At 43.0% G+C, this 144,179-nt stretch overlaps 1 protein-coding gene and 3 long non-coding RNA genes across 7 annotated transcripts; 2 read left to right on the top strand and 2 right to left on the bottom strand.

Moving 5' to 3' along the window:
* Positions 1-29,390: 29,390 nt before the first annotated feature.
* On the bottom strand, positions 29,391-33,387 carry LOC130684593 (uncharacterized). 3 transcript variants are annotated; one of them, XR_008998925.1, is made up of 3 exons: positions 32,691-33,387; positions 31,310-32,316; positions 29,391-29,989 (listed from the first exon to the last, which is right to left on the bottom strand). It is a non-coding gene; the product is annotated as an uncharacterized LOC130684593 (long non-coding RNA). The 3 variants fall into 3 exon arrangements; XR_008998923.1 differs by having other exon boundaries at positions 31,310-31,953; XR_008998924.1 differs by having other exon boundaries at positions 31,679-31,953.
* On the top strand, positions 31,542-36,815 carry LOC130684591 (uncharacterized). The gene is made up of 3 exons (XR_008998919.1): positions 31,542-31,658; positions 35,048-35,194; positions 36,677-36,815. It is a non-coding gene; the product is annotated as an uncharacterized LOC130684591 (long non-coding RNA).
* Positions 36,816-86,509: 49,694 nt separating this feature from the next.
* On the top strand, positions 86,510-91,927 carry LOC130684599 (uncharacterized). Of its 2 annotated transcripts, none has more exons than XR_008998933.1 (2): positions 86,510-86,590; positions 91,069-91,927. It is a non-coding gene; the product is annotated as an uncharacterized LOC130684599 (long non-coding RNA). The 2 variants fall into 2 exon arrangements; XR_008998932.1 differs by lacking the exon at positions 86,510-86,590 and adding an exon at positions 86,634-86,842.
* A 229-nt stretch (positions 91,928-92,156) lies between these two features.
* Positions 92,157-143,143, bottom strand: LOC130684477 (hexokinase-1-like). The gene is made up of 17 exons (XM_057505376.1): positions 143,023-143,143; positions 125,974-126,122; positions 120,790-120,909; positions 118,209-118,304; positions 117,550-117,649; positions 117,253-117,436; positions 112,933-113,088; positions 110,440-110,673; positions 108,255-108,559; positions 106,705-106,853; positions 106,277-106,396; positions 104,610-104,705; positions 102,986-103,085; positions 100,401-100,584; positions 98,438-98,593; positions 95,381-95,614; positions 92,157-93,932 (listed from the first exon to the last, which is right to left on the bottom strand). Exons 1-17 carry the CDS (start codon positions 143,141-143,143, stop codon positions 93,788-93,790), a joined length of 2,649 nt encoding a protein of 882 aa, XP_057361359.1. The 3' UTR covers positions 92,157-93,787.
* Between the last annotated feature and the right edge of the window lie 1,036 nt (positions 143,144-144,179).

Here is a 144,179-nt window from a genome sequence, read left to right as displayed (position 1 = left end):
AGCATGCCTTCACAAAGTTGTGCTCTACCCGCTCTCACTTATTCACCCACCCCAAACCCTCTTAGATGAAGTCTAACAGAAACATAGTATTGCTATGCTCTTTGCCTGTGTCCTGGGAACCTGTTGCTAGAATGTCACAGTTACTATTTTCAAAAATTTATGGGCCATCAGTCCTTACAGACTATTCAGACAGATGTCATCCAGCTCCAAGCCAGGGAATTCTTTCTGAGTCTGCTGGGAAGAAGGTCCCTGTGTTTTTTTATTTATGCCGTGTTTCCTGAAATGTCATCTTCCTTCCTGGCCGATTTCTTCCAATTAGTCCTTGGTGAGTGTCTCAGCTAAGACAGGCCTCTAAACCTCATTCTTCTTTTTAGCCTTTATATATTCATGTCAGTGTGGAATTGGCAGCAGAGTGCACTGGCCATTTAGCAGACAGCACCTCCCTTTGTTCTGGTAAAAGAGGCTCTTTGAGAACAGAGCAAATACCTGGTTTCAAAGAACGGTTGAAAAGAGGTAAGCATGAATTAGACATCTTTTGTTTTGCCTACATGTTAATTACATACAGTTTTTAAAATTTGAAGACCTTGGAAACTCTCTGTTTACCTTCCTTTCCACCATCCTGTGGTCTCTTTTGTTCATGTATATTGCCCACCTGTCTTCTGTGGATGTTTGGATTTGTAGCTTCTGGAATCAAGTCTTCCTTGACAACTCTGTGCTACACAGAATAATGGTCCCCTAGGATATCCACCTCCCAGTCTTGAGAACCCGTGAACATGCCACCTTCCCTGGAAAAATGGGCTTTGCAGATGTGATTACATTGAGGAGTTGGCGATGGGGTGATTATCTTGGATTCAGGGTGGGCCCCGTGTCCCCACAAGGTTCCTTATGGAGGGACACAGGAGTGTGAGTTAGGCAAAGGAAGTGTGGCAACAGAAGCAGAGGCTGCAGTCACGCGCTTTGGAGTCCCGAAGGCAGAGACGCGGCCAGAAGTGAGAGAACGCAGGTGGTCTCGGGGAAATAGGAGGGCAGGAAAACGGGTTCTCCTCTGGAGCCTCCAGGAGGAGTGCAGCCTGACCCACACTTGGATCCTAGCATCATCAGGCCCACTTCAGACTTCTGGCCCCAGAGCTGTAAGATAGTGACATTGTGTTCCTTTAAACCACTCGGTTAGTGGTGATTTATCACCGCCATAATAGGAAATGAATACACTGTGTGAGAGTTAAAAACAGTTGCCTTAACACCCATTTCTACCAGCATCTTCTCCACCCACTTGGTTTTATTGACCATACCAATGTAGTTTTAGTGGGATGAGAACTGGTTCAGAGGGAAGAGACTCAATGGGTAGGAGTCGGCTTCGTTTGTAGAAATACGACATGTGGCAGTAGTTGTTTCTTCCATGTGTTGAACAAGCAGTGGCTCATAAAGTTCGATAATGTAATGACTCGATGGGCTTTAGACTCTTGCCATTAGCATCTTTCATCTAGTTGGCAGCCAGAAGTGGACCAAGACTGACCTTTCCTTATTTCATCTACAACTTCTGACCCTCATTCCTGAGTCGTTTTCCCACACACTCACTGTACGGGCATCGACGATAACTTCATCCTCTATTTTCTCTCTCTGTCCTGCCAACTTGTTACTTCTTGCTCATCCTTCCTTCTGTGTCATGGCTTCAAGCACGCTGTGTTCTTTTCATACTTGCACCTCACTCCTGCCTATGAAGACAAATCTACATTTTAGCGACGGGGCTGTGGTCTCAGAAGTATCCATTAGGGCTCCTTTTAAAACTCCCCTTTCCACGTTGGCAATGGAAACCATCAGACGAAATAGAGGAGGTAGGTAGGTAGGTTTCGTAATTTGCCTCCCAGTAGTGCCAAGGAAGATGTCTTTGCATTGACCATTTCTCTGTTTCTTTCAACTACTAACTGTGAATTGTGATTTGATTCAGCATGTGGTGGCAAAGCCATGAGACAACAGAGCCAAGTACGGTTCGGGTTTTCACTGACACTTGCAGATCAACAACTGTGGGCCTGCATTTCGTGGGAGATGGTGACAACAGATGCCATCCCTGCAGGATCTCCAAGTTCACCAGGTGTAATGGCTAAAAAAGAGAAGGCAAATAGGAGTGTACACCGAAGCACCTGTTGTTATGACTCCCTGTTGTTACCGGCTGTGAAAGAATTTAATTTGAAATAGTCAACAGAGGGAGCTAAAAAGTCTGGTCATTTCCATGTCAGGTATTTAAAACATGTAGGGAGCAGACTGGGTGAATTTGGGAGGAATCTTACCATTTTATTTCATTATGAGATAACTATCTTGAATTATCTAGGGTTCTTAAGTAGCATAGACTCAGGCAGTCACCACCTTGCTTCTTTGCTTCACAGAGACCTGGTCTAACCAAGCAATGCAATGCTATGGGGCAGGGATCCGAAGCCGGTGGCCTCATACCAAGTCAGGTCTGGGATGTATCCGTTTGTTTAGTCTAATATTTAAAAGCATACACCATTCCTTCCTCTCTTACACACAGCTGTTTTGTGCATTAAATATATTATCTAGCTATGACACATAGAATAATAGTCCTTCAAAGATGTCCGTGTTGAAATCCCGAGACCCTGTGAATATACCATCTTACATGGAAAGAGGCCTTTGCATGTGTGGTTAAGGTAAGGCTCTTGAGATGGGGAGATTCTCCTGAATGATCTGAGTGAGTCCACTGTAATCACAAGGGTCCTTTTTAAGTGAGAGAGGTAAAAGATAGAGGGTAGAGAGTCAGAATTAGAGGTTGGATAAAGCTGCACTGCCAGCTTTGAAGGTGGAGGAAGGGGACACAGGCCAAGGAATATGGGGATCCTCTGGAAGCTGGAGAAGTCAAAGGAAAGGTGCTCCCCTATAAGCTCCAGAAAGATATCAGCCCTGCTGACGCCTTGATTTTAGCTCAGGGAATCCCATTTTGGACATTTGTTCCTGATAACTTTAAGATAATGAATTTGTATTGTTTTACGACACGAAATTTATGGTCACCTGCTGTAGCAAACATAGGAAATTAATACAGTGCCTAGCCCTGAAGGTTTGAGTTTGATAAAACTGAAAAAGAGTAACTGTAACAATAGGTAGTACTTTGAGTGCTTGCTATGTGCTCGGCTCTACCTATGTATTACCCACTTATTCTTCAAAACAATACTATGAGGCATATACCAGTATGAACCCTGCTTTTCAGATACCCAGAAAGGGTAAATGAATTGCTCAAAGTCATATAAGAGCAGCAGGGTTTGAATTGAGGCAGTTGGGCTCTAAAACATGTCCAAGTATAATGTCCCCATTTTAATGGGCATTGTAAGAGCTGGGCAGGTCGTAGACATCTGCCATGAACTTGATGAATCACTTAGCTTTTCTGTGCCTCAGATGTCTCATCTCTAAATCAAGGGAGTTAGACTAGATCAGATTATGTTTAGCTTTTAAATAGAATTCTTCTGTTTCTTGGCTAGTCCCTGAGGCGTCACATCAGAACCCAGGGTTGCAGGGATCACGATAGGAGAAGCATCCAACGAGATGGTGTCTCAGGCCATTTGTAACTCTTAACAGCATCTGCTTCTATGCGTGACATCTGAGGAAAAATTTTAGGAGGTTGAATGAATATATTAACAAAATAGTAGCTTGTGTAATAGAGACTTTCTAGTCTGTTGAAGCAAAGAGTATGGGTCACTTTGCCGTTGACTTTATTTCATGTCATATTCCCATTTTGCTCTTGCTTATGTGAGTTTGGAAGCCTGTATTGTGCATATGCCCTACTCCCAGGCCTTTGGCACTGTCCTGTCTTCCAGCACTGAACAAGGTCCTGCAGTGGGCAGGTTTCCGGTATAAGGTCAGAAAGAAGGGCATTCCGGTTTTGTGAAGCTGAAGCATTGCAAACCCGGTTGGTTCTTTCTTTCACAGAAGGATGCAGATTTGCTTAATGTAATTTTCCTCACTCAGTTCTTGCTTTCTTAGCACTTATGAAATTCGGTCTTCTGGTCTCCCTGATAAAGGACATGAAGTAATTCCTTAATAATAGCACACATTTGCCTCGGTCGTGGGCAGAGACGCACATAGGACAGAACTGACAGGGGCTTTGGAGCTGATCAAGGCAAACCCATCTTTGCATCCCCAGTCTGTTCTTCCCATTGTGTCCCTGCCCCTCTATAAGAAATGTGGTAAAAAGGCTTCAAGTAATTCAACTGAGTGGTAGGATTCAGATGTCCAATTTATAAATCATCTTCGGCGTTTGGACTAATAGGTGGTAGCGTTGGAAAGCTAATGAAGCAACAGTAATTCCTTATTTTTTCACGTTAACCCTGTGCATATTTTCATACATTCGTTTGTTCACTGAATTTTTTTTTTTTAGTAGATGGCATAGTATTAGTTTCAGTGGATAGCATAATGATTCAACATTTATGTACATTAGAAAATGCTTACCATGGAATAAGTGTAGTTACTATCTGTCACTCTACCAAGTTATTACAATACTACCGACTATATTCCTTAGGCTGTACCTTTCATTGCTGTGGCTTATTTATTCCATAAACTCAAAATGTATCAAAGACCTAAACATTGGACCTGAAATCATCAAACTTCTCAAAGAAAACACAGACAGTAAAATCTGGGACATCAACCTTAGCAATTTTTTTCCGGATACATCTCTCAGGCAAAAGAAACCAATGTAAAAATAAACAAGTGGGACTCCATCAAACTAAAAAGCTCCTGCACAGTGAAGGAAACCATCAACAAAACAAAAAGGCAACCTACTGAATGGGGGAAGATGTTCACAAATGATATGTCCAATAAAGGGCTAATATCCAAGATGTATAAAGAATTCGTACAATTCAACACCAGAAAAACAATCTGCTTAAAAAATGGGTAGAGGGTCTGAATAGACATTTTTCCAAACAAGACATACAGATGTCCAACAGACACATGAGAAGATGCTCAACATCATGGAAACGCATCTAAGTCAATTTCTTAAAAATACTGCATCTGACTGTGTCAGGCACTCTCCTAAGTGATAGAAGGACAAAGATTTATAGACAAATAACTTTGAAGAAGGTATAAGCGAGTAGGAGACAGGCATATGAGAAAAATTTCATTAGGAGAGACAGTCATTATATTTTAAATATATTCACTGTGTAGAGGGACAAGAGATTCTAAAATCTCAGGAGTCTTATAAGGATAGTTTATATAGCAGATATTACTGACTTTAGACTTGAATTATAAATTAGATTTTGATGCATGGGCAAGAAGGGGTCACGATTCCATGTGCAGAGCAACCCAAGTGGGCACAGGCTGGATATATGACTGCGTGAAGGGATTTTCTGAGAAATGGAAAATAAATGTTTAGGGACATAAAAAAGAAAGCATTTGGAAAGAGGTTAAGACTGGCGGGAGAAGAGGCAGGTTGCTAGATCGCAGAGTGTCTTGTAAGCCGTGCAAAGGAGTTTAGGTAATGTGGAGTGATAGGGAACCATTAAAGAACTTGAAAATGGTAGTGATGTGATCAGATTTATGAATGAGAAAGATAAATCCCATGACACATGTTCCCATAGTCGTATGACTGTCTGATGGGGAAGGGAGGACATGTCCAGAAGAAAAGCAACTAGTAATGAAGCTGTTATAAATTGTGCAGATGGGATATGATGGAGGCCTGCAGTAGGGCAGCAGGGTTGGTAGTGGGGAGGTAGGAGTGACTGTAAACATGTTCAGGGAGAAGAACTCAAAGAACTTAGTGATGGACTGAATATGACAGGGAAGGGAAAAGAATAACTCCAGGATAACTTCTTGGATTCTGGTCTGAGATACCATGTGTTCACTCAGAGAAGCAGAGGATATAAATGGAAGAATGACTTTATTGAAGGAAAAAAGTTGTGTTTTAGGCATGTTGATTTTGAGTCACCTGCAAGGTAACTAAGAAATAAAATTGAGTAGTTTCTTTGATTAGAGAGATCAGAAGTGAAGTTTTGTCAAAAGCTGTAGGTTTTGAAGTCATGCACTTGTATTAGTTTAAGCCATGGACATGGATGAGATGATCCAGTTTCCAAGAGACCTTAAATATTAGGCTACAAATGTGGACCGTTTCTTTTCGATGTATAGGACTCAGTGAAAATATCTTTTTGGGGGAATAATAGAGTAGGGTGGTAGTGTAATGGGCTAGGCTGTTTAAAGAGACTAGTATTGTCTGTAGCATATTTAATAAATTTTGGAAGACCTCCAATGCAGATTATTTTTCTTAACGAAAATTTTGGTAAAATCTAAGAGGTGCCTCAGGATTAGTCCGTGACTCCTCCCGGGAGCCCAAGAGGTATTTTCCTTTGTACCTCAAAGATTCTCAATCAGGATTTATATCAGGGCTTTCATTGAGAAAAACATAACATTTAACAGCCATAAGTCATTCTGCACAACACAGGTCTCAAAGGTCCTAGTCTGCAAACTACCTAACACGTGCTTAATCAACACAGGGGAAGAACATAATAGGGAATTTTCACTTCACAGAATCCACTCAGTTCTTCATTTACCTTGTATCAGAGAACTGTCATCATAAATCAGTCTGAGAGTTGAGCCAGTCATACCTTTCATTACTGTATTTCATATTTGCAACAAAAAACTGTCAGAGAAGGATGTGGTTTGGTTCAGAATGGATTCTTTTCAGTGAAGGGAGAGGCCATATACTTAGGGATTCAAAAAAGTTAGAAACCGTTTTTGTTGTCTTTTGCTTTCATAATGACTCATTCAGATCGCCGCAAGATATCACTGGCTATACGTGTCCACCTAGGTGGGGTGGAGGAGCCGTGCAAGACCAAGTCTAGTCTCTAACTTGATGAAGAGTACGTATGATTAAAGATGACTCATGGTTGAGTTTGGATATCGTTTACATTTTATAAAAATTTGAACTGATCATGAAAGAATAAAGAATAAAATAAAAACCACCTAAGATTTAGAGAGATCATTATTACTAAGAGAACAAATAAGGTGAAAAATCAAGAAGATCGTCATTGGTTTGGAATATTGTTTTTCTCCTTTAACGCGTACTCCAAGCTGAATAGTACTTACTCAACCATAGTCACTTAGGTTAAATAGCTCTTTTCTCTCCTTCGCAACCTTGGCTGCTCTTGCTGACGGTAGTGTGTTCCAAGAGAGCTTCTATGCTCAACACACAGGATGGAAGAGAGGTGGACGGCTACCGCAGGCAAGCCACGTTATGTTGAAATGTCTAAAAATCTACAGGCAGAAAGTTGAAATACGTGGTTGGATGCATTAGTCGGTAGCTCAGTGGTTAAGGACGGGCCTGGAGATCAAAACTAGTGATCTGGATAGAATCACCAAATGTGAGAAAGTAGATATAGGAGAGGATGCAGGGCTGAGCAACATCAAGATGTTGAATAGAGGCTAAGCCTGCATAGAAGACTGAAAAGGGTGCCTGGTGATGTCATGAGGTCCAAGCAGGAAGATGTGCCAATTCTGTTGAGTACGCAGAGAAGTCGAGAGACGGGAACTGAGAAGGAATTCCTCATCTGGGACTCTCTTTTCTCCTCCTTTGCATGGTAGCTCTGAGTAATCCCTCGGAGTCACATGAATGCCCCTCTTCTCGGCAAGTCGTCTTTTCTCAGCCAGTCTCCTTGACTAGGCAAGTTTCTCCCCACACACTACTTTCTGTAAAATAGCTCTTGTAGTTTTGCTGTTGCTAAGCTAAACATCTGCCTCCTTTATTGGCTCCTATGCTCCTGGAGGGCCAGAGGCACGCCTTTCTTGTTTATCATGTTTACAAGACTCAGCACTGGAAATTGTGCTCGGTAGGTGCTAAGAAACATTTGCTGAATGAATGAATATGTGAATGGACAAGACAATTTTTAGTTTGTTCCCAAGTCAAGAGAGGATATAAAACTCTTCCACAGTTAATTCCTGTTGTTTTGAAAGGACTGCTGCCAGGCATTCCCTGTGCCTGCGTAGGGACCAAAGGCAGACCACCCACCCCAAGTTGTGGCCCTTGGGCGTGCAGATTATTCTGAGCTGAAAACTATCAAGGCCCAGGAGACTCAGGAAGATACTTGTATATCCCCACAACAACTGCTTAAGAAGTGTTGAGATGGAGGTAGTGCTCTGGGAGGAGCGCCGTCACCACAGATGGCTATATCATATTGTGAACGAGGGGTGATAGACAGGAAGGAGTGTGACAAAGCCTGTTAACATTTCTCTCTGTGGCCCATCAAGTATTCTCTTTACAAACATTTACTCTTTTCATATTCCTGTGAATTACTTCCCGCTTCCTTTGCAATCTCAGACCCATAGTACCCCCTTCTCCTTGGTTCAGGATGACAGGACATATATGCCTCATGGTCCCTGATTGTCTTTGGGATCCATGTCTCTGGCTTCCCTGAACATATGTAAGTAAACTCTGTGTGGATTTTTTTTTTTTTTTGTCCTGTTACTCTGTCTCATGTCAGTTTGGTTCTTAGACTGGCTAGAAGAACCTCGAGGGGTAGAGGAAATTTCTTCCTTCCAGTACCTAGTATGATGTGCATCTCCCGTCCTTCACTTCCTTTCTCTTCACCTCTTTCAGGCAGCATCCATTGACTACGTCTGTGCGTTTTTAAAGAAAGCCCTGCTTATAGTTCCACATTCAGGTATTATCTATATTGTTTTTAGTGTTCTTATGTTACTTTTCTCTCTTTATGTAGGTTCAAGGTGGAAAGAAACTTAGAATAAAATGAAGCATCCCAGCCTCGAGTTTCAGCTGTGCCGCTAACCAGCTTAATAATACAGTTGAGTCAGGTCTCTGGCCCTGCGAGTTTCCTCATCTCTGAAAACCTGCTAAAAAACTTCGTTCTCTATTAAAAGGTCTGTATCATTTTATTTTTTTCATTCATGTCTTAGCATATGTTCAGTGTTCTCTACTGTACTCTGCCTACAAAGAACATTAAAAAAATCCTTGGAGTTAATATGTTCAAGAAGTAGTATGTCCAGTTCTTGGCTTTATAAACTCATAAAGCTGGAAGTTATCTTCACATTTGGTGATTCTAAACCCTCATGCAAATGCGTACGTTTCCTTATGATCCTTTTCATGTGCTGCTCTGTTGAGTTTGCCAGTGTTTTCTTGAGGACTTTTGCATTTATGTTCATCTGGGATAAGGCTTGTAGTTTTCCTTGCTTACAGTGTCTCTGTCTGGCTTTGGTATCCAGGTAATGCAAACCTTATAAAATGAGTTTGTAATTGTTCCCTCTTTAATTGTTTGGAAATTTGAGGTGTATTAGCATGAATTTCTCTTTAAACGTTTGGTACAATTTGGTAATGAAACCACCTGGCCCTGGATATTTCTTTGCTGGGAGATTTTGGATTCTTGATTCAGTGTCTCTGTTCATTATTGGTCCGTTAAGGTTTGTAGTTCCTCATTATTCCGTCTTGATAGGTGGTATGTTTCTTTTCCTCTAGGTTAACCAGTTTGTTGGCATATAATTCTTCATAATAATGTCTTACAGTCTGTGGGCAAAATTACAACATTTCCAGAATCTCTTGCCTAGCCTCAGTGCATCTCCATTATCAGTATGGTTCCAAGGGGTAGAGAGAAGTTGTTCATCTCCGTATCAATAGGTAATTACAGGGGCAAGTGAGGGCTTATCTGGACTGGAGAGGTTGGGTGGAGCTCTTTCTTTTTCTGTAGCTGGGTCATGAGAGACATGGCAGAGCAGAAGTGGATGACTGCTTGAAAGGAATAAATGGGTTTCTCCCACTTTATTTCTCCCTTTGACTGATTTCGATTTCAAGGTATTTTACGCCGGGATTTTCCCTCTGGAGTTACAAAATTCTTTTTATTTGTGTGGCATCACTTGTAATGTGTTCTCTTTCATTTCTGATTTTATTTGAGTCTTAGTTTAGCCAAGAGTTTGTCAATTTTGTTTGTCTTTTCAAAAGATAGATTCCGTTTTGTCTTTTTTTGTACTCTCTATTTTGTTTATTTCTGCTCTAATGATTGTTATTTCCTTGCTTCTGCTGACTTTGGGCTTACTTTATACACATTTTCTTAATATTATGTTTAACATTAATCAGCTGTTTATTGAGTTTTGGCAGTGATAGGAAGCACACTATTCCAGATTCTTCTTGTCTTCAAGAAAAATTCCCAAAATTTTAATGATCATGAATTTTATGAAATACATATTAAAAATTCAAATACATTTATAATTAATGTATTTTATCATCTCTTCTATTTTTAAGCATGTAAGCATGTAACCACCACTAATGTATCTAAAGCAATTTACAGTTGATGACAGGTCTTTTGATTTTCTAGCAAATTATATATTAATTTTCAATACATTTTAATCCCTTTTTTGAAATAATAGCTTATGTTAACTGGAATATCTTTCAAATAATCATGCCGTATTAATAAAAGACATATTTCAATGAAACTTGAAGAAATTCAGAAGCACCGAAGCACTGCATTTTAAAGGAATCGAGTACTTTCCAGTTAAACTATGCACCCTGTTAAAAAAGAAAACCATGGGCCCAAAATGGAGTCGCTGATGTTAAAGCCTCCCACTGCACAATACGTAACTGCAGTTTCAACCCCCTCCGGGACTGTAACCGTTAAGCAGTCGATATGGAATTTCCCAGTCAATCCTAGGAGGGCCAACTTGCTGAAAACAACGAATTCTTTGCTAATAATTTCCTTTTTCCACTCCTTCCTTCTCTGCCTTTGCAAACCTTTGCTGTTCTGCAACTCAAAGCAGCTCCCTCTACTTGCTAGATGGGATGCTCCCTGAGTCATGAATCATTTTAAAAAGCCAATACAATCTTCAGATTTACTTGGTTAAATTTCATTTTTTAAGAAACCTGACGTGGGAGCTCGACAAACTATGAAATGCCAAAAATAAATTTGCTGCACCATTAATGTTCTTTCAACTAGGTTTCCTTTCAGCATCGACTTTTTCTCCAGTAAAGTAGACATATTCATATTCATTGACCAGAGATCCATGCCCATGATCTATGTGATAAACATAACCTTTCATAAAGAGTTTGTAATGATGAAGTGGTTTTGAGGTTTCATAACCTGAGAAAGCACATTTCATGAGAATTATCAAAGCAATTGGGAATAGATTTAAATACCTCAGACCTTGGAGGAGATAGTGCTCACCTTTTTCTAATTATAATAAAAGGAGGTGTGGGGTAAAATTGTAAATTTCCAGAATCTCTCACCAGGTATTATCCATTTACATGTGAATAGTTGTTTCTTACATCGGCTTCTGGTACAAGGGATGGAGAGAGTCTGTTCTCTCCTCCCCTCTGTAGCATAATTGTTCTGGCACCTGTCATTTCCTGGGGATCTGCCCCTGGAGTTTCTCCCAGAAGGGGCGGGTAGGGAGGCGAGCTTGTGCGGGGACTGCAGGGAGATGGGGAGTGAGAGCGGCCGCCAGAGGGGAGAACAGAGCCGGTATTCTTCATGTGCAATAAACAGGTTTCTCCCGACCTAGCCTTTCCTTAGACTCATTTCAGTCTCACCAGTTAATCACCCTGGGCTGGGAACACTGCCTTCGCCCCCTAACTCCCCCCACAGGAGGCCAGTGAGATGAATAAATTTGCCAAAACAACACAGCCATTAGTGTCATGGACAGAACTGGAAGCCAGCTCTCCTAAGTTAAATTTTGTTCTGCTTTACTATCCACATGAGATAAAGGATCTAAACATAAAAATAACATTTGTATAGGCCTTTCTAGCAGGGTTAGCAAACTGTAGCCTGTAGGTCAAATTTGGTCTGCGTGTTTTTGTAAGGAAAGTTTAATTGCAGCAAACCATTCTTTTACATGTTATCTGTGGCTGCTTTGTGCCACATTGACATCACTGAGTAGAGACCATAGCGGCCCACAAAGCCTGAACTGCTTACTGTGGCCCTTTACAGAGAAGTTCACCAAACCCTGCTTTATAGTTCCTAAGGATTTCACATTTCTTATTTTGTCTCCACAAAAAAACTTTCAAGATAGATATGGCAAACATTTTTACTCTCTCTATTTTATGCATGAGTCAATGGAGACTTGGGACTGTTAAAGGACTTTTTGAGAGTCCTATAGCTCTTTGGTGGTGTGCATGGAACAAGAATATTGATTTCCCAGATCCCTAGGCCACAGCTCTCACACATTTCCCTTACAGGAAAGCTTCTACTTCTTGCCATGTAGCTGTGATAATGTGATTTATAATAAGAAATATATATTTGGTCTTTGTTCCTGTTTCTGGCACAGGACTCCTAAAACCCTTGGAATTTCCTAAGTGCGAAAGAATAAAGGTGTGTTTTGTTGTGTTAATGAAGTAGCTTTTGGATAGTCCTTGGGTAGCCAAAGGTTGGGGACTGGTTGCAAGAGGAACCAACTGTGCAATTAGAGAGTTGGAAGTTTCAGTCACTCCCCAGACTGCCAGAGAGGGAAGAGGGGCTGCAGGTTGAATCAATTGACAATGACCAGTGAGTTCATTCATCGTGCTTATATAATGATGCTTCCGTAAAAACCCAAAACGACTAGGTTCTGAGAACCTCCAGTTGGTGAATGCACGTAGCTTCAGGAAGAGTGGTGTGCCTGGAGAGGGCACGGAAGCTCTGTGCCCTTTCTGCATATGTTGCCTTATGCGTCTCTTCTGTGGCTTTTCCCGAGTTTTAAACTTTCATTAAAAAATGTGGAAATCTAGCTAGGAAAATGTTTCTATGATTTCTATGAGCCACACTATCACATTAATTGAACCTGAGGAGGAAATCTTGGGGTCTTCCCAAGACCTCTGATTTATAACCAATTGGTCAAAAGTACAGGCAGCCTTGTGGACTTTGGAGTGGCATCTGAATTCCAAGGAGGTGGGATGTTGAAACATCCAGTCTATGGCTGGTTGGTCAGAAGCACAGGCAATGACCTGGGATTGTGGCTGTCTTCTGAAATGGAGGGGGTAGTCTCAGAGGACTGAAACCTAACCTGTGTAATCTGTAATATCCCAGATAGATTGTTTCAGAATTGAATTGAGTTTTAGGTTCCCTAACTGGTGTCTGAGAATTGCTTGTTGGTGCAGGGATTCCCCCAACACAAAGACACACACACACACACACACACACACACACACGCTCTCAGAAATTGATGATCAGAACACTAAAAAGTAGGCTCTTGGCAGTTCACCCAATGGTTATGTCTTATATTATTGCAGTACAATATTAAACCAGGAATTTGACCTTGGTACTATATGTATATAGTTCTGTGTCATTTTATTCCATGTATAGATTCATGCAAGCCCCACTACATCAAGATACATATTAATATCTAGCGTATGTAAGGAAGTCACATAACTCAACAAAAACAAAACCCAAATAATCTAGTTAATGAATGGGCAAAGGAACTAAATAGATATTTTTCTGAAGAAGATATTCCAACAGCCAACAGGTACATGAAAAGGGTCTCAACAACACTAACCATCAGGGAAATGCAAATCAAAACCACAATGAGATATGACCTCACACCAACTAGGATTGCTGTTATGAAAATGACAAGAGTTATCAATTGCTGGCAAGGAAGTGGAGAAAAGGGAACCCCTATGCACTGTGGGAATATAAATTGATACAGCCGCTATGGAAAACAGTATGGAGATTCCTCCAAAACTTAAAAATGCCACATGATCCAGCAATTCTACTTCCAGGTATAATATATCTGATGGAAATGAAATTACTCTCTCATGGACTTATCTTCACTCCCATGTCATTCAGCATTATATACAAAAGCTAAGACATGGAAACAACCTGTGTGTCTATCAACAGATCGACAAGAAAATGCTGTATGTGTATGTATACCATGTCTATTTGCATGTGTGTGTGTGTATGTGTATGTATGTATAATGGAATATTCAAACATAAGAAAGAAGGAGATCATGTTGTTTGTGAAAACATTGATGGACCTTGAAAGTTTTCTGTGAAGTGAAATAAGTCCGATAAAGAAAGAGATATATGAATGATCTCACTTATATATGGAATCTAAGAAAACCTGAACTTAGAGAGAACAGATTGGTGGTTATCAAAAATGGGATACAGAGTGTGCAAAATGCGTGAAAGTAGTAGAAAGGTACAAACTTCCAGTTATAAGTTAAACATATTCTTAGGATGTAACATACAGCATGGTGACTACAGCTAAGTATTATGTCATGTGTTTGAAAATTGCTAGGAGAGTAAACCTTAAAAGTTCTCATCACAAGGAAAAATAATTGAAATTATGTGAGATGATGGATATTAACTAAACTCATTGTGGTAATCATTTTACAATATATACATGTATCAAATCATTATGTTGTATACCTTAAACTCATACAATGTTACATGTCAATTGTATCACAGTAAAACTGGGGGAATAAAAATACAGAACTATTCCATCACCACAAAGATGTCCCTCATGCTTCTGTATAGTTAAACCCACCTTTCCCTTCCAACATCCCTAGTCTCTAGAAATCACTAATCTGTTTTTCATCTCTATAATTTTATTTCAAGATTGGGGAAGTTTTCAGCAATTAGTTCCTCAAAGAGACTTTCTAACTCTCTTTCTCTCCTTCCTCTGGTACCCCTGTAATACAAACATTGCTCTGTTTGGATTTGTCACACACAGTTCTCTTGTGATTCTTCCAGCCCTAGAGATCCTTTTTTCTCTCTGTGCCTTAGCTCCTTTTTTTCTTGCTATGTGATTGCTATTTCATTGACCCTTTCCTCTACCTCATGTAATCTAGTTTTAAACCCCTCCCCTCTTTGTTTCATTTCAGATACTTTATTTTTCAAATTTTCTATCTCGTTCTTAACATCCTCCCTGAGATCTGAAATATTTTTCGGTAGCTCCATGATGTTTATGATTTTTATTTTCAAATCTTTATCAAGAATATTGGTGATTTCAGTTTCACTTAGCCCAGTTTCTGGCATCTGAATTTTTGTTTGTACAAAATTTGTTTGCTGTTTCATTTTCTGGTGATTCCTGTTGAAGAGTAACTTTGTGTAGGTGGCATCCTCTGGTGCCCAGAAGCTCTACTCTCTTGAGCTGCTGAGCACCTGGAGCAATGGCGGGGGTTACAAGCATATGGCACCAGTGCCCACTGTGAGGACCGATCTGTTTCCAACTTCCCAGCTGCCGTGCCTGCCTGCACTGACAGATCCAGTGGGCTGAGTGCACAGGGACAAGCCTTTGCACTATGCCTCTGTAGCTGCCATAGGCAGGGCCACCCTCTGGCTGGCTTGCATGGTTGCTGGTCCAGCAGGTGTGTGGACTAATGCCTGCTTTGAGGAAGGAGTGGCAGGCGTTGTTTCACAGTGGGGGTCCTCTGGGCTTTGTTGCCAGCCAGAGGAATGAAGCATTTGAAGCTCCTGAAAGTTTCCAGCCTGTCAGGCTGAGTGTGCCAGGGTGATTTTGTCCACCTGCCCTTTCTCATGAGCAGCAAGCCCTCCTGAATCTTTGCCTCTTTTGCACCTCTCTCACTGTAGTGAAGTCTTTCAAAGGGCCCACCTTTCTTTTGTCCCAGAGCTGCTGGTTGTGCATACCTGTTTTCCACAAGCAGCTGGAATCTCAGTCTCTCCAAGTATTCTATCTGTCTTTGATTTCCTGCCCCTCTAGTCTCCATAGCACTATGTACTGTGGGTTTGTGCTCCCAGAGCAGATCTCCAGGCTGGGTGTTCTACAGTCCTGGGCTTCTACTCCCTGCCTGCTCCATTTCTCTTCCTCCCGCCAGTGAGCGGGGGTTGAGGAGGGCTTGTGTTCCACCAGATAGCAGCTTTGCTACTTTACTATTTTCTATGAGTTCTTCTCTATTTCCCAAATGTAGGCTCTGTTCTGCAGCCTTCAGGTCACTCTTTCAGGATTAGTTGTATTTGCTGTATATTTGTGTTACATGTGGTTTTGGAATGAGGGTTCTGCCTCACTTCTCATGCTGCCGTCTTTTTCCCGGGAATGATACTTTGAAGTCACCCCCTGTATGCCAGGCACTCTACTTAGTTTATTTCATTTAATTCTCCCAGTTCTGTGAAGGAGGCATTTAACAGATTAGAAATTGATGCTCAGTGAGGTGTTTTAACCATGGTCATCCGGTGGTTGATATAAGCAATATGATATCCATGTTGTAATGGCATAGCTATGTTTCAAAACCAATGAACTACAGTGAAATATTAAATAAAATGATTTTTTAATTATAAAATAAACACATGCTCATGGCAGCAATTTGGCAATAATACTGCAAAGGAGAGAAAATAAATAAATTAACAATCCGGAGAAAACTGCGAACATCTAGATGTATTTCCTTTAGACCTAAACACACAAATACATGTTTGTCATTTCTTTTTAATAAAATTGTCTCTAATCTTTTTCTGATACAGTTTTACATCCTGAATTTTTTTTTGTCTTCATACTAGAGAGAGCAAACCAAAACGGACACCGTGGAGAAAACAAAGGTTGAGAACTGGATAAAACATAGACGGCATCTGTCAGCATGAAAATAAAGAATAAACAAAAAGGAGAAAAGGGACAAATAACTTGATTATTTGTCAACAGAGATGGATTACTGTGAGACACTCAATCTCTTATGTATCAGTGTCCCCGAATTATTAAGAAAAGGCTAGACAAAATGGTGCATCTACAGAACTCTACACCTAAAAGTAGCAGGATACACATTCTTCTCAAGTACACATGGAACATTTTACAGAATAGACCACATACTAGGCCACAAAAGGAGCCTCAGTAAATTCAAAAAGATTGAAACTCTACCACCCAACATCTCAGATTATAAAAAGCATATAAAACTAGAAATAAATTGTACAAAGAAAACAAAGAGCCTCACAAACACATGGAGCTTAACAACATGCTCCTAAATAATCAATGGATTAACAACCAAAGTAAAACAGAGATGGAGCAACATATGGAGACAAATGAAAACAACAGCACAATGCCCGAACTTCTCTGGGACGCAGCAAAGGCAGTTCTAAGAGTAAAGTATATAGCAATCCAGGCCTATTTAAAAAAGGAAGAACAATCCCAAATGAAAAGTCTAAATTCACAATACTTGAAACCGGAAAAAGAAGAACAAATGATGCCCAGAGTCAGTAGAAGGAGGAACATAATAAAGATCAGAGAAGAAATAAATAAAATTGAGAATAAAACACTAGAACAAATCAATGAAAGCCAGAGCTGGTTTTTTCAGAAAATAAAGAAAATAGATAAACCCCTAGTTTTAACTATTTTTAAGAGGAACAGAGAATCTATTCATATAAACAGAATCAGAAATGAGAAAGGAAAAATCACTACAGACACCACAGAAATACAAGGAATTATTAGAGAATACTATGAAAGTCTATATGGTAACAAATGGGATAACCTAGAAGAAATGGACAACTTTCTACAAAAATACAAGTGACCAAGGAAGAAACAGAAAATCTAAACAGACCAAATAGCAACAACAAAATTGAATTGGTAATCAAAAAGCTACCCAAGAACAAAAATTTTGGGCCTGATGGATTCACCACTGAATTTCATCATCAGACATATTGAGAAGACATGATACCCATTCTCCTTAAAGTTTTCCAAAAAATAGAAGAGGAGGGCATACTTCCAAACTCATTTTATGAAGCCAGCATCACACTAATACCAAAAGCAGGGAAAGACCCCACCAGAAAGAAAATTACAGACCAATATCCCTGAAGAACATAGATGTAAAATTACTCAACAAAATATTAGCAAACCAAATTCAAAAATACATCAAGAGGATCATATACTATGATCAAGTGGGATTCATCCCAGGGGATGCAAGGATGGTACAACATTCGATAATCCATCAACATTATCCACCACATGAACAAAAAGAACAAAAACCACATGATCATGTCCAGAGATGCTGAAAAAGCATTCGACGAAATTCAACATCCATTCATGATAAAAACTCAACAAAATGGGTATAGAGGGCAAGTACCTCAACATAATAAAGGCCATATATGACAAACCCACAACTAACATCATGCTACACAACGAGAAGTCAAGAGCTTTTCACCTAAGATTGGGAAGAAGACAGGGATGCCCACTCTCCCCACTGTTATTCAACATAGTACTGGATGTCCTAGCCATGACAACCAGACAAAACAGAGAAATACAAGGCATCCAGATTGCTAAAGAAGAAGTCAAACTGTCACTGTTTGCAGATAACATGATATTGTACATAAAATACCCTAAAGACTCCACACCCAAATCACCAGAACTAATACCTGAATTCAGCAAAGTTGCAGGATACAAAATTAATACACAGACATCTGTTGCTTTCCTATACACTAACGATGAACTAGCAGAAAGGGAAATCAGGAAATCAATTCCATTCACAATTACATCAAAAAGGATAAAATACCTAGGAATAAACCAAACCAAGGAAGTGAAAGATCTCTACCTAGAAAACTCCAAGACAGTGCTACGAGAATATAAAGAGGACACTAACAAATGGAAACTCATCCCATGCTCTTGGCTAGGGAGAATTAATGTTGTCAAAATGACCATCCTGCTTAAAGCAATCTACAGATTCAGTGCAATCCCTATCAAAACACCAACAGCGTTCTTCAACGAACTGAAACAAATAGTTGTAAAATTCATATGGAATGGCAACACACCCCGAATAGCCAAAGCAATCCCGAGAAAGAAGAATAAAGCGGGGGTATCTCGATTCTCAACTTCAAGCTCTGCTACAAAGCCACAGGAATCAAGACAATTTGGTACTGGCACAAGAACAGACCCACAGACCAGTGGAACAGAATAGTGAGTCCAGATATTAAGCCAAACACATATGGTCAATTAATATACGATAAAGGAGCCATGGATATACAATGGGGAAATGACAGCCTCTTCAACAGCTGGTGTTGGCAAAACTGCACAGCTGCATGTAACAGAGTGAAACTGGATCATTGTCTAACCCCATACACAAAAGTAAATTCAAAATGGATCTAAGATCTAAATGTATGTCATGAAACCATAAAACTCTTAGAAAAAAACACAGACAAAAATCTCTTGGACATAAACATGGGCAACTTCTTCATGAACATATCTCCCCAGGCAAGGCAAACAAAAGCAAAATTGAACAAGTGGGACTGTATCAAGCTGAAAAGGTTCTGTACAGCAAAGAACACCATCAATAGAACTAAAAGGCATCCTACATTATGGGAGAATATATTCATAAATGACATATCCAATAAAGGGTTGATATCCAAAATATATAAAGAGCTCACACACCTCAACAAATAAAATGCAAATAACCCAATTAGAAAATGGGCAGAGTCGCTGAACAGACACTTCTCCAAAGAAGAAATTAAGATGGCCAACAGGCACATGAAAGGATGATCCACATCCCCAATCATTAGAGAAATCCAATTTAAAACCACAATGAGATATCACCTCACACCAGTAAGGATCACCGCCATCCAAAAGACAAACAACAACACATGTTTGCGAGATTGTGGAGAAAGGGGAACTCTCCTACACTGCTGGTGGGAATGTAATTAGTTCAGCCATTGTGGAAAGCAGTATGGAGGTTCCTCAAGATGCTCAAAATAGACATACCATTTGACCCAGGAATTCCACTTCTAGGAATTTACCCTGAGAATGCAGCAGCCCTGTTTGAAAAAGACAGATGCACCCCTATGTTTATCGCAGCACTATTTACAATAGCCAAGAAATGGAAGCAACCTAAATGTCCATCAGTAGATGAATGGATAAAGAAAAGGTGGTACATATACACAATGGAATATTATTCAGCCATAAGAAGAAAACAAATCCTACCTTTTACAACAACATGGATGGAGGTAGAGGGTATTATACTCAGTGAAATAAGCCAGGTGGAGAAAGACAAGTATCAAATGATTTCACTCATATGTGGAGTATAAGAATGAAGAAAAACTGAAGGAACAAAACAGCAGCAGAGTCACAGAACTAAAGAATGGACTAACAGTTACCAAAGGGAAACGGTCTAGGGAGGATGGATGGGAAGGGAGGGATAAGTACAGGGAAAAAGAAAGGAGGTTTTATGATTAGCATGTATAATTAGCATGTAGGGGGGCATGGGGAAGGCTGTGCAATACAGGGAAGACAAGTTGTGATTCTACAGCATCTTACTATGCTGATGGACTGTTACTGTAATGGGGTATGTGGCGGGGACTTGGTGAAGGGGGCAGCCTAGTAAATATAATGTTCTTCATGTAATTGTAGATTAATGATAACAAAATATAAAATAATAATAATAAAGTAGATACATTTGTTCCTCTTAGGAGTGCAAGGCTTCTAAATCAGGATCACACATCTAAGCCACCATTGCACCAACTTGCATAGCTCTAGCTCTGTCAACCCCTTAACTACCACTGGGGAACAGTTAATAGCTCCTGGGCTGCTATGTGGACGGCTGCCAGGTCTCCTCCTTCCACTGCTGCCCAGATGACAGACCATGTTTCCTGTCCTTTTGTCCCTCCAAGAGGAGCCAAGAACAGGTATGGCCTTTAAAAGTCATGTGAGTCAACAAGTAGACTTGAACTAAGATTCCACATCATGCACTTTGCACCCAGCTATCATTTGTAAATATTTACACATCGCTCCACATTCTGATATTGGGCAGCCAAAGCCAAAGAAGATACCAACAAAGTAGATTAAATATGAGAAGCTGACAAAAGATTATAGTTATCATTAATAACTTTGGATTTCAAAAACTTTTCAGTTTGTCAGAGCCAAAGAAGATACCAACAAAGTAAATTAAATGTGAGAAGCTGACAAAAGATTATAGTTACCATGAATAACTTTGGATTTCAAAAACTTTTCATTTTGTCAGAGCATTATGTCTCCAGTTGTATAAAGTTATTATATATTTGAACTTCTCAAAAATATGAAAAAATTATTTTCTAATGAAATTGCCCTTTAACTTCTCGTATGTGTTGGTGTTTCATGTGGGATTTTGATTAAAACAAAATTGTTTTTGATTCTGCTAGGCCTTGTTAAAGTAATGTAAGACTAGACGGAAGTGGCTGTCATGTTTTGGCAGCCTATGTAAGCAAACTGAAACCTAAGCCAGAGTCAATGTACTGGAATCTGGGAAAATGAAACTTAAGAGCAACCGATCTCACGAACAGCCTAGGAGGTGTTCCCAAACCAGAAAAGCACTTGCACGGTAGTCAAATCATTTCTCTGCTTAGTTTCTGCATCTTCTCTGTAAAAGTCTTTCCCCTCCCTAGCTTCTGTCGGTGAAGTGCTCTAACCACTCCCCATTACGTGTTGCTCCAATTTAAACTGACGTTTGCTTAAATAAACTCATACAACTTTTAATGTGCCTCAGTTTATCTTTTAGCAGTTCAGGCATCCACTGCTCTATGGTAGTCACAGATCAGATGCTCCAATCCCTGCTTACTTACTGACGATGTCAGAGTGCTCGCCACCCTGAGGGCAGAATACTCTGATGTCCTTATCATCAGTACCCGAGGGCCACCTCTGGGGTGTACTGAAAATTGTGTCCTGACTCTGCTGCTCCTCCAGTACTGGAGTATCTAAAATATTCCTTCTGATGTGTTGGTTCAGAAGCAGGAAGGGAAGTTTAATAATATTATGCAAGAAGTTTCAACTTGCAAGGGGGATGGGGGACAGGGTGTGCTCACATGCACACACATTTGTATTTATTTTCAGCCCCTACCCCCCAGCGACCTCTTTGTTGATGAGTATGATGTGTATGTTCTGCTGTTTTTCTAATGGTCACTCCCCAACTGAGCCCTCTAATGGAGACCACAGCGTGGACAGTAGTAGAGAGGCCGGCTAATCAGCTGGAGACTGCTCATGGGAAGACCTCAGGTAGGACTTTGCATTGCAAAGAGAAAGTTGAGATTGGGAGATTTAAAATATGGATGAAGGATTGTAGGGGGAAAGTGAGGTCATAAGTAAAGCCTGGGATCTCAGCAGCCAGTGTGTTTCCTTTTCACATTGGAGCATCTCAAAAGCCATTCATTGAGGGAAAGGGTGCCATTTGAAAGTGAGTTTCCCTACAATTATAGGAACTCTGATAAAAATAACCACCGGAAATTTTCCCCAAATGTGTTTATACTCACAGAATGTGGCCCCAAGCAGTGACACTGAGTGGGTGTCACTATAGTGAAGATGCGTTTGAGAGGTTTTCTCTTCTCCGTTTTTCATATCCATGTTTCAGCCTCCAGTTGCTGCTTCCATGTGGAGTCTTCTCACATTCAGGGATGTGGCCTGTGACCTGCTCTTGTGCCATTTCAGCCTCTCAAAGAGTGGAAGGGTACAGCATAAGGGGCCTGAGAGGTCATGAGCCTCACTTGCAGGGGCCGGAGGAGCCACATCTACTTCAAGGACAGGTGGCCTCCATTAAACTGCTGAAGAAGGGGCCAGGCTACACTGGTGATGGTCTTCTGGCTTGGCCTGAGTGGACTCAGAAAATGGAGTGGGATCATCGGGAAGAATTAAAGTATTCTGTCTGTAATTACTCCAGAGGGACAGGGATTTCATATTTACACAGTTTGCCTTGTGAACTCAATTCTCTGAAGAATCTAAGAAGAATCTTTCATTTCCAGTTTGGGCTTTTTACTGTTGTGAAGAAAGGAGTATGACTTCTAAGCCCTTTACATGTTGAAGTGAAAACCAGAAGTCTGAATGTATTATTTTTTATATAATACAAATGCTACCTTTCCTGTAAATATAGTAAAGAAAGAGGCAATGGGCAGAGAGAAGATAGTTACTAGAGAACCTCTCAAATTTATTTTTTGTAAAAGTTTTTTAAAGATTGAATTAGAGAATGAACTGAATAATGGGGCTTCTATTTCTGGATAGAATAGAGTAGGTTACAAGATACCAATGCTTCCACTGTAATAATTAGCAAAAGCCAGAAAAACAATTCTAAGTGATATTTTAATAATATCAGAATACTGTAAAGCACCAAAAACTAGGTAAATGAATTCTAGATTATGAACAGTGCTTCCAAGTTGAGCTGTTTTTTTTTTTTTTTTTTGGTTTGTTTCTTTGGATGCATTGACAGTTCTGGACAAGGCTAAGGTCATCTTCAATCCAGAAGAGGGATTATACAGGGTTTTGGGGCGGTGGGGTCATGGAGAAAATGGCAAGATGCTTGCAGTCATGTAGAGGAAGTGTGATGACTAGAAAACTTGAAAGGAATTTCTTCACACTGAAAGAATATGATCCTGAATAGAAACATTAAACTGCCAGAGGGAATAAGGAGCTCTAGAAAGTGTAAAATCCACAGCACTGTTTATACAGCCACGGCAGTAATAATTTATTGTGGAGCTTATGCATATATAGCAACAACAGTAAATAAAGCAGGAAGACAAATGGAATGAAATTGTGGTGAGGTTTGTGAATTGCTTGGGAAGTATTCAAGTATTAATTTAGGTTCACTGTAATAGGATAATGATGGATACTGTAATGTATATGATAACCCCTAAAATAATAATGTAAACATGTCTGAGTAAATAAAATGGTAATAAAAATGATGAATAAAAAATAAAGCAGAAAAGAAGGAATAAGGAGAAAATGAACAGGTGGAATGAACAGATAAAATTTGAATTAAATTATATTAGTAATTAAATTAAAATTGATGGACTAAACTGTTGAGTAAAAGTCTAGCTCAAACATCACATAACTATGAAATTATAGAGCTGTAATCCAGTTTAGAGTGTCAGATTGGATTTTCAGAATGAGCTAATTATATGCTACTAATAGAGATGTACTCTGAATATAAGACAAAAATAGGTAAATGTAAAATGGTGGGAAAATACATAGCGTGCAGACACTAAACAAAAGAAAACTGATGAGATGAATTAGCACCAGGCAAGGAACACTTTTATGGAAGAAAATGGCAAATAAAGATGAATATTTCACTTAAAAAATGTAAAAACAGAAGTTATAATACTCCTAAACTTATACACAATTATTAATAAAACTTCAATATAGAAAGCAAAAATAGAAAGAACGAAAGCTAGAAATAGACAAAAATGCAATTACTGTTGGATATTTTAATATGTAGTTTTCAGTAACTGACTTAAAAATGGAAAATATTGGTAAGAATATAGAAGATATAAAGTAGATTATACACTTATCAGTTGAAGAAAACACATTATATATCATATGCACAAGATACACATAACATTCTTAACCATAAGGTGCCCCATAAAAGTAAGTCTTAACAAATTTCAAAGGATTAAATATATTCAAAGTATGTTTGTAGCCATGGTGGAATTAAACTACATAATTTATAGGAAGATAACTTTTTTCATATGCCAAATACTTGGGATATAGAAAACACTTATAAATAAACTATACATAAAGCATGAGTCAAAGAAGAAATCGCAGTGAAAATTGTACAATATTTTGAATTGAATGATGGTGACAAAAGCTACATATCAAAACCTGTGGAATGCAGCTGAAATAGCCCTTAGATGGAAATTTATAACCTTAAATGAATATATTAGAAAAGATGATAGACAATCAATTCTCTAAATGTTAATTAAGGAAGTCAGAAAAAGAATAGCAAAATAAATCCAAAGAAGAGGTATCACAAGGAAAAGATAAAGCTATAAACAGATATAAATTGAATTGATCATAGAGGTTAATAGAGAAAAAAACACCAATAAAAATCAATTTTGAAAAAGATTAATAAAATTGACAGATTCTCTAGCAAGACTTATTAAGAAAGAAAGAAAAAATACAAATAATCAGGAAATATGCAATGGAGATAATGCAGGCCTTACTTAAAGAAATAGGAAGATACTGGTAACAACTTCATGTCAATACATTTAACAGTACGGATGAAATGGAAAAATTCATTAAAAAGCTGAACTAGCCAAAACTGTACAAAAGACATTGAAATATGAATTGATGTAGATCTGAAGGAAATTAAATCTGAAATCTAAAAGCTTTCAAGAAAGAAAACACAATTCCAACACAGCTTCATTGGTGAATTTATCTAACATAAAGGCATTACTTTAAACAAATTATTTCAGAGAATAAGGAACCTGAGAACATGTCATTTTATGAGGCTAGCATAGCCCTGACACCAAAACTTAGCAAGTCATTAGAGGGAAAAAAAGTGGCCAATATCTCTCATGATCATAGACGCAATTTTTTTAAACAAATTATTAGCAAATCAACTTCTGTGATACATACAAAGGATATAATGTGACCAACTGGAGTTTATTCCTTGAAAGCAAGATTAATTTAGTTTTCAAAAATCACAGAATGTTATTTACCACATAACCATAGGATCTTATTTTAAAATATATATATAGCGACATGACTGAGTGCATTAAATAAAATGTAGTATTCTAGCACTTATCTAAACACTTTAATGTTATTAACTGATTGTCTTAACAAATCTCATTTAATAGGAATCATTCTTTTCTCCCAGGTACAGATGAATGAGACAAAAAAGTCAAAACACTGGCCCAATGTCTCACAACCATTAGATGATTGAGCTGTGAGTCCAGTTTAGATAGTCCTAATTAGAGAATGTACACTATGGAAGATTTCATTGTATTGTCTTTCAGTTGTCTATGCCTGCTCTGGTGGTCTCTGAAAGTTTAACATAATAGCAGAAGTTTTCTTGGCAGTCCTTCAGTATTGGACCTGGGAATACAGTAGCTGAAATTTTACAACATCTTTTATTTCTACCAGTGATTTAACTCCTAATTTAGGAAGTAATTTGGCTTTCTTTTAACAAGCCCACTAGGCCAAATTCCTCCAAAGAATTTCTGTTGCCTTTAAAGTCCTCGGCTGAGGATATTCTATCCTGCCAGAATATAAATCATTGAACAGATCTCCAGGAATCATTTTCAGGTATGTTTGGATTTTCTCAATGTTGTCAAGTATTAATCCTTTGAACGTAAGATTATTTTTGGACATGGCTATATGTCACTGAGGAATATACAGAGCAGCTGTCAGGTATGGACATTTCCACAGAGGACAGCCATATAATGGGGGAACTGGGATTGATCTCATTTTTAGCAAGTTGCTTGAGACTCCATCCATTCACAGGGGATTTATGGAGAACAAGTGAGGTTAGTGGCGGTGAAAGAACCGGCAGTCATCACAACTAGTCACTTTAAGGATCATCATTCCACCTCTCAGTCAAACATCTGAAGACTGTTCAAGAAAGCAGGAATGAGATGATATAAAATAAGACTCCACCCATTCCCCAAACCCCCTGCAGCATAGGAGCATAGATAGGAGGAGAAAAGAGGTGAGTTAAACATGAGTTTGAAGATTTAAAAAAAAATAAAGATTAAGTCTTAATAGCAGAAGTGAAATGAAGTCATCTTAATGAACCAGGCCAGGATTTTCACTATTTTTATTCAATACTATATTTAGGTTGCTAAGCAGTGCAGTAAAACAAGAAAATAATAAAAGACACAACAATTGGGAAGGAAAGAGTAACTGCCACATTTTCAGATTCCATGACTATGTATATAGAAAATTCAGAAGAATCTACAAAGTATTAAAATTAAGCAATGGACATATCAAGGTGACTGGATTTTATAAAACCATATACAAAATTAATTTTATCTCTATATATAACATGCAGTAGATAATGAAAGTTATTAGAAATATATTATTCTTCAAACAACCAAAACAAGATATTCAGTATGTCTAAATGTAGGACTTCAAAACATTATAAGTAAAATTAAAGAAGTTCTATTTGACTGGAGAGATATACTATGATTTTTTATTAAAGGCTTGGAATCAAGTTGTCAATTCTGCCTAAATTGCTGGAGAGGGTCTAGGCAGTCCCAATGGAAACCTTACCAGGTTTCTGTAGAAATTGAAACACTCATTCTAAAATTTGTGGGAAATGCAAATAACCAAGAAGAGCCAAGGCAATCTTGAAGAAGAAGAAAGCTGGAAGGCATACCCTGTCAGATATCCTTTCCTATCCTAAATGTACACAAATTAAGATAGTATAGTATTTGACATAAGCATCAAGAAATAAACCAGTAAAAGAGTATAGAAAGCCCAGAAACAGACCCATGCATAGGCAGTTACTTAATTTACAAAAAAGCACTTCTCTAATTCAATGGAGAAAACTGGTCTTTCAAATTAATAGTAATGAATCAAGTTGGTATCTACTGCGGATAGGTAGGTTTAGCAATATACTAGAAAAACTATATGAGAATATCCTTATGATTTTGGAATAGGAAAGATTTTTTAAACAGGACATTAGAAGTACTAAATATGAAGGAAAATACTGATAGATTGGTCTTTGTTAAAACTAGGAACTTCTGTTCATCAAAAGTCAACACTGGAAACAGGTCACCAACTAGAAAAATGTATGTGTAGCTATAAGCAAAAGGATTTATATCCAGATTATAAAATAACTCTTACAAAACAGTAAGAAAGATACTGGCTACTTAATTTAAACAAAATACAAAAGACTTGAATGGGTGCTTCACAGTGGGAGATATCCAGGTAACCAATAAGCATATAAAAATATGTCCAGTGTTGTTATATGTCAGAGAAATACAGATTTAAGCCATGGTGAGATAATCACATAACACCCACAGGAATGGCCAAAATTAAAAGGACTGGAAATATTGACTCTTTACAAGTTTATAGAACAAGACTTGACACACATAGCTGGTGGGAGAGTAAAATTCACATGATCACTTTGGAAAACTGTCAGTATCTACTAAAGCTAAACATGTTTATCCCATAACCCACCAGTTCTACTCCTGGGTAGATAGCCAAGATAAATTAGTATACATGCCTATCAAAATACCACTACAGAAATGTTCATGAGTTTTTCTTAATGATCAAAAAATTGGAGGCAGTCCCAGTGTGTAAAACAATCAAATGGATAAACTGAGGTACATTCATATGGGGGAACCCTATGTGTCAATAAAAATGAAAAATCAACTACTACATATAACACCATGAATTAATCTCACAGATTTAAATTTTAATGAAAAAAAAGCAAGACATAAAACGGTGTATTTAATATGACTGTATAAAGTTCATAAACAGACAAAATTAAGGTGTGGTAATAGAAGTCAGAATAGTATTTACCTTTAGAAAAATCAATTAGAAGGGGTTAGGAAGGGGTTTCTAGGATACTGGAAATGTCCTGTATCTGATCTAGAAGGTGGTTACATGGTTGTATACACATGTGAGATTTTATTAATTCTATTTGCTTGAGATTTATGGTCTTTACATAGTTTAGTACACCATTAAAAAGAAAATAGAGTGCAGAGAGAAAAAAACAACAAAATAGATCCTCTTAATACCTGAGACTGGTAGAAAAGCTATGGAATTAGGTTGGGAATGTCGTTAGAGGAGCCCTCTGCCCAAAGAGAAAGGAAAGCTCTGGTGTTCATAGTTGCATGGAAAAATAAATCCACCTTATTTTTATACCTTAGAGCCTATTTAAATTAGGTAATGAATGTAGTATGCATAACATAGGGTCGACTCATTGCATACATTAAAAGATAATAATAGTAGTGTTTTACTGCTATTATTATTTTGTTACTGTTGTGGTGGTTAGTGACTCTTAGTGATTGTGTCTGAACCAGAAACTTGTGGCAGTGTGGTCTGCCTCTTCCCTCGTCTCACTTTCACATCTCACCATTCAGTCCATTCTTCTCATTTTCTCATTCCCCACAGAGTGGCAACTCAATACTGGGTGTGGGAAATTGATACAGATTCATCTTTCAGAGCCAACTGTGGGTCTGTGAGAAGGGTGAGGGACGGGCTCCGTCAGCCAGCAAACTCGAACTCACAGACGGCCAAGAAGGAGGAGGAGCAGGAGATGTCATCCCACATGCCATCCTCTAGGAGCATCACACAGTCCTCCCCTCTGGCACCATCGTTGGGCTCACCAGCTTTCCAGTTTTTGTAGGTCAGACCCCTTCCTGACAGGTCCACAAAATGGCCTTCAGTCTCCTCATCTGTGGTGCCCAGGAAGACATGTCTACTACTGGCTATTCTCTGGATGGCCTTGTTTTCCTCAGCATTCATGGGGGTGGCCACGGAGGCTTGGAACCGGGCACACAGAGCCTTTACCCTGTCAAAGCTCATCGTTTCACCATTGGTCATGAAGAACTTCTTCCCAACTTTTTTGCCCATAGAGAAGGTCAGCCCTAAAGTAAAAATCTCTGGATGATGCTGGCTTGTCTTTAAGCCTAACCCAAGGTAGTTTTCTGGGTAGACGTGTCTAGAACAGAGTTGCCACATAAAATATAGTGTGCCCAGTTAAATTTGAATTTCAGGTAAACAACTCAATTTTTTTAGTATAGGTATCTCCCATGCAATTTTGGAGACATATGTGTACTAAAAAAAAAAAAAAAGTTGATTACTGAATATTCAAATTTGACTCGGCAGCCTGTCTTTTTCCTAGTAAAAACTGGCAACCCTAATCTGAAGAGACAGACTCTATCAGAGGACTTTATCTTTTTGAATCAGTTTTAGAGCACATACAATTAGGAAACTGAATTCTACCTCAGTATTATCTCAAGAATAAGCAAAAATGTCTGAGAGTATTTGCCCCAAGGTAGGAGGGCACAGAAGGAACAGCTCAAGCCCATTGACAGGTCTCAACGCCAGCAGTAAAAAGGGGCACAGGTCCCATTTTCAGTAACCAGAGAGTAAAAAGTAAAGGATCAGGGACTCCAGAGTCAGACTGACTTCAGTTTATAAAATACTTCTACCACTTAGCTCTGTGTGTTTGAGCAAGTTACGTAACTCCTTTCTGCCTCTATTTCTAGCAAAAGGGTGTTGTGAGGATTTCATGTGATCAGAATATGTGAAACACCTATCCAGGTCCTAAAATACTATATGCATTTAATAAATACCTGTTACCTTCCATGTTCCCAAAATTCAAGCTACCTGAAGAGTAAGAAAGGAGGCTTACACTTTTTGATACGGTCCAATTCTTCTTGCAAAGCTCTTCTTTCTGAACTATCCAGGTGGCTCTCACAAACTAGAAAATTAAGATAAAGTGAAAGCATTGTTGAAAAGGGGGTCTCAGTAAGGGGTATATTTTTTAAACCAAAAAAATTACATTTTGATATTGGAGGAAAATGAAGCAAAAAGAAGGAAAATTCTATCTGTTTCCGTCCAGTCTTCATCTGTTGAATATACCTGCAGTCACTTTATGTATACATACTTACTCACACTCACAAGCACACACATATGCTCCCTGCTGACCTAGCATGATAGCACTCCATATGCCAAGCTCTTCACTAATTGTTTTTTTTTCCCAAAACTAAACAGCTCTATCACATATAAAGAGAAATCTTTGGGGGAATTATTATGAGCTAGTGAATGTTGACTAGAAAGATTACAGAGTTTTGTCTTTGAGGAACTTTTGTTTCTGTTGTTTTTTTAATTTTGGTTTTGTTTTTCCCCATGTTTGTTCTATTTTTAATCCAAGATTTTTTGTGAGCTGCTCATTATTCAAGGGGGCAGGGAATGAGGCAAGCCATGTATTATAAATGGCAAATGTGGCCTTAATATGACACAGACTTTCTCATTAAGAAATGAGTCTCTTTCCCCACTCCTTGAATCAGGACTGGCCTTGTCACTTGTTTTGACCATTAGAATGTGGTAGAAACAATAACGTACGTGTTCTAAGCCTTCAGGAGGCCTTAATGCTTCTGCTCTTCCTACTCTTGGGAATCCTGGAATCACCTCTTTGTGAACAAGCCCAGGCAGCCTGTTTGGTGATGAGAGCCCGGTGTCTCATTTACTTTCATCACTCAGCTGACAGATAAACGATATCCAGTCATGTCCATGGCACGCTGGGCCATCAGCTGACCACAGATCCATGAGTGAGACCAGCAGAGAAATCACCGGCTGATTCCCAGAACTGTGGGCTTAAAGCTGTGGCTGTGTTTTCTTGATTGTTTGTGTCTTATGAAGTAAAAGATAATTGACATGCCTTGGCTACTGCTATTGTGAAAATAGGCTGACATAAGAGGCCCAATACTTCAATGGCCTGGTCTCTCCCTTTTGAACCAGAGTCTGACATTGGACTGAAGGAGGCCCAGGGCCTAGCTCCTCCAGAGAGAGCCTAGTGAGGGAGTGGTCCTGAAGGGCTTGTAAGTCTGCACGAGGGTGCTGGTAGGAATTCCCTGAGGCTCTAAGAAGCCTAGGGAGGGCTGTGGGGTTCTGGGTCAGGAAGCAGAGTTGGACATCTTCCCATGAGGCACCAGGGGAAGAGGCACCTCCCACCTGGAAGTTAAAGTCCCAGTACCCTGGGTGCCCTTCAGCCCAGACCTTGCTGAGGTAAGCTCCTTACCTGGACAATCTCCAGGATCCCCTTTGTGGCCCACTGCTCCTGGTAACCCAGGGGACCCTTTTATTCCTTAAGGGCCCAACTTCCCAGGAGGACCCTGTAAGCCTCTGACCCCTTGGCCTGTAGGACAAGGGAACAGGACTCAGTATCTCTGTTCTTGCTCTGTTTCTATGAGAGTTTGATTCCAGAAGAAACAAATATTGACCCAGAGCTGACTTTCATCACTGCTTCCAGTCCCAAGAAGAAAACCTTCCCAATGGGATGCTTGTAGAGGACCACCCCCAACTCCTGTGTGGAAGCTGGGCTGCCAGAGAATCAGAGCTACATCTCTGTTTTGAGTTATAATATGCAGGTGAGAGAAATACAACCTACCTAAATAGAATATTACCCTCCTCACATCTCCAGACAGTTTCCTCCAGAAGGTAAGAGTCAGAACCGGAATGGCCCAAGGTACCTGGCTCTCCCTTTTCGCCCTTGGTGCCGTCACGCCCGTCTTTGCCTGGGAAGCCGTTGGCTCCTGGACAACCACAGGCCGTCCCAGGGCAGGTCTTCTGCACATCCTCACAGGTTTCTGTTTCTGAGAAGGATGCTGCCACCATACTCAAGAGAAGGACAGGGAGCAGTGGAAACAGGGACATGGTCCTTACCTTGGTGTGAGGAAAGTCAAGGAAGCTTATTTCATTGAGAGCTCTCTCCCCCAACCTCTGCCCCTGGGCCCCCTGCAGCCTGCACCTCATCCTCTCGGCTGGGCAGCCCGTTCTCCCCCAGCGCCATCAAAGCAGCGTTCAGGCGGCACCAGGCTCTGAGCTGCAGGCCGGTGCTCCAGAGAGGGGGGCCACCACTAGTCACCAACCCAGCCCCATATTAATTTGAGTTTACTTCCTCTTGATGTTTTATTCACCACTGCCGTAGAAACTTGCTAGAAGGAACGTTTTCTCTGGAGATTTCTCACTACCTTGGCCTTGAAGGTAGTTTTCTCTCTCTAGGTTGCAGCAGGAATTCTCAGTGTTCTGTGAGTCAAAACCACTAGCAGGTAAACCACCTTCCTTGAATCCCCTTCCCATTTCTCTATCTTAGCATTTCATCTGTCTTTCAATTTCTCTTTGAAATCTGTCCTGCCCCCAAGAAGAAACCTCAGCTTCCCAGTCTCATGGGTCTAATCCTTCATGGCTCTCTTTGAAAATGAAGGTACAGTCTTATTTGCACATGGTAGGTGAGCCCAGGAAAGTCACAGATGTCCCAGCATAAGCCAAGAAAGATAAATCCCCAGCATAGCTTCTGTCTGCCATGCCCCCACCCCGTCTACAGGCCCAGAGAGCCTCCTCTAGGGCTCCAAGGTCAATTCCCCTCCAAGGTCCTGACCCAGGACCCCAGATCCACTCACCAGAGGGTTACTGAGGCTTCTGCAGAGACAGGGAAACTGGCCCTCCAGCCTGGGGTTCTGGCAGCTGCCTCAGTGAGGGAGGAGGCCAGACTCTGCAACACATGGCCCTGCCAGCCTTACGAAGAGCGACAGCATAGGCCTGGCCTCCAACCCCAGATTAATAAACAACTTCTCTTAGGACTGCACTAAACTCTTCTTGGGAGCATTTCCTGGGGCCTCTGACACAGTGCGCAGCAGCTGTCTGCTTTTATATTGCACATTCTGTCTTTCAGTTGCCATCATTTTGGCAGTTATCATTCCTGAGCCCCCATATGTGGGCTCTTACAGTTGGTCAGGTCAAGATCCTTGTTTCCAACCAAGAAATATAAAGATACCCACAAATGCTTGTGCACATCAACCATACACACAAACGTGCACGTGTGCACATATACTCATCCATGAAGGCACAGCAGGCTCCCCGCAGCCCTTAGCACACCAAGACCACTCCTGCCTCAGGTTCTACACTTCATACTCTCCCAGCCTGGACATCTCCTCCAGTGACTGTCAACTGGATCTTTCTCTTTCACTCAAATATCTCTATATTAGAGAAACCTGTCTTGGTCTCTTTTTAAAAATCCCACCCAGCCACTCTCTATCCTTTTGGCTTGGTTTATTTTATTTTATATTACTTAACACTACATGATAATATATTCTAGCAGTTTACTTTACTTTTCTATTTTTTTGTTGTGCTAAAATATACATAATACAACCATTTTGACCATTATTAAGTTTATAATTCGGGAGCATTAAAAGCATTCACATTGTAGAACAGCCACCACTATCCATCTCTAGAACTTTTTCACCATCCCAAACTGAAACTCTATACCCATTAAATAATAAGTCCCCATTTCCTGCTCCACCTCAGCGCCAGCCCCTGGTAACCCTATTCTACTTTTTTTCTCTATGAATCTGACTACTCTACATACCTTATATAAGGGGCACCATACAGGATTTGGTTTTTGGTGACTGGCTTGTTTCACTCAGCATAATGTCTTCAAGATTCATGTTGTGGCATATATCAGAATTTCCTCCTTTTAAGACTAAATAATATTATATTATATGTATATACCAAATTTTGGAAGCTCCATTTTTATAGCCAAATGTTCTTCCACAAGTGAAAGGGTAAATAACCGGTGGTACATCCATACAAAGGAAAACTCCCAGAAGACAAAGGAACTGACGATTTTTTTTTCTTTATTTTCTTTTTATTAAGGTATTATTGATATACACTCTTATGAATGTTTCACATGAAAAACAATGTGGTTACTACATTCACCCTTATTATCAAGTTCCCACCCACACCCCATTGCAGTCACTGCCCAACAGTATAGTAAGATGCCACAGAGTCACTACTTGTCTTCTGTGTGCTACACTGTCTTCCCCATGATCCCCCCCACACCATGTGTGCCAATCATTATACCCCTCGGTCCCCTTCTCCCTCCCTCCCCACCCGCCCTCCCCCACCCCTTGCCCTTGGCAATTGCTGGTCCACAAAGGAACTGACTATTGATTTACATAATAACTTGGATGAATCTCAAGGGCATTAGGTTAAGTAAAAGAAATATAACGTCAAAACTTTATAAACTGTATGATTCTTTTTATATATTCTTGAAATGACAAAATTACAATGGGAGAACAATGGTTGGCAGGGAACAGGACTGGAGAGAGGGTGATTATAAAGTTGTAGCATGGGGAAATTCCATTGGGGGTGATGGAAAGTTCTATACTTTTATTGTGGTAGTTACATAAATGTATGATTGTGGTAAGATTTCATAGAACTATACACCAGGACAAATATGCAGATAAATGATTAAATCCAAAGGAAGAGCTGTATCTTATTGTCGTATTGCTCCAACGTCAGCTTGCTGGTTTTGATATTTGTGCTTTGGTCTGATAGATCTGATTATTGGTGAATGATGGATGAAGGGTACAGGAGACCTTTCTTTATTATTTTTTTGATGTATACATGAGACTAAAATTATTCCAAATGAAAATGTTTCCAAAGGAGTCTTAAAGTTGTGGGTGTTCCAAAGGCTCAGCCCCTGCTTCCTTCAGGGCTTGGTCCAAGTATCCAGATGTGATTAGTCTGCTCAATGGCTTGAAAGTGAGAAAGCAGACTAGGTTCCCAGGGATAAAACTATTCAGTGTGACTGGGTTTACAGTGTGAGATCCGATCGGTGAGAACCGAGGCATGAGCCAGTGGACAGCAGGATTTGAAACTGTACTAAAGACTTTGGACCTCCTCCTAAGGTTCATTAGACCAATTCCAATAGAGACATGATCAGAACTGAATTTTTCAAAGCTTTGTTTGACTACAGCCTAGAAAAGGACTGGAGCGGTGCAGGACTGGAAAAGAATCAGAGAGGAAATACATACCATCACACAGGCAGCAGATGATTCCTGCTAGGCTTTGGGTAATGGCAGCTGGATAAAGAAGTTGGATGCATTTGAGAAACATCTACCAGGTGTAATTGATAGAGCTTGGGAATTGGTTGACTGTGAAATAGTTAGCAAGAAAGAGGAATTTTAATGGGCACCCAAGTTTCTGACTTGAATATCTGGGTACCATTCAACTGGATAGGAAACAAACAAAAGAAACTTTGGTGGGGAGGGTTTAGATAATGGGTATCTTGTGGGTAAATGGCTTGGACCATGTGCAGTGATCAAGAGGGACAATCTAGATGGGATGGAACAGTAACTTAAACACGATTTATTAATTTCTGAACAACATCTCTAATAGAGCTGTCATAAAATGTCATGTTAACTTGGGGTGTGGGGGAGCTCATCACAGGAGGTGGCAGTGATGTGTGGCAGAAGTGTTGTAGGGGCCTCCAAACACCAAGAGGAATGTGGGTGAGATTCCCTTCGGGTCCCTTCCTATTAGACTGTCCTTGGCTGTGAAGGTCCTGGTTTCCTTTCTTCCCACTGACCCCTGTCCCTGAAAACATTCAGGGTAGTACAAAGTCACATGCTGAAAACAAATTATGTAGACAAGGAGATCCAGGGTCTGGAAAATTACTTCAGGCGCATAGTTCATCTCTCCTACTCTTCAGCAGCCGGACCTTCCCCTGGTGCCTGCTCCACAGTGGCAGGGGCAGATGTGGTAGCTGACTCCAGGTCATGCTGGAAGTGTTGACTTTGGTCACAGTGCTCGTTTTATTAACACTAAGTTCAGAGGTCAGGCAGCTGCCCTCTAGACTCTGACATTACCTGGAACTGTGGTAAGAGGTAGGCATCTAGGTGGGCAGCCAGTCTAACAACTGAGCTACCACTCTGGGTGCTGCCCAACTACGAGCTCTTTTCTGCTCTCCACAGCCTCCAGCAGGCCACTCCCATCGTGATACACCCCTCCACACACATCAGCCCCTGATTACCGTCTCTGCCTCATAAATGAAGCCACTGTGCCCATTTGCTCGGGACCCCAGGCCCTTCCTAGCACTGCCTCCATTCTGGGACTTCCATCAGACACACACGTCACCCAAGAGGCTGCAGACACTCTGCCCTCTGACCTGCAGGAGGACTGCCTGCCCCCCTGCGCCCTCTTTCCTCTTGCCTGGGATGGAACCCCAGCTTTGCCACTTCCCAGCTGTGTGACTTGGCCAAATTCTATCTCTTCAGTTCTTGTTTCCCCGTCTGTGTGCCAGGCCTTGGCTGTGCCGTGGTATGCCCTCTTCTGGCCCATACTCAGAGCGCAGGGCATGCAGCTCACTGCCCCAGTCTGCTTAAGACAGAGCCTTCATTGCCTCCAGGAGGACTGAACAGTATTCCTCTTACTTTGTGGAGCAGTGTTTGGGGTGGCCCTGTGTGGGAAGCATAGCCTGAGATGTGCAATGAGAAGGCTTGATTTGGGCTCATGACTCTGAACTTAAACAGTCCACATATTCTGGCTCAGCTGCAAATCTCACACCTATCAAATTTGATTTTGAACTCCACCCTCTTTCCTGCAGGGATGCTACAGGTGGGACAGAGGCAGCGAATGGCAAGCATCAGTGCCCTCCAGCCAGAGGCTACAAGGAATACCCCTACAGTTGATCCAGTTGATGATTTTTCTTTTCTTTTGTATGTGTGTGTTGGGGGTACTTATTACAAACAGGGATGTTGCATACAATGGTGAGCCATAGGGCTTCTCAGTCACAGGCTGTCAGGAGGGATTTTTATGGGATTTGGCCTTGTGCTGGGTGATCTGGGGGAACGTTGAAGGAACAGGTGTCTATGCCTGATAGGATGCTGTCAAGAAACTCAGGCAACTTTTTAGTAGAGTTAGCTTAATAAATTTTTTTCCAGGCGGACAGAGGGACAGAGCGAGGCAGAGGAGAGGCATCTGTTAGGAGCTACAGACGCTCTTGTTGGCTGGGAGAGGGGAGTGTTTTCATTTTTGTGGTTCTCAGAGCAATCTTCATGGCTTTGTCCAGATATGACTTCAGAATGATCTTCATATGTCAGAGTTGTGTTCTGTTCTGTGAGCCTGTTTATGGCCAGCAGAGAATGCCACGGTCTGGCTGGGAGAGACGGCTGCCAGCTGTCAGCCTGCTTTCTCCTGGTCAGCCGTGTCCTTTGCGACTAATGTCTGACCTTCTCAAAGTTCCATCCTTTGCTTCCACTCATACTAGTTGTTTCCTTGCTCGTTTTTGCTCCTGAATCCTTTGAGAATCTGAAAATATCATGGGCCGCCTTTTCAAAAAGACAAATGCACACACACACAGCATCTAGCAAGGTATACCCGGGAGCTCCCAGACCACTACTGCGGGCGCATGTCACATCTGTGCACATGACAGAGTCCGTGCTGATCCACGGAACGGTCCTGAACACAGGAGATGTGCACTTAAAGGAAGGTTGGACTTCCCTTCAGGTAGGACAGCAAGGACCTTGTCCTTTGCCACAGGAAGTGGAAAAGACCAGTCCCCTGCCCAAGCCCACTCCAGCTGTAAGTGACCCACTATTAGGGACTGAACTGTGGGCCCCACCCCCAAATCATAAGTTGAAGCCTTAACACCTAATGTGACTATGGAGATAGGGCCTTCAAGGAGGTAATTAAAAATAAATGAGGTTATCAGGATGGGGCCCTAATCTGATAGGAAATGTGTCCTTGTAAGAGAAAGAGACACCAGAGACCTCTCTTCTCTTGCACACATGCAGATGAAATGCCGTGTGAGGACAGAGGCAGAAGGCAGTGGGCTACCTGCAGCCAGGGAGAGAGGCCTCATCAGAAACTAACCCTGCTGGCACCTTGATCTGGGATTTTCAGTATCCAGAACTATGAGGAAATAAATGTCTGTTCTGAAGTATCTTGTAATGGCAGCCAGAGCTACTAATACACCCACTTAGGTCAGGGGCCCCAGTCAATCCACACCACATCCCTGGAGTAGGAACGTGAGGATCAGGGGAGCCCTGCCCTGGCCAGGAAGGCGTAGACCCTGAGGGAGGGTGGCTGGCAGTGGAATGGAAGGGGGAGGGGCTTGAGGAAGACGTCCTCTGCCAGAGGGCCGAGGAGACACTAGTTCCAGCCAGGGCTGCCTGAGCTAGATGCCAGCCGTCCCTCTTTCACATTCCCTCCGGTGCCCAGCCCCCCAGGGTAGGAGGGAGGGCAAGAAAGGGAGCATACACACATCTGATTCCAGTCCATCCTGAGCTGAGTGTTGTGAACTAGGCAGAGTCTCACCCTCGGGTCTCAGTCCTCCGGCTGTTCAGTTCACATACAGAAAGCACTAAAAAACCGGAAATACGTTGGAGGGCTAATTGAAATGGTGTATTATATAGGATCCCTAGCCCATGAGAAAAGACAGAGAATGAGAGCTTCCTGACAGGTGGTCCACAGCCACATGGGAGACCTCAGTAGTCAGGACTGTCCCAGGAACACCTGACCCCCAGTGGACTCCCCTGTTTAAAGAGCGATGTGATGGGGGAAGGTCCTGTCCTTTCAGGCGGCTCTGTGTGGCTTTCAAGGAGCCAGGATGAGAGAGAGGGGCTCCCGTGCCCTAAATATCATCATCCTTAAGATTTGGTCCCAAAGAGAAATTACAAGTCAGCCCTGCCATCTAGCGACCAAATTTAGAATTGCATCGGGCCCCGGGTGGCACTGAGACACCACGCAATCCCATCCATCCTTCACATATTCTTCAAATTACCTGGAAGCTGCTGTGTGTCAGGCCCTGGGATAGGACCTGAGAGACAAAGGAGAGCATAACTGCCATTGTGAGCTCACAGTCTGATGGGGAAAGCCGACACAAATTTATAGTAAGACAATTTCTGCTAAGAAGGAAGCAGACAAGGGGCTGAAAGCGACGATAATGGAGGGGACTATCTGAAGATGGTGCAATCCCAGAAGGCCTCCGTGGGGAGGAGAAGGAATCCTTAAGTATAGAAGTGCAAGGAAGCATATTCCAAGGAATATTCCAAGGCCCAAGGAAAAGCACTGCAAATGACAGACACGGTAATGATCATGGCGTTTGAAGGTCTGTGTTGGCTCCCCCCTGAGTTGGGTGACTAAGAAGCTATCTCATTTGTCTGAACCTCAGTCTCCTCACCTGTAACATGAGAATTGGAGTAGCCCCTACAGAGAAGGAATTCCTGTCCTCTCAGGATGTGTGATACCCTCAGCATAGTCTTGAATGCGAGGGCTCATCCCAGTGCAGGGCCTGGCCTGGATTAGGTGCTCAGAGCCACATGCATGTTTGTGCAAAGACTCAATGAAGGAGCATTTGAAGGACGGAAGGAAGGACAAAGCCATCCTTGGTCTTCCCTGAAGAGTCACACCTAATCTCTGCCGCCCTGGCAGAATCTCAATTGCAGTCAGTCCATTAAGGTAGTTTAAAAATTCTGCTGTGTAGACTAGCAGACGAATGGAATGAAAGGTTGAACAAAGGTTTAACACCAGGTGTCTGTGGCACATTTACCATAATTCACCATTTGGGATTACAAAGAGATGCTCGAATGTTTTTGAAAGATAAAATGCTTTCATATTGAGGCATTTCCTGTAATTTCAGAAAAAGTAGAAACAAGAAACAGAATGTAAAAATTACAGCTGGTTGGAAAATTCAGAGCTCTGCTGTATAACCTTTGAATCTAAAGAGCCACCAAGAACAAAACTGCAAAAAATTTAGAAAATTACTAATAATGAAAACATTAACTATGATAATCATTAGAATAGAGCTAAAGTTACGTGAGAAGGAAAATTCATACCATTTAACCCTTAAAAATCTTTTTTGAAATGTAAGAATGATTGAAATATAATGTGTCTAAAAACATTAAAAAATTTAAAGGCAACAGTAACAAAGTTATTAAGTCAAATGGATAAAATATGTGAAAGCATTTTGAATGCTAGATAAAATTTTATGTTAATTTGTATATTGTTACTTAATTTTAAAATAATAGTAATTATAACTTTGCTTTCTTTTATGACTGCAGGAAATAGAAGTCTAGATACTGGTTAAGGAGAGGCCTATTTGGGTTCATGAGCTAGTGACTGAGATACCAAGACAATTCAAGATCTCACACTTCAGTCCTTTACTCTCAATTCAAGCTTTCCTTTTTATCCTTGACCAGAATGTTTGAGAAATTCCATAGTGCCTTAGCTACTTACTCCAAGAACTGGAGTAAGGATGCAGGCTAATACGTTGGTTAATACCCAGCAAGGGCTATAATGACCAGAATAACTAATCATTTCTATGTATAATCCATGGAATCAGAAAATACCCACTATTGATATATATCCATTCAATGAATCCTTTACTGTGTAATGATTTGGGCAATAATGGATGAACTCATTTGAGCTGCAACTTACTAGTCTGTACTTCTGTCATTCTTCACAAAAATCCTCCTATAGGGGAAGACTTGAGATCCAGAATCTATCACTTTACTCTTTTACCATTACATTTATCAATTTTTTTTTGTAGATAATTATTTTTTATTGAAGGGTAGTTGACACACAGTATTACATTACATTAGTTTCAGGTGTACAACACAGTGATTCGACATTTATATACATGATAATTCTAGGTACCAGCTATCACCATACCAAGTTGTTACCATATTTTGAATATATTCCTTATGCTATACATTACAGCCCGGTTACTTATTTATTTTACAATTGGAAGTGTGTACTTTTTTTTTCTTTTTGTTTTTGTTTTTGTTTTTGTGAGGGCATCTCTCATATTTATTGATCAAATGGTTAACAACAATAAAATTCTGTATAGGGGAGTCAATGCTCAATGCACAATCATTAATCCACCCCAAGCCTAATTTTCGTCAGTCTCCAATCTTCTGAAGCATAACAAACAACTTCTTACATGGAGAACAAATTCTTACATAGTGAATAAGTTACATGGTGAACAGTACAAGAGCAGTCATCACAGAAACTTTCGGTTTTGCTCATGCATTATGAACTATAAACAGTCAGTTCAAATATGAATATTCATTTGATTTTTATACTTGATGTATATGTGGATACCACATTTCTCTCTTTATTATTATTATTTTTAATAAAATGCTGAAGTGGTAGATAGATACAAGATAAAGGTAGAAAACATAGTTTAGTGTTGTAAAAGAGCAAATGTAGATGATCAGGTGTGTGCCTATAGACTATGTGTTAATCCAAGCTACACAAGGGCAATAAAACATCCACGTATGCAGTAGATTTCTCTCAGAACAGGGAGGGTGAGGTTCTAAGCCTCACCTCTGTTGATCCCCAATTTCTCACCTGATGGCCCCCCGGAAACTGTGCCTGTCTTTGGTTGTTCCTCCCTTGAGGAATCTTACCCGTCTCTGGCTAACCAGTCATCTTCCGGGGCTATACAGGGAGATGTAAAGTTGGTAAGTGAGAGAGAAGCCTTATTGTTTGAAAAGGTTAGCTTTTTACTTCTTTGCATATTTATGCCCTGTGGCTTCTATGCCCAGCATTTGTCTTGAGGTATCTTTACCACTTGGAAGAATTATGATACTTGGTAAATTTGATATGAGGCACGAATTCTATTTAAGGGTTGTAATTAGGAAGGAAGAAGAAAAGCTATAGAAGTAGCAGGCGGAAGAAAACATGGGAAGATTGATTATTTCTTTGACATATCTTCTTGTAGAGTAACTTCAGCATGTATAGGTTTTAAAATACTAATTAAATTGTGCACACACATTAACATAATAGGAGTATAGTTACATAACCAAAGCATACCTGTAATTACCAGCCATCTCCAGTGAAACCAAGAAAACCAGTTAGGCACCTTAGGCATCTGTGAAAACTTATCTATGATATGGTGGATATTGTCCAACTGAACTTGAACAGTCTGAGATAAATCAGACAAATTAAAACAACCCATTCCTGGGGACTGTTCACATTTCATATGTTCTTTTAACAGTAAATAGTCTGTAGTTGTAAGATTTTGGAGTGCTACACTTTGCACTTCTCCTAGTTCTTAGTTGAGTTCCAACAGTATAGATCCAGTCAAATTTGTTGCTTTACTGTATGCACAGGCCAGCTTAGATATCTCCTTCTTCATTCCCATGGCAAGTCCAGGAACTGGTGGGATGAGTGCATCTACACCTGTAGCAGTGCGTGGATCTTTGTTGGGGCTTTTGATGATCATCTTCTGGCATGAGTCTTCCAGAGAGTGCTGATGTTGGTAGTTCTTTTTCATATCGTATCTTAGTTGATTTTTGGGGTAGCCCAATTAGGCTTTGATCCTCTGTATAAACACAAACAGACCCTTTGCCTACACTTTTATATTCCCTTTATACCCTTGTGAAGAACTCATTGGAGGTCACCACACAGGAACTGCCTTTTTTTTTTCTGGTATCATTAATCTACACTTACATGATGAATATTATGTTTACTAGGTTCTCCCCTATACCAGGTACCCCCTATAAACCCCTTTACAGTCACTGTCCATCAGCATAGCAAAATGTTGTAGAATCACTACTTGCCTTCTCTGTGTTGTACAGCCCTCCCCTTTCTCCAACCCTCCCATGCATGCTAATCTTAATACCCCCCTACTTCTCCCCCCCTTATCCCTCCCTACCCACCCATCCTCCCAAGTCCCTTTCCCTTTGGTACCTGTTAGTCCATTCTTGAGTTCTGTGATTCTGCTGCTGTTTTGTTCCTTCAGTTTTTCCTTTGTTCTTATGTTCCACAGATGAGTGAAATCATTTGGTATTTCTCTTTCTCCGCTTGGCTTGTTTCACTGAGCATAATACGCTCCAGCTCCATCCATGTTGCTGCAAATGGTAGGATTTGCCCTTTACTTATGGCTGAGTAGTATTCCATTGTGTATATGTACTACATCTTCTTTATCCATTCATCTATTGATGGACATTTAGGTTGCTTCCAATTCTTGGCTATTGTAAATAGTGCTGCGATAAACATAGGGGTGCATTGGTCTTTCTCATACTTGATTGCTCCATTCTTAGGGTAAATTCCTAGGAGTGCAATTCCTGGGTCAAATGGTAAGTCTGTTTTGAGCATTTTGATGTACCTCCATACTGCTTTCCACAATGGTTGAACTAACTTACATTCCCACCAGCAGTGTAGGAGGGTTCCCCTTTTCCCACAGCCTCGCCAACATTTGTTGTTGTTTTTCTTTTGGATGGCAGCCATCCTTACTGGTGTGAGGTGATACCTCATTGTAGTTTTAATTTGCATTTCTCTGATAATTAGTGATGTGGAGCATCTTTTCATGTGTCTGTTGGCCATCTGTATTTCTTTTTTGGAGAACTGTCTGTTCAGTTCCTCTGCCCATTTTTTAATTGGGTTACTTGTTTTCTGTTTGTTGAGGCGTGTGAGCTCTTTAGATATTCTGGACGTCAAGCCTTTATCGGATCTGTCATTTTCAAATATATTCTCCCATACTGTAGGGTTCCTTTTTGTTCTATTGATGGTGTCTTTTGCTGTACAGAAGCTTTTCAGCTTAATGTAGTCCCACTTGTTCATTTTGACTGTTGTTTTCCTTGCCCGGGGAGATAAGTTCAAGAAGAGTTCACTCATGTTTATGTCTAAGAGGTTTTTGCCTATGTTTTCTTCCAAGAGTTTAATGGTTTCATGACTTACATTCAGGTCTTTGATCCATTTTGAGTTTACTTTTGTATATGGGGTTAGACAATGGTCCAGTTTCATTCTCCTACATGTAGCTGTCCAGTTTTGCCAGCACCATCTGTTGAAGAGACTGTCATTTTGCCATTGTATGTCCATGGCTCCTTTATCAAATATTGACCATATATGTCTGGGTTAATGTTTGGATTCTCTAGTCTGTTCCATTGGTCTGTGGCTCTGTTCTTGTGCCAGTACCAAATTGTCTTGATTACTATGGCTTTATAGTAGAGCTTGAAGTTGGGGAGTGAGATCCCCCCTACTATATTCTTCTTTCTCAGGATTGCTTTGGCTATTCGGGGTCTTTGGTGTTTCCATATGAATTTTTGAATTATTTGTTCCAGTTCATTGAAGAATGTTGCTGGTAGTTTCATAGGGATTGCATCAAATCTGTATATTGCTTTGGGCAGGATGGCCATTTTGACGATATTAATTCTTCCTATTCACGAGCATGGGATGAGTTTCCATCTGTTAGTGTCCCCTTTAATTTCTCTTAAGAGTGACTTGTAGTTTTCAGAGTATAAGTCTTTCATTTCTTTGGTTAGGTTTATTCCTAGGTATTTTATTTTTTTTGATGCAATTGTGAATGGAGTTGTTTTCCTGATTTCTCTTTCTGTTGGTTCATTGTTAGTGTATAGGAAAGCCACAGATTTCTGTGTGTTGATTCTGTATCCTGCAACTTTGCTGTATTCCGATATCAGTTCTAGTAGTTTTCGGGTGGAGTCTTTAGGGTTTTTTATGTACAGTATCATGTCATCTGCAAATAGAGACAGTTTAACTTCTTCTTTACCAATCTGGATTCCTTGTATTTTTTTGTTTTGTCTGATTGCCATGGCTAGGACCTCCAGTACTATGTTGAATAATAGTGGGGAGAGTGGGCATCCCTGTCTACTTCCCGATCTCAGAGGAAATGCTTTCATCTTCTCGCTGTTCAATATAATGTTGGCTGTGGGTTTATCATAGATGGCCTTTATTATGTTGAGGTACTTGCCCTCTATTCCCATTTTGCTGAGAGTTTTTATCATGAATGGATGTTGAACTTTGTCAAATGCTTTTTCAGCATCTATGGAGATGATTATGTGGTTTTTGTCTTTCTTTTTGTTGATGTGGTGGATGATGTTGATGGAGTTTCGAATGTTGTACCATCCTTGCATTCCTGGGATGAATCCCATTTGGTTATGGTGTATGATCCTTTTGATGTATTTTTGAATTCGGTTTACTAATATTTTGTTGAGTATTTTTGCATCTACATTCATCAGGGATACTGGTCTGTAGTTTCCTTTTTTGGTGGGGTCTTTGCCTGGTTTTGGTATTACGGTGATGTTTGCTTCATAGAATGAGTTTGGGAGTATCCCCTCCTCCTCTATTTTTTGGAAAACTTTAAGGAGAATGGGTATTATGTCTTCCCTGTATGTCTGATAAAATTCCGAGGTAAATCCATCTGGCCTGGGGGTTTTGTTCTTTGGTAGTTTTTTGATTACTGCTTCAATTTTGTTGCTGGTAATTGGTCTGTTTAGATTTTCTGTTTCTTTCTGGGTCAGTCTTGGAAGGTTGTATTTTTCTAGGTAGTTGTCCACTTCTCCTAGGTTTCCCAGCTTGTTAGCATATAGGTTTTCATAGTTTTCTCTAATAATTCTTTGTATTTCTGTGGGGTCCGTCGTGATTTTTCCTTTCTCATTTCTGATACTGTTGATTTGTGTTGACTCTCTTTTCCTCTTAATAAGTCTTGCTAGAGAGACGGGTAAGATTCCTCAAGGGAGGAACAACCTAAAACAGGCACAGTCGCAGGGGGCCATAAGGTGAGAAAATGGGGATCAGCAGAGGTGAGGCTTAGAACCTCCCCCCTCATGTTCTGAGAGAAATCTTCTGCATACGGGGATGTTTTATTGCCCTTGTCTAGCTTGGATTAACACATAGTCTACAGGCACACACCTGATCATCTACATTAGCTCTCTTACAACACTAAACTCTGTTTTCTACCTTTATCTCATATCTACCTACCACTTCAGCATTTTATTAAAAATAATAATAATAAAGAGAGAAATGTGGTATCCACATATACATCAAGTATAAAAATCAAATGAATATTCATATTTGAACTGACTGTTTATAGTTCATAATGCATGAGCAAAACCGAAAGCTTCTGTGATGATTGCCCTTGTAATGTTCACCATGTAACTTATTCACTGTGTAAGAATTTGTACTCCATGTGAGAACTTGTTCGTTATGCATCAGAAGATTGGAGACCGACAAAAATTAGGCTTGGGGTGGATTAATGATTGTGCATTGAGTATTGACCACCCTATACAGAGTTTTATCGTTGTTAACAACCATTTGATCAATAAATATGAGTGATGCCCTCACAAAAAAAAATAATAATAATAAGTCTGGCTAGAGGCTTATCTATTTTGTTTATTTTCTCAAAGAACCAGCTCTTGGTTTCATTGATTTTTGCTATTGTTTTATTCTTCTCAATTTTATTTATTTCTTCTCTGGTCTTTATTATGTCCCTCCTTCTGCTGACCTTAGGCCTCATTTATTCTTCTTTTTCCAATTTCGATAATTGTGACATTAGACCATTCATTTGGGATTGTTCTTCCTTCTTTAAATATGCTTGGATTGCTATATACTTTCCTCTTAAGACTGCTTTTGCTGTGTCCCACAGAAGTTGGGGCTTAGTGTTGTTGTTGTCATTTGTTTTCATATATTGCTGGATCTCCATTTTGATTTGGTCATTGATCCATTGATTATTTAGGAGCGTGTTGTTAAGCCTCCATGTGTTTGTGAGCCTTTTTGCTTTCCTTGTACAGTTTATTTCTAGTTTTATGCCTTTGTGGTCTGAAAAGTTGGATGGTAGAATTTCAATCTTTTGGAGTTTACTGAGGCTCTTTTTGTGGCGTTGTATGTGGTCTATTCTGGAGAATGTTCCATGTGCACTTGAGGAGAATGTATATTCTGTTGCTTTTGGATATAGAGTTCTATAGATGTCTATTAGGTCCATCTGCTCTACTGCATTGTTCAGTGCTTCCGTGTCCTTACTTATTTTCTGCCCAGTGGATGTATCCTTTGGGGTGAGTGGTGTGTTGAAGTCTCCTAGAATGAATGCATTGCAGTCTATTTCCCCCTTTAGTTCTGTTAGTATTTTTTTCACATATGCTGGGGCTCCTGTGTTGGGTGCATATATATTTAGAATGGTTATATCCTCTTGTTGGACTGAGCCCTTTATCATTATGTAGTGTCCTTCTTTATCTCTTGTTACTTTCTTTGTTTTGAAGTCTATTTTGTCTGATATTAGTACTGCAACCCCTGCTTTCTTCTCGCTGTTGTTTGCCTGAAATATGTTTTTCCATCCCTTGACTTTTAGTCTGTACATGTCTTTGGGTTTGATTTGAGTTTCTTGTAAGCAGCATATAGATGGATCTTGCTTTTTTATCCATTCTATTACTCTGTGTCTTTTGATGGGTGCATTCAGTCCATTAACATTTAGGATGACTATTGAAAGATATGTACTTATTGCCATTGCAGGCTTTAAATTCGTGGTTACCAAAGGTTCAAGGTTAGCCTCTTTAGTATCTTACTGCCTAACTTAGCTCGCTTATTGAGCTGTTACATACACTATCTGGAGATTCTTTTCTCTTCTCCCTTCTTATTCCTCCTCCTCCATTCTTCATATGTTGGGTGTTTTGTGCTGTGCTCTTTCTAGGAGTGCTCCCATCTAGAGCAATCCATGTAAGATGTTCTGTAGAGGTGGTTTGTGGGAAGCAAATTCCCTCAGCTTTTGTTTGTCTGGGAATTGTTTAATCCCACCATCATATTTGAATGATAGTCATGCTGGATACAGTATCCTTGGTTCGAGGCCCTTCTGATTCCTTACATTAAATATATCATGCCATTCTCTTCTGGCCCGTAGGGTTTCTGTTGAGAAGTCTGATGTTAGCCTGATGGGTTTTCCTTTATAGGTGACCTTTTTCTCTCTAGCTGCCTTTAAAACTCTTTCCTTGTCCTTGATCTTTGCCATTTTAATTATTTTGTGTCTTGGTGTTGTCCTCCTTGGATCCTTTCTGTTGGGGGTTCTGTGTATTTCCGTGGTCTGTTCGATTATTTCCTCCCCCAGTTTGGGGAAGTTTTCAGCAATTATTTCTTCCAAGATACTTTCCATCCCTTTTCCTCTCTCTTCTTCTTCTGCTACCCCTATAACACGGATATTGTTCCTTTTGGGTTGGTCACACAGTTCTCTTAATATTGTTTCATTCCTGTAGATCCTTTTATCTCTCTCTATGTCAGCTTCTATGCGTTCCTGTTCTCTGGTTTCAATTCCATCAATGGCCTCTTGCATCCTATCCATTCTGCTTATAAACCCTTCCAGAGTTTGTTTCATTTCTGTAATCTCCTTTCTGGCATCTGTGATCTCCCTCCGGACTTCATCCCATATCTCTTGCGTATTTCTCTGCATCTATGTCAGCATGTTTATGATTCTTATTTTGAATTCTTTTTCAGGAAGACTGGTTAGGTCTGTCTCCTTCTCTGGTGTTGTCTCTGTGATCTTTGTCTGCCTGTAGCTTTGCCTTTTCATGGTGATAGGAATAGTCTGCAGAGCTGGGATGAGTGACAGCTGGAAGGACTTCCTTTCTTGTTGGTTTGTGGCCCTCCTCTCCTGGGAGAACAGCGACCTCTAGTGGCTTGTGCTGGGCAGCTGCATGCAGACAGGGCTTCTGCTTCCTGCCCGGCTGCTATGGAGTTTATCTCCGCTGTTGCTGTGGGCGTGGCCTGGCTCTGGCTGCTGCTCCAAAGTGGTGGAGTCTGTTGGAGGGAGAGCGGCCGGGAGGGTATTTATCTCCGTAAGGGGCCTCCCTGCTCCCTGCAGCCCAGGGGATTAGGGTGCCCAGAGATCCCCGGATTCCCTACCTCTGAATTAAGTGTCCCACCCTGCCTCTTTAAGACTTCCAAAAAGCACCCACCAAAACAAAACAATGACCACAAAAAAAAAAAAAATATTTTTAATTAAAAAAATAAATAAATAAAAAATGACCGCTCGTTTTTCTTTATTCTCCGGTGCCAGCCTCAGGCATCTGCTCACCGGTCTTGCTGCCCTGTTTCCTAGTATTGGGGTGCCTATCCCTTTAAGACTTCCAAAAAGTGCTTGCCAAAACAAAACCCCAAAAAAAAAAAAAAAAAAAATGGCCGCTCGCTTTTCTTATGTCCTCTGGCACCAGGCCTCAGGCACCCGCTCACCGGTCTTGCTGCCCTGTTTCCCTAGAATCCAGGGCTCCGCGCACTCACTGTGTCTGCGCTCTGGCCCGGATGGCTGGGGCTGGGTGTTCGGCAGTCCTGGGCTCCGTCTCCCTCCCGCTCTGCCTGCTCTTCTCCCGCCGGGAGCTGGTTGGAGGGGTGCTCGGGTCCCGCCGGGCCGGGGCTTGTATCTTACCCCCTTCGCGAGGCGCTGGGTTCTCGCAGGTGTGGATGTGGTCTGGATGTTGTCCTGTGTCCTCTGGTCTTTATTGTAGGAAGAGTTGTCTTTGTTTTATTTTCATAGATATATGTGGTTTTGGGAGGAGATTTCCGCTGCTCTACTCACGCCACCATCTTGGCTCCTCTATCAATTATTTTTAATACTAAACAATACAAGTAAAGTTCAAGTATAGGCACCATGACCTTTGTATGGAAACCCATGTGCGAGACCACTCCAGCCTGGGTTCCTTGCCCCGCGCAACCTCGGAGCCTGACCTTTCATCCGCTTGATTTCTTAATAACATTACACCATAGGAAGGGTGAGAATTACTGCTTTGTAGCAATGGTCCCAGTCTGAACCTAACCCATTTGTCCTAAAATTTGAGTATATCAAACAAGTCTGGTATACAAGCATGGCAAGCCAACTCGGAGTCTACCCGCACGAGGAGCCACAGCCAGAAATGCTACCATGGAAGAAAACAGTTCGTACTTTTGATTCAAAGACAAATGGTTGGAATAGGAGACCGGTATATATGAGTATAGCATGACAGTTTTCTCACAGATCTCCCTTAAATCCAGGACATATGGAAATGTGTCCAAGTTCTAGGGGACAGAACCACATTTAAAGGACCATTTTACATGTATGATCTCATGCAGATCTTCAGACACTGAAAGCATGAGGTACCAGGATCACTGACCGAGGGGGTGCCAGCCTCTTCACCGTGGACATGCACCCCTCAGCCTTGCTCCCAAGCAGGCTGACTGATGTCAGTACCTAACCTCACTCACAGACTGTGCTCTGCTGGATATTCTTTCAATTTAGGTTGTTAACTCATCTCTACAGACACTTTTGTGTGTGTTTCCAGACACTGTGTAATATTTTTAACTAGGAGGCTCAGTTTTTATACACCTCCTTCTGACAGCCAAGGACCTCATCTCTTGTCTGTCCCTCATGTCCTTTATTACACTATTACACTTCACAAATAGTATGCAGAGGGTACATTTACTGTGAAGTATCAATAAATAAACCCCACTGTCATCTGATCTCCAGAGCTTGATTTCAGAGCCCATTTCATTGGAAGTACCTGAATATTTCCCTTTATCTCCAAATTCAGTTATTTTAAAAACATTTTAAAAAACATACTTATTGCATGTCTATTTTATGAAATGTTTTAGGGAGCCAGTAGTGAACAGACCAGACAAGAATTCTTTCTAATGGGATTTATATCCTTTTGAGAAAATCAACTTGTAAAAGTTTTCAAATATGTACAGTGGAAAATCAACCATGATTATTATTGAAACTGAGTCCTCAAAACAAGACAGTGATCTCCACATGTCTGTCCTAAAAGATTTACAGACTCTCTCATAATACATCAAATTGTTTTACCAAGCAGAATATTCCATTGATTGAAGTGTAAGCAAGGGAGAAAGAATTGTAATTAGAATGGATTATGTTCTATTGAGTCTGAATATGTGACTCTGTCACTTATGCATAGGTAGAAACCCTAGTGTCAGACAGAATGTAGATTGGAAGATGATGGTGTAACAGACCAGAGTTGGTAGGCATAATGTGAAGGTAGCTTCCTAGCTAAGTATTGAGCTTGCTAAGAGCACTAGACAGTTTGTTTTAGTCAGCAAGTCGGTATGAATTGAGAGTACTTACTACTCAAGAAATCAGTCAAGTGGAGGTCATTTTACAAAGCTTTTCCTGTACATCCGAATTCCATTTCACTCTTTGAGACATGACCAAGGAAGTATACAGAGAACTGAACATCGCACTGTGCCTCTATCACAAAAATCTGAGCAACAGTCAGAATTAATCCATGGGATCTTGAGACGTCTCTGCATCTCATTTTCCTTAACTTTACAATGTTTGAAAATTATTTTGTAGTCCCAGTTTGCTAATCCTCTTTACATCTATGAACTCATGCAAATTCCTGTCTTCTGGCAAGGAGTGTAACAGGGCTCCACAGCAGCTGGCAAATCCTCAGTAGTTTGTTATCTGTACTTCTCTCTGTTTGCACTACATTGACCTTTTTTTTTCTTTTTCTTCTCATTCTGGATTTCCTCATCAGCAAGATGACTGAGGTAAATATATCCTCTGCATAATATTTGTGAAGTTTAAATGGAAATAAATTTGTGTAATTATTAGCATATTTTAACACTCAACAAATATAGGCTCTTATGATTATTTTACAGAAGCAAATTAAGTGGAAAAGGTGCGTGTGAAAATACCTTAAAATCTAAAGTCAAAATAAATGCAACAGGCATTATTTTGGAACACATATAAATGCAGTATTTAAAAGGTTTCTAAACTAGTATTCTTCATATCGAGAACTAACTCCTACTTTCTAGCTTTTAGGTTCATCAGTTTTCACTTGACAGTCCTTTAGTATATATCAGAGTACTATCTGAAGTATTTATCTCTTTAGATTTGCAGATGATATAAGAGCTAGCCAAGGAAACTTGCTGATAAAGTGGTATTTCAGTATGCTGCAAATAAATCTTACATGATTCATCACCTTCTACTGCAAATGAATCTTACCAAAAAAACCTCAAATGCTTCTGTGCTTTCAGCTTCCCAGACGCAATTGCTTTTATTTCAGACACTGACATGGGATATTCTAGAAGGTTAATTTTGATGAAACTTTCTAATAATCCTTAATAAGAAACATGGGCCAGAGGTGGGGTGGGAAAGGGATGTACAACCTTAAATGCTGGTCAAGTCTTATGTTCTTGGAGTTAAGAAACTCTAGAAAGTTTTTTTTTTTATGTCCTGATTGCTGACAAGAGGTTACACTGCTGCCTACAGAACATAACTAATTTTTAGAGAATATTATCAATAATCAGAAGTCATCTGTGACTGTGGTCAAACAAAATACAAATAAGACCATTTTTTAATCATGTCTAAATATCCTGTGAACCATAAAAGTGACCAAATATTCTCAGCTTCTGGCTGTTTTGAATGGCTACAGCTTCTTTACCAATGACAATACTAATTTCTACCCCAGTTGTATGGACTTACTTTCTCTCTCTCTCTCTCTCTCTCTCGACTAATTTGAGTTTTGTTTAGAAATACAATTTTCCTATGGTGTTCGTACAAGCAAATGTATCCCAACAGACAACATGCTTTTCCTAAGGAACACTTATAGAAGAACTTTACCCACCATATAGTTACTCAGAGATACACTTGTTTAACCACTTACCTAAACATTTCAGATTAGATTGGTTATTATCTAAAGTTTTCACTGTCAGAGTAGATTTTAATTATAAGCTAAAGTTATCTGCAAGGTTATTTTTATGTTAAATGAATGACTACAATGGCCTCTTGATATTAATACACATGTAATCCCTACTTGATAATTTTTAAAGGTAAGAAAAATACAGAGTAATATCAACAACAAAATTTTCCTGGCTTTCTTCAATGGAAACGGTAACGTAAACTGTCCAGTTTTTCTTGTGAAGTGTTGTAATTCACACATCTTTCATATATAGATATGCATATATAGTGTATGTTTATATAAAGATGAACTATATTCACATATATATGCATGTATATATGATCATCAGTATTATAAAATATATTAATTTTGTGACATAGTTTAACTAATAGGATGTTACAACCTTACTAACAAATGCTGAGGATGATGTGGAGAAAAAAGAAATCCTGGTACACTCTTGGTGAGAATGTAAACTGGTATAACCAGGATGGAAACCGGCATGGAAGTTTCTCAAGAACTTTAAATTAGAATTATCACAGGATCCAGCAATCCCATTTCTAAGTACATATCCAAAGGAAACACAATCCTTATCTCAAAGAGGTATCTGTTCTCCCATGTTCTGGCAGCATTGTTCACAATGGCCAAGGCATGGAAACAACCTAAGTGCCCATCAGTGGATGAATGGATCAAGAAATATATATATATATATGAATATTATTACATACATATAATATTATATATAATGGAATATTATTCAACGTTAAAAAAAGCAAGAAATCCTGTCATTTGTGACAATATGGATGAACCCAGAGGGCATTATGCCAAGTGAAATAAGCCAGAGAAAGACAAATAACGCATGGTTTCACAGTTATATGTGGAATCTAAAAACAAAACAAAACAACCAACAAAAAGTTGAATTCATAGAAACAGAGTAGAAAAGTGATTGCCAGGAGCTAGAGGCTGGGACCTGGGGAAAATAGAAAGGCTGGCAATAGGATACACACTTTCAGTTAAAAGGTAAAGTCTGATGATTTAATGTATAACATTGGCTATAGATAATACTGTTTTATATAATTGAATTTTGCTGAATAGAACTTAAATGTTTTCACAAAAAAAAATAGTAAATATGTGATATGATGGATGTATTAACTTGATGTTAGAAATCTCTAAACAATGTACATATACAAAATCATCACAGTGTACACTTTTAAGTATCTTACAATTTTATCAGTCTGCAATAAAGCTGAGAGGGGAAAAACATTTAGGTATGTAAGCATATGCAACATACTTTTAGTGTGCATTTAGATCTGAATACAATGCACATCAATTTTCTTTGCTTTATTTGCAAATATACTTCTATGCGTTTTGAAGCTGCATTAGTTGATGTTTGTACATTACAGTTGAAACAAATAGTTATTTCTATGCATGCTTAGGATATATTATGTTAATTCAAACTAATGTTTAGCTATAGATTTCCCATTACATTTATTTAAATTTATTGCCTTCACCTAATATATAAAACATACAAAATTTTGAAGATAGTAAAATGTATGCAATTATTGCCATTAGGAAGTTGTAGTAAACAACAACACAGTGTTTTAAATTATACAGTACATTCACCAGACTATCTTTTAAAAATAAATTAATATAGATCAGCAAAAGCAACATTCACATGTTGTGGAATGTGTCACATGTACATTTTTTTTAATGAGTTACAGAGATATTTTACTGAAATGTGAAATAAGTTGCTGCAAATTGCTAAATACACACATCCTCCTAAAGTTTGAAAATTTTAGGAAGCTCTTATGACTAAGACACAAGCAGGTACGTCCTTGTTACTACTGTTGCATAAAAAATCAGTTTGTGTTGGCCTAAAACATTTTAGTATTCTGTAACAGGAATATAGAAAGAGCATGGAGTGGTGGGCCTGTTCCTGGCAGTAGAGCACTGCGGGTCTGACCGCTAGAGGCTGCGGTACCTGGGACGCCAGGCACAGAGTCTCCTGCTCTGTCCGGGGGATCCCCGCCTTCCCCGCGCGGGCTCACCCTCTCCCTAGAGTGCATGTCCCTGACCTGGGGTGGGTGGGGGGACATTTAGTTCCCGGCGCCAGGGCGATGGTCTCCGCCCGCCCGCCGTGAGCGCGTCTTCCCCAGGAGTGGGCGGCAAGGGCCGCTGCGGGCACCGGGAAGGCCGGGGATGTGGGCGCCGGGGCTGCCCTCCCCCAGCAGCTGCCAGCCCGCCCCGTCCGCAGCTCGCCGGAGGCGTAAACCTCGGAGGGCCAGACCCCTTCTGCGTGGTTCTTAGAGACCCCCCGGGGAAAAACTTGAGACTAGAAAGCCTGCCTCCGAAGATGATGCCGCTTACGTCCTGGCGTCTGAAAGTACTGGGTGGAGTAGGATCAGCTCTGGGTATCAACCCCTCCCCGCCCACGTCGGAGAGGGCGCTGCGCTGATGTGCTCCCCACAGTTTGGGAGCGGCCTGCCTCCCTGATGCTCAGATAACCGCGTCAACACTAGCCCCTGCCCGGCGCCCTCGTCCTTCCCCCAGGCTCCTCGCACCCCGCGCCCATCCCACCCCGGACTGACTGGAGACAGAGTATCTTCCCCGTCGCTCACTTCCACGGCGGCTGCCCCCTCGCCCAGATCCCAGCATCCAGACTAAGGGAGTGGGGTCCAGGGGCCGCGGGCCTCTGAGGGCCGTGCCCAGCAGCCATCGCCTCCACCGCCCCAGTGGGTGGGGTGGGAGGCCGGGAAGCCGCCCACGAGGCAACTGGTGGCTGCGCCTGGCTTGGAAAGGCAAGTGGAAACAAGCAGGATGGCGGACTGTAGGCAGACAGCAAAGACAAAACCAGACAACAAACGACTAACCATGACCTGCTTTATTAGGAAGCTTCGGAAGGAACTATTTAAGAAAATTAAATGTGAGTTATGTTGTTCAGTTGACAGCTTTTCAGAAAGCTTTCAGTGGCCTTACTTCAATTCCTTCTCTACAAAGTTTGATGAAAATCTCAAATTTCAGAGCAAAAGATGGAGGAAAAATAAAATCTGGATCGGGACTTCCAATACCATCTGTGTGAAAGAGACTTTTATTTTTCCATTTCCAGACCGACGTTTTTGTAAAACAAAAAATAATGCATTATTGACAAAATTTTAAAAATCGAATAAATAAAAAGACAACCCCAATTATACTTTTTTATTCGACTGCCTGAAGTTGCATTTCAATAGATATAATCAAATCAGCTTAACAGGGAGAAAGTAAAGAATTACACAAACTGGACACATTTTTCATTGAAATAATTGTATAAGCAATTAATTTAGAGAATTTTTGGTAAACTCAAATTTTTGTCATTCTGCAATGGTCATTTTAAAAATTAAGTGTGAAATGGCAATTTCCTATATTAAGGTACCTGTAAAGAAATGCTGTGTTTATCAATATTTGAAGTTTTCAGTGGGTTAAAAGGTTGCATCTTGCTCATTGACTTTTCTGATCTGGATTGAATTAAAGACATTGGCAGGGCTCATGAAATCTGTTTCTATTATTTGTTTTAGTATCACTCACAGTAAAGAAAACAGCCTCTCAAAGAAATGTTGACTGGAAAGAAGAGATTTTGAATTGATTTTCTCAAGCTCTGGATATTCACTTTTTCAACTTGTTTTCAAAAGTAAAACAAGTTTTCTTGTATTCTCAAAATTATACTCAATCTTTCATCAGTACCAGTCCAATATTTTATCCTTTTAAATTATATTACATTAAAATGAATTTCAAGGGAAGAATTGATTGTGCATTCAATACACTTTGAGATTACAGCTGCAGAACCAACCTTAAAATACACCACACTGTAACGTGGACCTACTGAGCATTGCTAGTGCAGGGGCCAAGCCCAGGGGACCCTGAGCACCCAAAACGGGTCTCTACCCTGCTCAGTCAGAGGGGCCCACTGCTCACACTTGAATAGCCTGGCAATGTCAAGTTCCTCTGTAAGTGTCCTCTTGACTCCGAACTGTGGTATTATTTCATTACCAAAGGTAACAAGTAATACTGGATTATGAAGAGCTCAACACAGAGACCTCCAGGAAATGTCTTTCTGATATTCGCTGCAGTTTAAACATCCTCCTAAGTCACTTTCACTGTTAGTGGAAATCCACCGAGATACTTTTTTATAAGAACTCAGAATGAATTTAAAATTCAGCCACCTTATTATTCACCCCCACGTGCCTACTTCCTAAATCAGATCCATATATGCAATGCGCTGCGTGCTCAAATGCTCCTTGCCCTTATCTCAATTTTCGTATTTATGTTACCTATAAAGCTTAAGAGTTATTGTACAATGAAGTAATGTTTATGAGGGTGCTTACACTAAGCTTCTGTTTGCTGCAGCGCGATCAGACCGCTCTCCACCTAGCTCTGGCTCTGACCACCTGGAGGAGAAACCCCGCAGAAATGCCACCGTAGGCAGTGATGGATTCCAGGGAGTGACTCCCCACAGCACCCCAGGGTCAGTTTTGTCTCCTGACTAAGTCTCGCCCCTGGGCGCCCACCCACGCGCAGAGAATGCTGGCCTGAGTTTAGGTCCTTCAGTCAATCTGTCCTAATGCCTGAGGGAGAGGACCTTGTGAGCAGTGCCTTGTCCGTAGACGGAAAAGTCTGCTCTTGCAGACGAAGCTTGGTGTGACATGCTTTGCCCGGCGCTGGGTTCGCCTCTTTCCATCTTGAGTCGGGTCCTAACCAGCCTCTCCGGTGGGAAGCCCGTTTGGTGCTTGCATTTCACGAATGAGGCCACAGGGCGCCGCGTGCTCTGTGCTTTATCCCGGAGCACTCGGAAACCAGAGAGGTGAATTCCAAACTCACTCCCAGATTTTGGTGGTAGTGGTGGTAGCGTGCGCGTTTCTCACTGCTGGTAAAAGTGCCTTCCCATCCCCTGCTCCCTGCGCTAGTTATGTTTTCCTGACCGAAGTAGGTGCGCTCTTTTAACACCAAAGTTTTCTTTTCTCCCGGGAAAAATACTTCTCTTCCGGGCAAAATACGTTTCATTGCACCTCCCAGCCGTACTTGTACCCCGCGCTGTCCTGGCCTTCCGTCCTGGCTCCTCCTCGAGTGGGTAACCCGGCGCAGAGGGTGGCGGGGGCGGCGGATGCGGGCCGGGAGGGAACCGGGGCCCCGGGCTCCCCGGTGACTCTTGGCCTGGGCGGACAGCCCTGCTGGCGCGCACAACAAAAGCCAGAGCCTCCATGAGCCCGCGGCTACCAGCGGGGACAAATCCCTTGACACAGAATAACCTCCCCCCCGCCCCCAGGATTTGTGAAGAGGCTCATTTACACTCAATTAATGTTGAAGAAGTGAAATGGAGCATACTTTGGTTCACTGAGGACCTGAAGAAATAATGTTCTCAAGATGCCCAGTGTAGAAATTTTCTCTTCGCAGTGTTTCTTTACATAAGGAGAGAATGATATATTTGAAAGAGCTACTGGATTCTGTTTGCTAATATCTTAAATTATTTTTGGCAAGTGATTTCTCAGGAGTCTATTTCTAACCCCTAAGGTCTTGTATCAGTGATACGCTTCCCTCATAAAGCAATCAGGGAAATGTTCCCCTTTTTTTCCTCACAAAGAGAGTGAGTGAAGTTAGTATTCTTCCTTAAATGTTATAATTCACCAATGAAGCCTTGTGAGCCAGATTTCTTTATACATTGCTTTTAATGATGAATTCAATTTAACAGATAATTGAATTATATATCTTTTCTATTCATGTTTCCAAATTGTGATTTTCCAAAATATTGCAAATTTGTCCATTTCACCTCTTATCAAATTTATTGGCATAAAATTGTTCATAATCTTCCGTTACCTCTGGGTAGCTATAGTATTTATGTTGTTACCCTTTTCAGTTTTTGTATTCTCTCTATCTTTCATTCCTTTGGATCAATCCTGTCTTTCTATGGTATTATTAATTATATTAATCATTTCAAAAAACAAATTTCATCTTTGTTGATACTCACTATTCATCAGTTTTCTATTTTGTTGATCTGGGGTCTTACCTATATTATTTCCTTCTACATAATTTGGGTTTAATTTTCTCAAGTTTTTTTAGATTTCAAAGAGGGAAGGTTGATAATTCTAATCTTTTTTTTTCCTATACATGCATTTGAAAGTAGAAATTTTTCTGTAACAATTTCTTTAGCTACATTGGGTTTTCATTATGATATAGTTGAAAATATTTTTCTTGTTAACACCGTGAAATCATCTTTGATCCATGAGTTATTTAAAAATAAATTTTTTTATTTTCCAAATATTTCATGATTTTTTAAATCATTTTATTTTTGTTATGTGCTAGAGGCACTGTTTTGTTCAAATTCAAGACTATCACTCCAAACACTGAGGCTTTCCTTTTTACCAGTTTGCCTCTCTGCAATTAATTTTAGTTTATTTTAAAGTCAGAGTGTAACCACTGGATACAAAACCTTACTTTCTCCTGGATAATGCTAGGTTTATTGGGGAAGCAAAAAGTTAGCAGGATACATGTGGTTCCCCAGCCTTTGCTTGGGTACATCTGGTTGCCCCTTGGGAAATGCACCAGGAGAGGGGGGCATCTCTCCCCGTACAGCTTTACTTATTGGAGGAGGGAGCAGAAATAGTCCAGTTGACCATATGACAAAAGGAGATTTCTGGTCACGAGAAGTGTTCGAAAAAGCCAGGGAGGGACTGGAGCTCAGCTGTCATTTACTTAGAGCATTTGCAAATCACACCCAGGACCTGGCAGGTTGCTGCCCTCTTGTGGAACCACCTTAGTCCTGTTGAACCACCTCAAGGGTGGAAGGAGAGTTGCTATCAGGGCCACCTGATTTATAAAAGGTTTTGTTTCTCTTCAGTACATGGGTAGCTTTCTGAGGTGACTACAGAATTCAAATGTGGGGTTTTTTTTGCCTTATTCATTTATTTCATCATCTTACCTCCTATTTCATTCCCCATCCCTGACAGCATATTTCTGGTTTGCTGGTCTGGGACTCTGACTACATTGGACTACATCCAGCTTCCCTGAGGGTACAGGGCTCAATATTTCAGCACATATGTGACCCCATATGCCTCTTCCACAGATTGGGAAGCTCTGATTTACATGTGGCAGGAGTGGCGGACCTCCTGTGGGCATACATTTTTCTAGCCCAGAGCCCACCTAGAAGCAGAATTCACTTTTATGTAGCCTCCAATAGATCCGAATTGTTCCCAGATTAAGGAGAATGAGTAACTGAGGAGTTGTGGACAAAGATTCAGAAGTCACAATTCAGCTAACGTTCACAAACTTTACTATTGGGACTCTGTTTTGCTTTCTCAGCCACATTATTTTTCATTTTCATTGTATCATTCCCCCTCAGTGACTATCAGAATGCCCTCCATGGCCCTGACCAATTCCTTTTCCACTCACCTTGTGAATACTCCACTCGGGAAAAGTGAAAGCCCTTGAATTGTGCCCACTTTGTTCTCAAAGCCCACACCACGTAGAGACTTAGCTAATCCCTCTCTATCGGCAAAGGAAGTTCTCTGCTGTTTTTAGTCTGTGGTGCCATGTTTCTTAGCTCATTGGGGAGTGTCTCCCTCCCTGTGACAGGGTTCCTCTCATTTTTGCACATAGAAAACACTCAATAACTGTCAGATGGGTACCGTCCTGTGCTCCAGGCCAGCTCAATGAGCCAAGAGATGGCTGACGTGGAAAGGGCATTAGGGCTGACAGTCAGGACCCAGGGACTTGCAGTCATGACTTTATTGTTTCTGTGATCCTTCCACAGATATGTTTCCTGACCTGTAAAATTGGCCATGTGGAGGTGAATTAGAAAGATAATTTCCAATGGCCACTTAAGGTTTTAACAAACATTAACATACTTCACAATTTAAGATAGCACATGCTTCACAATTCATGTTGCATTGTTTTGAAAAGATACCTTATTGAAATTATAACAATATCATCTAGTAAGAGATGAGAATAATTATTTGTTTCAACACATCAACTTTCTAGAGGGCTCTCTGAACACAACACTACTAGGAGAGCACAGTATTGTTTCATACGATGAGAGAAAATATTCAGCCTTTCTTTTTCTTTTTTTTTTTTTTTCCTGCCTTTCTACAGAGAAAAGTATAAATTGAGGACACATTTACCTTGTCATCTTCAGTCTGGCTTTCTTTCTAAGAAGAGATTTAATAAAGATCAAAATTAATATATAAAATTCTCTTTGTCAAGACTTTCATAAGAAAACAAGGAGTTAGTCAAATTTCCTACCTTCCTAATGTAACTAAATGTTCCACATTCAATTAAAAGGATATTAAAGGGAAGCAAAATACGCCACCCCCAAAACATGCCACTTTCACATATTGATTATTTTGAATTAAAGTTTCTTAAGAAACAGTCCGTGCAAAGCCACACCGACCTTCCCTTGCCTCCCGGAAAGCAGGAAGTAAGTCTCCCATGTGAAAGGTGCCCTCCCTGTCCAGGAGGGTGGCCGCGCCCTTGTCACCAGAGACAGAGAATTTAGAGCCAAGGAGGGTTATACAACAAAACATGTCACTTCTTCACTAATTTGCTACCCCAAGCTCAGACTTCTTGCCTTCTCAATTCTTCACAAATGTATTGTCTCTTTTTCTAAAAGGTATAGAAGTTGCCCCCTTTGGTCATTTCTCTGAGTGTCATATTTTTATGAGCCCGCATACATATGAACTTAATTTTTCTTCTGTTAATCTATCTTATGTCAACTTAATATTCGACCAGCCGAAGAACCTAGAAGAGGAAAAGGGAAAAGTTTTCCTCCCCTATTTAATTTTACAATATTAGAAGTAAATGTATGTAGTCTTAAAATCCTGAAGTCTTATGAAGCCATTTAGTAATAAATAAACTGTGCTAAAATAGGAAACTCGCATAAAAGAATGAATTTTTTATGTGAGGAAGAATAATTTTGAAACTTGCAGAAAGAATATGACTTTTAAACATTTGAAATTATAGTACAGAATAAACCCTAAAGGGCCAAAGATGATGTTCTTGAAGATAGCTAGAGCAGCCACCTTCCATCTGTATGATAGAATCAATATTCTTTTTGGTGACAATGCATTTTCTTTTCCAATTAATATACATTCCTCAATCACACATATGTAAACCTGAGTGATTCCTGAATGCTTGATTAAATTTTTCCTTGCTTGGCATGTCATCATGCCAGAAAAGTCAGAAATATCAATATCTTTGTTGTGAGACATTGTTTTGCCGGTGGGTTTCAGCCCCAGGCAAGTTCACTATGGATTCAATGAGACCGAAAAATAACAATGGAACGTACTTGGGGTGAAAAGGTTTATACCCAACATTATTCCCATGGTGGCAGGTCAGTCACTAGAATCCTGTCCCCTCAGAGAGCATCTGCATGTGCCTTCATTTTCTCCACAGGCATATGAAACATAGCAGAAAAAAATCCTTGTGATCCTGAAATAAATATTAATTGTATGTGTCTGTGTGTATGTTGCAGAGAAAGTGAGGCTTCCTATGGCCAGGATTCTCACCTGGCCCTGGTCAGCTTGCCCACTACACACATGTGGACAATACGTGGTCATTGACTATATAAAAAGCCCTGTCCAGTGCTCTAGGCTGCACAGCTGCAGGAGAGCAGAGACAAGACTGGAGTGGTGGTAGCACCAAGGACAGAGACTGAGACGGCTGTGCAGGCAGAGAGGCCCAGAGGCAGAGACCAGCTTGCTGCGTGCAGACTTGCTCTGAGTGAATGGGATTCTGGTGATTGACCTGCCACCATGGGAATAAAGTTGGGTATAAACCCTTCCACCCCAATAATGTTCCATTGTCATTCCTCAGTCTCATTGAATCCAAAGTGAACTTGCCCGGAGCTGAAACCCATTGGCAAGGCAGTTGGCAACTTTGGTAAGATTCATTGTTGACCGAGGCACAGAACGGGCTGCTCTCAGGTGAGGAGTGTTTCTGTGGGCTGTGCCTGCGGATGGGGAGGCCTTGGTGTGTCCCCCAGTGGACGTGTGGTCCGATGTGGCTTGCCTCCTAGAGGACTGGGTCCCACTCTAAGACTGGGAAGGGGTGGAGGTGACACCTGAGGCAGTAAAGTTGTCCCTCGGCCAAATAGGGAATTGCTTAGAGAAACAGAGTGCCCATGAGGCTGTTGGAATGGTGGGGAGTTTTTTCTCACAGTACTGAGAAAAGCCATAAGGGAGAAAAATGCCTTCCTGCAGGAAGCATGAGAAGAAGCAGCACGATAATGTGAGCTGCAAAGTGCCATTGAGGAGGTAAAAAATGTGTTGATGACTGAAATGGTGTCACTACAAGGTGCTGTGGAAATGGTAAAGGATGTCATGGTAGCCTGAGAGGAAGCAGCACGAGAAGCAGTGGCACAAGAAGCAGCACGAGAGTGCAGGCTGCCAAGTGCCGTGGGGCAGGTGAAGGAGGTAATGGAGTTGTCAGCCCCGGAAATGGAGGAGCCGAGGTTTGGCGAACGGGTGGGGGTGGAGGCCCTGCTGGTGCCGGAGGCATCAGCCCCTCCTAGGTTGAAACCCCACCTGCTTAAAAGTTGGTTGAAATTCTGAAAGAAAATAAAGACTTGGCAACTGCGGGTTCCTCCAGGAGAGGGGCAGCCCCCTCCCCAGGCCGTGGAGCACTTTATAATCTGCTTATATCCTTAGGCTCAAGCAATGAAAGCACAAAAGGAAATATGGTCTGCTACTCAAAGGAAGAATTTAAATGGCCCCATGAAGGTCACAAGGACCCAGATGTGGGTTGATTTGATAAAGGCAGGAGCAGACAGAAAGAAATTGGGTGGAAAGTCAAATAGACACTTACTGGAGCTGTGGTAACAACTGAGACCAGAGCAACAGTTCCAGCCGCTGAGAACAAAGCAGAAGCCAGAGACAGCAACAAGATTGGCCTGTGTGTCTGTAAGACTTTCTGCTGGGGAGGTTGGAGAAGGTGGGTATTGTAAGGCCCTCCCATGGTTCTTTTGGTTAACTCATTTGAGTAGAACTGGTTTGATTACAGCCAGGATGACCACCTGGTAGCAATGGATCTCCTCAGGCTTGAGGGTTATTATAATTTGTCTTAATTTTTGTTATTTGTATATTGTTATAGATGTTATGGAACTTGGTTACAATGTTCCATCTTACTCGCACAGAGACCGTTGTAGAGGATTGAGGGCACATAGATTGAGAGGCAAGAATCTTGGAGTGTGGACAAAGTGAAGGTTCCAGGATTCTCACCTGGCCCTGGTCAGCCAGCTCACTACACACGTGTGGGCAATACGTTGCTATTGACTCTATATCAAAAGCTCCACCCAGTGCTCTGGGTGACATAGTGGCACAGCTGCTGGAGAGGAGAGATGAGGCTGTAGTGGTGGCAGTGCCAAGGACAGAGACTGAGATGGCTGTGGGGGTGGGGTGATGATCCCACTCTGACTTCTTTTTCCTTCTACCTTCTCATCTTGAACACTCACTTCTCTTTGCAAACTAGGCTTGGGGTTTTATAGAGTAGCTGCTGGGACTAGGTCTCAAAGTCATTGTAGTGGAAGGTCAAAAAGTAAAAAGTTCTTTCAATCAGCCAAATGTGTGTGAACACAATCTGCTTGATGATACTTTTCCCTTTGAGTTGATCTGTTTGAGTGTGATCTAGATACAGTTTAAATTGCCACTCGACTTGAGTAAATTGTGTCTAACAAGTCACCTTAGTGAAAAAATCAATTGAACTTACAATTTGATAACAAGAAATAATCAAAACTCCTCTGCTTCACTTAGCTTTTACTATATAAGCACATGTGTATTGGCAAGGTAACCCTAGCTATCCTCAGTTATTGAAAAATACCCAGGCCTGGAGCCAAGATGGCGGCGTGAGTAGAGCTGCGGAAATCTCCTCCCAAAACCACATATATCTATGAAAATATAACAAAGACAACTCTTCCTAGAATAAAGACCAGAGGACACAGGACAACATCCAGACCACATCCGCACCTGCGAGAACCCAGCGCCTCGCAAAGGGGGAAAGATACAAGCCCAGGCCCGGCGGGAGCCGAGCGCCCATCCCCCAACTCCCGGCGGGAGAAGAGCAGGCAGAGCGGGAGGGAGACGGGGCCCAGGACTGCCGAACACCCAGCCCCAGCCATCTGGGCCAGAGCGCAGACACAGTACGTGCCCAGGGGGCCCTGGATACTAGGGAAATAGGGCAGCAAGAACGGTGAGAGAGTACCGGAGGCCTGGCGCCGGAGGACATAAGAAAAGTGAGCAGCCATTTTTCTTTTTTCTATTTTGTTTTGGTGAGCGCTTTTTGGAAGTCTTAAAGGGATAGGGACCCCAATACTAGGGAAACAGGGCAGCAAGACCGGTGAGCAGATGCCTGAGGCTGTCACCGGAGAATAAAGAAAAACGAGCAGCCATTATTTATTTATTCATTTATTTTTAATTTAAAAAACTTTTTTTTTTTTGTGGTCGTTGTTTTGTTTTGGCAGGAGCTTTTTGGAAGTCTTAAAGGGGCAGGGCGGGACACATAATCCAGAGGTAGGGAATCCGGGGATCTCTGGGCACCCTAACCCCTGGGCTGCAGGGAGCAGGGAGGCCCCTTACAGAGATAAATAGCCTCCCTGCCGCTCACCCTCCAACACAACTCCACCACTTTGGAGCAGCAGCCCAAGCCAGACCACGCCCACAGCAACAGTGGAGACAAACTCCATGGCAGCCGGGCAGGAAGCAGAAGCCCTGTCTGTGCGCAGCTGCCCAGCACAAGCCACTAGAGGTCGCTGTTCTCCCAGGAGAGGAGGGCCACAAACCAACAAGAAAGGAAGTCCTTCCAGCCGTCACTAGTCCCAGCTCTGCAGACTATTCCTATCACCATGAAAAGGCAAAGCTACAGGCAGACAAAGATCACAGAGACAACACCAGAGAAGGAGACAGACCCAACCAGTCTTCCTGAAAAAGAATTCAAAATAAGAATCATAAACATGCTGACAGAGATGCAGAGAAATACGCAAGAGATATGGGATGAAGTCTGGAGGGAGATCACAGATGCCAGAAAGGAGATTACAGAAATGAAACAAACTCTGGAAGGGTTTAAAGCAGAATGGATAGGATGCAAGAGGCCATTGATGGAATTGAAATCAGAGAACAGGAACACATAGAAGCTGACATAGAGAGAGACAAAAGGATCTCCAGGAATGAAACAATATTAAGAGAACTGTGTGACCAACCCAAAAGGAACAATATCCGTATTATAGGGGTGCCATAAGAAGAAGAGAGAGGAAAGGGATGGAAAGTATCTTGGAAGAAATAATTGCTGAAAACTTCCCTAAACTGGGGGAGGAAATAATCGAACAGACCAAGGAAATACACAGAACCTACAACAGAAAGGATCCAAGGAGGACAACACCAAGACACATAATAATTAAAATGGCAAAGATCAAGGACAAGGAAAGAGTTTTAAAGGCAGCTAGAGAGAAAAAGGTCACCTATAAAGGGAAACCCATCAGGCTAACGTCAGATTTCTCAACAGAAACCCTACAGGCCAGAAGAGAATGGCATGATATATTTAATGCAATGAAACAGAAGGGCCTTGAACCAAGGATACTGTATCCAGCACCACTATCATTTAAATATGATGGTGGGATTAAACAATTCCCAGACAAACAAAAGCTGAGGGAATTTGCTTCCCACAAACCACCTCTACAGGACATCTTACAGGGACTGCTCTAGATGGGAGCACTCCTAGAAAGAGCACAGAACAAAACACCCAACATATGAAGAATGGGGGAGGAGGAATAAGAAGGGAGAGAAGCAAAGAATCTCTAGACAGTGTATATAACAGCTCAATAAGCGAGCTAAGTTAGGCAGTAAGATACTAAAGAGGCTAACCTTGAACCTTTGGTAACCACGAATTTAAAGCCTGCAATGGCAATAAGTACATATCTTTCAATAGTCACCCTAAATGTTAATGGACTGAATGCACCAATCAAAAGACACAGAGTAATAGAATGGATAAAAAAGCAAGATCCATCTATATGCTGCTTACAAGAAACTCAAATCAAACCCAAAGACATGTACAGACTAAAAGTCAAGGGATGGAAAAACATATTTCAGGCAAACAACAGCGAGAAGAAAGCAGGGGTTGCAGTACTAATATCAGACAAAATAGACTTCAAAACAAAGAAAGTAACAAGAGATAAAGAAGGACACTACATAATGATAAATGGCTCAGTCCAACAAGAGGATATAACCATTCTAAATATATATGCACCCAACACAGGAGCCCCAGCATATGTGAAAAAAATACTAACAGAACTAAAGGGGGAAATAGACTGCAATGCATTCATTCTAGGAGACTTCAACACACCACTCACCCCAAAGGATACATCCACTGGGCAGAAAATAAGTAAGGACACGGAAGCACTGAACAATGCAGTAGAGCAGATGGACCTAATAGACATCTATAGAACTCTACATCCAAAAGCAAAAGAATATACATTCTTCTCAAGTGCACATGGAACATTCTCCAGAATAGACCACATACTAGGCCACAAAAAGAGCCTCAGTAAACTCCAAAAGATTGAAATTCTACCATCCAACTTTTCAGACCACAAAGGCATAAAACTAGAAATAAACTGTACAAGGAAAGCAAAAAGGCTCACAAACACATGGAGGCTTAACAACACGCTCCTAAATAATCAATGGATCAATGACCAAATCAAAATGGAGATCCAGCAATATATGAAAACAAATGACAACAACAACACTAAGCCCCAACTTCTGTGGGACACAGCAAAAGCAGTCTTAAGAGGAAAGTACATAGCAATCCAAGCATATTTAAAAAAGGAAGAACATCCCAAATGAATGGTCTAATGTCACAATTACGAAATTGGGAAAAGAAGAACAAATGAGGCCTAAGGTCAGCAGAAGGAGGGACTTAATAAAGATCAGAGAAGAAATAAATAAAATAAAAAGAATAAAACAATAGCAAAAATCAATGAAGCCAAGAGCTGGTTCTTTGAGAAAATAAACAAAATAGATAAGCCTCTAGCCAGACTTATTAAGAGGAAAAGAGAGTCAACACAAATCAACAGTATTAGAAATGAGAAAGAAAAAATCACGACAAACCCCAGAGAAATACAAAGAATTATTAGAGAATACTATGAAAACCTATATGCTAACAAGCTGGGAAACCTAGGAGAAATGGACAACTTCCTAGAAAAATACAACCTTCCAAGACTGACCCAGAAAGAAACAGAAAATCTAAACAGACCAATTACCAGCAATGAAATTGAAGCGGTAATCAAAAAACTACCAAAGAACAAAACCCCTGGGCCAGATGGATTTACCTCGGAATTTTATCAGACATACAGGGGAAACATAATACCCATTCTCCTTAAAGTTTTCCAAAAATAGAGGAGGAGGGGATACTCCCAAACTTATTCTATGAAGCAAACATCACCCTAATACCAAAACCAGGCAAAGACCCCACCATAAAAGAAAACTACAGACCAATATCCCTGATGAACGTAGATGCAAAAATACTCAACAAAATTTTAGCAAACCGAATTCAAAAATACATCAAAAGGATCATACACCATGACCAAATGGGATTCATCCCAGGGATGCAAGGATGGTACAACATTCGAAAGTCCATCAACATCATCCACCACATCAACAAAAAGAAAGACAAAAACCACATAATCATCTCCATAGATGCTGAAAAAGCATTTGACAAAGTTCAACATCCATTCATGATAAAAACTCTCAGCAAAATGGGAATAGAGGGCAAGTACCTAAACATAATAAAGGCCATATATCATAAACCCAAAGCCAACATTATAGTGAACAGCGAGAAGCTGAAAGCTTTTCCTCTGAGATCAAGAACTAGACAGGGATACCCACTCTCCCCACTGTTATTTAACATAGTACTGGAGGTCCTAGGCACAGCAATCAGACAAAACAAAAAAATACAAGGAACCCAGATTGGTAAAGAAGAAGTTAAACTGTCACTATTTGCAGATGACATGATACTGTACATAAAAAACCCTAAAGACTCCACCCGAAAACTACTAGAACTGATATCGGAATACAGCAAAGTTGCAGGATACAGAATCAACACACAGAAATCTGTGGCTTTCCTATACACTAACAATGAACCAACAGAAAGAGAAATCAGGAAAACAACTCCATTCACAATTGCATCAAAAAAAATAAAATACCTAGGAATAAACCTAACCAAAGAAGTGAAAGACTTATACTCTGAAAACTACAAGTCACTCTTAAGAGAAATTAAAGGGGACACTAACAGATGGAAACTCATCCCATGCTTGTGAATAGGAAGAATTAATATCGTCAAAATGGCCATCCTGCCCTAAGCAATATACAGATTTGATGCAATCCCTATGAAACTACCAGCAACATTCTTCAATGAACTGGAACAAATAATTCAAAAATTCATATGGAAACACCAAAGACCCTGAATAGTCAAAGCAATCCTGAGAAAGAAGAATAAAGTAGGGGGGATCTCACTCCCCAACTTCAAGCTCTACTATAAAGCCATAGTAATCAAGACAATTTGGTACTGGCACAAGAACAGAGCCACAGACCAATGGAACAGACTAGAGAATCCAGACATTAATCCAGACATATATGGTCAATTAATATTTGATAAAGGAGCCATGGACATACAATGGCGAAACGACAGTCTCTTCAACAGACAGAGCAGGCAAAACTGGACAGCCACATGTAGGAGAATGAAACTGGACCATTGTCTAACCCCATATACAAAAGTAAACTCAAAATGGATCAAAGACCTGAATGTAAGTCATGAAACCATTCAACTCTTGGAAGAAAACAAAGGCAAAAACCTCTTAGACATAAACATGAGTGACCTCTTCTTGAACATATCTCCCCGGGCAAGGAAAACAACAACAAAAATGAACAAGTGGGACTATATTAAGCTGAAAAGCTTCTGTACAGCAAAAGACACCATCAATAGAACAAAAAGGATCCCTACAGTATGGGAGAATATATTTGAAAATGACAGATCCGATAAAGGCTTGACGTCCAGAATATATAAAGAGCTCACACGCCTCAACAAACAGAAAACAAATAACCCAATTAAAAAATGGGCAGAGGAACTGAACAGACAGTTCTCCAAAAAAGAAATACAGATGGCCAACAGACACATGAAAAGTTGCTCCACATCACTAATTATCAGAGAAATGCAAATTAAAACTACAATTAGGTATCACCTCACACCAGTAAGGATGGCTGCCATCCAAAAGAGAAACAACAACAAATGTTGGCGAGACTGTGGAAAAAGGGGAACCCTCCTACACTGGTGGTGGGAATGTAAGTTAGTTCAACCATTGTGGAAAGCAGTATGGAGGTACATCAAAATGCTCAAAACAGACTTACCATTTGACCCAGGAATTGCACTCCTAGGAATTTACCCTAAGAATGCAGCAATCAAGTTTGAGAAAGACCAATGCACCCCTATGTTTATCGCACCACTATTTACAATAGCTAAGAATTGGAAGCAATCTAAATGTCCATCGATAGATGAAGGGATAAAGAAGATGTGGTACATATACACAATGGAATACTACTCAGCCATAAGAAAAGGGCAAATCCTACCATTTGCAGCAACATGGATGGAGCTGGAGGGTATTATGCTCAGTGAAACAAGCCAAGCGGAGAAAGAGAAATACCAAATGATTTCACTCATCTGTGGAATATAAGTACAAAGGAAAAACTGAAGGAACAAAACAGCAGCAGAATCACAGAACTAAAGAAAGGACTAACAGGGACCAAAGGGAAAGGGACTGGGGAGGATGGGTGGGTATGGAGGGATAAGGGGGGGAAGAATAAGGGGGGTATTAAGATTAGCATACATGGGGGGTGGGAGAAAGGGGAGGGCTGTACAACACAGAGAAGGCAAGTACTGATTCTACATTTTGCTATGCTGATGGACAGTGACTGTAAAGGGGTTTATAGGGGGGACCTGGTATAGGGGAGATCCTAGTAAACATAATATTCATTATGTACATGTAGATTAATGATACCAAAAAAAAAAAAAAAGGCAGTTCCTATGTGGTGACCTCCAATGAGTTCTACACAAGGGTATAAAGGGCATATAAAAGTGTAGGCAAAAGGTCTGTTTGTGTTTATACAGAGGATCAAAGCCTAATTTGGCTACCCCAAAAATCAACTAAGATACGATATGAAAAAGAACTACCAACATCAGCACTCTCTGGAAGACTCCTGCCAGAAGATGATCATCAAAAAGCCCCAACAAAGATCCACGCACTGCTACAGGTATAGATGCACTGATCCCACTAGTTCCTGGACTTGCCATGGGAATGAAGAAGGAGATATCTAAGCTGGCCTGTGCATACAGTAAAACAACAAATTTGACTGGATCTATACTGTTGGAACTCATCCAAGAATTAGAAGTGCAAATTGTAGCACTCCAAAATCTTACAGCTACAGACTATCTACTGTTAAAAGAACATATGGGATATGAACAGTCCCCAGGAATGGGTTGTTTTAATTTGTCTGATTTCTCTCAGACTGTTCAAGTTCAGTTGGACAATATCCACCATATCATAGATAAGTTTTCACAAATGCCTAAGGTGCCTAACTGGTTTTCTTGGTTTCACTGGAGATGGATGGTAATTAAAGGTCTGCTTTGGTTATGTAACTGTACTCCTATTATGTTAATGTGTGTGCACAATATAATTAGTAGTTTAAAACCTATACATGCTGAAGTTACTCTATAAGAAGATATGTCAAAGAAATAATCAATCTTCCCATGTTTTCTTCGGCCTCCTACTTCTATAGCTTTTCTTCTTCCTTCCTAAATACAACCCTCAAATAGAATTTGTGCCTCATATCGAATTTACTGAGTATCATAATTCTTCCAAGTGGTAAAGATACCTCAAGACAAATGCTGGGCATAGAAGCCACAGGGCATAAATATGCAAAGAAGCAAAAGGCTAACCTTTTCAAACAATAAGGCTTCTCTCTCACTTACCAATTTTACATTTCCCTGTATGGCCCCGGAAGATGACTGGTTAGCCAGAGATGGGTAAGATTCCTCAAGGGAGGAACAACCTAAGACAGGCACAGTCACAGGGGGCCATCAGGTGAGAAATTGGGGATCAACAAAGGTGAGGCTTAGAACCTCACCCCCCCTGTTCTGAGAGAAATCTTCTGCATCCGTGGATGTTTTGTTGCCCTTGTCTAGCTTGGATTAACACATAGTCTACAGGCACACACTTGATCATCTACATTTGCTCTCTTACAACACTAAACTATGTTTTCTACCTTTATCTTGTATCTACCTACCACTTTAGCATTTTATTAAAAATAATAATAATAAAGAGAGAAATGTGGTATCCACATATAAATCAAGTATAAAAATCAAACGAATATTCATATTTGAACTGATTGTTTATAGTTCATAATGCATGAGCAAAACCAAAAGTTTCTGTGATGACTGCCTTTGTACTGTTCACCATGTAACTTATTCACTATGTAAGAATTTGTTCTCCATGTAAGAACTTGTTCGTTATGCTTCAGAAGATTGGAGACTGATGAAAATTAAGCTTGGGGTGGATTAATGATTATGCATTGAGCATTGACTCCCCTGTACAGAATTTTATTGTTGTTAACAACCATTTGATCAATAAATATGAGAGATGCCCTCTCAAAAGAAAAAAAACAAAACACAATGTTTTCTAGTAGAATAAAGAATAAGCTTGACAGCAAAATTCAGTTTTGACAGTCTCTAAAGGTCGATAAGACCTTTGCATTTGGTGTACAGATTTCATAATGACTAACTTCCTTTTCCTGAAGGGAACAGTCACAGCCACCACATGGTGAGGAAGGCACTGATTAGCCATGGAGGCACTGAGAGAATGCAGGCAATAACTAGTGAAGTAGGTGCCTACTAGCAATTTATTTCCTCTTTCTTAGATTCAGTTTTCTCATTCATAAAATGAGGTGGTTGGTTAAGATAAGTTTTAAGATCCTTTTAAACTCAATTCTTTTATATTTTTGAATTTGGCAACCTCATCTTTATCTCCAAAATTTTTGAATCTCAATAACAAATTACAAAGGACTAGACAAAAGAAAATGTAGCTAGAGATTAAAAGAGCATTCAAGGACCACATAAGCTCCTGAAGAGTAGAGAGAAAAATTAGTGAGTAAGTATATGAGAAGGAAGAAATGATCTTCTTTACTGCCTTTTCAATAAAGGGTTATCACAAAACTGCTGGTGAGGAAAAGGAACAAATGAAAATTAGATACTATCTATGCCAGAGACAGCTGTTATTATTGTAACTAACAAATCTGCATTTTAAAAAAAGCTTTTGTCGGTCACTTATTGCCCAAACAAAACAAAATTAAAGTGACAACAAAATTGAAACCTAAAATTTCAAAATTGCTTCTCCTTCAAGAAAGTGGCTTCACCTTAAAGAGTTTGCTTACGCAATTCTTGAGGGAAGTATTATTGGAAGTTAACTCTTCCTTGCTACTTAGAACACCAGCTGATTAGTCAGTAACTATACCAGAGGTATTTCTGTTTGATCTCAATTTGGCTTATGTTTATCTTTAATAAAAACAAGAGGGAACAAAACACCTGCCAATTATAATGCCAGTCATCTGTGTGACTATTTAGAAATAGAGATAACCAAGAACAGGAAAATAATCACTCATTATTTTACTACCCAAATATCAATAATGTTATATGGTGCTGCTTAATTAATAAAGTATTTATAAAAAAGGATTTTATTGCATTTAAATAGGTACAGTTTATAATTTTTTATTCAATTCCTTACAGCATTAATCAGTTTAAGTTATTAAATATTTATACCATTATATCTTTTTTTGGCTGTATGATGGTCCATTGCACAGCCTACCTAAATTTATTGAAATACTTTCACTTTTTGGATATCAGGTTTTTCTGGGGTTTTTTTGCATGCATATTTCCTTGAATTCTTTCAACCAACAAAGCATTATTGAGCATTTACTATATCCAAGACACTTTGGTTAATAACAGGAGGTATGGAAAACAGTATAAACAGAGTCCCTGCCCACATGGAACTACAGTCTAGTGTGAGAAACAAGTATAAATCTCAAATTCATCATGTCTAAAACTTGCCTCATTATCCCATCTCCTCAAATATACTCTGAATTCCCATGAACAACTTTTATAATCAGGATGAATTTGCTTTCCCTTGCTCCTCATAAGTAAAAATTCACAGTGTGTCAATTGTCAATTCTATCTTCTAAAAAGCTTTTGAAGACCTTCCTTTTCTATATTCCCACTATTATTTCCCTAGGACAAGTGTTCATGGTCTCTTATAAGACTATTGCTATCCTGTGTTACCTCTAAAATCTTAATATATACCCTCTTTTATGACCATGATTTCCTATCATTCCTAGTTCAATTACTCTAGTTTTGCAGTTAAATCTCTTCCACAAGTTCCATGAAATGTTCTTTTCTTTGGCCCCTCTATTTTGTCCTATTTTGTAAATCTTTGCTGGCTTTCCCTCCTTTCCTATTGAGTCTAGACATAATATTTTATATAAGCACGTAAGTCTCAACTTCCTCACAAAACAATTCACAATGGATTTGAAAGACATTCTATTTTCTACTTAGGAATGACATTGTTGAATAATCAGCTCTCACCTTCACTGCTTTGTCAGCTTTTAGCTGGTGAAGTCCCTTTCCCTGAAATATTTTAAGCATCAGATTAGATTAGTGGTGACTATGCCTCTTGTCTGAGGAAGGACAGACACGCTGAGGTTCACCGGCTCCATGCTGTGAGCCATGCACTGCAGATGACGCCCCCAGTGTCCTGTTGACCTGTCTCCCGTGAGAAGTCAATGTAATTGAAGATGATGGCATCACGTGAAAATACTTCCTTTCTCGTTTGAGCATGGGCCCAGAGACTTTCTTACTCACTATTAAAAACATTCCAATGTGGCAAACTGGCAAAATCCACATGATGTCAGATAGAACTGGATATAAAGGCTGAAGTAACTGATACGTTTTTGTTCGCTTCCCTCATTATACCTTACATAAATGGCTTATGGGGAATGAATAGCCTAAACTTTGTGGCACCACGGTGTCCTACTGAAATTAGGTTAGGTTCATGAGTTCCTCAATGAAGGAAACTGATGGCTAAGAAGTCAGTAAGTTGAAGAAAGATTGTTCAATGGCTTTCTGACATAACAGTGTATGATGTCATCTTCATGATATAATTTAATGTAGCTCGACAAACGATTACAAGGCAGTGTAATTTGCCCAGTGCTGGCCTTAGTGTAGTATGCAGAATAGTAGCCATGATATGCTTCCAATGTCAGGGCCAAATGTTAAACAGGAAGAATTATGTTTTTACACAGCAGAAGAATGTATTATCAGATGGATTCCAAATGGTAAGGGGTGCTCTCATACAAGAGAATGCAGGCAGAGAAGAACTGCAGTTTCAAATGAGCAGATGTTTGTCACACCTACATGAGAAAGTGACGTGAACAGCTCACTTTTATAAGGCATAGTAGGGGGGAAGAAAAATCATTGTAGGGACTATGGAGAAAGAGAACTTTATATATTTGTGGTGTAAAGACAAAGGGCCATCTATAAAGACTAAAGGCACTGAACAAGAAAATGTCTTCCATATACCAAACACCATTGAAAGAAATGAAGAAACACTGTAATTAGAATTAAGAGACAAGAGAAAGCAAATATTCACAGCAGATCCACCATGAGGAGGAGGCTAGAATCAACGTGAGAGTCATGATCAAAGTGGTCATTATCATTGTGCTGCAGTACTGAGTACTTTGTGTGTGTGAGGTTTATGCTAGTGGGTTTCTAATTGGGAAGGCAAACTGCCTTGATCAAGGTCATGCTGCTAGTATACATTACTCAACAAATCTGCATCTGATTTCAGCTATCTTAACCTCTACAGAACATAGTCTTACCCATCTGACACCAATCTACTCAATAATATTTCACTGCAATCATATGCATTTATGTTTACATTAATGCACTTTAAAATGTATACAATTCTCATGTCAACATTAGGTGGAGGCCTTTCCAAAAATCTTTTCAAACTTAAAATTCAGATTTAAAAACCACCCACCCAAGTATAGTTATGAATAAGATATCCACACTGAATAGTCTCTTTCACTCTCCTCTGGTCAAAATATTAGTATCTAGATATAGCACAAACTGTACCTTTTTTACAGAAATACCTGTTAAGAATAGCAAACTCTTTCTGGGCATGCTGCTCACATGGTATTTATTATGATCATTCAAACCCCTCTTCACTCACAGGAGAAACCCCACCAATGGAAGCACATAAACTCAGCCACCGAGCCACCTCCCCCACTGAAGCAGTGCACAAGCCTTCTGAAGTGAGAATACAGGGAACACCTCCAACACTTTCTTTTCGCTGGCTCTTTCAAGTTGGTATGAATTGTCCTTTGTGCTGTGTTTTCTGTAAAGAATTTGTTTTATTAAAGTCGTGATGACACAGTGAATGGCACACCAGCTGTGACACCAGTCATTTCAGAGTTTTCTTGCTGGCCTCTTGATAGATTCACCATTGGTCTTTCTTCCATCCCAAGAGAATTTAATCATATATCTGAGACTATAGCAGCAATATCAAAGCACCAAATGCTTTCCCGGTCTAGCCCTAGATCAGAACCTAACACAAGATACTATGTTACGTTGTCTTCTCAGTTCACTGGGATATTAGGATTTTTGAGGTTTGATTGCCCTGGAGCTGGTTTATTTTTAACAAAAAGAGGTAAACCAGTAATCAGCTATCTTTCCCCTTAAATATTACCTATCTACCTCACTACGGGTGGTTAATAGTTACAGTATTGGACAACTCCTTGAATTATGATTTTAGAGTTTATAAAATCTTTAAAAGCCAATTTCATTTGGTGGGTTTGACCCAAGACTGAAGGTTTATAGAAGTACATGCCTGTAAGTATTCCCTAAACTTTAGAGAGTGGGAAGTCAGTACAGGGCACTGAATGGCTTCAGACACCACTGAAGTGTTCAGACAGCCTGGATGTTCAGATAGCCACTGTTTAGGTAAGAAATTCATTACAAGTACACAGTTAAATATAATTTACATTATTGTTTTCACCTACATAATACTTTTCCTATGAGCAAACTCATAAATTGAAAAAAAAGAAATTTACCTGTGTACATATCCTGCTTTTTATTTTACATGTATATATATATGCTGGAGAGTCATGTAGATAGTTCTCGGGCCCTTGGAAAGCTCTCACTTGAGTGGTCTGAGATAGGATGATTAGCTTGGTGTAAGCCTTACTTTCACTTGGTGCAATCTGATGGAATATTTTTTTATTCATTTTCTTCTTCCTCCATTTATATACGCTGGCCCTCTAGTGCTATCTGGAAGTGTGTTAAATGGCTTAGACATCTATCAAGATGTTAGAATGGAAATGACTATCTGGAGGTGTTGGCATATAGAATGTATCCATGTCCATTCAGTCTAAGTATGCAGGAAACTTCCGAATACTTTACAGCATTTACAGTTTCTGCCTACGTGACTTTTGAAACAGTGAAGAACTTATTTGTAAAAAGTGGAACTACAAATAAAAGGCAAATGTGACAGGGGAGAAATAACATATTTCAAATAAAATACATGAAAATTCATCTTTAGGCAGCTACAGCAACTAAGGCAGTTTCCCATTCAGTGTACACCGGTTCTGCTGGGTGCTCTGTGTCCCAGCCCAGGATGATAAAGCCCCATCAGAGGATTTTTAAATATTACTCCTCCATTTTATAAAGGCTTTCTAGTTGGAGGGTAAATGTGAACCATTTTGCATAGGGCAAAGTTTTTAACTTTTTCTGTTATTATTTATGATAACGTACATTTGTTCTCAATCACCAGATCTATAATGATACAAAGAAGAAGTCACCAAAGGACTTTTATCATTAGAATCTGTTCTAAATCAGGTTTTGATTCTCCATTTCAACCCCACAGTGCTTCAAAATTTGGTACTTTCCCTCTCTGAAGCCAGCACAGAATCCACTTTCTTTCTCCAACGCCTCAACCTTCCTTCCCCAGTCCCTCCCCTGCTTCCTGCCTTTCCTTCATCCTCTTTCTCTCTCTCCTTTCTCTTATCCTGTCCTTTTTCCCACCTTTTTCTTCCCCCTTATTGGTCTCAAACATCTATTAATCTCTTATATGGCCAACGCTGAGCACATGATAGAGACACAAAACAAGTAAGATGTGATCACTGACTTTGAATTATACACAATCCAGAAAAATGGTTTCAAACATTTTTGGACTGGGTCCATAGTAAGAAACCCATTTTACCTTGCAGTCTGGTACACAGACACACATGTGTTGGTCTGCCAGGGCTGCTGTAACAAAGTATCACAAACGGAGTGACCTAAAACAGCAGAAATCTGTTGTTTTATGGTTCTGTAGGCTAAATCCAAGAATCAAGGGGTTGGCAGGTGGCCGTCCTCCCTCTGAAACCTGTAGGCGAATCCTTCCTCGCCTTTGCCTGGCTTCTCGTGCATCCCTGTTAATCCTTGACCTTCCCTGACATGCAGTTGCAGCATTTCCACCTCTGCCAGGTCATCGCTTGGCACTTCCCCCCTCGGGTGTCTTCTCCCACTGTGCCTCTTCCCTTTCCGTAAAGGATGCCAGCATTGGATTAGGGCTCACCCTACTTCAGTTGACCTCATTTTAACTAATTACATCTACAATGAGCCCATTTCAAATAAGGCCACATCATATACTAGGAATTAGGATTTCAACATTTTTTTTTTGATTGGGGAGGACACTATTCAACCCATAGCAATACACAAACACACATACACAGTGAAACAATAGTTTCATGAATTAGTATTCATTTTTTTTATGATGTGATATTTTCTCTCCTACTTTATTACAGAAAATTTTTGTTTTGACCCACTGCATTTTTGCATTTCAATTTCGATTTCACAACCCACTAACAGGTACAAGCCCAGTTGGAAAAAGACTGTTTTAAGAAAGAGAGAGAAGCATGGACATGGATACTTACAACATAGTATCATAGGTGCTAGTAGAAGAATCCATAACATGAATATACTAGTATGGGGAAAATTTATGAAAGTAATGAAAATCTGCATAAGGAGGTAACCTGGGTAGAGCTGTAAAGGAAAAGTATGAATCACCAGTGGTGGAGATGGTTTGGTGAGAGATGAAGAAAGGTGTGTAGGGATGAGTAACCTTTGGAGGACAGATAAGCAGGAGTTCCTGGAAACAGTGCGGCCAGTTTATAAAAGGTCTTCTGTACACTGCTAAGGAATTTGGCTTTTGTTCTGTAACAATGGGGAATAGTGGACAATAATAACGGTAGTTAAGAATATGGCTGAAATTTATTTGGACTTAAGTCCCATTGTGATCTTGAATAAGCCACTTTTTCTTTGCTTTGGTTCTCTGACATATAACTGGGAATGAAAATACCACCTGCCTCATTGAGCTGTTGTAGGAGTAAATGAGTTATTGTTGCATGACAAGAATTGTGTCTGGCCCATAGTAAGCCCACGATAAGGTTTAGTTATTGTTTTGTAGTTATTGAATGCTTTTAAATGAGGAGTAAAACAGGTGAACAAGTGTTTCTGGATAGTTTGAAGATCACTGCAGGCAAATCTGTAAGAGACTAAAGCCATTGAATGGAAAGTTAAAATAGTTAACCAGTCCTACAAAGAACAACAGTGCCAAAGTCCACTCCTCACAAACATTTGATTCCACTCCCTTCCTGTCCAGGTTCATTGGAATGATTAGTTGCGCAGGTGTCTTCTAGATATAACTCAACAAGTCTCTTTCCTTCTAGACAGTTCTATTGACAAGAGTAAGTTCTTCATTATTTTCATAGTTTAAATCCCAAAGTGAGGGCATTGTCTTTCTATTTTACAGAGATCTTTACAAGAAAAGGCTTTGGGAAAATGCAAATACACTTGGAGTGTCCAAAACAACAATAATAAACACCAATCACCAAAAAAAGAGAAGACACCCCAAAACCAAAAAACACCTTCTGGGGTAAAGAAAGCAAGTTTCAAATTGACAGATGAAAATGATCTGCTATAATTTTTATGTCACTCTATTTTGTATAATATGTTTCTTATAATAAAACATTACAGAATGTTTAGCTAAGTCTTTGATCAAAGTCAAAGAAAAATAAGACATTTTATCACCATTTGGGATTAATGAAGATTTAGATTCAGAGGTTTATTGTAATTCGACTTTTTCTTTTGTTTAAACCACCTTCACTTTGTCTCTAGCCACCCTGTGGCTCTGACGTTGTAAGAACAGAAAATCCTAAGGTCGCATTAGTACCTGTAACTGCAGATGCACTGCGTGTGGTGAATGTATCTGAGCAGAAATCTGTGTCTCAATCCCACCCAGGGGCAACTGCCTTCAAACTGAGCCAAAATCCGAGCCAGCCAAACGATCCGCAGCGAAAAATAAGTATCAAAGGGAAAGGCAGAGGAAACCCCCCGGGAACTCTGGTCAGCCTAACAGCGCCAGGGGGCCCGTGTAGGCGAGCGGGTGAGCAGCCCAGCGCGGTCACAGCCGTGGACACAAGTCCGCCCCGCAGCAAGGCCTCCGGGTCCCAACCCAGAGCATGAAGCGCGCAATCCCGCTGCGCGGCCTGGAAGGTCCCCTTTGTCCTTTACCCTTTGGGGGTCTCCCGTCTACAGGGCTGGGCCACGCATTGGCTCAGCAGTAGAGATTCCACAAATGACTGTGTTTTGCTGTTGTTTAAGGTGGCCCTGTGGATCACAGCAGTGAGGGTCACCTGCAGATTCTTTTCCTGGCTCAAGCTCTGAAAGAATTTTCCTTTCAGAACTTAAAAAATAAGGTCAGAGAATGCACCAGGCAAGATGAAGATTTTGTAGACATCGCCCCTGGCAGACAGAAAAGGACTAGTACCTATAAACAGACCCTGTGAGGGCCTTTCTTAGTCCAGCTAAGTGGATGTGGGGTGGAGGGAACCTGGGGTCCAGATTTTCATTTTATATAATACAACTGCTTAAAAATGCAACTTCTGTAAGTAACAACTGTTGATTTGTTAACTTTTGTCCTAGACAAACAAGCATAGAAGGAATAATCGTTAAAATTTCCTCTTTTAAGTGCTTGCAAAAGAATACCTACTCCTGTTCAGTTATTTAAACTTTTCAAAGGTTTTGTAAACTCAGCTTTCACTCTTCTAGATATTCATGGATTCTTAGTTGCCTGTAAGACCATTGCCTATAGGAACTATGTACAATATTACCTACAAGCTATTAGTCACAGATATTGTCAATACATTTTTCTGATTTATACAGAAAACAAATAGGAGAAGGCAAAAAGATTTCAGGCTCTTGTATTAAAAAACATCTTTCATTCTATCACAAAATCATACATATTAATTACTGAAATTTTATAAAATACTGAAAAGCAAAGGAAAGATAGCTTAATGGCCACCATACCCTATTGTCCTGAGATAATGTAATTTGTCCAAATGTAATTTGTATATTCTTTGGGGGTAGCAGCCACACATTACTTATTTCTGAATCTTCTCCAGAGCTCAACTCAGAGCCTCATATAGATGAGGGCATTGGTTTCTCCCTTGATTGAGCATATGTGACATCGGTGGGACAGAAAATAAGTGTATAAACAGAATGTGTGTCCTGGGCTCCACCTCAGACCTATTGATCTAGATGTTTTGAATGGTAGCCTAGATGACAGTATTACAAGGAAATTCCACAGGGGTTCTCCCAGGGTTGCAAAGTAATGGATTCAGTACTCAAAAACAGCTTTTAAATCAATTTAAATATTTTTGTTGCAATACTAAAACAAATTTAAAAAAGGGGTAGACAAACAGTACATCATGATCTTTTCCCCCAGCTGCTGAATTTGCTTACATTCCATAAAGCCTCAAGGCAGCAGGGAGTTACCATGCATGTTTGAAAATTAGTGTTTCACATCTTAAGAGCTTAGCCTCAATCTTTTTGAACAAAGCACAGCCAATAATTGTACTTAATGACTTCATTCCTAGCTTTCTGAGTTTGGCTATCCTATGTACCACTTACTCTACCACCCAAGCGCAAGCTTCAAATATGATTACATGTTTGGAGTTCTTGGCTGAATCATGCTCCAAACACTTGGGACCTCTCTTTTGGTTTCTTCTGTTTTCGTTTCCCATTTAATTCTCTTTGGTTTTGGTTTTGGCCTCTCTCAGTGTCTTCTGAGTTGAAATCTTCTCTCTTGCCTTGGCCAGGGGGGAAAAAATCACTCCAAAGCTATGTTATAATCACATCTATTTTGCTATTACTTATGTATCAGTGGGTTGACAAGGGTTTGGCTGTTGGTTTTTCTACTGATTTCTCTTGGGATCTCACGCAGTCAGACAGCAGCTGCGGCCAGGAAGTCCAAAATGGTGCCGCTCACATTCCCATGCGGTGGTGTGGATGAGTGGAAGCCTACGGTCAGCTGGGACTTTGGGATGGCCAACTTGCATCTCTCTCCATGCAGTTTCTTGGCCCCTCTGCCTCTACGTGGTCTCTCTAGGTTATTTCTCCTTGTGGTTTCTTCAGAAGACTAGCCAGACTTACTACATATCATCTCAATGCTCAGAAGAGCATAAAGGCAAAAAAGCCTTAAGGTTCAGCTCCAGAATAGCTAAGCTGATTGGGTGAGTTCCACTACCTTCTCTTTCGGCTGACCAGTCCTTTCTTTGGCTTCATATAGACTGCCAGTAAACACTGCTAGGGTATTGTTTGGTTACTGTATTCGTAGCTCTGTAACTTCTATTTGGTATTTTCTTATATTTTCCATCTCTTTTTTGATGTTCTCACTGTGTTCATCCACTCTTCTCCTCAGTTCGTTGAGCATCTCTATGACTATTACTTTGAACTCTTTATAGATAAATTCTGTATCTCCATTTCATTAAGGTTTTTTTTTCCCCCTGAGGTTTTATCTTGTACACTCATTTAGAATATGTTCCTCTGTTTCTTCATTTTGCTTGACTCTCTGTGTTGGTTTCTATATAGTAGATGATACAGCCATGTTCCCCAGACTTGAAGGAGTGGCTTTGTGTAGGAGATGAACTTGTCATTCATCTCTGCCTCTTCTCTTTGCTGTCTCTTGATTCTTTGTGCCTGTCCAAGAAGTCTGTCATACTTTTAATAGCTTCCAGTGGTTGAGATGTGCCAAAACCTGTCAGTGTCCCAGATGGGAGGATCTCAGCACCTAGATTCAGGCTATGTAGAAGCCAGACCTTCAGGATCAGTTTTTGAAAATATGTAAACATATACCATCCTATGGGACCATGTGCATAAGCCCTGTTGGCCACCAGAGCCAGTTTATCTGGAGGTTTCCCCTAGGTGGCAGTTGCAGAAATTGGGGCTCCAGATGAGTGTATAAACTCTTTTCAGTGTGATATTGGCAAGTTGAAGCAAGGCAGAAGTGAATGCCAAGATGGCATCCACAGCCTACATTTCTTGAGAGCAATTCCCTTTACCACTAAATGTGCACCAACCTAATGCCCGTCCCTCATACTAAAGTTCCAGGCCAAGCAAGGGCCCTTCTTCACAGAAAACTAGGGATTGTACCTCAGTTTGTTACCTATTCAGTGCCCTGGGCATGGTAGCTTGCCAAAAATGATCTCACTGATTGCAACAGTCTCATGTGAGCAAGAAATGCAAGCCCCGCTGACACCTGGGCCAGATGATCAAGGGGCATCCCCTCGGTGGCAGCTGCAAAAACTGAGGTGCTAAATTGAACATAAAAACCAGGTCACCAGACACTGACTTTCTGTAATGTGGCAGAGAGTGAATGTGACAGAAGGGGAATACAGAGAGAGCACCCACCCTCCGATGTCGCTGGAAAGGATTAGTCAGTTCAAGATGTGTGTTTGCAGAAAGACTGAGCTCCTGGGTTTGTTGAGTCTAGCTGTGCTCTAGGAGTCAAGTCATTTAAGAGCTCTTTCTCTGGAACCCGTGAGTCTAAGCCCCACTGGTCATCAGAACAAGGCAATGTAGAGGTGGCCTCAGGCAGCAGTTGTAAAAACTGGGGTATCAGACAGGAGTATGAGCTCCTTTGTGGGTGGTGCTGATTATTTCAGTCCCAGAAGACCAGGAACACAAGTTCCCCAGCCCTCAAAAGCCAGGTGATCAAGTGGCATCCTCTTAGGCAGCAGCTACAAAAATTAGGGCACAGGGCATATGCAAAAGCCCCCTTCTGAGAGAGCATGTTCCGGAGCATGGCAAAGGGAGACTGTAAGATGGTGCCTGCCAGTCTTTGTCTTCAGAGAGTGCTCAGCAGGATCCTAGATGTGTATGTTAAATTTCATGTCTGCTCCTGAGGCCACTGTTTTAGTATAAGCAGGCAAGCTTCCTTCACTTAAAGTCTGGGCATGACTGGCTGCCTCTGAGCTGGGCCCTAGGGTGGGGAGTCCAAGCACATTTGCCCTTTAAAAGCTGCTTCTCAGATTATTACAGTCTTTTGGGTCTTGGGATGGGATCCACTTGGATTTTCAAAGTTAAGTGTTTTGGAGGCTCATCTCTTCAGTGTATGTCCGGGGAATATTCAAACATTCAAAGCCAAGTTCCTACTGACCTTTTGAGGTTTAACTGATTAACTGATTAACTCTTGAGTCTTTTTTTGGCTTTCTAGCTTTAACTGGTTAACTGAGTCCTTTCTAGTGCGCTTTACTGACCTTACTCTTTTTCCACCTGCTCATATCTATTTTCCTGCCTAACGGAAGTAATTACTTTCAAGGTGTACTGGTAACGTAATGCCTATACATATTGAGAGCATCATCTTTGGGCCAAAAAATGTCTCCTAATATGTCATGGAACGGTCCTCAGAAGTGTGCTTCTGAACAGAAGGGACTAAAAACTGTCATGCTGAGTTGGTTTGCAGGGGCTCAGAGTCATTTTGTCTATCACCACTTAAAGAATGATCTCACTGGGCAAACTGAGAGCAGCTTCTTAGGTCTTTTAGCATAATTTCTTAATTGTTTTTCAGGAGGAAGCTTGGGTATTTTGAGGAGGAAGCATGGGAGGAAGGATAGATGGCTCAACTTGGAAGGAGTTTAAATAAGTTTCAGAAACAAATTACAGATTAAAATGATGGAACAGGAGAAGTTGTGCTCAGCTCTCGGCCTCTTCTCTCTGATTACTATCGAGCTTCAGCAAAGCCCTTTTGTACTCAGAGAAGCCCTTTCCTACTCACACAGCCCCTTCCCTTATGAGAACTTGCTCTCAGACAGCTACCTATAAAATTTCCCTTATGCTTAAGTGTAGTTGACTAGCAGTCATAAGGGCAAATACAAATTATAAATAAGAGGCTTAATTCTCCCTGTTGAAAATAAGGAAAGACACCTCACTTCCCTTTTCCTAGGATATTTATATTAGAAACCTTGTAATTTTGTAAATTAATTCTCCATCTCTTTGAAATATATGTAAATATTTTTAAAAGCTAAATAAGCCTCTTGCAAGGCCTGTCTTTCTCAAAGACGTGAGAACCATTACTTTCTAATGTAATTAAGGAAGATAGCATCACACTTTACAAACAGTTAAAGAGCCATTCCTAGGAATTTCTCTGACATGCAAGTCTGACATTACTGCCCTTTTAAATTTAAATATTTTCATTAAGTAACAAAAGAAACACATTAAAGAATAACACATATTCCTTGAGCAGCTCAGATACCTTTTACTAGGCCCCTTCTCAGCTTCCTCAGACAATCTTTCCTGAGTTTTGGTGCTACACAGAGTATACTGTAGTTCCCCTAGCTATTGGACACACTATCAATTAGGTTTGTGTGCCCCTGGAAACAGGGCCATGTCTTACTCATCTCTGTCCCTGAAAATTCTGGGTACATCAACAGGCTCATAACAGTTGTTTATTAAATACTTAGACGAGCAAATAAATACATGGAGACTCTCAATGTCCAAGATATAAACACAGTGGGGAATACATAGATGATAAAAAAATAGCTAACAGTCCTTGAGTTCTTACATAATTAACCTTGAAAAATCCTGACTCATAGGAGATAAATATCAAATAACTTTACTGTGTCCCACTTTCTCTTTTAAAATCCTCTCTGTTGGGATTTCTTCACCTATCCATGTCTTTCCTGGCTATGATCTGATAAGAAAAAGTCCTGAGTTATAATCAACACCTCCATTTCCATAGAGTATAAACTTTATATACATACCTTAGAGTGTAAACTTTGAACTTGTTTTAGCATTGAGACTTAGACTCCCAAGCTCAGGTCTAACAAAAAGGGGAACACAGTCAGGAGGTGGGGGGGGGGGGCAGATTCTTTTAACACACGTGGGATTTTACCTACTTGTGGTTTTCTTTGTGTGGAACCACATGCCCTTGGACTGAGTTTCCTCTGGTCTTACATAACTTAATAAGGGGCAATTCAGTTGATTCAGTTGTTGAGGTAGAAGACTTCATCCTTGACACCTGGCTTCTATGCCCTACCGCCAATTATTCAGCAAGTCCTTTAAAATGCCCCCACCTGTGGCTATTTCCCGCTAACTCCACCCTAGGCCGCTTCACGACCATCTTCTGTTTGAACTGTTGAACTAGTTATGTTCTCTCAGCTGCTTACACCCTCCACTCCTAAGGATACTTTCCACATAATACCCAGAGGGATCCTTTAACATGCCAAATGGTATCATTTCATTCTCTTAAACTCCCGAAGATTTCCCATCGCTCCTAGTCATGGATGCTGAGACCAGCTGATTGGAGAAGAAAGTGTACAAACGCGTCCTGTGACTATTTTTGCAGATAAATGTGTCCGCAGAAAGGGATTCGGCCGCTCTTGTTTCGGGACGTAACCCCTAGGTGGCACTACGACACCGCGCAAATTTCCACCGCGGTTGTGCTTTCCTCGCCGCGCACACAGCGCGGTTTCACGCTGAGCCCCTTCCTTCGTCAGGCTGGGCGAAAATGGATAGAATTTCCTGCTTTTCCTCTCCTCTTGTTCTATTTTTTAAAGCAACAAATTATAGTTTAAAAGAAAAAAAATGGAATGATTTTGAAGGTGCAGGATTCTGTCGGAGGAAACAGTTTGAAATGTCTGTTTGAGAAGGTAAGAGTAACGAGGACCCCGGCGCAGGAGGCTGGGGTCGGGGAGCGGGAAGCCCTCGCTCCCAGGGGCCCGGGCTCCCTCCAGCGCTGGTGAGCGCCCCCAGGGGTTGCCTAACTAGAGGCGTTGCCATCTGAGCGCCGTCCAAAAGTTTCATCCAAATTCGTCACTTCTGGAAAATGCCTTCTTTCTTCCGAGGCCCAACTTTTGCAAATGAAGAAATTAGCAGGCTGTCCAAAGGTGGTCGGAGGCGAGGTGAGGAGTGGCGGTGACCTTGACGGCGTTAGGGAGCCTGCTCTCTGACCCTGGGCTGAGGGGAGACTGAGCCTGCGCGCAGGAGGGGTGGCGGGCGGGTCCACTCAGGCCCTGGGGCCACGGGCTACAGGGTGGGGCCGGGACGCTCCTGGGGCGGACGCCCAGCTGGGAGGAGCCGGCCACCCCGGGGTCCCGGGGCCCAGCCAGGCCGGGTGCGGCGCGCCCTGCGGCTGCTGACGCCTCGCCCCGAGGGGACCCGGCGGGTCGGCCCGGAAAGCGTGTCCCGCCCCGCGACCCTCGCCGCGCAGGCCCGCGAAGACCCCCGGGTCGCACATGGCACACGTGCCTGGTCCAGCCTCCCGCGGACCTTCAGGTGGGGTCGCGGTGGCTTTGGCACGTTTAGGGCGGCGGACCCCAGAGCTGTTGGTCGTTTCCTGGAAATCTGGGTGGAGATAGTCACCACAGCCGCCAGCTGGGGCTCTTCAGCCCTTGTTTCTTGCGGCTCCTAGCATTTCCTCTGGGTAGTGCGGGCTGCAGGATTGGCGGGACCCAGAGAAAAATTAAATCTGAGCCCCTTGTGTAAAAATATAAGAATTTCAAGATTGTGATAGCAAAGCACTAAATCGGGCTGATCCTTCCAAGTGCAGAGCCCTGTGTGACTGCTCAGGATGCGCCTACAAAGCCCGTGACGCCAGCCCTGCCTCTGGGCACCCTCTTTCCCCGCAGACTTGATCCGGTGTGCGTTTAGCTTCGACTCTCCTACTTTCTTAAGCTTTAGGGGGCACCGATTGGTATTGTATGTGGGACCTGCAAGGGAGGGACTCTCAACATGTAAAAAGAGCTGTAACTTTGTAGATAACTATGCTCCTAACTCCCCTTTTCATTCACATTAATGTCTGCCTTGATGTATTTCAAAGAAACTTCCTCAAAATAGAGAGTTTTTGAAACCCAGGAACAGACGCTTTCTGGGTTGTTCTAAAACACGCTTGCAAGGAGGAAAATCCTGTTTTTCTAAGGGCTCGGGAGGACACAGATGAACTCAGACATCAGGAAAGAGAGGCTTTGAGCCTGCATGAAAGCGATTCTGTTTTGATGACAATGTGCAGGTATTTGGCTCTTTTTAACGCAAAGCAAAGATGGCAAGTTTCCAAAATGGTTTTGTTTTTGTGATCCGAAGTCTTCCAAATTATTTTTCTTCTCCCTTTTGAATGAAATTCCCTTAATTTTATAAATTAAATCAGCTGACTTACTATTCTTTCCTTCCAAATGGCTACGTATACATTATCATTGGTACAATTTTTAGTAATCATACCACCCTTACACAAGAGATTTAACCCTTACAGCATCCCTATGAGTAGACCTTCAACTGGCCATTTTCCAAAGGAAGACTGGTAGCCCAGAAATATAAAGTGAATGACCACCACTAGGAATAAGTGGGTTGTGAGGCTGGATTCTCAGGTTCGTGCAGACCCTCCGTTTCCCATCCATTCCTGCTCACTATGCCATAGTGCCTTTGCAACAGATAGTCTCTTGCTAGAGTATATACAAGTTAGGGGTTAATCCTAGCTAGAACCTCTGTTCTTTGTAGCCAGAGATAGTTTCCTGATAGATTAAAATAGAATTCAGCCAGCATTACCTTCCCCTTGAGAACATTCAGTTAGTGGGCAAAGAATGAGGTACTTCTGGCCTCATTTCCAGAACACTTTCCCACAGAGGAGCCCACCTGGAACAATGCCACGAATATGCCCAACTGTGCCCTCCCCTATCAGCCAACCTCCATTAAATATATACTGTCCTTTCGGTGTAAATATAAATGGATTTGTCCCAGTATTTTATCACTGACCATTTAAGTTTGGCATCATTTCTTGGTATTTCAGAGGTATGGCTCCAATAAGTAAGAGCTATAAAATACCTAACATGAAAGACTTTAAATTCATCCATTTATTTCATTCACAAATATTTATTAACCTCATATCATGTTCCCTAGTTATTGGGGTTATAAAAGTAAACAACAGACAACATCACTGCTCTCATGCAGTTACATTCTAGTGAGGAATATGGAAGATAAACAGTTAATAAATATATACATCAGATAGTTTTCAGTAAGGGCAATGAAGAAAAATAAGGGATAGAAAGGATATAGAAAGTCATAGGAGCTAGGTGTCATTTTAGGTGAGGTGTTTCAACTGAGAGACAGAGAGAGGCAGGACAGCAGAGAGAGAGAGAGAGAGAGAGAGAGGAAGAAAGAAGCCCGGTAAAGGAGGGAGGGACTGACTCTGTCCTGACATTTTTTTAGAGCTTCCTACAACCAGGAAGAACAAAGGATTTTTCTTGGGTGGGGTGAACAGCTGAGACCCCAGCAGTACAAAGCACTCAACTGGAGGCCTGGAGCCAAGACAGGAGGGGGGGCAGGCTGCTCCCTTGTGAAGAACTCCCTGCATTTCCTGACCTTGAGGGACTTTCTGGGCAGCTGGGAAGTGACCTTGGCTGAGAGGCCAGCAGGGAAGGGGCCAAGATCTCACTCTTCCCACAGACACGGTCTGGGTCTTGAAGCCCTTTTACTCCTGTGGAAGTAGAGCCCCAGTGTGGAGCTGGCCTTTGCTCTGGGGCACTTGGAGGGGTGGGAGGTGGTGAGCCAGGCAGGAACCCCAGTATCCAGGAGTCCTGCTGACAGAGCAGGCTGTTGAGCCTCAGGAAACCCTGAAGGTACAGCAGGTAAGAGCAGGTGAGAGGTGGAAGTTGATTCCTGGCCTCAACAAGGCAGTGACATAGTTAAGGCTGGCCTTAATCTGGGCCTCTTTGTTCAAGCCTTTTATCACCGCCCTGCCCACATGTCCAGGACACTTCTAACACCATTAGGGTCTTCATTGCTCAGACATCCCACCCACCTGGGGCAGGCCAGAAGGAGCTGAGAGAACTGAGTTTGTTTGGGGTTCTTTTTTTTTTTTTTAATGGGTGCTAGAACCCTCCATTGTCTCCTCAGAGGCAAGTAGATAATACAGGAAGGTGTTATCTCCATTTTACAGATGAGGAAACAGTCTTGGGAGACTCTCCTAAATTCGTACAGCAAGTAATGGAGCCAGGTATCATCTCCAAGGCCCATAATCTTACCCCCACACATTTCTCCTGTATGCTGCTTGAGAACTTGGAGACAGGGACTGTCACCGCGGGGAGGGGCCCCCAGCCCTCCGTGTCTGGGCATTGGTCACTCTCCTGCTATGCAACAACACAGCCCCTAGGGCTCTGAACAACACCCCAGAGCTCTTTAAGCTCCTGAAATGACTTCTGAATCATTCAGTATTTGATGACACCAGCTGAAACACAGGGCCGGTGATGCCAGCAGGAGTCTTCATTCAGGAAATGTTCACCAAGTGTTCTTTCTCCCTCTCTGCTGTCACCCAGGGTCCCATTCTTTTCTGCTCCTCTCTGATAGGCCAGCATTCTTTCTGCCAGCCCCTTTCCTCCACTCATTGTCTGTTTTTTCTTATCTCTAGTTTACAAGTGGACCCTTGGTGCTACCATGGGGAGAGCTGTTTATTTTTTAAGCAAATGTGCCACCAAAACATAGTAGTTCCATGTGTGTATTCTTTCAGAGCAGTCCCGTTGGGAGAGCATCCTCATTCTGCCTAACATTACCAAAGCCAACATTTTTTTATTCCTCTTTGAATACTTCTTTAGAAGCCAACTAACAAGTAAAACAGGAAAATCTGTTGTCTTAAAACTGTACTTGGTTTCTTTTTATTTGTTGTAACAAGTGGTCTAATTCAATTTAATCACCCGCTTCAATCACTAGATTTAGCTCGATTATTTCTGGCTGTTTCCAAAAAAATGAATCCACTGAAGAATGTGTCTCTTCAGAGATCCTGAGCAATGGTAGACTCTTAGGGGTGAGGCAGTGACTTTCCTCTGAAGGGGAGATTGGCTCCTGAAGGTTAGGACAGCCAGACAGCAGTTCCTGTAACTGTCCCCCTCTCCTGCTGGCTCAAGGTGACCCTCCGTCCCGGAGGTTTCACTCTGGATTCTGGCTTTCCATTGTTGCCCATGCATCACACCAACTGAGGAGGGTGACACTGAGCTAACGCACAATCCAACCTCCCCATGAAGGTCAACAGCTGTTGCACTAAAGACTTTGTTCATGGCTGGGGATGCGGTGCTGCTGGTGGGCAGGCTGGGGCTCCCCAAGCTGAGGTGCCCACTGAACCCTGAATCCTTGTGCTTGGCTGCAGAGCAAGACATAGCTCCCTTCGAGAAGTAGCCAGCTGAGACCAGATCTGAAAGTTTGGCCCACACCTCACCCTTCAGTACATCAATGGGAAACAAGATGAGCCAGGAACTCTACAGTGGAAGCGGACTCTAAATGACCCAGGCACCCCTCTCAGACAATGCTTCAGGGGGTCCAAGAAGAGTCAGAGAAGACAGTGCGAGCCAACACTTACGTAATCCAAGAATTGCAAGCTCAAATTCCTTCCTGGAGTGTACAAAATGAGTAAATTGGATCCAGTGCAAGAGAAAAACTGCAAACGTGATGATATAAGGCAACTGATTTCCACTGTTGGGGTAATAGGGAATAGTAGGGACTGTGGCAAACTGGAGGGCATAGGCATCCAAAGGGGACAACAGCTGATGAGCTCTGGGCAAATGTTGCCACATAGTAATGGGAGCCCATTGCTGCCAGATCTTCTAAATCTTTCAAGAGAAGCTGGGAATCCAAATTTGTGAGATTTACAGACTTGTTTAATTTGGCTCACATTTTTATAAATATTGGGTAAACACAAACACCTGTGGGCAACACCAAACCAAGACACTGATTCACTAGCTGGCTGAAGACACAGGACGGTCTCACTTTGCAAAGCCCATCACCTGTAAGTCAATCCATGGCTTTTATGCCTCAGCATCTAGGAACTCAGATCTGGTTCAGTGTAGATGGCGGTTGACTCAAAAGTAGCCTCAGCTGTGTTGCCTCATACACGTCACTCAGACCCTCAGCCTCTTCCTCTCCCAAAGGCCAAAGTACCTCAGAGGAATGCTGTATGATGGAATAATGCCTATAAACTAGCAGGCCAATAAAAGAGATTAAGTGCTTAATAAATAGCAGCCATGATCTTTATTACTACCATGGCAGCCACTTTACGTGAATGCCTTCTGCAAGTCGGCACACAGCTCTCAACCTCAGTTCTACAGCGAGGTGGAGGCAGGCAGAGGACACCAACTCCAAGAAAGCTCCAGGCCTGGCCCAGTTCATCTCAGCCTCTCCCTGCTTGCTGACTCACACCCCACACCCCAGTGCTCCAGAAAAACCACATAACACTAGAAATGCACATCCAGAAGAGTTTATTTAATGTTATCTGTGTTCTTCACAAAGATCACTGTGCCATAGGCACTGGCAATGCCAACTTAAGGGCCTCTGGTCTCACCAAACCAAGTGAGCATGCAGTCAGCCCCAAGGGGAGCCGTAGTCATGGGGTGGAGACGCATGTGGCACCTCAGCCACAGGGTACCACCACGTGGACTGATGTGGGATCCATCAGTGGGCTGCAGGGGGCAATCCAACATGGCAGTCATGGTGTAGCTGAGCACGAGGCAGATGTACCGTAGGATGAAAGGGTCAGATAAGGGCCAATTTCTACACAAGGGGTTAATTTAAGGTGGGATTTGGGGGCACCAGTCCTGCTACCGGAGCTGCCACAAGGCTTCGTCTGTATCAGGGCTGGGAGTCTAGTCCACCTGTTGCCTTGGAGATAGCAGAGAGCATGGTGAAGGGCAGCATCTGCTTGGGGATGGCAAGCAGAGGGCCAATGGTGCACTGTCTTCTCGTTACACCCAGACAGCCCCTGAAAGCCAAGACGACTTTTTCTCTGTTACAGCTACAGTGCGGAGGCCAGGCTATGGGTAGAGAGAAGCGTTCCATCCCTATACCTTCTTAAAGGTGAGGGGTGGAGGCTACAGGAGCCTGTGACCAGGGTAGGACCCAGCATTAAGGGCAGGGAGCCAGCAGGGCAGGTTCTGGGAGACAAGGGGAGAGGCTACCTCTGTGACACTTTGCAGAGAGAGCAGAGACGGCCTCATGCCTAAAACAGGCAGGGGGCTGAAGAACACAGCCTTCATTTCAAGCTCCTTCAATCTGGACGGCCACAAAACCTCCAGGGTCTGGCTGTTATGGACCCCCCAGATGTTCTCCCCGCTCCCCAGCCATTGAAAGCATCACTCAGGTCTTTGAACTGGTACAAAGTTTACTAGGTCGTACAACATGGCTCACAAAAGCGATGGGACATTGCAGTGAGGGCAGTTTGTTGGTGGGTTCCTTTTACCCAGAGACAAGACACTTACCCGCAGGACTGCCCACCCTTTCCCCACCCTCACCCCAGGACAGACAGGATGCAAGACTGTTACAGTGCAGCTATGTTCAGTTCCACAGATGCACAATTCAGTGGCACTGACATATCCCGCTGGATCCTCGGGCCGCCAGAGAGCAGTGGGTGCTGGGATGGGGAAGCAGCTACCGCGCCCCCGGGAGGAGCCCTGGCAGTGTCTGCTGGTGATAATACATTTCACACGGAGGATGTCCCCAAGGACGGGCTGCAGAGGCCTCTAAGGCCTTCAGATGGTATGACTTTTCATCTCGGGCCAATAAATAACTGCTGGACAAATGCATAAATTAGAAATGAACACCACTAAACTTCACACATGGGGAATGTACAACCAGGCTGAAATTAAATCATGCAGAGAGGCAGGGCGGATGAGGGCGATCCGGAGGTGAGAGATATTATCAACAGCACACACTCTATTTTGTACCCTATGCTATGTGCCATTAGGTGGCTTGTTTCCCCCCCCGCAGCAGTGAGGGGCTCTGGCTCCGGCGTCTCCCAGCACAACGCGCTGGGGAGAACAGGAGTGCCACTTGAAGAGAGAAGTTCTGGAAGGGCAGCAGGCTGGGGTCCAGGACTCTTAGCTGCTCGGTTCTTCTCGGAGCCGCACACCCACCGCCGTGATGAGGGCAGCCCCCTTGCCACTGCCATCTTCCGACAGGAGGAAGGACACTTTACACTTTGGGGACAGTTCCTTCACAGTTTGGCACATGATTCTGGAGAAGCTGAAAGAGACAGAAAACGGGGACAGGTAAGTAGCGGAAGATGAGACGAGACGCTGGACCTCATCAGGAAGGAGGGCAAACAGGACAGGGGTGCTGCTCAGAAGCAGCAGCAACTCACTGAGAACGGCTGGGAGGAAAGTGGACTCACAGCCAATCAGATTCATAAGCAGGTTGTCAGCAAAGAGGCACAACTGAGAATCCCCAAACAAGCTGCTCTGTGCAGCTTATAAGGGCCGGAGCATGAAGAGCACACTCAGACACACCCATTCTCAAAGCAGGATTCCCCCAGCCCCACCCCTTCCCATGAAGGATAATCTCTAAATGAGGTCACTCTAGGTTCTTGCATTTTGTGCTGAAAATAAGACAGGGCCAGGCTGAGGGAATACTGACCGCCTCTAAGGAACACCTACTTGGGGCCCTCAATTCATTACATTTCCAGGCCTGCCAGTGGCTGTTATCCCGAGGAAGGTGAGACTTGCAGAGATGAAGCAAGCAGTGAAGCACAGCTTCTGAACGATGGTGCCAGGATTAAATCTAAGCATGTATGTGTATGGCTTCAAAGCCCAGGTCTAAACCACGACTGTGTGCTGCCTCAGGTAGAGGATAGCTACTAAGGTCCAGAGACAGAGGTGGATGAGGAGCGAGGAAGAGGGCTCTATCCCAAGTCGTGGCCATGCCCAAAGCAGGGAATGCCTACACTGAGTTGGGCAAGGCTGCTTTGAAGTAGGGTGACGTTATGACTAGGTTTAAGTGGGATGACCCAGGGTAATTATTAGTAGCACTCTCTCCTCTGGCTAAAGTACACCAGTTCAGACAGTAAATAATATGGTCACTCTATTCCTCAGAGCTACACTTTGGGATAAGCACTGGGTCAACGAGCACATGCAGCCATATATCCTTCTCCGGAATGGGTGCCAGACACTTGACCGAAAGGACGCCGCTCCCCACCCCTTCCCTGCTACAAAGCCCAGGGTCAAATCTTCTCCTTTCCAAGCCTCTTAAAAACTGATTTAGCAAGTGAAAAATCAATGGGCCCTCCTCCCCAAGTCCTTCACTCCGTCTCCCACTTACCAAAAGCGGCCTCCTGCCAGCCTGCAGCTAACCAGGCTGGTGGGTAAACCCAGGCCCACCCTCACCTCCCTTTCTGCTCCCCACCTGGACTCTGCCTGACCTAAGAGGGACCCAGGAGGGGCAGGGTGGGTCATGCCATGTCACTAGTTAAAGGATGTGGGAGCTGGTCAAGTGAAGCCACTTCTCTACCTCCCCAAGGACCCCAGTTAAACTTGACAGCAGCTCATTACCCAGTCGCAGACAAGCCCCACTCTCTGACCGCACAGCCTTTGGGAGGCTGTGTCCCAGTGCAGAATTTCCCACGATCATGTCCCATAACCATCAAGGGAACTCAGCAGCCCAGGAAGCTCTGCCCACCCACCGGAAGCCCCACTCACTGCGGATGTAGCTTGTAGAGTGTTCCATCCACCCCCACAGTCACGCTGAGATGGTCCAGCCCCCTGTTCTCGCGGATCTTATCCACCACAGCAGCCACACCGGCGCCACACATCTGTGCCGCCCTCCTGGACACCACCCCGCACACCATCTTGACAAGGATACTGTCGTCACAGGTGCTGTTCAGGCCCAGCTGCTGGAGGATGGCCCGGACCTGGAGCAGCGCTAATCGGTCACTGTGGCAGACGAAAACCAAGAAGCTGGATGAGGTGGGATCCATGAGAACAGCCTGGAAGCTGACCCCGCAGGATGGGCCCCAAATCACTGTACTTACCTGGGTTGTGGGGGGTTTTCCCTTCAAAATAACATTTATTTGTATCTTTTTAAAAAGTATTACATGTTAAATTGTTGAAAACTTGCCAAATTCAGAAAAATGAAAATTGGAAAATTAAAAGTATCCACAATCCCAACACCAGGGAAAATGCTATTAATATATTTATATATTTCTTTCCCATTTCTTTTCTTAAACATCACCAAAGAAAATCTTTGTAATTTTGATGTGCCAAATGGGCTCATCCTTCTTAGGTGGTTTTCTTTCTTGCTTTTTCCCTGTTTCATACATCTGAGCAATTTCCCACATTCTTATCTGAGATGAGGATTGGAAAAGGCTGCCATAGTATTCATTCTGGGGACACATCGTAGTTTATTTAGCCAGTTTAGAGAAATTTGTTTGTAATTTCCTGCTATTATGAAGTAACATTCTGGTGAAGTTTCCTATTCAGAAAGCTTTGTGTGCAAATGATTTTTCCCTTAGGACACATGTCTGGATCAAAGGGCTTCTGATACATATTTCCAAGTGCCTTTCAGAAGTTATGTCAAGTCACTGTCTCCCCAGCTGAGTTTGCCCATACTTATACCCAGTGGAAAGGGTCTCTTCAAAACCTTTGACACTTTGGTAAGAATGGTGTCACACTGTGGTTTAATCTGCAATCTTCTCTATTCCTGAGACGACCTTTGTTTTTTCATTTGTTTATTGACCATATGAACTACTATTATGTCAAGACTTTTGTTCTCCTGGGATATTTGGCTGTTCTTGCTAAACTGAAAGAGATGACAATGACTGATGATGATAATGACAGTGATAAGAACACTTTTTTGAGGACTTAGTATGGGATAGGTGCTTTACATACATGACCTCATTTCCTCCTCCTAACAACCAATGGATATATGCAGGATCACGCCCTTTTAAAGATGAGGAAACTGGCTGGGAGACTGAATTCAAACTCAAAGCACACAGCCAGTGGGACCGAGCAGGTCTCAATACCAGACCTGCCAGTGCTCTCACGCACTGTGCAAGGGTGCATCCTGTCATATACAATGCAAATGTTTTCCTTACTTTGATTCTCACTTTTTAGGTTTGATGACTGATTTTTTTTTTAACTTACAGAAGCTATGTATAGCTAAGTTTGGCAATTTTTTCTTTATGATTTCTTTCTTCACAATTATGCTTAAAAAGACCTTTCCTACCAAGTCACACGCATCAGGATGGCTCTATTAAAAATAGAGAAAATAATAAGTGTTGGTGAAGATGTGGACAAGTTGGACCGTCATGTATACTGTTGGTGGGAATGCAAAGTGGTGCAGCCACTGCAGAAAATGGTATGGTAGTTTCTTAAAAAATTAAAAATAAAATCATGGTATGATCTAGTAATTCCACTTCTGGATATATACCCAAAAGAATCGAAAGCAGGGACTTGACTGTGTGTTTGTATACCCATGTTCACAGCAGCATTATTCACAATAGCCAAAAGGTCGAGGCAACCTGAGTGGCCATGGACAGATGAATAGATGAACTAAATGTGCACATACATACTACAGAATATTATTCTGTCTTTAAACGAAATTCTGACATGTGCTACAACATGGATGAGCCTTGAAGACATTATGCTAAGTGAAATAAGCCAGAGACGGAAAGGACAAATACTGTATGATTCCGCTTACATGAGGTACCTAGAGTAGTCACATTCATAGGGACAGAAAGTAGGCAGGTAGTTGCTGGGGCTCGGGGAGGGACAAATGGGGCATTGGTGTTTAACTAATACGGTGTTTCAGTTTAGGAAGATGAAGAAATTTTGGAGATAGATGATGGCGATGACTGTATAACGATGTGAAAGAATTTAATGTCACTGAACTATATGCTTCAAAATGGCTGCAATGGTAAATGTTACATGTATTTTACCACAATCAAAAATGTTATGAAAAATATTCACTGATACTTTCTTCTCATTGTTTTATGGCTCCTTTTTTCCCCCCCATTTAGCTCTTGGACGAATTTAGAATAAGAAAGAAGACTGGAACTTGTTTCCTAGTCACTAGTGAGCACCCAGCACCATTTGCAGACAGCGCCCCTCTCCCCCGTGGCTGTGAAATGCTACCATTGATGTGCTCAGGTCTTCCAGAGCCACCGTTTAGGGGCCTTCTGGATGCCATCTACTCCACTGCTTCGGTTCTGGTGGGCAGTGAGTTTCCCGTGCAGGTCACAGAATCAGGCATGGGGGAGAGCAGTGAGCAGGCGCCAGCAGAGCCGCTGTTACCTTTGCTATTATGACCATTCTAAAAATAAGGTGGCTTTTGCACAACTGCTCTTGCTTTTACAGAGCATGTTCTACCCTCTCTCACAGCTCACCATGGAAAAGGCCAAGGCAGACACAGTGTTCACTCCACATGAGAGAAACAGGAGGAAGACAGAAGCACTCTGCTGTGAGGCACACACACGGGGTGACCGAGCTACACAATCGCAGGCTGCCTCTCAGATGAAATGAGGGTGGGCAAGGCCAGTGGTTCTTGGCTCCAATGGACTCAGTGCCCCTTCAATACAAATGTCCTAATGCACCTTTTCTCCTACTTACACACATAATTTCAAGCAAATCAATATAATGCCCCAACATAAAGGATGAGTAAAAAGAAAATGACTTATAACAAAATTATGTAACTTCACTATTCAACTGCTCAGGGCCTACTACTCCAGGTCCACCTCCAACAAACCCCTCCCCGCTCACCTCTCGATCTGAGAGAGATACTTGGTCTGAAAGATGCCCCGAGTCTTCAGTGTCTCAGAGATCTGCCCGCGGAAGAGGAATCCCTTTTTGGTGAAGTCGATCAATATGTTGCGGACAATTTCACCCAGGTACATACCACTGATCATCTTCTCAAACCTAAAACAGGAGGAACAGGCTAGAGCATCTAACTGACACCTTCAGGCTCCCAGTAACCCTGGGCTTCTTACCCTGAAGCCATCCCCAATCTACATGCCCAGTCCTGTGCTCCCAGCAGAGGCAGAAAGTAAACCAGGAAGGACTGGAGGATTCTCAACCCTCCCTTGGACGAGAAACAAAACCAGCAGCACTAACGTCTAAGTGCTACACCGTCTCCCTCCTCACCGCCTTCCTCCATTGTCTGGTGAAATCCCACACTACGTCTCAGCTCAAACATTTCTTCTCCGAGAGGCCTGTCCTCCTCCCCCAGACCAGGCTATTTCTGCCCATCTCAGGCTCTCACACACCCTCCCCTCTCCTGCACCTGGGTCCACTGCCTCTCGTCATCCCTGCAGCAAAAGCCTTGAGACCACACACTGCCTGGCTCACAGTCATTGCTCAGTGAGTATTTGCAGAATAAGCAACTGATTGAGCTGAGTCTTCAAAGGATAAGAAGAAACAAGAAGAAAGTTCCTATGAGGTTTTTGGAAGGTTTTGCAGAAGCCCGGAGTACTGGTCAAGCACCCAGAAGAGTGAGAAAGCCACACAGACTGCAGGATTCAGGCGGCATCTGTACTCCTGAGGGCAACCTGTTCTTGGGGCTTCTAACTCCTGCCCTGTGCATGCTCAAGGGCCTCATGAAATGATGAACGACATCAGCGCTTCCACAGCACACATCCAATCCCAGTGTCCTCAAGCTGGGGAGTGCCCACTGGAATTTGGAGACTCCAGATTTCAGGTGGTCCTCAGTAAAAACACGGAATAGCGCTATTATTGCCAATTCCTACCCAGTCTTTATTCCATCAAGGAGACCATCTCAGTTTGGTGCTAATATGGCTTTAACCCTTCCCTTATCATCACTGGGGGTTTTGCTCTACAACCTTGGTAGGCAACAGTAGCTAGAATTGAATGCTGCTCTCTGCCATATTCATTTTATGGTTACCAGTTATTTATGCTAATACTGGTTTTCCCTTTTTTTCTCCCTCATTAAATTTAAGTAAGGAATATAAGCTGATTTAAAACCATTAAGTAAGCATAGACGGTATATGGAAAAGGCAAAAGTCTTGAGGGTGGCTGGAGAACAGCTCTGTTCTACCCCAGCCCTTCTCTCTGCTCCTGGGGAAAAGCTGGGACCAACCCACACTGGCTATGGCAGCGGATGGCCTGACCCATGTCAGGCAGAGTCCCTGAGACCCGAGCTGCAAAGCTCCAACCAGCCACTGGGTGGTTCCAGAGGCCAGCTGTGGGAAGCATGAGTGGACCTGGGCCTCACCTCACCCCTGCCCAGACCCCCACCCCACCCCTATTCCCACCTACACTGGCCATGTCCTAATTTCCCTTGTCCTTTGACAATTGCAGGTCAAGTGTGTTGTATTTCCACTAAATACAAAAACCTGCTGACCAAGGGGCTTCTATTAGTATGATGGAGAAGAGAGCATGGGGGAGGTGAGACTGTTCCAAGATGAACATGGTCCCTGAGGGAAGTGGTGTGGCCACTCCACTCTGTCCTCTATGCAGAGAGAGCACCTGGATGGGTTGATGGACTCGGGCCCCCCTGTAGCACGTAGGATGCCCATCCCCCACTCCTCCCCTTATTCTGCTCTCCTTGGGCCCAAACCCCAGGTCAGGAGAGAACCTGAGGGACCAGTCTCCCAAGCCTCTGTCCAAACCCCATCCCTGCTAGAAACTTCTTCCACTGTAACAGGCAGGATGCAGGCACACACCCTGCCCATCCTGACTCCTTACGTGTCTCCTCCACAAGAATTACCTTTGTTTCCCAGGGTTCAGTGAATACTCATCCACCAGTCTGTCATAGTTTGTTCTGATATCGTCTAGGCACCCATTGTCCCCGAAGGCCCCCCATTCCATGTTGATGCACATTCGTCCCTCATTTCCCTCCACCATCTCGACGTTCCTCATCTCTTCCATGTAGCAGGCATTGCTGCCGGTCCCTGAAACACACAGGGGGAGGACTGAGTGGCCGTGCTGTCGTGCTGGGGGCGGGGGGATCCTGGAACCAGGCCGAGGGCCTGAGATTCCAGACATGGGGTATATTTTTGAGATGAAGAAAATAATAGCTTTGCTTTCCTAACATTTTCCAGGAAAGTCTATAAATATAAAAGGAAAGTCAGATTATTAAACCACCAGATTGCACTTAATTAACTTGCTTCATATGAAGACATCAATATGGAGAGCCTATGTGTTTACCTGTCCAGGCAGGGCTCTACTTACTTTAATAGGAGACACTCTTACAATGAATGGATGTATCCTCAATGACATTAGTTTAGGCAATATTCAGACTGGAAATTTCTGAATAATTTCTGGTTCTGGGGCTTTTGTTTCTTACTGTCTTTTCCAAAGCTTGCTTTCTTCCCCCAGCCCCACCTTGCCTTCCGTGTATGAATGGAAGGCATTCTCTCTATATATACATACATGCAGACACATATATACATAGCTGTACACACACACACACATATTATACTGAGGAGTTGTCTACTATTATACCATGGATGTCCATTTATTTTATCAAAGATGGTCATGGACTATGTCTACTCAAAAAACTTTACTCTGTGTCCCAGAATGAAGCCCACAGGAAGGCCAGTGTCCTGAGCATTTCAAGAGTGCCTTTCTAAAGCAATGGTTTCTCACTGTTGTGGTATCACAGACCTCTGAAAATATCATGATTCTCCTGAGAAAAGGAACATTTCCCTGAGTGTACCCACCCAATCTGAGGGTTCCCAGGGGCTCAAAAGCCTGATTTTCACCCCTCAACTCCCCAGCACGGGGCTACTTAAACAAATATTTTAATCAATGCCAATATCACTTGGGGGGCCCTGCGAGATGCAGGTTCTGATTCAGGAGGGCTGCGGTGTGGGGCCGGGGACTCTGCTCCCAGGTGATACCAATGCTGCTGGCCTGAGGTCCTCACTTTGAATGGCCAGGACCTTCCAGAGTGGACAGAGATGGAGACAGGCTTCCACCACCACCAGCAAGTACAAGGCCATTCGCACTGACCAGAGCAAAGGGCTTTGGTCTTTCCATCCTCTCTAAAGAAACTTACACAGAATTTGCAGAGGCTTCTAACTGTGTAACTCGGTTGATTTTTTGTTTGTTTTGTTTTGTTTTCTTAGCTCCTTTCAGCCAAAGTGTAAAACTGAGAAGAGAAGCCCCAGAAATAGGAAGGGATACAAAGAAAGCTAAAACTTGTAAGCCCTACTTCTTGCCCTTGGGTGTTTTGAGCAAAGAGATCAATTGATGAGGAAAGGAAAATGTGACTCTGAATGCAGCTGGAGCCATGGAGAACCTGTCCCAGCTCTGTGCCCGGGGCCAAGCACAGCTAAGGGGCGGCCCTGAACTGGGCGGCCCTAACCTCCCTCCCAGGCTGGGCCTGGCCCGAAGTGGAGAATGCGCTGTGTCCCTCCAGCTGTACAGTTCTTACCTATGTCCATTCATACACAGAAGGCAAGGTGGGGCTGGGTGAAGAAAGCAAGCTTTGGAAAAGACAGTAAGAAACAAAAGCCCCAGAACCAGGCCCCAGACAACCTTTCTACTGGAAGCTACTCCCCAGTTTTTGAATGACCACAGGAGCCAAAAGTATATGACAGCATATGAAAAGGCCTTCCTGGCGCCAGGAGGGAGCCTGCTGGGGCCTTATACCAAACTCCCAGGTACTTAGCAAATACCCCGCACAGCAGCAGTGCCACTGCTCCTACATATGCGGATGTTGACTAACAAATGGGCCTTTTCCTGGCCTCCCGACACTAGGAGCAGGTTCAAGTGGACCAATGGTTGTCCCACAGCCGAGGTCAGTATGCTTCAGGAATTACAGATCCCTACCGTGTTTGCACTATAAGGAAACAATCTACAGAGCGACCTCCTTGTAATCTACTTCAGTAGCCGGGGCCACTCACAAACAGTGGCTAATAAGGGCAAAATGGTGCCCAGACTACTCTCTGGACTTTTCCCATGGTCAGGAGAGGAGGGAGGACTCTGCTTCTTTCCCAGTTGCAGGACCCTAATGCCTGCCCGGAGCCCCTCTGCACAAGCCTAACAGTTGCCCTGCTAGCCAGGCCAGCCCCAGCTATTCCCACCGTGGCTCCAAGCCATGTGAGCCATTTGGGCTCATTACTGCAGAGCCTGGTCTTGACGGTCAGGTCACAGGCGTCAGGTTGGGTGTTTGGGAGGAGGAAGGCCCCTGGCGAGCCCTGCAGCCATCGTCCAGGATGAAACTCAGGAGGCAGTAAGGGGATGGAACTGAGAGATATCCTGCCCTCCAGAGACTGGCTCAAGGCCCCACAGAGCAGGGAAACCCAGCCCTCCCACCCCAAGGAGAGAGACCTCCAGGACACCCACCTACGATGAGGCCAACCTCACAGGTGGGCTCCTCATAAGCACAGGTCATCATGGTGCCCACCGTGTCGTTGACCACAGCCACCACATCCAGGTCGAATTCCTTCGGGAAGAGAGGACACAGCTTTAGGGGAGGGACAGTGCTTCCTGGCTTGGAGTCAGCCAGTTCACTCTGCGGCACACACTCAGAGAAGCACTAACACACCACCTCAAACAGCTTTCTTACCAGCCTCTATAAAAGGTAATTTAATGCCCCTTCACTGACTACACACCTACTATTAATGATGTACCTGAAATCTGAGCTCTAAAGAAAGGAAGTATTCTTCCCATTTCACAGATGGTCCTGCGTAGTTAGTGAGGCAATGCAGAGGGAACTGCTGAATGGAGAAAAGACATGGGGCAATGGCCAAATAGCTCTTGTCTTGGGAGTTTCAAATGTTATAGCATTTCACAGAGCAAAATGGAAATATGAAATCCATTTCTCAGAACCTGTCCTGTAGAAACAGCCATGCAGGTACCCCAAGGTACATACAAGGATATTTACTGCATGACTTGCATGAGCCAGAGAGAGAAATAACCCAAATATAGATCAAAAGGGGCTATGTAGACCATGACTCAGGCAAACACTGGAATCCTGTACAGACGCGAAAAACAGTGAGGTTGGTCTATATGCAGTGGCACGAAAGGTGACTTTCATAGTAAATGGAAAAAGGAAGTTGTAATACAGTATATGTAGCTTACCATGTAAAAATAAATGTGCATATGTGTGTATATGTTATATGCATGGAAAGTAAGCTGGAAGAACATGAGCATTAAGAGTTGTGAAATGGGTAAACAGATCACCAGGCCTCTTTGCAATGAAACATTAGCTGCTGTCTAGCGTACTCTTCTGGGTGCAATTCCTCCCTCTTTCAAACCCATTCCTTTCAGCCTTCCAGATTGCTTTTGTATTTCTCTGATCTTTTGAATGGAGACACCTGAACTGATCTTTTTTCCCCCTCTTACTGATTATCTCATTAAATGAGTTATATAAATTCTTTGGAATTTTTCATTTTAAATTTTATCAATGTCCTCCAGCCAAACACCAGCAGAAACACACCTATAGTCAAACAAAGCTGGGCTTACTGACTGGTTCCAACACAGGCAATCCCAGAAAGTGTTAGAAACACTTGTAGGTTTTGAACCTGTGTTGGTGGCTTTGGAGGGATCAAAGAAACAGGGCTTTGCTCTGGACTGGATGCTGTCATGAAGCAGGGCAATTCTCGGAGTGTGTGCGGAGCTCCGATGGGATTATGGAGTCCCCTTATTCTCATCTAATTCCATTATACTCAGAGGGACTGTGATGTCTGTGCTCTGCAACACTGTGTGTGTGCAACTGGGAACTCTGACTGATACTGCCAGGCTGTGCCCATGGTGGGGACGTGTTTTTCTCTTCTGCAATCTGTAGGACAGTCATGATTTTACCTTTCTTAAACCCTCCTTCATCTGTTTTATGGCTGATAGTTGGGGAAACTTCTTTTATCCAGGTCACACGTTTATTATTTGAATTTTTTATGACAAGCAAGTACAATTTTTATAACCCAAAAAAACAGTAAGGATTTTTTTAAAACATCCTTTTAATAGTTACCTCTCTTCTTTTTACAGCATCCCTTAGTAAGGTCACTACATCATGGCCCACACAGTCGGTTGCCTTAAAACCCTTCGTCCAGGTGATCAAGATGCCCTGAAACAGGAACGGCACCAGGAGAGTCCTGTTTTACTAAACTTCTGGGCAGAATACAAAATTTCCCTCCCTCCCCTCCAACTAAACATCTGCTGAGAATTTATAGTGAGATGGCACTGGAACATCTGAGGCCCAATCTGATAAGACATGAATAGTCCTTCCTAAGAACCCACCCCTCCTCACTGTGCCCACTGCAGCCTAGCTTATAATCTCCATTTCACAGATGGAGAAAGTAAGGCACAGAAGGTTAATGGTGCTACCCCTGGTACAACCAACCAGTTCCCCTAAAGAATAGCTTGCCAACAACATAAGTTGTTGGAGAAATGCAAACTTTTAGCAGCACTCTTACTACCTAAAGCATATTCTAGGTCTGACTGGACTGAAGTTCTGCACTGGCTGGGGATACGCGCACCACCATGAGCACCAGGTGATGGTATAAGTGAACTGCTTTAAAAAATCACCAGGTCTTCAAACACTGCAAAAAGCAAGTTTATATGACCTCCCTGCTGAGATCTAAAGGGGCCGAAGAGGCGCAAAGCCCCAGGCCAGCACAGTGACTGGGCTGAGTGGCTGCACAGGCAGGCGGCCCTTCCTTGCTCCCTAGTGCTGCTCATCCCATGCCTCAAACCTGGCCCAAGGCCCCTGCGATAGGATGTCACCAACTGGGCCTCCTCCCTGGCCACACCCCCACCTATGACTCACAGAGACACCTGAGGCCCTTCCAGTACCACAGGCCGGGTCTTGCCTCTGTGACTCTGCACCATTGGGTCCTCTTGGCTGGGATCCCCCCGACACGAACCAACAGCCCTTAGGCACAGAGCTGGAGCTGCCAGGGTGAAGCTGAGGCCCTCCGTGAGACTATGGCCCCTGTGGCCCCGAGGACCGGAACTGTAACCTTCAGTCTGTACCCAGCACTTAGTACTTAGCAGGTGCCAAGCCCTAATCTTCGACCCTGTTTCATCCCATCTACTGAAAACACTTTTTTTTTTTTTGAGAGGGCATCTCTCATATTTATTGATCAAATGGTTGTTAACAACAATAAAATTCTGTATAGGGGATTCAATGCACAATCATTAATCAACCCCAAACCTAATTCTAAACAGTCTCCAATCTTCTGAAGCATAACGAACAAGTTCTTACATGGTGAACAATGAACACACTTTTTAAGTATCTCCCCTGACAGAACACTGTACTGGGGCAAGTGGGGAACACAAGTCCTGCCTCAAGGAGCATAGAGTATAGCAGAAAGAGAGACACAATCACTCCTATGTAAGAAATGCTAGCATCAAGGCAACAGTCAAAGGCACAGGGAACACCTAGGAGGGAGAGCTTCCTTTTGCCTGTAGGAGCCAGAAAGCATCCCAGAAGAGATGAACACTTTAAACAACAAAAGAGAGAAGAGGCTTAAGATGAACTGGAGAGTGTGATATAAAACTTGGGTCAACCCACTGTAACATGTGAGTCACTCAACATCCAGGGAGGATCCTCAAACTGGAGGAAGCCTTGAGCCAGCACATGCCACAGGCCAGTCAGCACCGCCCGAGGCCCAACGCCTCAGGACAGAGACTTACCGCATCCAAGCTCGTCTGCTTGCAGGGGAATGAGAAGGTGAAGCCCAGAGGCATTCTGGGGCCTTTGATCCCCATGTAGTCCAGGAAGTCAGAGATGCAGGAGACGATGTGGTCAAACAGCTTTAGGAGAAAAGAAAGGGTTACTGTGCTCTGGTTTCCTACTTTTGGTACACACATACAAGTGCATAAATGCACACACACGTACACACAATGACACATGCAGAGCAAGCACCCCCCCTTGAAGATCTTTTAGAGCCTCCTAACCATCATTAAGCCCAGCATCACTGAAAGTACCCCATGCTTTCAGACACAGGACACAAGTACACAGCTGTAGGCACCCCATAGCAGGTTAGGGGAACCACCAATGCTACTGCCCATGTGTGTGACACACATGTGCCACAGTGGTGGAAAGGCAAAATGTTTCTCACCTCTTCCCCAGTGCCCTGCATGATTTCAGTGGGAATGGCATAGATCTTGTTGTGCATTTCCACCATCCTCTTTTTCCCACTACGGATTTTCACCAGTAGGACACGGAAGTTCGTTCCTCCAAGATCCAGGGCCAAGAAGTCACCGTGCTCTGTCATAGTCAAGAACATAAAGAACATCAAAAATGAGTGTCTCCTGACAGCCAGTAATCCCAAGACTTCATGCTTTCCAGGGGAACGCCTGTATTAAGGACAGGGAAGAAAGTCTAAGTCCACCCTCCAGCACACAGCTCAGGGTCGGAGAGGGGCTGGCACTCACTCACTGACCATCACGATCCTTGAGCCACACAAGAAGGACAAAAGGCCCATGGCTGAGCCACTTGTCACAATAAACAAAAAATAATAATAAACTTCACTAGGGCTACTGAAACACTTGGCAACACTGACCTGACTTTAGCGAACTACATACAAAAATTGGCAATTTATGTGAGTGGGTAGAATGTTTGCAAAAATGGCCACAATCACTCTCCTCACTATACTCATGCCTCTTTGCAAACTGACTTTACAGCTCTTCCCATTAAAAGATGGAATCTACTTCTCAACCCCCTGGATCTGGCCCAGCCCATTGCTTGCTTTGGCCAACAGAGCATTGCAGAAGCAAAGCTAGGCCAGTCCCAACTTTGAAGTCTTCCCTCTCCCTCCTGGACCTTACTGCTACCATATGAACAAGCCCCGTGGCCCACTGGAGGATGAGACCCATGGTCAGATACTCCTGCACCCCTGCTAACAGCCAGCCAACTGCTGGACATGTGAGGGAGGTTTCCCAGCTGGCCACCAGTGACTGCATGAATGAGTAGAGCAAACATGAGTCGAGCCTGGTCCATATGAGTAATAAACAAACCGCTGACCCTCAGACACGTAATCAATAATAACTGATTGCTGTTTTAAGCCACTAGGTTTAGGGTGGGTTACAATGCAATAAATAATACAATGCAATAGTAAGTTAACTTACACATAGAACACATTCATATCACAGACATTTATTACTCCAAGGATGCACCGAAGAAACCCTTCAGAATACCAACAGAGTGCAACTCCAATGAGGACCAGCAAGGTCAACATAAAGAGTTGGATTCTGTTCTCCAATCTGCCTGGGTGTGAAAATCCCCAGGCCCATCTGCCTCACGTGCACACTGTCAGGGCTCACGAAGGGTGCATTGGGTATTTATCCTTCTGCTGGTTTATTGCTTGTGAGAGATCCTACAGCAACCTCAGTGCTGCAGGATTTGCCCAGCTTTGTTCTTTCAAGAAGTTTTTCTACCACTGAGCAGGGCTGTGGTGGTAGAGCTGGTGCTTGCCTGGAAGTCACACATGTGACAGGTCAGCGATAAAATGGTAAAAATGGAAAGCAGAGTTTGAGTCTAGCTCTTGCCAAAATCATGCAACCCCAGAGCAAATGCACCCACTGGAGAAGCCAACCTCCCTGTCCCACTCTCAGTGGGTCACTGGCCCGGAAAGCAGAGGGGCATGTCAGCCCCCACACAGGCCCTCACCGGTCCCATCTGGAGTGCTTCGGACGAAGGAGGGCAACATCTTGACTGCCGCCTTTTCGTGTGTCTGCTTCTTGAGCCCCAAATCCATCTCAGCCCGCATCCTCCTCTTCACCTCCAGCAGCATCTCCTTGGTGAGGCGGAAGTGGGCCAGGGTCTCCTCTATCTGCCGGTGCTGCTCAGCCAGGCGGTAGGCCACCGCGGTCACCATGGCGGCCCCCTTGCCACTGCCACTCTCCGAGAGGAGGAAACGCACATCAGAGTCAGGCACCAAGCGCCTCAGAGTCTTGTGGAAACGCCGGGAATACCTGGAGGATGGTGGGAGGGAAGGGGTGCATCCCAGTTGGATTGAGCCATCTGTCAGGGACCTCTGGGACCCCTTCTTTTCTTTCTCCACATTTTAATTCCATCTTCTATACTTGGTTTTCTCATTATATAAGACATATATATCTACTGTAGAACATGTAGCAAATGCAGATTAAGTAAAAAGGAAAAATGAAATTGCCCATAGTCACATGTAAAGAGAGGATTCTCATTATTATATGAGTAATGAACACAGAAAATTCAGGGTCCAAAAAGGATTTTGTCTACCAGCATGACAAGGAGATAATACTGCACAGTGGTCAAGAGCCCAGTGTTTGGAAGCCAGACCAGGAGACAAGCGGGGAGCTCCGCCCTCACTGACCTCGGAGTCCTCGAGGGCGGCAGTATCTAGCTGACAGTGATGTAGTGGGGGCCGTGTGAGTTCATTAAATGCTTAGATTGGTAACTGGCATTGAGGCAATGATCAATTTTTTGTTTTCACTTGGCCCTTTCCCTCTGCCCCAAGCATCTAGAAATTTTTTTTTGAGCACGGAGCTAGAAGAGGCCTTTAGGACAGGATTCAGTGAGACACAGAACCTTCTCAATACTTACGGTCTGTTGTAACCATGGAAGGCTGCCTGCCAAAGGAAATGCGGACACTGGAATCCCAAAATATCAACTGGGTGGGGGGGATTAAAAATGACTTCTCTGTAATTTTTTGAACTACCTAAAATTTCTATACCAAATATATATTATTTCTAAAATAAACAAGCAGTTAATTTTTTTAAATGTGAGGACGTAGTAGATGAAGAGTTCTAGAGACAGCTGGTGGTGGTGATGGCAGAACCGCGTGAACACACTTCACACAACTGAACTGTACACTCAGAAATGGTTCAGACGGTAAATTTTACAATTAAAAAAAATTTGAATGCGATGTTGCAAATCCGTAATTTCCAAATTTGCCAAGAAATTCACCCCCCACCAAAAGATGGCTGGTTTCACTATCAAGAATTTTATAAGTACCTTGAGAAAACAAAGAAATAAAATTAACAGTTAACAGCATCTAACTAGCTTAAACCCTATCGCCTCAGCAACACAGAACGATTTCAATTTAAGTCACACACAAGGTGTGTTTAATTTTTGAGTTGTCACTCAAACTGGGTGTGAAGGTAGAGTGTCTGCAAGGCCACCTCATATACACTATATAGACAATGGAGAAATATCTGAGGTCCCACACCAAGAACGTCACAGGCAGTTACAAAAATGTAGTATATAAAGACTTAGAATTCGCCTTTAGAATTCACAAAATGGTACAAACCATGCTCTTAGTGGCCACAGAAGGCTCTTGAAGCTACAGCACCCAACAGACCAGAGAGCAGCATGGCGATGAGTCCCTGTCGTCAGGGGGACCGCTGATCCCTGGCACCTCCCTCTGGCTCTCAGATGCAAAGCATCAACAGGTTGCCCATTTAAAAAGGTAAAGTCTTAGGGTTTGGGGGACTTTCACTGGAGCTTCTAAAACAAGAATATGGGCACTGCAACTGTGCCCCCAGCTAGATAGTAAAGATGAAGGATTCTGATGAAATGCAGACAGGCAAGAGAATTTAAAATATAGACAAATTCCACCCAGCATCCTGGGAACTACATAATCTCCAACAAGACTTATGAAAAGAGGAGAGATGACAGCATGCAGAGCAACAGCAACACTAGTGAGATCAGCTGAGGGCCAGAAACTTCCCAAGTGGGCAGCTCTGACCTTTCTGCCCAGAAATCGGTGTTGTCTTATCTGTCAAAAACCTCCACTGAGTGCCAGAGTCTGACCTCTGGAGAAAGTCCTGAGCCCAGACAGGTACTGAGTACCAATGATAGCAAAGGGCAGACTCACTGTGGGTGCGTCTTGTACAGAGACCCGTCGACACCAACCGTGGTCCGCAGCCTGCGTATGCCCTTGTTATCTCGAAGGCGGTTCAAGATGGCGCCCAGTGTCGCAGCCACCAGGTTGGCAGAACGAAAGGACACAATGGTGCACACATGCTGGACAGCGATGCAGTCATCATTAGATGGCTCCACTCCCAGGCGGGTCAGGATTTCTTTGGCATTGTGAAGGCCTTCCTTATTCCTGTGGGGTTAGAGGCCCGTACTTATTTATAAGTAAGGACCACACCAGGGAGAGCAAACCACTGAGGCTCAGAGGTCCTAGAAAGATCAGAAGGTCACCTTGTGTGTATGGCATGGGAGTTAAGACGGTCAAACGCCTGAGAAGAGCATGAGAAGGGGAGCAGGAGAAAGAACTGCACTCTGATGCGCTAGGACACGCCAGGCACCCAGAGAGGTAGAACCACGTGGCTCTGGCTGCCTCCACCCCAGGGCTCAGTGCTCAGGAGGCTTGGGATCTCCTGTTCTGGGGATCTATGAGTTACCCTGGAAGGCTTACATATCCTTCCTTGATGTTTTCTAGTCAAATTTTAATTTTCTGCTTAAGTGTTTTCTGTATCTTTTGTTGGATTCACTCCAAGGTACTTTACAGTTTTGTTACTATTATAGATGGTGTCCTTAGGAAAAAGAAACACATTTTTTTCTTATATTTTTTCTCTTAATGTGCCGAAGTAATAATGTAAGATGTTAACAATAGGGAAAATTGGGTCAAGGATATGTGGGAACCCTGTGCTATCTTTGCAATTTTCCCACGAATCTAGAAATACCCTAAAAATAAAAGGTTTATTTTTAAAATATGTAGATATTCTTATTGTCAATACACAGCAATATAGCTGACTTCTGTATCTTTTCTCCAGACAACTTCTAACCTCTCGTTACTCTATTCATTTGTCTAGACATTTTTTGGTGTTCTATCCAATTACCGTCTGCAAATAATGACAGTTTTTACTTCCTCTTTTTTTGATTCTTATGTCTCTAATTTCCTTTTCCTTTTTCTTTTTCTTTTAAGCACTGGCCCAAACTCCAGGATAATGTTTAATAGAAATGGGTGATACTGCCTTGCTTCTAATCTTAATGATAATGTTTCCAACATCTGCCCCAGTAGGATGTTCAGATTTTTCTGAGATAGCCTTTATTAGAAGTTCAGGAGGATTTTTCTTTCTTGGTAAACCAGCAGACAACTCAGGAACAAACCAGGCATTTCCTGACTTTGTCAATGACTTTGAAGAGAAGCTATGAGCCTCCTGTTCTCAGTAGTGTGGCTCCCTGCTTCTGTGACTGCCCTGACTGCTCCCAAAGGAGCGTGATCCTGGGACAAATGCCAACACTCGGATGTGACAGAAGTGTTAAGCCCAGGTCAACTCCTTTCCACTTCTGTCAGCCTCCTTCTCTAAACACAAAGACAGCTAATGCGCATCTTCTCCCAGGAGCCAGAGCTATGAAGCCCCCGCATTATCTGAATTTCCAGGACCACAGCAGGGGTGCTGGGAATGACTGCTTCATGCAGAGATGAAAGGCCATTTACAGCAGCAAGCTAGCTGTATCTTTAGAGAACCTGGTGGCACATGGAAGCCAGTCGCAAGACAGGAGTCCCTTAGAATTGGAGGTGCCCAACTATGTCACATTGCCAATAGAATCATGTTCACCTTCCCTCTCAGGGTGAAGGACCACAAATAACAGTCAAAGCAGAGAAGTCTGTGTTCCTTAAGTTGAGGCTAATAGGCTGATGGCTGGACTCTGTCCTTCTATATCTATCTGCCCTGTCTCATCTGTTAACCAGTGTGTCTCAACACTAGTTATGCCAGGGAACACTTCTGACTGTTAGCAGGTGTTAACTTTCTGTGTGTGGGGGTAAAGGGCAGTGGGAAGGGTGATTCAGGCACAAAGAAGTTTGGGAAATGATGGGTTAAATAGAGTGAACTGGGTTTTCCTTAACATAATAATGAATACTTCAATCTCTAAATGGAGGATAAATATGCAGTATTTCCCAATCCTACTGGCCACAGAACCCTTTCTTCAGAGAACACCTAATTATCTCAAGGTCATTAAGGTTCCCAGGAACACAGTCCAGAGAAGGTCCTGAAATCCCAAGGGGGAGTTCCAGGCCCAGGCCCCAGGCTCAGTCAGTTCCTTGTTCACCACTAGGATCATCTGCTTCCTGGCCTCTAATCTCACCCTATGTGTGTGTTGGGTTGCAGGGGGCGTGAAGGAGAAGAGGCTGCTTTTGTAACTAAATCATCCAGGAAGTATTTGCTGCGAACTAAAATATTCTTTAATGCGCTGCCACCAGGTACCTGCAGGGAGACCAGTGCAGGTTGGGTCAGTGAGAGAGGGAAGACTGACTCAGAAAGGCCTGACACTCCTGAGGGATGAGCCCACCCAACCAGGACCCATTGCTCTGCTCTGCCCCACCCCCCAGAAGGCCTCAAGGGGCAGCACCTACTTTTCAATGGCTGACACATCACTGGTGTTAAATTTTCCTCTCGTGAGCAGCTCTGGGGTGATCCGCCCTTCAAATAAGAGGCCTTCCTTGGCCATCTTGACCAGGATCAGTCGAACCAGCTCCCCCAGGTACATGCCACTGACCATCTTCTCAAACCTGCAGGAGAAAGGTGCCCAGGCACTGGTCAGTTCCTTCCTACATGCCCACCTCTGGGCAGCTCACGAGGATTGCAGCAGACACAGAGGAGGGGAAGGTACCCCCTCACCCCCACAAGCTCAGTCTCACTGGCAGGAAACACCATGCACTTGTTTGGTTCAATGATGAGGAGATAGCAAGGGGTTGGGGGAAGAGGGGGTAGGTGTCATCCAGACCCCCAGGGTGGGCAACAGGAGGTGAGCACCATGGGACAGGGACAGGGGCAGGCAGGGAAGGCTGCCCCAGGGCAGGGAAAATGTTAGGATTTAGACTGGGGATGGCAAGAAGGCCCCCAGATAGAAATAAACAGAATATGATAATCTACAATACACTGCACTTTTTAGGGCCTTCATCTCCATCACGCTCGCAGGGTGATCCCCAAGCCCTGTGAGTTGGGGGTGGCCCAGAAGTAGTCTCTCCATTTCCCAGCTAAGAAAAGGTAAATGCCTTCTCCGAGGGAAGGTTGAGTAGATGACGGGGCTGAGATGCAGCCATTCTCCAGGAGACTCGTCACTGGTCACCTCCCTGACAGCCATGCTCTCCTTCTCTAGCCAAAAGGACCAAGAACTTGCTTTAGGGCTGGAAAGCACTGGGCTGACCCTAAACTCCGTGGGAGGGCTCTAAGCAGCTAAAAGCCAATCGGCTCATCCCACTGCTCTGGTCACATTCAGCCACTGGCCAGTCAGGGAATGGATCTGCTCTCTCACCTCCCCTGGGAGGTGTGCACTGCCGCAGCCACGGTGAGCCCAGCGCTACAGGGCAGAGGCCTGCAAACTGGGGCTTGATGCAATAGCTAAGCCAGACTTAGGCCCCATCCTGGCTGAGCAGGGGCCAAGAGGAAGCCCTGAGCAAGACAAACCAAAGTGGTAGGCCCACATCAGGTGGCCAACCTCTCCTCGGAGGCTGCTGTGACAACAGAGCAAAACGGTCTGTCCGTTCAGAGCTGGGCCCAGGAGCCAGGGATGCTGCTGGGACCTGAGCACTCAGCCCTCCCTCTCTCCAACACAGGCCGCAGAGAAACACAGTTCTCATTGTTCCCGCTCCTGACAGGACCAGACAGAACCACTCCAGCCATGGCTGTGTTGAGGATCCCTGGCAGAAGAGTACCTTTCTGCATCCTAGCTGCCCAGGTGCTGCCCCAAGTACCTGTGGGAACAGGCTCTGCGCAGCCCTGAGCTGGAATCTCAGAACAGGCAGGAGCCAGACTGCCTGGGCGTAGCCCTGGCTCTGCAGTGGCTGTGCTGCTCAGCTCTCTGGGCCTTGGTTTCCCAGCCTAGATAATCAGGATGATGGCACGGCCCTACTTACAAGGCTGCTGTATGGAGGACATGGGTTAATACAAGTAAAGGGCTGCAGTGTCTGGCTAGTAATGAGCTATGGCCCTTGTTAGGTGTCTCACAGTTTACTAAGTGCTTCCCATGTATTAACTTATTTCATCCTCACGGACACCCTATGAGGCAGACACTATCATTACCTCCATATCACAGATAAGGAAATACCCTCCACTCCCAGTGGAGGGGCACACACAGTCTGTAAACTCTATAAACACAAGCTTCAATCAAAATGAATGAATGGATGTGTGGTGGTCTAGAGCCCACCTTGGCAATGAGAGGCTTTGCACAAATCTAATACACCTATGTTTTCAGGCCTGGTTAAAAAGTGGAATCAGTTGGGAAACTTTTAGGCTCCTGAGGACAGGTCCCAGCCCAGGCCAACTCAATCAGGCCTGGGAAGGGAGATGGGTGGGTGAGGGACGCCTGCACAGCAGGATGGTTTTCAAAGGCCCCCATGAAATTCCAGTGTGCAGTCAGGAATGAAAAGCCACTCCTCCAGAACATCCCTGGTGATTTTTGTCCATAAATGATGGGATGCCTCTTGAAGACACTTTTTGAAAGCTCACGGTGAAAAACTCAAACTTTCAACAGGGCAGAAAACCCCAACCTTAAGCCAGATTAAACATCAACAGTCTTGGGCCACTTTTGTTCTATCAGATTGTCGCAGTGGATTCATTTCTTCATCAGTTAAATTAACAAACACCTTTCCCTGGCACAGTGAGGATAAAATGGCTTTGAAGAACATGGCACTGCACAGAAGACAAAGCGAAGACCCAAAAACTCACGCCAGAGCCTGGGAGAAGAGCAAAAATCTGCTTTGGCAAAAAACTATCTGGCCAGTTGCCTATTTCCAGGAATATGTGACGCAATTCAAGAATTTGTCATCTCTTTGGCATTGTTCACAACAAGACCTGACCTATGGTGATCAGTAAGCAGGGAAGCCTACTGGAGAAGATGGGCTTCACCCCACCCTTTTACGCTGTCGTCCAGTCACCTGTTTTTCCACCCAGCCACTTCCCACCTCCCATCCACCACCCATCCTACATCTACCTCCCATTCCCATAACCCCCCATCCATCTATCCACATATCCATCTTCATTCCATTCCAAAAATGTTTATTGCAAACTAACTGTGAGCCCAGTTCCCAGTTCAGCCTGGGGATACAGTTCAGCCCTTCAGAAAAATTCAGAAATACGTCAAAGTGGATGTCAGAGAAATCTAGGTTTCCACCCAACCGGCACAGGGTGTTCACACTGGGGCTAAGGATACAGACACCTAGGCCATACTGCTCTCTTGCCACAGGTAACTGCCCCACCTGCTCTGCTGAGAAAGGCAACTTCTGATTAAGTGATTGATAGTAACTACAGGCACATAATCTCTTATCTGAAACCCTTGGGGTCACATATGCTTGGGAATGTGGAGATCTGAGGATTTCAGAGATGCACTATGGTGCTTATGCCACATATTACAGAACACCTCCCGAGGTGCCTCAGGGAGCTCTGTAATCAAGCACATCCACAGATCTCCCATGAAACATATAAACAGGCTCATGAAATACCCTCATGCCAGCTGGGGCCAGACGTTAAAATTAGAAGTTAGGTCAATGGATTGGGGAGGGGAAAAAACCTTTGGCTGTCACTGCTTTGGCACTGGGGCCCTTTATCACCAAGCTGCTGCCCTAGTCGCAGGAAGCAAAGTAGATATTCAAGTCTAATTCTAAGAACTTGGGACTCTCTCACTGAGAAACCTAGTCCATTGACCACCACCACTCCCAGTGGAGGGGCACAGGCCAGTAATGCAATTCTATTAATTCAGGTGGAAAGCCCAATTGTTCAGCCTGGGATATCTAGATCTTTTGGATGAGAGGTTTCAAAATGCTCCCATTTCTCTCTGGCATAGGATAAGGGCTGTTAAGCCAACAGGGTCAGTGAACACCTCTCAGCACGCTGATGCCGTCCAGTTCCCGGATAAGGCTACTGGGAGGCCAAGAGAGAGCTAGCAGCATGCTAACATCACAGAGGAACCTGAGCATGTGCTTCAGGAAGTAAGTAGCTCCAATGAGGCAACACCCACACTGCCCTGCACAATGCCACTCATACTTCCACAGCCACGACCTCTCCAAAGCCCAAACAACTTGCCCAATAAACCTGATGTTCTTTATCAACTCTGATCCATCTGTCTGTACACTAATGGAAGAAGTTTCTCCATTCTCCAATCTCCCTAAAATCTGTATGACTCATGTGGTTCTCACCTACTCCTTTGCATATGTGACTTACCTCACCAAATAACATCTTAAATCTTTGAAGGGAAGGTGCTGCTTTGTATCCTCAGAGCCTGGCACAGAGCTGGCATGTAGTAGGTGCACAGGAAACATGTGCTGAGTGAACAGACACACTCTCCCTTGCTCTGCAGACATGCCGTGGACCACATGGCCTCTCTCACCCTGAGAGGCAACACTGGTGACTACAATATATGGAAATGTTTTTAAGCCTTAGCTTTATACTAATGCTTCTATGCATTTAGTTTTCAAGTTTTCACAAAGACACAGCCATCATGTCATTAAACAAAAGCAATCATTGCAAATGTGCTTCTACAGCTGTAGACGCCACAGGTGTGTACCTATCCAGAGAAGGAGTGACGGGTAACGCAGACTTGATGGGCTTGCTCCTCTGTGATCACCTGGCTTTCTGCCCCTTTCATCTCCCAGCCCAAACCTTTCATTAAGTGTCCCCTAAGTCATATATGCAACAAGTAAGAAAACGTTAAGTGAAAAGGAAGAAACGGGACTCACAGCTGTTTTCCGGGATTGAGAGACCCCCGGTCTATCTCCCAGTCAAACTCGGTGCGGATGTCTTCCAGGGCCCCGTCATCCCCAAAGGACCCCCACTCCGTGTTGATGCACTTTTTCCCCTCGTCGCCCTCCACCAGGTCTATGTATCTCAGTTCCTCCATATAGCAAGCATTCTTGCCAGTGCCTTGAAGAGACAGATCAGAAGCTGTGGCCACATAAAACCATGTGGGAGGGCGCAGTGCCTTGTAGAAACACCAGCTGAAGGAAGGGACAAGGACAGGGTGGGGCGCATGTTACCAATGATGAGGCCAACTTCACACTGCTGGTCGTCATATGCACACGTCATCATGGTCCCCACTGTGTCATTCACCACGGCCACAATGCTGGCGTCATAGTCCTGGGCAGGGACAAAGGGTGCCACTGTCCACTCGCAGGAGGGGACAGAGATCGCCAGCGGTAAAGAGAACATGGCAGGAGAGCTCCTGTTTCCTGGCACCTCTGGTGCTAGTGGTGCAGCTTTCATTACTGTGGCCACTCAGAGAACTGGATCAGAGCCTGGTGATTAAATTACAGGAACTGCACAGTCCCCTGAAGCATCTGGCTTAAGATTCTTTGCAGAGTTTCACTCACAGAGCCACAGCGCTCTGCAAACCATCCCACTACATCCACGAGCCCCTTGTTCTACCATGGCAGGCTGCACTGGCAACGCCCGGCTCCTGCACGGCCCAGCTGTCCTCTGGGTTGGGCTCCTTTGGGCAGCTATGCTTGGAACCGCCTGACCTCTGGACTGTGGACCCTCACCACTCACCTGCCGGGGTCTTCAAGATGCCCCGTGTGATGCCTCAGGCTATGTACTTTTGCCCCCGGAAAGGACCTTGCTCTGTTTGAGAACATAGCCTTTTCCCCACGCTCCCCCACCTCCAAATGGCTCAGGCAGGTGGCCCGGGAGAAGTTACCCCACGCTTTTTGATGGCTTTGCTGAGCAGCTTCACCACATCTGCTCCCTCCACTCCACTTGCTTTAAATTTCTTTGTCCAAGTGATCAGGATGGCCTGCCAAGGAGAGAGTAGGTGGAGTCAGGCTGGGAGGCCTCCAGAACCCCCAGGTCCCTGGGGAGACCGCTCAAGGGCAGTGACAAAGCAGAGGCCCAGAGGGGACAAGTGGCTCACTCCAGACCACACTGGGTAACAGAGCCAGACTTTGTCCCATTTCCTGTTCAGCCACCCACACGACAGATTTCCCTGGGAGCCGCCATGGGTAAAAACCTGCAGCTCCCACTGAAATACAGCAAAAGGCTGGCCAGCACCACAGTGTCACAGAGCATGTAGACCTGACTGCATATCAGCCGCGTTGCCAGACTTCATTTAAATAGAGAACAAGAGAAATCCTGTTATTACCTGATTGCTCTTCCCTACTTTCAAACCAGACCTCGGCTTCCACTGCCCCAAGGAAACAAAGTCAGAGCCAAATTGGGGAGAGAAATAAAATGATAAGATACTTCTTGGCTATTGAACTTCAAAAGTCAGGTCCTAGAGATTTAAGGGTATTGACTATGTATGATTTATGCCTCTTCCCAAACTTTGGAACTTTACCCCCGTTTGTAAGCAGCAAGTCTACTACTTAGACAACATGACCCGTTTCTGTTTGTATATGAATGGAGAAACACCAAAAAGGACAGACATCCAATGGTTTTCACTTGGGAATGTAGAAGGGTAGGAATTTTGGTTTTTGCTTACATCTTTATGTTATTTTGTAGTTTTACATATTGTTTTTGTATTTTTTTTTTGCTTGAAAATCAAAGATACTAGAAAAGAAAAGTAATTGTTATACTTGACCATTTTCCATGGAATGGAGAAAGTCACTATAAAGGTGGCAGGGTCAGGAAGAGCTGTCCTCCGAGACCTCACAGGCCTCCAGGGATGACACAGGAAGAGGAGGGAGCATGTCTGCATGGAGCCTCCTCACTAGCTGTGAAAGCCACACGGCCTGCCAGGTGCACCAGGAAGGGGGAACACTTGGGAGAATGTGGGGTTCTTTGCTCAGCAGCAGCCTGCAGCTAAGCCAGCATTCCAAAAGCCCACGGATACTCAGTTTTCTTTCCCTCAAGCTCTCTCCCCCACAACCGCCACCACAAAACCTCTGAGAACATGGTGTTGTAGAAAGAACATGGGGTTGGAAATCATAAGATTTTGCCCATTCTCTTGCGCGCAGTTCCCCTAACGCCATTTTGCTCATCTGTGGAATAAGGCAGTTGACCTATATTTGGATAATCTTGAAGTTCCCAGGCAGTCTTGAGGAGTGGTCACAGGCTCCCTGGATGGGTAATTAGGGCCTGTAATCCATTGGCTTCCCAACAGGTAGCACGGCCAGACCTAGGAAGCCCTCCCCAGATGTGGGTCAAGGCCTGAAGGTGGGGCCCTGCCTTCGGCTCCTATCTGCCTACAAACCTCTCTGCCAGGCACGTCTGCTCCACTCCGCTGGGCTCTGATGCTCCTGAGAACACTCCTTTCCTGCCTCTGCAAGGCCTTGTTCCTGAAGGCTGCACCTTTTGGCGGGCAGGCATGGCTGCTCACGGCTGTCGTCACCCAGGGCCTAGCCAGGTCTGTGCAGGGACAGAGGTCGGTCAGCAGCCGCTAATAAATGAGTGAGCACAGGGAACACAGCCGTGTCATTCCCAGGCCCTCTCCCACCTGGTGGGATGGGCTGTCCCACACTTTCCCTGCCCAGGGAGTGTGACTGTCATGTCTCGGTTCTCAAAAGCCAAGAGAAACAGTACCAACAACAGGCTTTGTGAAAGGCTTGGGGAGAAGCCCTGGAAGCCAAAGTGATCTGACACCTTGGAGGTGCAGCAATGGCAGATAGCAGACAGGGTCTGGACTGGCCACAGCCCTCCCAAATGGAGCACCTCAGAAACCCTTGTGTGTATGCATGTGTGTGTCGGGGGAGGCGGGGTGGGGCAGGTAGGGGCCTACTGGGTGGGAAGCGGAGCCTGGGATTCTGATCCTAGAACTGCCATTAATAAGCTCTCTGACCTTGGAAGGCCTCATTGTCCATCTGTGGAACGAGGGCCTTGGCCTGCTGGGAGCTGTCAAGCCCCTTCTTGCTCTAACTTTATGTGGCTGCACAAGTCATACAGGTATACGGGCTCCAGCACATGAAGCAGTGCTCAGGAGAGGGCACTTAGCCTACTGATGAAGAGGCACAGGGATGCTACCCAGAAGTGTGGGGGGCGCCACATACCCCGATGTTACTACCCTGCAGAGCAGCAGGCTAGTCATGAGCACGAGCTTAGTAATAACACTTCTCTCTACCTGATGGATACAAATGCCATGTTTTGTCTCCAAAAATATATAAATAACTAAAGTCATTGAAAAATAAACACAATTTCATGTCCTTGTATTAATTCCCAAAAATGTTCCAAGAAAAAGGCATGCAAGGCGATCCTGTAAGCAGAAGGGAGCAGCAGTGAGGAAGAGGGTTCATTAGTTTTTCCACTCTTTGGCTTCCGTACAGCTTGATACTCCAGAACGTCCTTACCTCATCTATCTTGGATTGCTGACAAGGGAAAGAAAATGTGAATCCCACAGGCAATTTCTTGTCCTCGATTTTCTTTTTCTCCATGAAGTCTCCCAGGCACTCGGCAACATGATCAAAAAGCTGGAGGAAGCACAAGAGAGCAGTCGGAAGGGACAAGGCAACTGGGCATTTTAGGGAAAAATATGAATGATTCCCTCCAAGACACGCATAAAGGAGCAGGTCCACCCCCGCTGCCCATCCCACAGCTGCTGGGCTTGAAAATTCATGCGGGTGTGAACGCCAGAGAAGACTCCCTCAAAAAGAGCCTGCCCTCTGGGCCAGCACAGCTTAGGAAGCATTTCAAACCCTGCAAATAGAACTGGCCCCTCAGTGGGCAATAAGGTGTATTATCTGGGTATTGAGGAAATTTTTAAATAATGGAGAATCAGTTCATCCCTCCCTAAGACAGGCCTCTCTGGGTCTCCAGACGCCCTTGGGGAGGCCTGTCTGGCCCCTTTGCTGTATCTCTCCCTCTGTCTCCCTCTCTCTCTGCAATTTCAGAAGTTCCATGAGCAATTCTACAGTCTTCAGCCCACTGAGTGATTTAACAATCTTCAAACTATCATATTTTTACTTTTTAACTGAAGTACAATGTGCATGCACACACCAAAGAGCTCACAATCCTAAGTGTAGAGGTCACTGGGTTCACAGAAGCTGCACCCACCCATGTCAACAGCACCTGACCACAAAACACAATGTTATCAGCACTAGACACCCGGTGGGCCCCCCAAAGTCACTACCATTGCCCCAACCCCTCAAGGGGGATCGCCAGCCTCTCTGACTTTTAACACTCTTGATTAGTGTCGTCAGTCTGTCTACTGTGTATAAATAGAATGACAATGTGCCCTCTTTGGTGTCTGCCTTCTTTCTCTCTATACTGTGTGTATGAGGGTCAGCCACACAGTCGTGCATCCTTCTAGACTATTTATCCTCACTTCTGCATAGTATTCTATGGTGTGACTACACCACAGTTTAGTTCATGGGTTTCAATTTAAGCTCACCTGCTCCACAACATATTGTCTGGGATATGTACTTTATGGTCCACTAGAACCCAGAACACTTCGCCTAGCCTCTGCTTGAACACTATCAATGACGGAAATCTCACCACCTCTATTTTGGATCTAATTCCTCCCCCTCATCTCTAAAATATACCTTGAACTGGATATAATGTTTCATATGAATTGTAACTAAAGAAGAGCTTAGCTGAATTAAGAACCTTCCTTTTCCTTAGCTCTATTAATGTAACCAAAGCATATACAGATGACTCATGAACAACCTGAGTTTGAACTGCACAGGTCCACTTATATGTGGATTTTTAAAATAAGTTCATTGGACAATTTTTGGAGATTTCCAACAGTTTAAAAAAACATTTTCTCTAGCTTATTTTACTATAAGAATACAGCATATGATATATATAACATACAAAATATGTGTTGATCAAGTGTTTATGTTATTGGTAAAGCTCCAGTCAATAGTAGGCTATTAGTAGCTAAGTTTTGGGGGAGTCAAAAGTTATACATGGATTTCTGACTGTGTGGGAGGTCAGCACTCCTAACCCCTGCATTGTTCAGAGTCAAACTGTATATACTCTTTGGGCAACCATGCTACAGTCGAGGTAACCCCAGTCTCTTTCACACAGCTGTCGTGACACTAGACCTCCCTTATTCTTGGAACTGACACAGCCACGGAGCTTCCAGAGGCCCAGAAGGCAGTGCTGGCAGGGCCAAACCACACAGCCACAGGAAGCCACCGCAGCCTGCGTGCCCAGACAAGGCCATCTGCCCGAAGGCTTTGCCCACAGTGGTATGCTGGACAGGGGGCTGGAAGGCAATATCCCTACCCCCATCTCTCCCCAGAATGCTGCTAACTCAGCTCCGAAGCCTGACTTTCCTGCCATGGTAAAGGGGATCCTGTCGGCTTTGAGTTAGGAGCCTCTGTCCCTGAGTCACTACCACCCAGGCTATGGCCGCAGTGGGTGGCATGGACTGAGGGAACTCATGACCACCATCCCTAGAGAAGCCTGGCTAAGCTTCCCGCGACCTCTATTTCTGAGTGATGATAAACCCATTACTAAATCCATCTGCACACCCCACGTCATTGGCGCTCAGAAGCTGCAGGCTCCCCAGTGGCCTTCAGGAGAGCTGGACGGCAAAAGGCAGGCTGCCGGCAGGAAGTGGTGGGGAGAGCTCGGGCTGTGGAAGTGAGTTTGCACGGATGGGGACCTGTGACTGGTCCCCACATCCAAGCCAAACACAGCCACCCCAAAGTACTCTGTTGAGGATGAAACACCGTGTTTGTGCAATGCCCACAATCCAGGGCTACGAAGCTGCTCTGGAAGGGAAGCTACCCCCAGGCTAACCTATGCCTGTGAGCAGCGAGAGGGGAAGTCACCCAGCCCCTCTGAACTCAACATTTTAATGCCTAAAGAAATTTTTTTTCTGCCAACACGTTTATTTTAAAAATCCTCTACCAATACCACAGAGACTCAGTTTCTCTGACTGAAAATGGCAGGCAATGACTACAAGAAATACCTAAACATTTATTATTCAAAATTCCCAAAACTAAATAAATGATGTTTTAACAAGATTGCATTTATGCTTCCAAAATTATTGAAGCTTAAAACTGCACTGAAACTTCTGGGATATTGTGTGTGCATGTGTGTGTGTGTGTGTGTGTGCAGAGGGGGAGGGAAAGAGCCAAAGAAGGACAAAGCAAGTAAAACAACCGGAGAATCCAGGGGAAGAGCATATGCAGGAAATGTTTGTGTTTATCTTAAAACCTTCCTGTGAGCATAGTATCATTTCAAATACAAGGTTTAAAAATCTACTGAAAATTGTTGCACATCACAGAAGATGAGAATCACAACTCCAAGAATTACCACCGTTCATAGTCTGTGAGGCTGAGTTGCTTCATGTGCAAAATGGGGCCCTTGGTTTATCAGAGCACTCTGTAGATCCCTAAGAGAGCTCAGAAAAATGGGCCACCAATACTTATTTTAACTTCACACAAAACTTATGGAAGAAAGGAAGTTCCTGTTTCACCCCTGTTTTTCAATTAACAGTCCTTTGCTTCATCCCCTGGATCTTCCTCCTTGCCCACAGCCTTCACATTTCCTCAGTGTCAAAAAATTTTAAATACATACATAAAACAAAGACAAAAAGCAGTCTAAGAGTATTCCATGTTGCTAAAACTGTGACATCTGAAGCCAGACTGCCTGGGTTCAAATCCCAGCTCTATCACTTATGAGCTGTGTGACTCAACGGGTTGGTTCCTTATGATCTGGGCCTCAATTTCCTCATCTATAAAATGGGAATGACAGTAACACCTACCCCCATTGGGTGGTTGTTGTGATTAAATGATTAATCCATATAAAGTATTTAGATCAGTGCTGCGTACATACAAGTACTATGTAAGTTTTTGTTGTAATAATACCACATAATCCTCATCACCATCTTCTCTTTGCAAACTGCTTAAAAGGGGCAGAGGAAGAAACAGACAGCAGGATACAAAGTGATCCTGGGCTGAGAAGATGAGGACAGAGTTATGGAGAGGGGAGGCCCTGGGGACAGCAGTAATAAGAAGAAAGTTGCTGTGGAAGTGAAGGTAGCAAGTGTGCTCCCCTTCATCCACAAACCCTGCCCCTAAAAGGTCAGGCCAAGCCCACAGGAATGCCCGCAGCGCAGGGGGAGAGTCCAGATGATAAAGCAGCAGGCAAGGTGGCTCAACCCAAGGACCCTGGGGAACAGAGAGTGACAGGTCAGTACTGGTTGCCAAATGGGAAGAGCAGGATGCCAACGAGAGGCTGCTGGCCACCTGCAGAAAGGAGCAACACGGCGCCCACGGGGCAGGATGAGACATACCAGCCGGCAGCCTTGCTGCAAACAGCTGATGAGCAGGACGATTTCTGGAGCCCAGGAATGAGGCATAAGTGGGGGAGCCTCCAGGCAGGGCCATCCAATGAGTGAAGCACCCGTTTCAGTGGCTGACGGAGAAGTGTTTCATCTATCCTAGTGACAGTGTCACCTTCAATGCTCGCTGTGACATGGTCTGAAAGCTCTGAACCCAAACCCCTGGAAGCAGGTTAAAAGCTGGCATTAGCCCTTTTCTCTCAAAGAAAAGGCAGAGAGCTTGCTCCAGGTCAAACCCACATTAATTTAGGAACAAAGAGGAGTCAAGAGGAGAAGGCTCCTGGGTCTCATCTTGAAGTCCAGCCCAGAACAAACGAGTGTCCTGGAGAACTTAGTCATGAACCTTGCCATGAACACACCCTCCCTAAAGCAAATATTTGGCGAGCTCTGAATCAGTATCCTGGACAGCAGCCATGATGCAGCAGGTGAGCTACACACTGGGGGAGCAGGACATCTCCAGGAGAGGGCAAGGAGGAGCTCCCACACCCGACGGGCTGATGGAACCCAGAACACCAGATGGGAGGCTGCCTACACCCTGATCACAGGGTCCTCAGTGAGCTAGGAGCCCACCACCCACCACAAGCAGATGGGCAGGAGAGGGGCAGACAGGCCCTTCTGAGCTTGCCCTCAGCTCCTCAGCCCACTAAGGCAGGCAGCCCTTGGGGGTGGAGGGGTCATCCTCAAAGGGATGGGCCTCGGGTACCAAGTGTGAGAGGAGAGAATGGTGATTTCCCAAGCAACGCCTCTTTGCTTTCTGTTCCAAGGACTCCTAGGAGACTATTAAATCCAGTAGTGCAGATTAGCCCTAGGGCTGTGAACTCAAATTCTTGTGGCCTCACAAGGTGACAGCCACTCCCTAGGGCACCTAGGCCTTTGGTGAGGAGGTGTATAACTTGGAAGAAAGGGCATTCTCACCTGCTAAACCTGAGCTGGTTAACCAACACCCAGGATTCTTGGGGAATGAATGTATTTACCCAACAGAGCTGCTGGGCCTCCCTCTTCACCCTGTGCAAGCCCCAGAAGCCCCTCCCATCCCATCCACCAGTTTGTCCAGACAGTGGGGCCTCCACGGGCAGTCACATCCTTTCACCTAGGAGTCCCTCTGCACTCGCATCTATGAGGGACTTCTTCCATGGGCTCAAGACACCAGAGCTTTGGGGTCTGGTTCCTGGAGGCACCCTACGGCCACTGGGTATGCCAGGCCACTGGGGCTGATTGGAGGGGAGCAGGGACCCACCTGGCTTCCACTGCCTTGCACGATGTTCTCCGGGGTGTCATAAATCTCAGACTCCATGTGAACATTCTGGTTTTTCTCATGATTCACTTGCACCCGCAGAATTCGAAAGAAAGACCCGCCAAGATCCAGGGCAATGAAATCTCCCTTTTCTGTTTAAGGGGACAACAGGGATCATTTCAGATTCAAGAGTTACCAGACGGCCCCATGCTTTGCCCACTTCTCGGCTTTGGCCCACCTTCCTCCCACCTCCCACTGTGCTTTTGGCCAGAGAGCAGGAGTCATCCAAACACGGCCCTGTCTGGAAGAGTAGGCAAAAGAAACCCTTTCCCAGCCAAGGTCCTTAGGCAGACTGCCTTTAAGCAGCCCTGCTCTCAACTCTGGGGCAATGGAGTACTGAATTAAGCACAAAGCCCCACTCATCTTTCTCTAATTCTTTACCCTTTTTCAAAAATGGCACTGTTAGCCATAGACTAAAAATAAAAGATTTCAACTCAGAAAGCCCTGTATCTGAGGTCTACCCCGTACCATGGGTGGCTTCCAGGTAAGCTCAAGACAACTACTATGATGAGTCCAGAGCTCCACTTACTCCCCAAGGGATCTTTTTTTAATTGTAGTAAAATATATGTAACATAAAATTTACTATTGTAACCATTTCTAAGTGTACAGTTCAGTGGCTTGAAGAACATTCATAATGTTGTGTGACCATGACCTCTATTTCCAGTTCTATCACCCCAAACAGAAGTTCTATAACCATTAAGCAATAACTCCCTATTTCCCCTTCCCCTGGGCCCTGGTAACCACCATTCCACTTCCTGTCTCTATGAATGTGCCTATTCTAGATATTTCATGTAAGAGGAATCATAAAGTATTTGTCCTTTTTTTTTTGTATCATTAATCTACAATTACATGAGGAACATTATGTTTACTAGGGTCCCCCCTTCACCAAGTCCCCCCATAACCCCCATTACAGTCACTGTCCATCAGCGTAGTAAGATGCGTACTTGTCCTTTTGTGTACGGCTTTTTTCACTTTGCATAAAGCCTCAAAGGCTCACCCATGCCTCAGCTGTGTCAGTGTTTCACTCTTAGGCAGCTGAATGATATCCCGCTGTATGTATATGCCACATTGGTTTATCCACTCATGTGCAGATGGATACATATGTTGTTTCCACCCGGGGGATGTTTCTGACAGAAGTCCCTCTTGGTCACGTGAGAGTAAACCAGCTTGACATGGTTACATCTCTCAGGCCCAGTATGTGCTGGGGTGGATTTGCAGGACAGAGAAAGAGGACAGGGCTGTACAGTGAGACACCATATAGCACAAAGGGAGGTGGCCTTGGGCAGGATTCCAAACCATTAAGCCACCATCAGACGTTCCTTGCCATATTCTTATTAGTTATCCCCAGACATGCTCAAAAAAATCAGTTAAACTCTGTTAATTTTACTTCTGACGTGACATCCTGTCCCAATATACAAGGGTGACAGCCACTCCTGCCACCCTGAGCCCCGGCGGTCTAGTAAGCCCTCAGTCCTACCACAGTAAATACAAGTCTGTTTGTGTATTTCACTCCCCTTCCTAGGGAACATCTCATTTTCCTAGGGAAGCATCTTATATTATTATTCTATTTTTTGGAAATAGTGTTGTTGAGATATAATCCACGCACCATACAGTTCACCCATTGAAAGTATACAACTCAATGGTTTTTAATATATTCAGTTACACCACCATTACCACAAACCAGTCTTAGAACATTTTCATCACCTCAGAAAGAAATCCTGTCCCCTTTAATATCACCACTTCTCAAGTCCCTCATTGCCCACAGCCCTAAGCAACCGTTGATCTACTCTATGTCTCCATAGATTTGCCCATCCTGGACATGACATCAAACTGGAATCATACAATTTGTGGCATTTTGTGACCAGCTCTTTACACTTAGCAAAATATTTTGAAGATTCATCATGTAGCATGATCTGCATTTGACCTTCACTCCTTCGTGGCCAAGTAATATTCCACTGTGTGGATATAACTCTTTCATTTGCCCATTTGCCTGTTGACGGACATTTGGGTTGTCTCCACCTTTTGGCTATTATGAATAATGAATATTTGTGCCCAACTTTTTGTGTGGACATCTTATTTCCCTTGGGTATATACATAGAAGTAGAATTGTTCTATCAAACGGCAACCCATGTTTAACTTCTTGAGGCACTGCCATTGTTTCCAAAGCAGCTACAGTATTTTACATTTGCAACAGTAACACAGGAAGTTCTGATTTTTTCACGTCCTCAGTACTTGTTATTCTCTGTCTTTTCAACTTTGATTTGCATTTCTCTGATGACTAATGACAATGCACACTATTTCATGTGCTTGTCAGCCCCTATTAGATCCCTGGCTCGTTTTAAAATTTGGGTTATTTGTGTTGAGTGCTGAGTTGTAAGAGTTCTTTATGTTCTAGGTAAAAGTTCCTATCAATACATCACTTGGAAACACTTTCTCTCCTTCTGTGGGTTGTCTTTTCACTTTCTTGATGGTGACTTTTAAAGCATGAAGTTTTTCATTTTGATGAAGTACAGTTTATTTATTCTTTAGTTATTTGTGCTTTTGCTGCCATGTCTGAGAATCCATTGCTAAGTCTGAAGTCACAAAGACTCACACCTATGTTTCCTTCTTAGAGTTTTATAGTTTGAATTCTTACATTTAGTATTTGATCCATTTTGGGTTGATTTTCATATACAGTATGAGGTAGGAGTCCAACTCCACTCTTCTGCATGTGGATATCCAGCTATTCCAGCATCATTCGCTGAAATGGAGTATGCAGTTTCTTTTGGGGATGATGAAATTTTCTAACATTAGAAAGGAAACAGATTTTCCTTCATTGAATAGTCTTGGTAACCTTGTCAAAAATGACCATAAATGCACAGGTTTATTTCTGAACTCTCGATTCCCTATTTTCCAGTTTGAATGAGACATAATTGGCATACTGAACTCTCATTTCTGACCCATTGATCCACAAATCTATCCTTATGCCAGTACCACACTGGCTTGACTAGTCTTACTTTGTAGTAAATTTTTAAACTGAGAAGTCCTCCAACTTTCTTCCTCTTTTCAAGGCTGTTTTGGCTTTTCTGGGTTCCTTGAGCTTTTCTTCTTTTTTTTTAAGTAATAGTTCTTTTTTTTAAAAAAAAAAAGCTTCTCTTTATAAAGCTGACATCCTTTATCTGATTCGGCCAAGCTGTAAGCTCTGGCACACTGCTCTGTTTCTGGAACTAAGAATGGTATGTGACATACAATCAGAGCTCAATACTACTTGAACTAATGAGGATGGTAATGGGCCAATGAACAACCAAAGAACTCTCACAGTGAATTTCACTGTTCTTAATCCTCTCTCTCAAGTTCCCTGAGGGAAAGACCACAACTTAGAACTCTGCATCTGCCCTTGTCACCCAGGACAATTCACTAAATGCGTGGAGCTGTTTGAACACAGGGGTGAGTTGCCCATTCATTCATTCAAGGCACCCGTTTGTTGTTCACTAAGCATGGAGCAGCTATGCCACTGGTTTTTTAAAATATAAGCTTTATTGAGAAATAATTCACATGTCATACAAGTCACCTGCTTTAAAGTGTATAGTTTAGCGGTTTTTAGTATATTTACAGAGTTGTGCAACCATCACCACTATATAATTAGAAAATTTTCATCATTCCGAACAGAAACTCCATACCCATTAGCAGTCACTCCCCATTTTCCCCTAACCCTCATTATCTACCAGCAACCACTAATCTATGGTCTATGTCTATGATTTCCCTATTTGGGCCATGTCATAACAATGGATTCACATAATGTGGGGTCTGTTGTGTCTGACTTCTTTCACCCACTCCAATGTTTCAAGGTTCATCTATGTTGTAGCATGTATCAGTACCTCACTGCTCTCTATGGCTGAACTACATTCCATTGTATGGATGTACCACTGATTTTCAAGTGTTGTCACATTGTCTTAAATTGATGTCACAGTTTTTAAATTACCTCTACTATGGTCCAAAGGAAAGAGACTAAGGGAGAAGGCTGGGGAGCAGACGTCATAGATTTGTGGGAAATTCTGACCCTAACTTTATGGGTTGTTTGAATCAATTTAGGGTTTTCTTTGGGCTCCCATCAGAATCGTAACCCTCATGTGCTTCCACTACTACCAGGTTAAAAACTGAATTCCACATAAGGCAGCACCTCTCAGGAGAATGAAGTAGCAGCATGTGGAAAGCACTTTATTTTACCATCAGCTACCAGCCACGGAACCTTTCTGTACTCCAGTCTAAGGGATTCATCTGCTTCATTTTACTTGTAACTCTCTCAACTTTGTGCTTAAGTAACAACTATTATTTTTAAAAAAAGAAGAAAAGCTCAAGGAACCCAGAATAGCCAAAACAGCCTTGAAAAGAGGGACAAAGTTGGAGGACTTCTCAGTTTAAAAATTTACCACAAAGGAACACTAGTCAAACCAGTGTAAGTATAGATATATGGATCAATGGGTCAGAAATGAGAGTTCAGTATGCCAATTATATCTCATTAAAACTGGAAAATACAAAGATGGTGGCATGAGAGGAGAGACAGAGGCTTCCTACTAAAACTGGATACAATTAGAAAATTTAATTGGCACAACTAATCCTGAGAGAGCAACAGGAAAGAGGACGGCATCAGACTGCACACACCAGGAGAAAAGAGCAGACCACAGCGAACGGGGTATGTACCAGAACCTCCATGGGACCTGTGCTCCTCCCCAACCCCAGCTCACCAGCGGGAGGAAGACAAACAGAGCAGGAAGGGAGTGGAAGGCTTGGGACTGCTGAATACCTGGCTCCAGAGATCTGCTCTGGGAGCACAAACCTACATTTCATGGTGCTTTCATGAGACTCGCATGACTACTGGGTTGGAAAGTTAATACAGGCAGAGTTCCTGGGGAGACTGGGATTCTGGCTGCTTGTGGAAAGCAGTGATCCATACCCGGCTGCTCTGGGACAAAAACTTATACCTGTGTGACTGGCCCACTGGCTCAGACAGTGGAGACAGGCACAGCAGCCGAGAGGTGGGGAACAGCTCTTTCCTACCCCCAGGCACCAGTACCGCTCCCCTGCGACCCCTGACATTGCTTCAGGGGCTGGGCAGCTCCAGAATAGAGCTTCTTGACACTAGAGGGCACCATATACAAACATGAAACGCCAAAGGAACCTTGTCCAGATGAAAATTGTTAATACAACTCCCAAGAAAGTTTTAAATGATATGGATCTCATGACTCTTCCTAAAAAGGGAGTTCAAAATAAAAATCATCAACATCCTAATGGAGGTACAGAAAGATATCCAAGAACTCAGGAATGAATTCAGGTCAGAGATCCAATCGTTAAAGAACACGATGGAGGGTATTAAAAGCAGGTTGGATATGGTCGAGGAGACAATAAATGAAATAGAAACTAGAGAAGAGGAATACAAAGAAGCTGAGGCACAGAGAGAAAAAAGGATCTCTAAAAATGAAAGAATATTGAGAGAACTGTGTGACCAATCCAAGCGTAACAATATTCGCATTATAGGGATACCAGAAGAAGAAGAGAGAAAAAAAGGGATACAAAGTGTCTTTGAGGAGGTAGTTGCTGAAAACTTCCCCAATCTGGGGAAGGAGATAGTCTCTCAGGCCATGGAGATCCACAGATCCCCCAACACAAGGGACCCAAGGAAGACGACACCAAGACACATAGTAATTAAAATGGGAAAGATCAAGGATAAGGACAGACTGTTAAAAGCAGCCAAAGGCATAAATAAGATCACCTACAAAGGAAAGCCCATCAGGCTAACATCAGACTTCTCAGCAGAAACCTTATAGGCCAGAAGGGAGTGGCATGATGTATTTAATGCCATGAAGCAGAACGGCCTGGAACCAACATTACTTTATCCGGCAAGATTATCATTTAAATTTGAAGGAGGGATTAAACAAGTTCCAGATAAGCAAAAGCTGAGAGAGTTTACCTCCCACAAACCATCTCTGCAGTCTATTTTGGAGGGACTGCTATAGATGGAAGTGTTCCTAGGGTTGGATAGCTGTCACCAGAGGTAGTAAAACCACGTTAGGGAGGGTGGAGCAGCAGATTATGAGGCAAATGCAAAATTAAATTGACTATCCCCAAAGTCAATCAAGGGATAGACAAAAAGTACAGAATTTGATACCTAATATATAAAGAATGAAGGAGAAGAAAAAGGAGGGGAAATAGGAAAGAACCCTTAGATTGTGTTTGTAACAGCATACTAAGTGAGTTAAGTTAGACTCTTAGATAGTAAGGAAATTAACCTCGAACCTTTGGTAACCAAGAATCTAAGGCCTGCAATAGAAATAAGTACACACTTCTCGATAATCACCCTAAATGTAAATGGACTGAATGCACCAAACAAAAGACACAGAGTCACTGAATGGATAATAAAACAAGACCCATCTATAAGCTGCTTACAAGAGACTCACCTCAAACTCAAAGACATGCAAAGACTAAAAGTCAAGGGATGGAAAAAGATATTTCATGCAAACAATAGGGAGAAAAAAGCAGGTGATGTAGTACTAGTATCAGACGAAATAGACTTCAAAACAAAGAAAGTACAAAGAAAGTAACAAGAGATAAAGAAGGACATTACATAATGATAAAGGGCTCAGTCCAACAAGAGGATATAACCATTATAAATATATATGCACCCAACACAGGAGCACCAGCATATGTGAAACAAATACTAACAGGACTAAAGGAGGATATAGAAGGCAATGCATTCATTTTGGGAGACTTCAACACACCATTCACTCCAAAGGACAGATCCACCAGACAGAAAGTAAGTAAGGACACAGAGGCACTGAACAACACACTAGAACACATGGACTTAATAGACATCTATGGTACTCTACACGCAAAAGCAACAGGATACACATTCTTCTCAAGTGCACATGGAACATTCTCCAGAATAGATCACATACTAGGCCACAAAAAGAGTTTCAGTAAATTCAAAAAGATTGAAACTCTACCAACCAACTTTTCAGACCACAAAGGTATAAAATGAGAAAAAAATTGTGCAAAGAAAGGAAAAAGGCTGACAAACACATGGAGGCTTAAAAACGCGCTTCTAAGTAGTCAATGGATCAACGACCAAATTAAAATGGAGATCCAGCAATATATGGAAATAAATGACAACAACAACACAAAGCTCCAACTTCTGTGGGACGCAGCAAAAGCAGTCTTAAGAGGAAAGTATATAGCAATCCAGGCATATTTAAAGAAGGAAGAACAAACCAAAATAAATAGTCTAACATCACAATTATCAAAATTGGAAAAAGAAGAACAAATGAAGCCTAAAGTCAGCAGAAAGAGGGACATAATAAAGATCAGAGAAGAAATAAATAAAATTGAGAAGAATAAAACAATAGAAAAAAAATCTATGAAAACAAGAGCTGGTTCTTTGAGAAAATAAACAAAATAGATAAGCCTCTAGCCAGACTTATTAAGAGAAAAAGAGAATCAACACACATCAACAGAATCAGAAACGAGAAAGGAAACATCACAACGGACCCAACAGAAATACAGAGAATTATTAGAGACTACTATGAAAACCTATATGCTAAGAAGCTGGAAAACCTAGAAGAAATGGACAACTTCCTAGAAAAACACAACCTTCCAAGACTGACCAAGGAAGAAACAAAAAATCTAAACAAACCAATTACCAGCAAAGAAATTGAAGCGGTAATCAAAAAACTACCCAAGAACAAAACCCCCGGGCCAGATGGATTTACCTCAGAATTTTATCAGACATACAGAAAAGACATAATACCCATTCTCCTTAAAGTTTTCCAAAAAATAGAAGAGGAGGGAATACTTCCAAACTCATTCTATGAAGCCAACATCACCCTAATACTAAAACCAGGCAAAGACCCCACCAAAAAAGAAAATTACAGACCAATATCCTTGATGAACGTAGATGCAAAAGTACTCAATAAAATATTAGCAAACCGAATTCAAAAATATATCAAAAGGATCATACACCACGACCAAGTGGGATTCATCCCAGGGATGCAAGGATGGTACAACATTCGAAAATCCATCAGCATCATCCACCACATACACAAAAAGAAAGACAAAAATCACATGATCATCTCCATAGATGCTGAAAAAGCATTCAACAAAATTCAACATCCATTAATGATAAAAACTCTCAACAAAATGGGTATAGAGGGCAAGTACCTCAACATAATAAAGGCCATATATGATAAACCCACCGCCAACATCATACTGAACAGTGAGAAGCTGAAAGCTTTTCCTCTGAGATCAGGAACAAGACAGGGATACCCACTCTCTTCACAGTTATTTAACACAGTACTAGAGGTCCTAGCCATGGCAATTAGACAAAACAATGAAATACAAGGAATCCACATTGGTAAAGAAGAAGTCAAACTGTCACTATTTGCAGATGACATGATATTGTACATAAGAAACCCTAAAGACTCCACTGCAAAACTACTAGAACTAATATCGGAATACAGCAAAGTTGCAGGATATAAAATTAACACACAGAAATCTGTGGCTTTCGTATACACTAACAATGAACCAATAGAAAGAGAAATCAGGAAAACAATTCCATTCACAATTGCATCAAAAAGAATAAAATACCTAGGTATAAACCTAACCAAATAAGTGAAAGACCTGTACCCTGAAAACTATAAGACACTCTTAAGAGAAGTTAAAGAGGGCACTAACAAATGGAAACTCATCCCATGCTCTTGGCTAGGAAGAATTAATATCATCAAAATGGCCATCCTTCCCAAAGCAATATACAGATTCGATTCAATCCCTATCAAATTACCAACAACATTCTTCAATGAACTAGAACAAATAGTTCAAAAATTCATATGGAAACACCAAAGACCCCGAATAGCCAAAGGAATCCTGAGAAAGAAGAATAAAGTGGGGGGGATCTCACTCCCCAACTTCAAGCTCTACTACAAAGCCACAGTAATCAAGACAATTTGGTAATGGCACAAGAAGAGAGCCACAGACCAGTGGAACAGAATAGAGACTCCAGACATTAACCCAAACATATATGGTCAATTAATATTTGATAAAGGAGCCATGGACATATAATGGGGAAATGACAGTGTCTTCAACAGATGGTGCTGGCAAAACTGGACAGCTACATGTAAGAGAATAAAACTGGATCACTGTGTAACCCCATACACTAAAGTAAATTCAAAATGGATCAAAGCCCTGAATGTAAGTCATGAAACCATAAAACTCTTAGAAAAAATATAGGCAAAAAATCTCTTGTACATAAACATTAGCAACTTCTTCATGAACATATCTCCCCAGGCAAGGCAAACAAAAGCAAAAATGAAGAAGTGGGACTATATCAAGCTGAAAAGCTTCTGTACAGCAAAGGACAGCATCAATAGAACAAAAAGGTACCCTACCGTACAGGAGAATATATTCGTAAATGACAGATCAGATAAAGGGTTGACATCCAAAATATATAAAGAGCTCATGCACCTCAACAAACAAAAAGCAAATAATCCAATTAAAAAATGGGCAGAGGAGGTGAACAGACAGTTCTCCAAAGAAGAAATTCAGATGGCCAGCAGACACATGAAAAGATGCTCCACATCACTAGTTATCAGAGAAATGCAAATTAAAACCACGATGAGATATCTCCTCACACCAGTAAGGATGGCTACCATCCAAAAGACAAACAACAACAAATGTTGGCGAGGTTGTGGAGAAAGGGGAACCCTCCTACACTGCTGGTGGGAATGTAAATTAGTTCAACCATTGTGGAAAGCAGTATGGAGGTTCCTCAAAATGCTCAAAATAGACTTACCATTTGACCCAGGAATTCCACTTCTAGGAATTTACCCTAAGGATGCAGCACTCCAGTTTGAGAAAGACAGATTCACCCCTATGTTTATCGCAGCACTATTTACAATAGCCAAGAAATGGAAGCAACCTAAGTGTCCATCAGTAGATGAATGGATAAAGAAGATGTGGTACATATACACAATGGCATATTATTCAGCCATAAGAAGAAAACAAATCCTACAATTTGCAACAACATGGATGGAGCTAGAGGGTATTATGCTCAGTGAAATAAGCCAAGTGGAGAAAGACAAATACCAAATGATTTCACTCATCTGTGGAGTATAAGAACAAAAGAAAAACTGAAGGAACAAAACAACAGAATCACAGAACCCAAGAATGGACTAACAGTTACCAAAGGGAAAGAGACTGGGAAGAATGGGAGGGTAGGGCAGGATAAGTGTGAGGAAGAAGAAAGGGGGTATTATGATTATCATGTATAATGTGATGGGTGGGGGCACGGGGAGGGCTGTGCAACATAGAGAAGACAAGTAGTGATTCTACCTCTTACTATGCTGATGGACAGTGACTGTAATGAGGTTTGTGGGGGGGGACGTGGGTAGGGGAGAGCCTAGTAAACATAATATTCTTCATGTAATTGTAAATTAATGATAACAAAATAAATTAAAAAAAAAAAGAAACAAGCCCAAAATGGAGTCACTTGCCCCTCACAACAGCAAATCAACATTTAACTAGAGTTTCAACCTATCCTAGGAATGAGAACTTTTAACAGTCAATTTGAAATTTCCTGGTCAGACCTAGTGAGGTAATCTATATAATACCCCTGCTCCTCCCACTAAGAGAAGGTGACCTTGCCTGAAACAATCCTTTTTCTTTTTTGCTGATAATTTCTTGCCCCATTCCCCTTCCTATAAAAACCTTCCATTTTGTATAATTCCTCAGAGCATCTCTCTGCTTACCAGACGGGATGCTGCCTGATTTATGAATCACTTAATAAAGCCAATTAGATCTTCAGATTTACCCAGCTGAATCTTGTTTTTTGACAGAACTCCTAGACCAATGAGAAAACTGCAGTAAAAATAAGACTTTCTAGAAAGTAATGAAGAATACATCTAAAAACCCTTGAGTTAAAGCTGCATTCAAAGGAAATATTATGACCTTAAATTCTTTTTTACTTAAAATGGGAAGCTGAAAATGTCTGACTTCCTTCAATTTAGAAAATTAGAAAAAATAAGATTGGCCAAATATATACTAACTCAAAAAAATAATAATAAAAGAGGATGATAACTTAAACTTCTAAATCAAGAAATAGTAGTGTTTTTCTGCTTTTAAGATTTAGGTGCATAAATTCCAGAATAATATCAAAGAATTGAAATAGTTGCCTCTGGGAGAAATTGGGTTGGTAAAGTATTACAGAGAACCACTTTTTATCATTATAAGTTTATGGTATTGATGTCTGTCTTGCCAGTGGGTTTCAGCCCTGGGCAAGTTCACTACAGATTCAGTGAGAATGAGGAATGGCAATGAAACATTCTCAGGGTAAAAGGGTTCATTACCGGGCTTGTTCTCCCAGCAATAGATCGAACACTAGAATGACACCTGCATCCAACAGTCTGCAGGTCTGTAACGCTTGTCTCTGCCTCTGCCCAGTGCACTGGGCAGAGCTCTTTATACAATGACTCGGTCAATAATAGCTTATTGCCTTGGGTGTGGAAGCAGTAGCCTAGCAGTAGGCCAGTTACATCATCAAGTAGTTTAGGTTCAGGTGAGGATCCTGGCCATAGAAACTTCAATTTTCCCCACAACTTCTTTAACAATATTGATGACTTTGATGAAAATTAAATTAAAAGATTTTTGAGCAAAGGTAAAGTAGATCTGGGAACTTTGATCCATCCTGATATAGTGGAAAGAATATGGATAGTCAAACAGGGCTGAGTTTGAATTTTGCCTCTCCTGCTTACTGTAATAGGATCTTGGGTGACACACTTGGCCTTTAAGTCTGGATTTCTCCCTTTGCAAAACTGGGGCATTGACTTGTACACCACTACAGGAGAGGACAGAATGGGTTCCAGCCTCCTGGGGCAGACCAGGTGTCCCCTCCCACCCCCTTCCCCAGCAGAGGCAGAAGCCCTAGCCACAGACACTTGCAGATTCACTCGTGCATCAGCTCCCTGGTTTCACTTGGTTAAAATTGTTGTTTTGGTTTAGTTTTTCCATAAACCACAAGCGTGTTAGGTATTTTAGTCTCAAGTTTCCTGGGCAGATATAAGCCACAGCTTGGAAATCTCAAACAGAAAACAGGTAAACATTGGTGTTAAGAGTACTGAGAGTAGGCGTCTTTACATCTACATCCACATTTGAAGAGAAAATATATTTCTTTATGCCTCAAATGCTGTAAACAGATCAACTCCAAAAACGAAATCCTGGGAAAATTCAAAATCCTAAGATTAGTGAAATGTACCTCTCTTGCTGTTGTGAAGAGTAGTTCCACTCATGTTTCCACACATCCTGGAGCCCAGTCGTGTCACTCGGTGAGGAAGGGGCTGAAGGTAAGGGACAAGGCAGACACTTGGAAAAGCAGTAACCATACAGGGCGGGAAGTATCCATATTGCTTGGATCCATGTTTCAGGAAGGCTTCAGGAGTCAGTAGCCTTAAAGAGAGGCCTTCCAGATTAAGTGGGAGTTGTCCAGGTTAGGGAAGAGGGTTTCAGAACAAGGGAAGAGGAGTGCCTACACTTGGTTGCAAACTGGAACCACGTGGAGATCTTTAAAAAACAGTAATACCTGGCTCCCAGTCCCATACATCCTGACTTAATTGGCCTGAGGTGTGACGTGGCCTCGGGAGTTTTCAAAGCTCCCAGGTCATTCTAATGTGCAGCAAAGTTTGAAATCACTGGCCTACACCAGAGCAGGGCAAGAGCCTGAGGCTCTCTGTAAACTGAATGGGGAGCTGGAGTGAAGTGGGGGTGGAGAGAGGTGGGTGAGTGAAGACAGGACGGAGAACGGACAGGAGGCAGCAGTGGAGAGAGACAGGGCCGGCGAAGCTGAGGGTGAGGCCCAGGTTTGGATAACTGGGTAAATGTGATCCGTTTTCTGAGATGCGGAATACAACAGGAGAAAGGGATGTGTGGCAGGGAAGACCTGCGTATTAGAGACGGTGCGTGCTTTTCACAAGGAGATTTGGCTCCATAAATAGCAACCACGGCCGGGGTCGTCATCATCTGAGAGGCTGTTCAAACCCGCGGTTTTACAAGGATTAGAGCAGTGCTTTCGCCCTCTGGCGTCATCATCTGTGTATTACAGGCCCTCAGACCGCAGGCAGCACAGCAGGGGACGCTCTGGTCGCAGGTAGAAGCAGAGTGGAGGTCAGAGAGGAGTAAGACATGGTTTCCCTTTAATACTCAGGCCAGGATCTCCCAGGTGAGCGCCACGCTTGGCGTAACTGTGAGTAAGGGTCTCCTTTGGATGATACTGTCTCTGCAAAGTGCTCACGTCATGGAGGAAGCCCAGTGCAGAAGAAAGGGCACTGGACGGGGAGCCTGGAAGCTCAAGCTTCAGCCATAGCTCTGTCAGCACTGGCTGTCTGACCTCGCGTGAGTGCCGTGCCTGGACATCAGTGTCCTTATGCAGAGTAGGCATCTCTGAAGGGCTAAGATTATATCTGTGTCGATGGCCAAATAGTGGGCAAGACTGACATTCTCTGTCCTCCAGAGAAGACACAAGGGACAGATCTCATGTTTCCCAGAGGGCCTGCCAAATGCCATGAGTAGGGAGCAGGAGAAGCTTCCAAGAAGAGGTTCAATCTGGGCCCTAAATAGATTAAAAAATAGTGTCTATGGCACTGTGTCTTACACTCCAACCTTGGGAAATTCAGGAGAGACTTGTCACAGAGAAGCCCAGTGGTAAGAGAAGAAGGGGTTGGGACAGATCAGGCTTTGAATGTTGGCTCCCTCAATTGCATAACCTTGAACAAGTTATTTATTTTCTGAGCATATATTCCCACCTGAGAAATGGGGATATGATATAATAACAACAGCAAACACTTTTTACCCTGTGTGCCAGGCACTGTTCTAAGCATTTTACATGTGTTAACTAATTTAATCCTCACAGCAATCCTTTGAGGTTGTACAATTAGCCCCATTTCACAGATAAGGAAGATGAGGCACAAAGAGGTTATGCAACTTGTTTCATCACAAGGCACATGGTGCACAGCAACTGCTGTGACCACAGAGATGACACCTGATGGATTATACATTAGTGTGAACAACAGCATAGAAGAAGTGAGCTCATTGGCTGAGCTCAGTCTTCTGGGTAGGTCAGTGTTAAGGAGAGAATCTCAAGAGATAGAAAGTGACGTTCTCCAATAAGCATCAAGAACAAAGCATGATCATTTATGACCACATCGTGACACCTCATGGTCCCAGACATTTCAAATGGGACCATGGCAGGAAGAAAGGGCAAGGGCCCTTAGAATTGGCTTCTCCCCACTGCCCCAGTGAGTGCCATGGTGCCAAAGCCCACCAGAGTCCTAAAGAAGGAAGATATCTTCTCCCAGCTTCCCATGCAGCTAAGGTTGGTCATGTGACCTCATTCTGGTCAATAAGATATAAGGGACTTCTGCTGGGACAGTCCTGAGATTTTCCTCTCTGCCAAAAGAGAGAGGCCTAAAATGAGAATTCTTTTCCTTCCTGCTCCCTTCCAGGGACAGGAATGCTGTCGTGTAAGGCTGTGACATTTGGAGCTACTGCAACCATCTTGTAGTCATGAGATAAAGGTCACCAAAATTCGAAATCATTGAGGTGTTCAGCATGGAATCATCTACTTCTAATTCTAGTTTAAGTCAGTGTTACTTATAGCAAAAAGCACTCCTAATATTACATCTCAGTTGTTGTCAATGTGTTTATTCACTTGCTCAATCATTCATTTATTTAATCAGCAAGTACCTGTGCATATATGTGCTAATCACAAAGGAGAGAAGGGAAGATATGGCCATAATCAAGAACAGACATAATACCTGCTCTCATGAATTCTTAGCTTGGTAAGGGAAACATCCTTCAAACAGTATGATCGGTCAGGATGTTAACAAGAAGGAAAAAGCAGAAATGCTATTGGAGTACAGAAAAAGATAGTTAACCTGAGTAAGTATCAAGGAAGTCCTTGAAGGCTAGTGTATTATTTAGGGTTAAGTGCTATCATAGAGTCCAAAATACAGTGCCTCAAATAACAGAGAAGTTTTTTTTCTTGCTTTCTTTTCTTTTTCTTTGTCATATAACAGCCCTGAGCTCAGCCATCCACACATGGCTTCCCTCTCTGGATTCAGGATGGCAGCTCCTGTTCCCATTTCCCAGTGAGTAAGAACAGGGGAGCAGAAGTGGGGGCAATCAGCTCCCTCTTTAAAGATGAGAACTTGAAGTTGTAAGTATACACGTTTATATTACTTTTGCCCACATCTCATTGGCCAGATCTTAATCATGTGACCACATCCAGCTTGGAGGGGAGGCTTGGAAATGTGGTGGGTGGCTGGGCAGCCAGGTGACAGGAAGCTTCTACTGCTAAAAAAGACAAAGGGGAAGTGGTCCTGAGGGGCAGTCAGCAGTCACACAGAGTGAAGGAGTGGGATCTATTTGCCTCTTATCCCTGAGAGCTAAAGGAATTATTGTAGGGTTTCAAGCCAGACGTGCATGTCAGATCTGTATTTTTTAAAAGATCACTGTGGCAGAGGATGGAGTGAAGGGGAGCCAGATGATGCAGGGGGTAGTGGGGAGGCTGTTGCAGGAAATCTAATGATAAAGGTGACCTGGACCTGGTGGGGCTGGACAGAAGGGCACATGAATCCAGGCACCTATTTGGCCAAGTGAAAAACATTTTTTAACAAGTATGATAAGAAATAGATGGGATTCCATCATGAGTTGAAGGCACAGAACACCTTTGTTCATTCTTGTTTTCCACTGGTCAGAGGGTCTTCGGAACCCCCCGGCCTCATGATGTCATCTTAGTGGAATTAAACTAGAGTACTCCAAGCTGACGTTGTGAGGACGGTCAGCTGTGATTTCCAGTAGAGCCATGCCTGCCAGGCTCTGCTCCCCTATGATAGGTAGGTGAGGGAAGACATATTTTGCAACTGATCTCAGGTGGCCCACTCCAGGGTCAGGATCAATGGTCAAGAAGACCATTTGGCCCAAACAGCACATGCTGATATATCCTCAAGGAGGTGGCACTGGAGGGGCCTTTGAAGGACCAGTAAGAATACTTCAGACAAAGTGTCCCCGAAAGGCTGTTGAAGGCTCTCTTCGTCAGCCCCCTTTCTCCCTTTCTAGCCTCATTCCTGGCAGGAGATGGACAGTCCAATTATGTCAATATGGAAACTTAGCTTTAGTTTTTCCTGCCTTTTACCACACTTGAAGGATGAAATGCCAATTAGTTTTTTCACTTCCTAGGAACACCTACAGGTTAAAGGTCTCTGTGCCCTTGGGGAAAGCACAATGGTTTCTTTTGGTTGCTCGACACCATGAAAGAACATGAAGGGTGGTGGGGTTTGGAAGAAGAGGCTGAGATTTTACAGAGGAAGGCCTTCCTTGAGAGGGCAAAGGGGAGAGGGGACTTGGGGCCAGAAGTGAGTACTCAGTCCCTCTCCCTGGCAGGGCCCTGGGAGGAATGACCATGGCAGGTGGGGGAGGGGAGGTGGCACACTCTGAATAGAAGGATCTCCAAGACCCAATGCCCAGCTGGGCCCCAGCATGTCTTAGAAATAACAGTTTCCTGGCTTGGAGGACCCTGCAGAACAGGGTGAAGAGGCATCTGCAAAGCTACCTGTGTGGATTAACACCCAGTGACCAAAAAATGCCCAGCCACGGACGCCCTAGCACTCTGGGCAGCCCAGGGTGGGCATGCGGGCCGGTGGGGCCCCAGGAGAAACAGGATTTCCCTGCCAACACAATGAGATGGGGACTTGGAGTCAAGATTAAGTTAATTTTTAGAGAACAAGGAAAGGAGCTTTCTCGCACCCCTGGGTTTGTGGACTGAGATTTATACTTGCCCATCTCCCACTCCTTTCCTGCAGGAACCCTCAGCTCCAGCCAAGCTCATCTGACCCCTCTGTCAGGATTGGAGCTCACCCCCATGTCCCCTCCTCTGTTACTTCCAGGGGCCACTCTAGCAGCACCCCTCACTCCCCACACCTCCAAAGGTTTCTCTCTCTCTCCTCTGAAGCTCGAAGTTCATGGTGTCCCATTTGACGAGTATCGTGAGCTCTCTCTGCTGCACTGGGACCTGGCTCCCCAACTTGGCTGGGGGCTTCATGAAGATAGAGACATGGCCCTTTCTCCTGACTCTGGGCTGATCATTGGAGCCCTGCAGGGGAGGCCCTGTCCTCCCAGAGAGGTGCCTACCTTTTGTCAACCTGTCCTCACCGCATCCCTGCCACAGCACCCATTGCCACATTTGCCAGCACCTTGTGAAGACACCACGTCCCCTTTATCTGCAAAACTCAGGCTGCCACTGGGGTGACCCCCAGTCACCCAACCAGCGGGCAGGTGTTAGGGTGCCCCTTCTAGGATAAACCTCACCTACTTCCTCCTCTGCCTCCCATAGATGGACAGATGTTGCTGGAGCCTGATGCTGAGAAATGAACCCGTTCTGTGTTAAAAGCCTTGAGCCCTGTGCACACCAGGACAGAGCAGATGTAAACACCTGCGGACTCTCTTCCTCAGCTAGATAAGCTTCAGGCTTTCAGGAAGAGGCAGTACCCAGCAAGCTCATGGTGCGTAAAAAGGTGTCAGCCGCAGCCCGAGTTCTTGGTGGAGACCAGCTCTCCCTCTCCCAGCTGAAGTCTCAGGCTTGGGGCCACCGATGTTCAGGCCAGGGATCAGGGGGCACGGTGCTCACCTCCTAAAGGGGACAACCTGGGACCTCTGGTTTATGGACAAAGGGAGGCTATCCATGAGGAATAAATCCTGGAATTTATTATTACTTTTTATATGCTAGAAACCACGATGTACTCCAACAGTCCTGTGTGACCTGCAGAGACATACTCTTCTAGTTTAAGCTTTAGGTCCTATGAAAAGGAGAATTCTATTTCCTTCAACCCCGAAAGGGCGACATTTTCAGTTTTACTCAGTGTTTGTTGTTAATGTATTCACCTGACATTTATTGAGTGCCTACTATGTGCCAAGGTGCCAAGCATTACACTGCCCTGCCCACCAGAGTTGCCTAAAACCCCCCCATTGGGGCTAGTTCTATTAGTTTCAGGCCTTTATAATGATACCTATACTCATTAGACACAGATATAGAGCTGGACAGATAGACGATATATACATAAGATGCCCCATCCCTCATC

The sequence above is a fragment of the Manis pentadactyla genome, chromosome 8 (genome assembly GCF_030020395.1).
Source record: "Manis pentadactyla isolate mManPen7 chromosome 8, mManPen7.hap1, whole genome shotgun sequence".
Classification (NCBI taxonomy): domain Eukaryota; kingdom Metazoa; phylum Chordata; class Mammalia; order Pholidota; family Manidae; genus Manis; species Manis pentadactyla.
The sequence above is the reverse complement of the archived record's forward strand: the minus strand, read 5'-3'. Positions and strand labels throughout refer to the sequence as shown.

What these genes read in the sequence shown, in the direction of transcription:
- LOC130684477 (XM_057505376.1), bottom strand. Translation starts at nt 143,143, where the DNA reads ATGAAGCCCCCAGCCAAGTTGGGGAGCCAGGTCCCAGTGCAGCAGAGA. An exon ending in CTGAACCCTGGGAAACAAAG is followed by an intron (nt 98,594 to 100,400) that starts GTAATTCTTGTG and finishes CTCCTGTTTTAG; the next exon opens with GTTTGAGAAGATGATCAGTG. An exon ending in TATCTCTCTCAGATCGAGAG is followed by an intron (nt 95,615 to 98,437) that starts GTGAGCGGGGAG and finishes CGTCTGCCACAG; the next exon opens with TGACCGATTAGCGCTGCTCC.